Source organism: Macrosteles quadrilineatus, unplaced genomic scaffold, assembly GCF_028750875.1.
Source record: "Macrosteles quadrilineatus isolate MER2022 unplaced genomic scaffold, UCM_ALF_1.0 Scaffold_1__1_contigs__length_201487025, whole genome shotgun sequence".
NCBI lineage: Eukaryota > Metazoa > Arthropoda > Insecta > Hemiptera > Cicadellidae > Macrosteles > Macrosteles quadrilineatus.
The window spans coordinates 140320289-140464467 of NW_026542594.1; the positions used below are offsets into that span (position 1 = coordinate 140320289).

Genomic DNA, 144179 nt, shown 5'->3' on the forward strand with positions numbered 1-144179 from the left:
GAAAATGTTTATTTGGTTTTAAAAATGTCATAAAAATTATGTTTTTGTAAAAAAAATCTTCAACATTTTACATTCCAACGTAAATTACTGAGAAATGTTAGAATTCAACTACATATAACTATATATTTTCAGAAAGATCTTTTTCCTACAGTTACCTAACAATGTACGTGTTCTCTCACTGATTTGAGAAAGCAAAGTGGCCAATTCGCTCATCAGTGAGACAATGTTAATATTGTCTCACTCTAATTACTTTGTCTCACTCCAGATTTGCAACGTAAAGGGCACGAAATAGTGAGCGCGTAACATGCAGGCAACGTCGTATGCGCGCGAAGTACGTTGGCAGCACTGGCTGTAAATCAGCTGGTTAGCTGTTGTACTGTTGTATTTGTCACTTCACATTAAATGTTATATTAAACGTTCACTTCTGTGTAAAAATAGGTTATGTTTCTTCACCAATTTATTTGTTTTATGGTAACTGTAGGAAAAGTATAATGTGCAACTCGAGTTCAAAGTACAATTGCCTCACTCGAGAACCCATTCCTCGGTAAGGATTTCTCTCGAGTGAGTCAATTGCTCACTTTTCTCACTAGTTGCACAAATAACTATTATTTCCTATTGTACTGAGTCATTTTATTTTCTGTTGATGCATCCTATTATTTCCTACGTGACAAAAAAATTTGGTAGTTTTTCAAAAAAGAAAATATGTATGTAGAATTAATTTTTGTATAGTTTTATTTTTATGAGTATTTAAAAAACATTGACATTTCTACCTAGGGAATTATATTTTACACAACCTTTACATTTAGATAAAATGTGTAAAAATATTATTTTGTGGTTTTTTTGTGGGTTGCTTTTGAAATTTCTAATTTGCATAATACAAAAATTTGCAAACCTTTTGCTATTACGCCTAAACGCATTGCTAAGAAAAAATATTTTTATATTATTCTATTGTACATTTATCACTGAAACAGAAAATATATATTTGTGTGTACTTATATTCACAAATAAATGTTCTGTGGCTAAATATATGGTACCACTACAAAAGGGCCAAAATATACCCGCCACTGGTGAATAAAATGACCGCCAGATCTAGGGTTAAGCATTGTGATTACTGTAACTCGGATCCCCCCCCCCTAAATATGCTATGGGTTGGCTGGTGTGACATTGCCACACACCAAGGCCTTGTATTGGAGGAGGCTATGCTACTAATAACATTAGCATTGTGTATACGCTCCATGATCTGCGACAGTGCCACATTCCCCTTGCTGCGGTCCTGTATTAGAGGAGGCTATGGCACCTTGAATGAGTAAAATATCCAATTCATTTGTTACACAGAGTTTAGAGAAGAAGAAAAATTTGAATATGAGACTGAAAATAAATTTGGTATATTATGAATGTCTTTATGCTCTGCGTGAGAGGGGCAGCTCCATTCGTGAAGCTCTACCACTCACTGCAGATAGAAAGTCATGGAGGCGCCTTGTAACCTCGACACCAACCGGTAGAAGAGGACAGGATTAAGTAAGTAAGTAAGTATGAATGTTTTTAAGCAAGTCCAACTACAACAGGAAAAACACATTTTTGCATAAGAAGTTTTAATCTCTGAAATATGTAACACTTGATCAAGTTAAAACTTTCCTCCCTTTTTCTTTTTCTTGTGTTGTATTTTGCGCTGCTGTCCTCTAATAGCATCAGGGGCGGGACTGTTCTGAGGATTGGGCGAAGGTTTGGCCTGGCTCGGCATCTTGGTAATGTCACTGATAAACACAATACAAGTCATCAGTTAAGTTAAAAACGAATAAAAATCTTTTAGAAACATAATTTTATAGATAAAAATATTTTAAAGGAATGGTCCAAAAATGATTTATCTTGTCTTGTTTTAAGTTAGATACTTGCAGACTGACAGTTAATACCAGCTAATATTGACAACTTTCATGATTGAGACCACTTTTGCACTCAGGAAATATATTCTTTTATCCCTGTTTATAAACCACTTCTGGGGGAAGAGATGTCTAACGGTACTAACAGGGCACATCTAGCAAAGTCATTTTTGTTCACAGTGGTATTAAACTAAATAAAATATTATTAAAAGATAAGAACAAAGTACAGAAAAAAAAATAAATAAAAAAAATAAATGCCAGTAGAGAAGTAAGATTCAGAAGACACATTCAATGGTACTAGTCACTTGTGTCTAGTTCAAATTCTATTGGTCGTCCACTTCCGCTCTCCTCTACCACCATCACCATCACGTGCTAATAGTGCTCACACTGTAAAAAAGAGCCTGTGCGGTACAACTGAGGTTGTGAACAATAGCCGTTCGGGCTTTCCTGGCTTGGTACTAGTATATTTCCGCCCCACCATTCCCGAGCTAAAAGTGTATGGTTTTTCCATAAGCATGTTTCCTCTGTGTCTTACTTCTCTGTGAGTAGATGACGATAATGCTCAAAAGTTTGTCAGTCAGATATTGAAAACATTATAATCGATAATGAATTACACAATACTTTATCACAGCAATATTTTCCACACCTTTCAAGAAAACACACAGCCAACTTTACAAAGTTATCTACATTTCCCTCTTGAAACTTGTAAGACTTACTATTGATCAATGGCTCCAGTAGCTGCACCTTGTGTTCCTTTTCCTATGTCCTTGTTACGACGATCCTTCTTCTTGCGGAAAGTTGAACGTTCATGTTTGGGTAACCATCTCTCTGGGTCTGGATCACAACTAAGGTCGTAATTTTTGGGAAGTTTACCCTTACGCTTCCTTCGCTTCTTTTTCTTCTGAAGTAACTCACTTCTGAAATAATACATTATTGCTCATGATATGATGTGCCATTTTTATCTGGGGAAAATTATAACAATAAAAAAACACTAATAGGCTATTATATTTGTTCAGAATTGTGCTAACCCAAAAACCACTAAGTCTTCAACTAGTAAAAGTAGTAACTTTGCTGTGTATTTCAGAGAAAACAGATGTAGACCTTCACAGAGAAACAATTTGTAAAAGCAAGGACTGGAGTTGAACTGGGAATTTACATTTAAGATTGAGGTCCAAAGACAAAACAGACTTTGAAAAACTAAATGTAGACAATGTGATGAGATGGGGAATCAGTTGACAAAAACTCCCTAATGTTACAACTCGGGTTCATTAGTGAGCATACAACCACTCAAAAATTATAAAAGAAATATAATCATACAAATTTAATCAAATTAAAAATTCCAACTCTGTCTGAAAATATAGGTTTCGGCTTCGGTTTATCTGTTATTGTGTATTGTATTATTTTGCCGCGAGCGTAGTTATTGGTTAGGAGAACATAATAGTATATTTCATCACTAAGGCCTAAAGTGACTCTTTTTGACCCGAGATCGAAAAATAAGCGAGGGTTAAAAGACACTTTTTGCCCGTCTGGTGAACTATATTTTTGTCACATTGCATTTAACAAACTAAGCTAGAAAACGAAATAATTTTAAAGTAAAGATAACCTCTCAAAACGACTTCCAGCTTGTTTTCAATTCTGCTAAAGCAGTTGTTTAGTAAGTGATTCAATCATTTCGTGTATTACGATTGTGTACCATCGATTATTATATAGTATTATACCATCGATATGATGACCGATCGACAACAATAGGCTAACACCTTATCTAATAAATCAATCGATAAATAATTTAGATCAATATGATTGCCACAATAAAAATTTACAACAGCTGATTTTTACTCCTTAGAGAGTAAAAGTGCTTCTTTAGACCGCAACGCATGCATCAAAAACACCTTTTTTGCTGCAGTATGACGAAGAAGGTTTTATCAGATGTTTGTTTACTTACGACTTTAATAATTATTACTATGGTAATGAAGCAATAAAAAACCCATTAGCAGTCTCAAACGCATTATCAAGACAATAAACATTTTGTTAATGTTAGCAAGTACTTCCAAGATGAGTCCAAGCTCATACAAGTTTTATTACTTAGATTTTTAATCTCTTTTATTCATTTACTTCCATTATTTATTACTAGGGTAATTATGAAATCCAAAATGCATTTTATCATGGCAATGATAGTTTATTTATGATGTTTAGTAAATTTTGTTCTGATGTCTCAATAAACAGTATTATTGTCGTGGATTTGTAATTTACCGCTGGCCATGCCATACAATTGTTTATGGTTTCATATTAAACGTGTAACTAATCTACAGTTATATTTAATACTTAAAATATGTGTTTTTACTATTTTATAATTGTCAATTGATAAAACCACAAGCATGCTTGTTTGCATGTTTTTAACGTTTAGTTTATTAACCTCATTTTCTGTTATTCAAGCAATTTATATAAGCCCTCCTAAATAATTAGGTATATGCCTACGTCTTTTGATTGTTTGAGAGATCTGTAAAATATACTAAGAGAATTTAATTGAGCTTGAGATAAACTTAAGATTGATATGAGTTGATTTTACTTTGAAACCGGAACTGAAAAGACAATAATCCACAGAATATTCCATGCTAATGCAGTTTTATTTAGGCCTACATATTGAATTTCCTTTATTTTCAGAAAAATAAAAAAACAGCTTTGTAATAGTTGTAACCATCTTATGATAAACATATAATTCATTTTGAAACTGATAAGAAAAATGCCAGGCTAGTTCAAGAATGTGTTGAGGGGGGAATTGGGCTAATGTGTCACACTCATTAAATGTTGACAGAATGAATATTTTATAAGTTAGTGAGTAAAATGTATACAGTTTTCTTTATTCTATGGGTTTCTAAATATTGTTCAGTAATTTAACATTTTGATTCAAACAGTGTATTCTACTAATAAATCATTTACACATCTAACAACCCTATATTTATTAGGAGTCTGCGGGTCAGACTTTTTTTGTTTGGGTTGGGCAAATAATTTTGGCCTTCGGGTCTCGGGTCAAAATCGGGTCGGGCCATAAACCATTAATTAACGGACTTCTGTTTTTAAATATTCCATCTGTGTTTATAATATTACTTTATGATAAAATATGAAAAAATATTGTATTTATGTACCTATATTGTTTTATTTTTATACTATCTTATTTATAGCTGGAAATTGCCTGCAAGAAAGAAGAAAATAGCATTTTTTTATCAAGTCATTCTTTCCCATTTCCATAACTGTTGAAATAACTAAATTACAAAAAGTTTTAAATGAAACTTAATATAAAAATATTATAAACAAATCAATTAACATATTACAATTTTAGGGCCTGTTGACTGGCTTCAAAACTGCAAGGAAGAAGAAAATAAAAGTTCCACGTTTACACCATGCAATATATTTCATTAATTCCCTGCTTCCTAAGTATAAAACATCACACTTGCAATAGCAGACGATCAGAGGTGTTATTGTTACTGAATGACAAAAAGGACAAGGAAAATAAAAGAACAAGATATAGATCTGTACACTATATCAGATATTTCTTTTCTTTATAATTTATTATGTAAAATACTAAAATATATTTTTATCAGGTATGGAATAAACAATAAAATTAAACTAGTACCTTAGGATAAATCTTTTGACTTTGTTTTCATTGCACTGTTGTGTCACGGTTGTTGTCAGTAGGTGACTGGCTCTGGCTAGCGGCAGTACGGCATTTGCTCTGCTGTGTCTTTATTCTTAAAGGTAGTGAGCAAACTTAATAATATTTAATTTTCATTTGAACAATTTAATTCCTCTGCAATAATAGATATAATATAAGAGTGTTTCTTCGATTATAAATTATTATTCTTTTTTTGGCCCGAACAAATCTCTTACCCGACCCGGTCTCTCAGGCCTTCCACCGGCCCGACCCTGACCCGAAGCAGACCCCTAATATTTATATGACTATGACTTTATTTGTTGAACATGATTAATCTACTTCTTTCAATTGCTGTATAATAGCCCTTACCTAAAGTATGCTACAATTTCAATTTTTCAACCTGTGTACTACTTTTACATGAGTAGGGAGACATTTTTTATTTAAATAAGATATTTAAGGGAAAAAATCCAAAAACCGACAACCGATAAAAAAAAACCGAACAGATAAAATCAGCAACCGAACTATCACTAACTATAACATATAAGAAAAGAAGGGAGGGACATACCCTGGGGAAGGCTCCACTTTGCTGACAGCTTTCTTAATTACTTTAGTTCCCATCATCCAGTTTGAGGTTTCCAACGAGTCCACATCACTTGAAGGGGTAAGGTCAGCAACACTCGGTAGCTTTTTACTCAAAGCTTGAGCTTTTGATGGGTCAAACTAAAAAAAAATTGAATTACAAACAATGGAAATACACAGAGTAACATTCATAAGGTGCTCAGTATTGGATACAGACAAACCATTGGTCCTACAATGATTAAATAAAATGTTACACAATAAAAAAACACACAGGAATAAAGTAAAGATATTTTATCTACAACCTAGTTTTTGAAACTAGCTTTTTAAATATAATTTTTGAATTGAGTTTTTGAATTAAAAGCTAAAAGTTGTGTTTTTTTTTTTGTTATTTAAATAAGCTAATTCACTTTACAGCTTGTTTACTTTACTGCAACATTTTACTTAAACCAAACCAATGATATCAGCAACGACCGCTCTCTAGTTTTATATAATCAGGTTTTCCAGATTTCTATGAGAAGTATTTTTGACAAGGACAAATTTACATTGAACTTTTTAAACTCATCCTCAGCAATAAGATAAGGTTGGATTATCAAAAAACCTCAAAAGTTTATGACAAAGGTTTATGACTGCCGTAGCAAATTTGACCTGATGTGCCGTTGCCCATTACCAGTATAATGATTTTCCCTTACCGATCATTCTGGTTATAGGAGATCTGGTTTGCAGTTGCTGATTTTTTAACTGAAAAGAATTGAGCAACTGCTCCAATCTGAGGAAACTAGATTTCATTAATGACCTCATACATTAGTTGTTATACCTGAGCGTATGCTATGATTAGTTGAGCCAGAGTCTTGGTGTCAGTTGGATTGACTCTTAGCAGTTCCTCCAGACTCTTGGCTGCTACTGCTGGCTCTCCTCCACGCAAGTGGAAGTCAGCTGCCTGTCTCCACAGAACACTCAGGTCACTGCTGCTATCCTGTAACATCACCAGATCTGAGTAAGTAGGTTGAATATACAGTAACTTAGCGATGCCACTAAATTCAGCCCGCAGCAGTTTCCTTGATAAAATGCTCACCTAAACTGGTAACCCAGAAACTCAATGCAACAAAAAAGATTATCTTTTCTCAGCTTTTCCCTACACCCACTTTGGGAGTTGGATGAATGGACGACGCCTAGCTTTCCAATCTTTAGGATTTGGAAAAAGCCATTCTATCCCTTAAGAATCTTTATACTCCAGGACCAGAAATTTCCTCTCGGTCATGCATTCAGAAAGATCTCGCAATGAACACCCAGATCCTACTAAGCATGTACGATTCCTGTCTAGATGAGGAGGTATAGGCCTTCTATAGGCCTAAGTTGGTAATCAAAGGATATGCAGATCTGCCTTTGTCGTCAGGCCTCTTTGCATGTTGGACAAGGCTGGTAAAGACTACCAAGATGATCCATCCCATCTGTGGTTGCTGCCAGAGACCAGGCATTTGGAAGGAATGGTCAATTGTGGACAAGATAAGTTTCAAGTGAGCCGTGATGAGAACTAATCTGTTTGATAAGGCACACTGATCCAGCATTTTACCTGAAGCAAAATGTAGCACAACAATTTGCTTGAAGCGTTTTGATTCTTTGCTTCTCCAGTGTGCGAGAGGTTCAAGCATGGTTCAGCATTTGGTTTCAAACAAAGATAAGAAACAAAAAATTTAAATTTTTATTTTTACTGGTCCTCTACTATAGTATTGTTTTAATATGTTAATTCAGTTAATTTGTGTTTTTACCAGGAAAGTTTTGGGGTAGTTTTGATTTTTTCCATTTCTTATGTATTTCGGGGTGCTGAATCCGAATCTGAGGTTTGCCAACAAAAATTCTTGACGCAACATTGACAAAAATGAGAAAAATATGGAAAAAATGATATTTTTTGTAATATTTGGCTTATAACTCTGAAACTATCAACTTTCCGTTATTAGACTATATTATAAAAATTAAAGTACACAAAATTTGCTACAAAATTTACCCCTAATGTGGTAATCTTCGATGAACCGTTTAGGCTCCAGAGCTATTTGAAAATTGGAACATTTTTTGTTAGTTTTTAAATTTCTCCAATTATTCTGTCAATGACATATATTAATTGTATATGCCCAGGCAAAGGTCTTATATATATCCAAAGTCTTAAAATTGATTAATTTTGTGTTACTGAACCGTTGATTTTTTATTTAGTGTAGAGAAAAGTTACACGAACTGTTGCCGTATAAATTATCCTCGCTCAGAGGGTTGTAATGAGGCAGGTTCTAGCAAACATTTCGATGCATTATTTGTGAGCATTCTAGCTTGTTCATCTGGGCATTTAAAAAAAGTTTAAAAGTAAAAAAAATTTCAAAATTAAAATAACAGCAATCTGTTTATCATGTAATATCGTATGCACCTGATAACGTGATATTAAGATTTACGTAAATAATAATAATGTTATGTAGGCATATACTGTTACTAAGCATTTATATTGTGTGTAGATTTAACAAGTTAACAAATAAAGGAATGTGCGTTTGGTACCATACTTACTTTCTTACTTACTTAGACTCTAGCATCACAGCCCATTGTACATCCTCAATCGTATTGGCACCCATTATACAATTTTCTGTGTAAAATTTCAAGACCGATGCATGGCTTAGAGTGATTGGCACTGTTACCATATGCCAATACAAATTTTTTCACCCCCTATCATTCACCCGAATGTAAATGTAAACTCTAAGCGAGTTATGTCTACGCAGCTGCTTGAGTTGGGGGCAGTGAGGCAATGTTGGATTTAGTTTTCTAGCCAAAATTCGTATTGACTATCTTAAGTCAATTAACCCTTACCACGCTCATGTAGGCCTATGCCCTAGGCCCTAGGACCTACAACCTACAAAATCTACACACAATGTAAATGCTTAGCAACAGTATATGCCTAGATAACATTTTATTATTTACGTATATCTTAATATCACGTCATCAGGTGCATACGATATTACATGATTTAACAGATTGCTATTATTTTAATTTTGATAGTTTTGATTTTGGTGTTACTTATTATTATGTGTAATTTTTTTTACTTTTAACCTTTTTTATATGTGCAGATGAACAAGCTAGAATGCTCACAAATAATGCATCGAAATGTTTGCCAGAACCTGCCTCATTACAACCCTCTAAACGAGGATAATTTAAACGGCAACAGTTCGTGTAACTTTTCTGTATACTAAATAAAAAACCAACGGTTCAGTTACACAAAATAAATCAATTTTAACACTTTGAATTTATATAAGACCTTTGCCTGGGCATATACAATTAATATATGTCATTGACAGAATAATTGGAGAAATTTAAAAACTAACACAAAATGTTCCAATTTTCAAACAGCTCTGGAGCCTAAACGGTTCATCGGTGATTACCACATTAGGGGTCAATCTTGTAGCAAATTTTGTTTACTTTAATTTTTATAATATAGTCTAATTACGGAAAGTTGATAGTTTCAGAGTTATAAGCCAAATATTACAAAAAATATCATTTTTTCCATATTTTTCTCATTTTTGTCAATGTTGCGTCAAGAATTTTTGTTGGCAAACCTCAGATTCGGATTCAGCACCCCGAAATACATAAGAAATGGAAAAAAATCAAAACTACCCCAAAACTTTCTCGCTATGAGTAAATTTAAATACAAATTTACTGGATTATGTGTGACGAGGAAGTCAACGTAGGTATTAGTGTATGTCAGTTTTTGCAAATGCTGGGCTAAATAGAAAGAAAACATTGGGTTCACCCAATCAATCTGGTGTTGGGACAGTAAGACTTTCCTTTTAGATATTAAATCAGATATAGGGAAATTTTAAAATTTTTGTTGCATAATTGCTTTACTTTTTTATTGGAAGGGTTTTAAATACCGTAAGAAATGATTATTATTAGATAACTAATTATTTAATTAATCCTTGTTAATTTCTTAATTATTTTACTATTTTGCATTGGGTGAGTATGACTATCAAAGTGGTAGCAAGAACAATTAAACAGCAATGTTCGATGGAAATTTAAAATATAGTTATAATGAAACTTTAAAATTAATTTTTTAAAGAAGAGTTATTTTTTATACAACAAAAGGTCAATTGAGTTTTGAGAGCCACTAAGCTTTACTAACGCTTTACATTAAAAAGGATTTGGTGCATGCGCAGAACGTTTTGCTCCTTGAAACATCAAGCATCATGCTGTATGGGATCCATTTGTCAAGCGGCTGCTTAAATGATTCAAGGCGTTGCGAGGCGCCTCGCAACGTTTGCTTGACGAGTGTGCGGGTCCCATTGAAATACATGGGGCACTCGTACCCAGCGAAACATTTTGCCTCGCAACACTTGCTTCAGGTGAAATGCTGCATCAGTGTGTGGCAGGCCTAGCTACTCTTTTTGGAAATTGCTGTTTTCACACTTGACAACCGAAATACAACTCAGCAAAATGGTAATATGGATGTCTACTGTTAATACCGGTGGAAGGCAGTTAATATTTGACGGTTCCAACTGCATCTGTAATTGCAAATACCATGTTATAAACAAATCTGATTATAACAAAGTGGCAGCAACATCTCAAGTTACAATAATGACACGTTTAAAACAATTATCGTTTTGGGTGTCCTATTAATACCCATTGAGGTCTTACTAATCTTACATAAGGGGTGTGCCAATTTTTTCTCTAACTTGAGCTTTCCTCAAACTGTTAATATAAGAGAAAAAAGTATATAGTATAGAAATTTAATAACATACTATAGTTTTAACTTCCACAAGTTATCTTACGATATTACTATTACACAATATATTTCCTCATAGGACTCTTTAAAAGTACTTGTTATTAAGGTTTTACCTTGTTTTTGCGATGCCAGTCCACAGTGTTTTGAAGGATTTTAGAGGCATCATCTCTTTGATCTTGAGCCATGTACAATGTCACCAAAGCACTCACAATGCCTGGCTTGTACTTGATGGAGTCGTCAAGCTGCTTCAACACTTCACAAGCTGCCTTGACGTTTCCCTACAACATAACATCTCAGGAACATTACATCTTACATCATAACCTTTCACTAAGCAAGGGTTATGTAGTCTAATTCATTAGCAGTGTTGTTGTACAGGATAAAAACCCGAGATGTGTAGATGTTGTTTGGTCCAAACCATGATGATGATAGTGACCAAAACAGAAACAGTAGCCGATAATAACAAGACCAACTATGTCCGCATATCCCAATTTTAGCCAGAGTATCTGAGTGAAACTGCTTAAAAGTCCGTTCTGCCGCACCTGTCTCTTTTTATTCCTGATAATACAGTGTTCAAGCTCATAAACAAAAAATATATTCCACCATAAACATGGAACTCTGATAAAGACCCCCAGATGATAGCCCCACAATTACTAGGGGGGGGGGGAGAAACTATAAAAAAATTAATTTTTAGGTAGGCTTAATTGATTTATAACTTTCTACGAATATTATTTTTCAAATGCTTTAAGTTTTGTACATAAGTCTCATTTGTCTAATTTAACTTTGGAACTTCTAATCTATCCTCTGAAGAATTTTAAAATAATAAATTGAGATTATACCTGATTTATGGTCAATTACCAATTGAGATTATACCTGATTTAAACACTTGTTCAATATTTGTAATCATCATATTACTATTGTTATGAGAATAAATGTTTTGTTTTAAAGTAGCCAAACTATACTTTATAATTAATAAACAGTAATTAATAAACAAATGGGAGGTAACTTTTTTTAAACATATACATAAAAATAGTACATTATAAAATTAGTAGGATATTTTATCGATCTTTTCTTTAATATACATACTGACATAATCTTACGTCAGTTGACCAACACTAGGGAGGAAATATATCTAAACATTTGTTAAGATAGCCTTTAAATCTGTACGGTCAAATAGTATTGAAGAAGAATTCACTGACAATGTTTTACTAAGTATTTTACATAAGCAGGAATATCTAATTTTTAAAACATTTAAAGGAATGTACCTCAGAAAGAAGCAGCTGGATAGCTGCAAGGCTCATCTCCAATTTGAATGAAGCATTTTTTGAGGCAAAATCAGTTAACATGTTGGCAGCTTCCTTGGCTTTGCCGTCTCGGGCTAACAATATAGCATCGACCAAGACAGTCAGGTTAACAGTGTCAGGGTAATCCTTCACCAGCTTCTTGCACAGCTGGGTAGTCAGCTCATTCTGAAATCAGAGAAATAATAAAATATATTATGGAATCAGTCATTAATAATTAGGTATTTTTTACCGGATGGCGGATATACCGGGTGTCCAAAACCACCCGTACACCCCTTTCAAAACGTTGGAAACATTTTCTTACAAACAAAAAATAATACCAAACCAGCTAAATTGGGTACGGTCTACCAAATGGTGATAATTTCAAATCCAAAATCACACCGGAAGTGGCTTTTTCAGACCGGAAGTTTACTTTTTTAAATGTAAGCTACCAATTTTGATTACAGAATCGGATTCTACGTTGAAAAATGCATAACTTTTGTATAAAACATTTTTTGAAAAAAAAACTAGTTTTCTACCTCTAATCCCCTATTAAAGTCAATAATTTTGGGCCATTCATCTGTCAAAGTTACTGGAAACAATAATAGAGAAAAACAAATAACAAAGATTACATAAAGAAATATGATGAATAGAATCAGCTGTTTATTGTGAACACCTTAGTAATTGAGTAACAGCTGTTCTACACATTTAATGTAATTTAATTTTTAATTTTTAATGCTTAATTTAATCTTTAACCTGCTTAATTTAATTTTTGTTTAAATCATTTGTTTTTACATTTGACCATTCTAATGTAAAAACAAGTGATTTTTTTTATTAAATGTGATATTAAGCAATGTGTAGACCAGCTGTTACTCAATTACTATAGTTTTTACAATGAACAGCTGATTCTTTTTATCACATGTCTTTATGTAATCTTTATTATTTGTTTTTCTCTATTATTGTTTCAAGCAACTTTGGCAGATGAATGACCCAAAATTATTTACTTTGATAGGGGATTGGAGCTAGAAAACTAGTTTCTTCAAAACATGTTTTATACAAAAGTTATGTATTTTTCAACGTAGAATCCGATTCTGTAATCAAAATTGGTAGCTTACATTTAAAAAAGTCAACTTCCGGTCTGAAAAAGCCACTTCCGGTGTGATTTTGGATTTGAAATTATCACCATTTGGTAGATTGTACCCAATTTAGCTAGTTCTGCATTATTTTTTGTTTGTAAGAAAATGTTTCCAACGTTTTGAAAGGGGTGTACGGGTGGTTTTGGACACCCGGTACAATAAAAATAATTTTTAGATTTAAAACTCTCAACTTATTGATTTGTAAGGCATTAATAGGTTGTCGATGAATGAGAATTTTTGTAGTTAAACACACGGTTTTTGTTATAATTACGACAAATTGTCAATAGTCACAGAACCTAACACATTACACACAGAGCTTCAGTAATGAAATGATATCCCATTACTTTCCTCAAAAAGATCAAGTCAAGCTTACAAAAGAAAAGAAGCGATCATAAAGTACAATAACCACTAAGTCTTAGCTTAATCAGCTAAAGTTAAACTTCAGGTTTCAAAAAACCCATGATCCATCAACCATGAATAACAATTAAAATTGTTCAGTCCCAAACCTCACCTGATTGGTGTAGACTGACAACAAGCATTGGTTGATACGAATAGCTTTTCTTTGCCGTGAAGTGAGTTTATTTTGAAGCCCTTCAGTCATTGCACTGCGTATTTTTTTCTTTGAATCAAAAACATTCTGATCACGATTGAGTGTGATGCTGTTGTTACTAGCTATTGCCACCAATCCTATATCATCTGGTTTACGTTTGAGAATGGCATTGTACATAGCTTGGGCTTCTTTTTCCCGGCCTTGCAGCTGAAGACAGTATGCCTGTTGTGCTCTGTAAAAATATGTTAAATATGAAAGAGTCCAATCTCAAAAAAATACATTGTATTCGTCATTCATTATGTTAATATAAGCAAAATTTATTTGAATATGGTTAATGATGGGTCCTAGCCTAAACTTTTAATACCTCAGTGCTTGGTAATAAGATCTTAAGAACAATTGTGGGACCAATAGCTATAGATTTGGACGCGTTGCAGAAAGTCAACAGTCCCGGAAGGTCAAATAATTTATACCTGTGCCACTAGGTCAAAAACTACAATGTTTGCAGTGTCTGTAGATCAAAAATCCCAGTAAGTCAAATAGTACAGTCCGGGCTAAAAACGTAGTCTATGTTAAAGCAATTGACTTATTGGGATTTTGACCTAATGCAACAGCAGTTTTAATATAACGAAATAAGATAAAATATAAGTTCAGTTTCGCTGAGTCAACAGTGCCGGAAGGTCAAAAGTATAATCTGTTAAAAACAACGATAGTCCTCTCGACGCATGACTTCAATAATTTCGTGTTTTGGTGTACTTAAAGTTGTGCTAAAATTTTGAAAATTGGCACAGAGCTTCTTGGTTAGTCCTACTCGATGACTATTTTGTTGGAACTTTAAACTATTTACCGATCTAATTAATAAAAATTGATATGTATGGTGAAATAGTTGTAAATCGTGATTTCTAACATGAAAAAGTTAGCATGCGAGATTTTTTTTGTTTTTGGGTTAGAGAGGTTTTGTCTGTGGCAAAGTTGTAGCCAAAAGTGTGATGCGTAAAATATATTTTTTTGAATTTTTTACGATCAGTGGTTCAATAGATAACTTGGGTTGAAGAGGAAGGCAAATTTAGCATTTCACAATGCATGGAAAGAACTACATCGTACGATGCGACTGCTGAGTGGACTTTTAATTTACAGTTCTAAGGACAAGAAAAAGATGAATATACAGATTACCAGTACATTCATATTATTTATAAAACATCTTTCTGTATTACCAGCTTACATTTTTCACTTATAAGAATACATCACAAATAAGGTGTTAAAAATAAGCGGAGAGACACTTTACCTAGTAATTCCTTGGGTCAAAATAAACAGAAAATGAAGGATGACATTTTTTCCAAAATCGTTTCGTTAACCAGATATCCGCCATTTTGTATTTTTTACATACAAATATTTATCTTTACACTTTTCCAACCGATGTTTATGAAACTTGGTATGTACGTTAAGGTAGGAGAGACCCATGTTATAAAAAAAGATTCATCTCGATTCACCCTAAAATTTCAAAATTTAACACTTAACTACAATATAATATACTTTACTATACCACAATATTTACGTATCACCATAAATCTTTAATAAAATAAAACGTCCACTTTTTAAAATCCAAAGTAAATCAATTAAATCTTCCTTTTTTGAAAAATATAGTACAAAAAATAAGGCGATGTTAAAATAACGACAGGCGAGTTTCGATCTGGGTGTTTCAGGTTTGAACCTAGGAGGCTTTATCATTAATTAACATTAATGTTTAATCCTCCTAGGTTTGAACTAATTGAGAGGAATACATGAAACCGAAGGGGGGAGGTAGCAACAAGTGCACTAGTACTTACTAGTGTCCAATTACAATTTCAATTGTAATTGGGATATCGGATACGGTAAGAATTAGAGAAAACTTTAAATGGGGGACATTCCTTTATTTCTTGTGGCAGTTAAAAATATGATTTTAGTTTTTTGAAATTCAGCCGCCATTTTCCAAAATGGCGGCCAAATTTGAAATTGCTTATGGAACACCCTATATTTTATCATGTTTTCGGATAGAATATGCAATTTAAAAACTTTTTTATAATTGACATGTTTTCGATAAACCGACTCGTTTAGGAGTTACACTGTTACAGCCTATGGAAAAATGACTTCTGGTGTACATTTTACATCATGTAGCTCCTAAACAAGTAAGTTTATAGCAAAAATGGGAAGAGTAAAAAAGTCTTACAATTGCATCCACATTCCAAAAAGACCATAAAATTCATTAAAAATATGATTATATTATTTAAAAAAATGGCGGCAAACTTGAAAAGTGGAAAACTTTTTATTTTATAGTCTTAAAGGAATGTAGATGCAATTCAAAGACTGATTTACTTTTTGCAATTTTGCTCTAAACTTACTCGTTAAGGAGCTACATGATGTAAAATGTAAACCGGAAGTCATTTTTCCATAGGCTGTAATCCTAAACGAGTGGGTTTATCAAAAAAATGTCAAAGCTAACAAAGTTTTTAAATTGCATATTCTATCCGAAAACATGATAAAAACTAAAATCATATTATAACTGCCACAAAAAATAAAGGAATGTGCCCCATTTAAAGTTTTCTCTAATTCTTACCGTTTCTGATTTCCCAATGGTGGCCTCCTTGAGTTGATCACCCTGTATATATGAATTTGAACGGATGGTGTTTTTGGCCTCTAGGGACCTCAAAACGAAAAATTAAATCGGTCCCGCGGGTCCAGGTGTTACCATAAGTACTACGGTAATAGCTTATTCCCTATATGGGATATTCGCCAAAAACCTAATAGTTATATAGAACAATATTACATTCAACCAGCTGTTAGTTAAAACAAATTATATGGGACTAAAACAAATCAATGATTATAAAGATTCCTTTAAAAATAATTTGAACATCCTACAATTTTACTATGCATATTAGCGAATTTCGCTATGGGGAAGTAGCTATTACCGTAGGTCTCATGGTAAGACCTAAGCCCGGGACCGATTTACTTTTTCATTTTGATGTCCCCAGAGGCCAAAATCACCATTCGTTCAAATTTTTATATATCTATATATATACTAGCTGTACCCGCAGGCTTTGCCCTGCTTAACTTCATAAGTAGTATTCGCATGGCTCAATCACGTCCTGGTTGAAGTTCGTTCGCTACGCTCACTCACCTTCAGGTTGAAAATCGTTCGCTGCGCTCACTTGTTTTCAGGTTAGCTCGTTCGCTAGGCTTACTCGCCTCCAGGTTGATGTTCGTTCGCTACGCTCACTCACCTTATCAATGATTATAAAGATTCCTTTAAAAATAATTTGAACATCCTACAATTTTACTATGCATATTAGCGAATTTCGCTATAGGGAAGTAGCTATTACCGTAGGTCTCATGGTAAGACCTAAGCCCGGGACCGATTTACTTTTTCATTTTGATGTCCCCAGAGGCCAAAATCACCATTCGTTCAAATTTTTATATATCTATATATATACTAGCTGTACCCGCGGGCTTTGCCCCGCTTAACTTCATAAGTAGTATTCACATGGCTCAATCATGTCCTGGTTGAAGTTCGTTCGCTACGCTCACTCACCTTCAGGGGTAAAGCGACAACAGGACTGAATTTGACCTGGGCCAGCCAGAGCCCTCTGGGGCAGTCGTGCGTCATAATGCGAGGGTGCGACATTAGGACTGAATGGAATCTCCCCGTTCTCCCTGCCTTATTCCCATCACCCTACCCCCGGACACATAGTGAACTAGTGGGATAGTGAACGGATCGGCTCATGGAATCGTTCCCTTGTTAGCATTCGTCTTTATTAATATAATTTAGCCGCTATTCCAGTGCCTCGCAACGAGATCAAGATTCAGAAGAGACAATTTTGGTTCCTTTAAAATGCCGTAAAATGGTTGTTTGATCACCCATTTTATTTCGATACGAAATTCAACCGTACCACTTGACTTGATTCAAAAGTCTGCTTTGTTAACTCAGATTGTAAACACTTATTTAGGCTACCTAGGATGGTGTAAAAGTAATGACGATGCACTCATTGAAATATTACATTGAGACCTTTATGATTTTATGTTTAAAAATACGCTTACTAACAAGTGTATTTACTAAAACAAAGTGTTGTACGTCAATTGTTACAACGAATAAAACCCTGATCAGCTGATTAGTTGACGTTCAAAACATTACAATTTTACTTCTTTTCTCTCAATCCTTGAATCTCATTGGTCCGTTACCCGTGTTGTTATGAGAAAAACTATGCTGTTATGAAATGAAATATGCTGTTATGAAAGTAAACAGCTGTTAAGTGAAACTTTTCAATTCTGAGAACTAAACTGAAATGGTTACTTTTAAAAAACGGTCGTGGGTAAAATAATTAAAGGGCTTTAAGTAGACTGTAATTGTGTATATTTAAAAAAACAAAGAATATAACAGATGTTAGTTAAATCATTCCAAATACAAATGTCATAGAGGAAACAAGCAATTATGAGAATATGGCAAAGAGTTTCTAACACCCCCGGTGTTGCTAGTTAGTATAAGATTCGTTCAGTTCCGTCATTTGTTTATGCTTATCATCCATAAGTTACCAAATTTTATGATAATTATTAGCCAGATTTATTTGTTTGGAAAAAGCTTAGGAACCCGCAATGGCACTTTTCAGATGAGTATTTAACATTATTTTTCATTACGATATCGAAAAACTTGTAAACAATACGAATACCTTTGTTTATTCAATATGGGGTCTGCACAGCAAAATCCCATACCGGTTACGTTCCGTGCACCACAAATGCACAGAAAGTTAACGTTATGTAATTTTGCTGCAGTAGCGGAAATAACCTACTGTATTTTCTTAGTTCATTTATATCAGTTCCGTCACAGTTCCACCACAGACCAGTCACAGTTCAGTCTCAGTTGAATCCAAAATTTCTCAGTCAAATTATATAAGTATAGAGTATAGGAACGAGTAATTTTACCATCGACTGTAACATAAATTAATGTGTTGTGGATTGTCAGGGTCATTCATTTGGTTTCAGTCGGACTTGCGTTACTATATTTACAGTGATGTTACAGTGAAAAATGGTAAATTAAAACTTAATATTCTATCACTTATTGTTGTTTATTGTTATTGTTGACTTATTGTCGCTGTATAGGGACAGTGCATTATGAGACAAGAGTTTGCTGGTTATTCCAAACTTTTTATGTATGGTGTCCAATAGAATAGGGTGGTTCCATGACAAAACAATCCTGCAATCCCATATTAACTCTCCACTTGTAATTACCTCCTAACATAAAAAATCAAACGATAAGCAGATTTTCAGGGAAAGTAATTGGGTATGGGAAAATAGGGATTGTGGCCCGACAATGCGTCCGGTGCAATACGCTCAAATAATAAATTTTTTTTTTTATAGATTAAACAATTTTATAATTTTGTATAGGTACATAAAACACACACATAATAATTTTTTTTTAGAACCAATCATACAGTTTTAGGATCGCCAACACCTTTCACCTTTTTTAAGTCGATACCCCCACCCCCCTCTAAGCCCCCAGTCTTCGTATTGAATAATATGCCAATTTATACTCTTGAGAATGTACCGAGCACGGTAACATGGATTAATGCGCTTAACGCTCAACAAGCAGTAGCTCAATGCGCTGCTTGGAATATTAACTCAGCCCCGACCTTAGAGGAAAATAGGTCAATTCTGAAGAATTTCGTGAGAAGTCTCAATGGAGAAAATCTTCAGCATAATGGCTCAAATGAAGCCAACCTTCAATCGCCAGCACCCAACGCTGAGCAACCGGTCACAACAAACACTGAAATGTCACCTACCGCTGTTGTCACGACAATCACTGGAACTTCACCTCCCACTGCCCCCATGACAACCACAACATTTACTACGACTACTCCACTAACTACAGCTACAACCAGTACCAACACCCTTCACAGTCCTTCACCAATCCTAGACCCAAACATACAAGTCCTCATTCAGTCCTTGCAAACAATGACCTTGAACGCGGTCGCTCAAACGGCAAACACATTCACAGAACAATTTAAAGTAATTCATACGCCAAGTCAGAGCCAGACAGAAAATTTTAGTTGTCCGCCATACGTCACGGAGTTGCTAAAGGAGCTTCCCAGAATTTCCGGCGCTGATACTCGCGAATTGGTCACTTTCCTTAAGAAGCTACACCAAATCATACAATTAAATCTCGTCAAAGATAGATACATCATAATGAACATAATGCCTTATACGTCGAACCGTTTCAGAGAATTCTGGATGACAGCGATCGCACAAAATCTTTCATGGCCCCAAACACTACATAGCATTAGGGAGAATTTTTTCACCTCGGACACTCTGAGAGAACTCAAGAACCAAAATTTATATAGGCGTCAGCACCAACGGGAACACTTAGCCGATTTTGTTAAAGACATTCAAACCCTGCACACCATTTTGTCTCCTAGCACCCCTGAACAGGAAATTTTTCAAACCATTTTTAGAGGTATTAATCAGCAAACACGAACAACCTTTGCAGGCCTTAAGCCTATCACTTCAATTCAGGATTTACTTGATGTGGCCCCCCTGTCAGCAAGCCTGTTAGACCAATCAACCCAAAATCAACCAAGAGACCAGCAACCATCCACTAGTAGACCTCAGTACCACAGCAATTACCAATTTCGCCCAAATAGAGGCAACTTCTCAAATAATTTCCAGCACAGACAACCCCATTGGCAAACCAATTACCCCCAACAATATCATCAGACTCAACAATTTCCCAATCATTACCAATTCAATTCACAACCGCCCAATTTCCGACCCCAATATCAGCCACCAAGTAACCCGAGTCGAGGATTCAACACGTATCCACGTAACACTAACTTCAATCGGCAGCCCAATCGTGAAAATCAACCATCTTCCTCTGATAGTAAGCGGAATTTAAACTCCACCAGGGGAGGTCATTAGGCAGCGCATCTCTCCGGACCATTCAGTCTGCCATACCACAAACTAAAGCCCTTCAGGCCTCAACCTCTACCAACACTAGCACACCCCAACAACAAAAAACCACCCAACCCAACAATAGTAACAACAACCTCAAAGCCAAATTAAATAAATCAGCCTTTGTCTCTCTAAAATTTCAGCATCAAATATCACAGGCTTTAGTAGACACCGGAGCATCATGCTCAATTATCTCTAAAGAATTTTTTGACATCATTAAGGCAATAAAAGGAGTGGTTACAGGTCCGCCAATTAAAGTTTCCACTTCAGCCACAACAGCGTCGTCAAGCTCTTTAAAATTTCAATTCAAGGTCAATCTTCACTTTAAAATTCAATACCTCTCATGGACATTTCCCTTTTACATCGCCGAAACATTACCAGTCAAAGTTATTTTAGGCGTAGATTTTTTGAAATATACAAAAGCAGTAATAAACATAGCAAAGCAAACCATCATTTTCCCATACACCCAACCTCTTATATTAACACTCGGCGAGGATTCACCACAGGAAATCAAACAACAACCAATAGGCCCAACCTTTGGTGACAATCTCACAAACGATCAAATTCGCAAACTTAAGAATTTAATTGAGCAGTTCCCCAATACGGTAACCAAGAAATTAGGAAGAACCAATCTCATCAATTACCATATAAACATGAAACCAGGTCATCAAGCCAAGTCCCGCCCATACCAATTTTCACCACCAAAAGCAGAAATTTTAAGACAACATATCGACGAGCTTTTAAAAAACAACGTTATTAGGGAATCCACTTCACCTTTCGCAGCTCCCGCATTTACAGTTCCCAAAAAAGGAGGGAAAACGAGAATGGTCGTCAATTACAAAGCCTTAAATAATGGGTTATCCCTAGAAGCAGTCCCTACCCCCACAGTTGAAACGGCATTCCAGTATTTAGGTAAGGCCAAATGGTTTACTCTTTTAGACCTCAATTCAGCGTACAACCAAATACCCCTCGATGAAGAGTCAAAGCCCTTGACAGCTTTTGTGGTCCCTTGGGCCCAATATGAATTTAATTATGTCCCTTTTGGACTGGCCAACGGTTCTATGGTACTCAACGATTTGATGAACAAAGTATTAGGTGATATCAAATTTAAATATGTTTTTTCTTTTTTCGATGATTTAGTAATCTATTCAGACTCCTTTGAACAACATGTTCAGCACATCCAAGAGGTACTTCGTCGCCTCGAACGAGCAGGTCTCACAGTCAATCCCGGAAAAATGGTGATAGCTTCGCAGGAAATCGAATTTTTAGGTCATCAAATCAAAAACAACTCCCTATCAATTAGCAACACTAGAACCAAACCCATAGATGAATTTCCAACCCCTAGAACACTCAAACAGTTGTCCAGATTTTTAGGTATGACCGCCTTCTATTCTAAATTTATCCCCAATTACTCCGAAATATCAGCTCCTTTAAACAAACTCAAAAAGAAGGGTGAAAAGTTCACTTGGGGAAAAGAGCAGGAAACGGCCTTCAATTCATTGAAACAATCTTTAACTTCGGCTACAGTCCTTAAGATGCCAAATTTTGATCTGCCCTTTGTCTTGCATACAGATGCCAGTAGAACTAGCATTAGTGGAATAGTGTCCCAAAGGTACGACGATGCACTTCTGCCAGTGGTATATGGTTCACGTCCCACAAACATACACGAGAAAAATTATAGTGCCTTCGAGTTAGAGGCGCTTGCCATAACTCACTTCCTCGAGAAATTCCGTGTATATTTAGAACACAGACATTTTGAGTTATATACAGATTCTAACGCACTAACCTGGCTTTTGAACCATCCTAGACAGGTAGGCAAGATCGCACGTTGGATCACACTAATCAATTCATTCCAATTCACAGTTTATCATATTAAGGGAAAAGACAACGTAGTAGCCGACTGTCTCTCTCGCATGTTCGAGGAAGGCCCACCCTCAATCACATCACCCGTAGCTTGTCCACCCCCAATCACATCACCCGTAGCTTGTTCACCCACATCAGATCACCCACATCAAATCAATGTTTTATTTAAAATACCAGACGCTTTTAAAGATATTAGGGAACATCAGTCAGAAGACACAGTTACACAACAAATCATTAAGTCATTGAAAGGAAAAAAACCACCACCAAACTATTCAATGGTAGACAACGTACTGACACACAAATTTCCAAGCCAAACCAAACCCAGAGTAGTTATTCCAGACCGATTAATACCACTTCTCTTTAAATATTATCATCTAGCCCCAACCACAGCTCACTTAGGCATCAAAAAGACTTGGTCTCGAATCGAGCAGCATTTTTGGTCCCCAACCCTTAAGGAAACCATAACCGACATGGTCAAAACCTGCACCTTCTGCCAACGATCTAAGCAAGCCCTAAATTCTAGAGCAGGACTCTTATCCTCCGAAGTACCGACAAGACCATTTGAAAAAATTTTCATAGATCACATTGGTCCATTACCACGTTCCAAGAAAGGAAATAAATACCTTCTCACAATTGTCGATTCATTTTCAAAATTTGCAATTTTTCTTCCGGCCAAGAACACAACGTCAGCAACCACAGTTTCACTTCTACGCTCAGGCCTCTTTGCTTACTTCGGCTTCCCAAAATATCTGGTGTCAGACAACGTTTCGTCTTTTACATCTAAAGAATTTTCAGACATGTGTCTTCAGTTAGGGATCCGCCACATAACCACCACTCCATACTATCCAAACCCAAGCCATGCCGAGCGAGTGAACAAGAATATCAAAATAGCCATTCGAATTTATCACTCAGATCATCAAACTGATTGGGACCAAAATATCCATCTTTTCCAGATAGCCTTTAATTCAGCCAAACACTCAAGCACCGGATATTCCCCAGCAGACCTTTTTTTAAGTTTTCAGATCAATCATCCATTAGAACTAAACTGGGATTTGGACCAATTACTAAATTACAACACAAACCCCCAAACAACCAGGGACAAATGGGTACAAGCGCACCAAAATTTAACTAAAGCACGAGAAGCCCGCGAAAGACAATACAATCAGGGAAGACACCCCCCATCCTTCAAGATAGGCGATTGGGTCATGTTTAGACTACACCACCAGAGCAAGGCAATCAACAAAATCAATGCTAAATTGCTTCCACTCTGGTCACAACCCGCTATTATACAGGCATACACGTCACCTGTCACAGTAATTTTAATGGATCCAAAGACAGGAAAGGTTGTGAGGCGAGCTCATGTCTCTCAGCTCAAGCACTATTTTCACCCGAATCAGGGACTTCCACGAACGACCACATCAATTAAACCCCCACCCACCCGTTAAATCAAAAACTCACGCATCTCATGAACCCTCTCAGCTGGTGATATTAGATTAAGTTAGGTTAGTCCATACTGTACAATTTTTCACTCCGTAGCACACACATACACACACAGGGTTGTGATGGAGCCTGCACCTGTCGCCAACTGTGACTAAGGTCGTGTTTCGCGTAGGCACGCCCTTCAGAAGGCGGCAGGGTTTAGCGATCGCCCATTACAACCTGAGCTGCAGCTCTCCTCCACGTCATTGGTTTTAGAGTAAATTCATTTTTTGCGCATATTTAAAATTATTTTATTTTCTTTTAGACCGTGAACTGTGCCTAGTTTTTTTTTTAACTTTTTTCATCTTTTAGCGCAGTTCAGGGGCTAATGACCGTGGGGAAGAGCGGATTGTTCCCCTCAACCTACTTCGAAATAGTTTGAGGATACACGCTCACCAACACTAACACACCAATCCTTACACAAACACATCTCTCATCTTCAAACCGGTAGTTTTAAGTAGATTAAGTCAGCTATGCGATCAACATGCTAACCTTAGGGCAGCGAACCTACATAAAAGCGCCCTACAGGATCATACACCTTTAAGAATTATATGTTTCATCGCATTGTTATAATTCAAACTATTTATTCATTGTTATTTGTTATTGATATTTATTTACTTGTTTATGGATTACTATCCTATTTGTATATTTATAATAAACTGTTTAAGCCCCGCCAACTAAGTAAATTGCCAACACTGGAACTGCAGTCTAGTGTAGCCATGGCAGCAGCCTTGCCTACCAAAACCCCAAACACTAATTTTTTCCCCCCTTTTAACCAGAAGTTCCAGGTCCAGCATGCTAGCTCCAGCTCCTTTTTTTGGGGAGCGGGGGAGAGCTGTGGGAGTAACCCACATCACCGCCAATAATTATATATATTGAGGTAAGAGTCAACCCCATTGGCTGATCCAAAGGCAGGCAGACAGCTCTAGTCGGACCGAGACTAGCGCTCCAACCGGAAAAGACCAACCGCCGGCAAGCAGGTTTGTCTGAGATCCGTCGCCGAAGAAGAAGGAGGTCCTGATCCTTGGTCAACAGTTGGTAAAGTATTGATAATGTCTAATTAATTGTAATCTTTTGGGGGATAAAGGGGGTAAGGGGTATCTTTTCTAAATTAGGGCAGGTTCAACCAACAATAAATTAACTGATGTAAGTAAATTAACTTTACAATTATCGATATCATGTTTAGGGCAAGTTGCTGCAGGCGAGTTTCAATGGCGAGGGGTAGTTAAAATTAAATAAAAATGTAGTTAATGAATTTATTCACGACTTATCAAAAGTGGCTTACGCTGGGCAGGGTTTACGTGAGTGCTATTGGGTAGTGGAATCAGCACGATATTTATTAAATGTGGATCTAGCTGGGTTAATTCCAGTCAAGACCCCACAAAATCTCATCCTAAATCTTGTCCATTGTTACAAACAGTACTTAAAATACAAACTCGGTAATTTAAATGAAAAACCCCACTATTTTTCTAATCTCAACTCAAACACGTCCGACAGGAGGCCGAAAACCAAAAATGTCGGTAGAAAGAAATCTGGAATTGACTGACGGACGCCGAGAGAGCGACTGACGGATTTGCGCCGGATGAGTGTATATAAAGCAATAGAAAATCCATTAAAGAATATTTTGGCTAACTGTGACGTGACTGATATATCTGATTTGTGACGTGTCGTAACTGTTATGTGTGAATCGACCTCAAAAAGTGTAGGTACTTTCGTGTGTAGGGTAATGAAAATTACTATTACATTTCGGCAAGCGACACCATTTATTTATGTTTATGATCCATACAGTTTTTGTTTAAATATTTATGTATTACTAGCAGTTACCCGGTGCGCGCATCGATGTAGGCCTATAATACTCTACGGGTGCGCGTTGCAGCGCTAACAACTATTATTTTAAACTAGTGCTTCTGTTGCTCGTATTCGAGCATTGCAAAGTATTTCAGGCATTATTTCAAAATGAATAACAGTAATAATTTCCGATGACTTGAAAGAGTCAACTCAAAGATGATGTAATCAATCACTCCACTCAAGTTATCGAAATTGAAAACCATAAACGAATGAAAACGACAATTTATATCGGACCTCGCGTTGAAGCAGGAAACTACATGAAATTTAAAATTACAATATTTTAATTTGTTTGGAACGTATAATATCATAAATGTATCTTTTTATCTAAATATATAAATGACAATCAAAAGTGTGTCACTGATGTAGCATGTAAATTCAAGTAGTATAAATATTTTTTTACTTAAGTTCTAGCAATGTGATGGACAGTATCCTCATCCTCTGTTTAGCAAGCACTGCTGGAGGATTGAAATATATTAGTGTCAGTAAAGAAATGTTTTATTTCTTAAACAACACTTCACCATGACAACATTTGGTACCGTTAGTTATTGAGATTTTCTATTATTTACCAACATCCCGTTCACCTGATGCATAGTTAACAAAGAGAAACGTCTGCGTCGAGCTAGGAATTCCAGGAAGGGTCACACATTCCCTTTCCTCTGTTCATAGTTCCCAATGTTCTGTAATCTGGACCTTCCAGCTATTAGGTCGTATGTAATGGATTACTGAGAAATAATTTATGTACTACAACACCAATGCCAATGAACTTTCTGAAATATGTTCACAGAAAATAACAGATCAGTATCCGTCCACAACAAACCCTATGACATCAAATTTTAATTCTATGAGCTGCATTTGCCGCAATCCAGGGAGTTCGTGAGATGCGTTCCACAAACTAACAATACCACACTGTACTGAAACGAAAATCAGAGCGTTGTTGGTGTATGTCCACAGTAGTGAGTTCTATGCTTGAAAGTTGTACCAAATATTTAAAGTTGGCATTATTTAAATAAATAAACCCAGTTAATGAGTTAATACGACTTAACGTCAACAACACCTTTACTCCTTATATCAATACAGTAGTACAATTTAACACTGTACTAAAAAAATTAACTAACAACCTAATATTTACTTTAGTTTAATTTTAGGTTTTACTTTAATATCTTTAACTATTTTTAAACGTATATATTGCCCATGACGAACATTAAATTTTCATAAATTTACTAATATGAAAAGCCTAAATTCACATTAGGTCTACATGCAAAATACCCCGGCTAAAAAGTGTTAAGTGAAAGTTTAAAGTGTCTTTGGGTAAACTGTATACCCTATTTAAATGTATTTGTTTGTTCAAACTGAGCTGGTTTTAATGCAAGTAACGATTTTATAAATAATAGTAAACTAGAGGACCCATGCTGCTCCGCAGCGTTAAGATAGATATAATATCCGAGATATAATCAAATTTATGATTTTTGATTGAGTAACACAGTATCTTGAGCTTAACTGATTCAAACGATCAATAGCTCAAATTAAAGCCTATAATTTACTAATTATTTTTAGTTTTAAACATGTACAAAAACATGCACAATACTGGAGCTATTGATTTTAATCATAGAAAACCCTTTTGGAAAATAATATTTCTGTTGGTTGTTCACCTTACGTTTGCTTTAAACTCGTCCGATTTGAATAAATAATAGCTTAAATGAAAGGCGGTATTTCACTGGAGGTTCTTAGACTAAAATATATAGGATTGTATAGTAACTCGTGAAATACATCATAAATTGTAGTAAGAACTCAAAAATATATCAAATTATGTTTTTTGTCGAGTAATACAGTAGGTAAATATTTGTCAATTATTGGCGAGCATGCCTTCATTTTGAGACCTCAATCATGAAAATCGGTCGTGTAGAAGAGCCAAACGAACTCGGAAAAGAAAACCCTAAATTAACTCCCATAAAAACATAAGGGAAGCAATTTTGTTTACGTGTAGGCCGAGTGGGATAATAGATAATTATATGCCGATGCTTGATGGAAAATCTGTGCGTGCATTTCTTCAGTTTGATACCTCAATCATGAAAATCGGTCGGGTAGAAGAGCTAGAACTCGGCAAAGAGAACCCAAATTTTACTCCTATAAGAAATACATGGAGAGCAAATTTCGTTTACGTATAGACCGAGTGAGACTATAGATAATTATATGCCAATGCTTGATGGCAAATCTGTGCGTGCATACCTTCAATTTGAGACCTCAATCATGAAAATCGGTCGGGAAGAAGAGCTAAACGAATTCGGAAAATAATAGCCAATTTTTTTTAAATATTTAAGACAGTGTACAACTAAACAGCTTTTTTAATTTACTCCTCGTTTTTCCATTCACTATACATTATGTAACTTACTAATTATAGAGCCTATATTTTATTCATTATTTAATGGATATAACAACTGTTAGAGTGATTAAACATTTTAGTTTTGAACTGGAAAGAATATGCTGCACTGTCGAGTTCTCTCAAAAACACGACGCAGCAATTAGGTGAACGATTCCATGAGGTGATGCGTTCTCAGCGACCTAGTGAACGACCCCATTAGGTGATTAGTTCTCTTGCCTGTGTCTGTGAGGGTAGGAAGAAGGGTGCTGGCCGCGGGAGAACGGGAAGAAACCGACGCGGTGAGGGAGATCTCCCTCAGTCCTAATGTCGCACCCCTGAAATTATCCGCATGGCTGCGCCTGCGGACCCAGAACGGACCAGGTCAAATTCAGTCCTGTTGTCACACCACCCCTTCAGGTTGGAAATCGTTCGCTGCGCTCACTTGTTTTCAGGTTAGCTCGTTCGCTACGCTTACTCGCCTCCAGGTTGATGTTCGTTCGCTACGCTCACTCACCTTTTGGTTGCAAATTAGCTGTTGTCATAAATTTAAAAAAAGTCATCTCTTTTATTGTTTATAATACAGTACTTAGATAAAGGTTTTTATGTTTTAATATTTAACATTGGAGAATATAAACGTTGTTAAGTGCACAGGTGTGCAGCGATTGGGGTTTAATACATTTGGACTTATTCAAAAGTAAAATAGTTTTCTGTGCTGCAATCTGTAGAAACACTGTGGCACTATTTCAAATCATGAATAATGCTAATACAGAATGTTGTGATTATTCAAACCTACAAAACAGTTGGTGAAAGTAAACATCTGCTTTTAAATTATATTTATTTGTAAACATTGTAGATCAAAAAGTCTGACATTGGCCCACTTAAAACCCTCTGGGGCAGAGCCCTTTTGATAGATCTGCACCAAACTTCACTCAAACCATCCTTGAAAGATGCTTAATAATGCCTGAAAGTTTCATTACAATCTGTCGAGTGGTTTCGGAGTCCATAACGTATATACATACACACACACATACATAGTTCCTCTTTTATAGATATAGATATATATATATGTGTCCATCCGCACGATAACTTGAGTAATTTTTGTCCGATTTTGATAAAATTTGGTTTGAACGTGTAAGGCAGGATAACCTTGAATGAGTTCGCGAACCAGCATGATCGGACTATGGGAACGGGGGATTAAGGGGGGTTTTATGGGGTAAAAATAGGTTTTTCCCATTTTTGACCCTAAAAACACAAAATTTCACAATTTCTTTTTAAACCATTTTGTAGAGCTTAAAAAAACAAATAATTTAGTATATTGAAGCGTTATTATGCGCCTAATTGTTACGGAGAAAATTCAAAAAAATTGTAATTTTAAAATTCCCATGTTATTCTTACGGAGAATAAGTCAACTGTTGTAGTTTGCTTGTTTATGAACATATTTTGATCAAATTTGGAAAATACATTAATTTCTTACTAAACCACAGTACCTTTTAATATTTTACATTAAAAAAAAACTTTTACCTTCCCTGTTTGCAGCAAACCTAAGTACTCATTAAACTAATTCTGTTTAAATAGGGAATAAATGTGATATTTTTAAGGAGACATTTTAGTTTAAATCTAATCAGGCAGATGGAAATTCGCTAAGTCTGCAGGTTTGCTGCGGCGGGGGTATTTAATTAATCTGCCATCCTCATGCCTAAGAATTGAATGTATCAATGGTCAGAATTACACATAGTATAAATATGTCAACTCTAAATATGTCTTTAAATTTGTTTCCAAATGCTGAATGTTTACAGCTGTTATGTTAAGCAAATTATATTGTACTAAAAGCTAGCTTAGAAGGTAAGCGTCGGCTGCTAGACTTTAAAAAAATTAAAACTTAATTTCTAAAAAACTGGGACCCTTAATTATTATAATTATGGCTTTGACATTCCCTAGTTCTCAAAATTATCTTTCTTTCAACATAAAAATAATGAAAATCCGTCGACTGGTTGATTCAGAATGTGAATAACCTCATTTACGTTTTAATAATATATATGATAGTTTGGACAGGTTTCAACCCTTCTGAGGCGTAATACATTTACACAGTTTATGTGTAGACTACATTATAACTCATAAAATAGTTCTACAATTAAATGGATCTCCTTTTACAAACGTATATAATAACCAGAAATTTTCAGATCGTCGTTGCGTGTATTTTATGCCACATATTTTGACGAAAGGCTTTTCATTACATAAACTATACCTATTTACAGTGTTGACCAAACAGTTGGCAAGAAGCATTAATAGATAAGCTATGTACCAAATATGATAATTTTAGCTTTATTCTAATTATGACAAAACACGAAGTAACTAAAAGCGAGTTTTGTTGGTGTAGTAAGCGTTGCAGGAGGTCTACTTTACACTGAATCGACGTTCACTTTTATTGCTTTTGATCTTCCGGCACTGTTGACTCAGCGAAACTGAACTTGTATTTTACCGTATTTCGTTATATGAAAACTGCTGTTGCATTAGGTCAAATTCCCAATAAGTCAATTGCTTTAACATAGACCACGTTTTTAGCTCGGACTGTACTATTTGACTTACTGTGATTTTTGATCTACAGACACTGCAAACATTGTAGTTTTTGACCTAGCGGCACAGGTATAAATTATTTGATCTTCCGGGACTGTTGACTTACAGCAACATTCCCTATAGATTTATCATAAACTAGCTCTAGCCTGTCGGCATTGCCCAACACACTTTTGGGTTTTTTACCGCTATGGACCCACTGAAATTGTCCCTTCGCTACAGAATTACTTACTCTCTGTGGAATGACCTACATAAAATACTATTCCTGTTCTATCTCCTTTCACTCATAATTATTCCCTTAAACCAAATTTGACAATGGTACAGTTGGTTTTTTTGTAACTTTATTGAAAAGTTTAGATAGTATGAGCAAAAATAACAAAAGATCTGATCAGCTGATAGATATGATCTTATCTTGGTAAAAAGCTGCTGGTAATTGGACGAGTACACAGGTTTGCTATGATACAGTGTGTTTAAAAAGTCCCGGTACAGTGTAATATCTTCTTTACCATAGATAAAATGTAGTAAAACCTGGCATATCAATAATAACCATAAAAGTCTACTCTTTTAAGCTACTATTACTTTTTTACCTCTTAAGCCGGGTTTTCCTAGGCGCGGAATCGGCGAGCGGAGAGAGGAACGCGGAGAGCGGACTCCACTTGTCTTAGGCAATTTAATGTTACTGTTTTCCTAGAAGCGGAGCGGAATGCCATGTTAATTTCAATTCTGCTCTCCGCGTTCCTCTCTCCGCTCTCCGCTTCCGCGCCTAGGAAAACTCAGCTTTAAGGGGGACGGACGGCCCATGATAGGGTTGCCATATCCTCGGATATTACCGGATTTTGATGTCCAAAATTTAGCTCCGGGGGATGTCTGCAAAAAGTGAGAAATCTCCTCTTTTTTAATCTCTATTAAAATACATTATAAAACGGCACTTTTGGAATAAAATAAATGTTTGCGTTTGCTAATATCGTAATGCAATAACTGAGAAATGCAACTCTCGTACTCTCTACTAACGCTTTTTTATTCCTCGGTTTCACTTTGGCCAGTAACGTTTATCTTTATCGTCTGTTTCATTGCTCCCAGTCCTTCAATTTGCATCTGCCGGCCGGTCCAAAGGTATACGTATTCACTATTAAAGCCTAGCAGAAAGAAAGCGTTTTGTTACCTTTGTTCGGTTATTTTTTATTTTTAGTGAGATGTGTTTAGCGATGCAACATTTTATATTTTCGTGTACCGTTTGAATATTGACATTGTGTAGCACAAATATTGAACAGAAACGGTATAAACTAATAAATATAAACAAATTACGTCAACGGCCCAAATGTCTATAGGCTAATAGCGGTAACAACTGGATGTTTTTTGACAGTTCCATTTAAATAATAACAAAAACATGTTTACTTTCCGGCCAGTGTCATCATTTTGTTTATGTTTAAGTTTATGACCCATAGTTTCGTCATAATATTTTTGCTACTAGGTACGCTATACAATTTTGCTAGACCGATAAATTTTATCCACTATTATAGTGGGGGCCGCCAGCTAAAATCTCCTCTTTTTTGTACTTTACCATATGGCAGCCCTAGCCCATGAAGAGTAATACATAATTCTTAAATAGCAGCACAAGTCAAGATTTGGTATCAAATTAAAGGGACAAAAGTTATTTAGTAAATCACATTGCCGCAAACCTGAACTCAATCAGAAAACCGAGTAAAAAATGGCCTCCGTTAAAATATCTCTTGAATCTGCCATTTTGAATGGCTGCCATTTTTTAGCCAGCTGTTATTGTTTTGGACTTTACCTAATTATTCCCAAACCTTCTTCCACGTCCTCTTCCTCCTCTTGCAAGGCTTCTCTGCACAACTTTTCTGCGATTTTCAGTTTCTTTTCTGCATCAGCATACTTTCCTTGAGAAATAAGTTGGCAAGCTGCATTGTAAGCTAGTTCATAAGAATGCTCTCTCAACTCCGGGATGTTTTTTGTCTAAAAAAAGTTACAGTATAATTTAAGTATAGTTTAATGTATACTTGCTTGATGTATAAGTATAAATTTTAAGTACAACTTTCATTTTACCTCACTAAATTCTACATTTACTTTGCTTTCATTTTAATTTTCAGCATCAAGGCGTGTCTCCCTGTCTAAAAGTAATAGTAATAATAGTAGTAATATAATAATAATAATAATAATAATAAGTAATCTTGTATTAATTAGATAACTTAAGTATGTAAATTTTAGGTTAACCCATTGACACTGAAATACTTTTTTATCTCTCTATTGAAAGATTTTGGTATGTCCTTTATTTAGGTCTTTTATCAGACATGTATTTCAACACAATATAGGCTACCTGATTTTAACCTTTTAATAAAAGCCAAAAAAGAAAAATCGATGTCCTCTTCCTTTATAGGCCTACCAAAAAAGACAGGTGTTGCTTCTTTATCCTTATTAAACTCACTAACGCCGTCAACTTCAACCCTAGCACCATTTATTTAAGGTAGTCCCTCCACTCCAGCTAGTCCACACACTAGCAAACTCAATTAGGATTGCACATATACAGGATTTGAACCCGTGCATGCAGAAATACCTCAACAATACACTCGTTAGTACAATGCCTTAGCCAACTGAGCTACCATGCCACTGTCGGCCGAACGGGTCGATTACCAGTATAAGCACACGACAACACTAGCGCTCACAGGTTGGATTCAACAAATTACCTGAACGCCAGTGGGTTAATCAATATTTGTAATAAAGTTTGGCTATCTCACTGTGAAATGTGGTGGCGTGAGATTAACCAATTTCAGCATGGTTTGTAATGGTGAACATTTCATTTATCTATATTAATTGGTTTGTTTAATTTTTTAGCATAGTTTTGACGTTACCTATTGTATTTATTACTAAATGGTACAATAAATCTCTTGAATCTCTTGACATGATGCTACACATGTGAGTTATCGTCAATGGGTTAATGTGCTCATGAGAAATAAATGGCATTAAATATGTAGATTACATGTATGGCTACTCTTTAATTATGAGCTGCATATGAACTATGCTCAAGAGCATTTAACCTGTCATACTCTTAAACAATAACAACAAAAATGTACACAACACTTACGGCAGCACTTAAAAACTAAAAAAAATTTAATCTTATGAAAGCTGTATTCACAGTTAAGCAGATCCCAAATATAACAGCCAGCTGCCTCTCATAAATAGCCAGTTAGGCCTAATGCCATTACTTCATAAAACAAACTACTGTAGTTTAAACAAGGGCGTACCCAGGATCAAAACTAAGGGGGGGGGGGGGACAAGAGCATACTTGAAAAAAGTTGCTGGGGGGTATTGAGGGGGGGGGTATTTTCCCTCTGAGAAAATTTTAAAAACAATATACAGAAATTACTAGAGTTTTTTATACTATTTTCATACATTAATATGACAAACATAGCTCGATAATCCAGCGTTTATAAAGTCTTAGTTTATAAAGTTGTTTTAAGTCCGTCAATGGGGTCAGGCCAGGTTGCTTAGCTTTACAATACACATTTAACTGTATTTTTTGTGTCCATGTCCATACCAACTATTCACATCCATTTGTAACACCCGAAATATATGGTAAACTATTTTGAACAATACCTGATATGGTATGCCGTAAGAGCAATTTTGTTTGTTACATTATTGTTGAAGGCAAATGAAAACAAAATAATGTCACAAAAGAGAGGTTTATATTAATTCATTATACTACAGTAGACTCATTCTTATCTGGACTCCTCGGGACCGAGGCCAGTCCGGATAACGGTATTTTCGGTTAAACCGACGTCCCCAAAATCTTATTAAAACAAACCGTTTAAATGCATACTCTATACAGTATTTGACTTAAAATTAGGAGAGCATTGAATTTAGACATGTAATCACTGGTCTCAAATCTTTCCCACAAGAACAGTCGTTTCAGTACTGCACACTTCCTACCGATCTAGTCCGGTTAAACCGATGTGCTGATAAAAGTTACCCGGATAAAGCGATGTCACTTCTACCAAGTGTGGTCCGGTTAAAAGGTGTCCGGATAAGAGGGAGTCTACTGTACACGAAGTTGTTAGTTTATTTATACATAGCCTATGGCAAGAAATTGGTCTGTTTATTACTACTGTTGCAATTTTTATTTTATTGAAGAATAACTCAGAAAGTAACGAAAAATAGATAACATGTGCCAAAAATTTCATAAAAATCTGAAAACTATCTTACTCATCTTTTCTCATACTATGATAACATTTTTCTAGAATCTCAATTTTTTATACCTGGCTTCTAGGAAGGGGGGGGGCAGCTGCCTGCCCCCTGCCCCTCTCTGGGTACGCCCATGAGTTGAAATCACATTCTTTGCAGTGCTTGTCAAGAAAACACCACGAGGGAACTTACTGATGAATGAATGAATAAATTATGGATGCTTCTTTTGAGGAAATTCGCTGTTTTACCATGAAAAAAAAAATGTTTTATTACTTCGATTACTTCATAGGTCATGTCATAAAAAATGGATTTTACTTACTGATCCATCAAGTAGCATATTTGCGATGACAGCCGAAAGATTTGTTTCTCTCTCTTCCTCATAGTCATCATTTGTATTTTTTATAATATCGCGGTAAACGTCAAAACATTCTTCATAGCTGCAATAAAATGAAAAGAATTAAAAATTTGGTATTCCATTATAGTCAGTTGGAGATAGTTTAAAGTTTTAAGTTTAAGTATAAGCTACATGTATATGTTTTATTTTAAATGTTACAAATATACCTATCTGACAAAGTAGTATATGCTTTGGCAATCACAAGTTTGTAGTTTTGCTGTTGTTAAAACATTAATAAAAGAAGGTGTGCATTTCCTACATCATCCTACTTGTTCTTTTTTATATTATAAACGTAGAGTAAGCTAAGCGTGATCGGAAATTTTACACAAGAAAGAGGAACATTTTGTTGATGACTGATGACAACAACTCATGCCACCAGGTAGACCACAATAAATAGCCTACACATAAAAAAACAGGCAAATCAGTATCCAAAATCATTAGTTACACCTAATCCAAAAAAGCTAATAACAACACAAAAAGGTATATATACTATTCATTTTTGTTCCAAAAGCCATTTTTGTAGGGAATAATTTTTTTCTTAAAAAAGTTAAACTTTTTTTTAAGTAAAGTAACACAAAAAATGTCTAAGTCGTTCTGTTTATCATTTTGGAATTTAGTTAAAGATAAACAGTAAAACAACATCTAAATATGAAACAAAACACTATTTTTTTAAACATGATTTTTAAGGATCTAAAAATATCACATCAAAATAACCGAAAATTTGGTTCCATGAACATACGTTTTAAATCATCATCTTACCTCTCAAGTCTGTATAGTATTTGAGCTTTCAGCTCCTTCAGTTCATAGGAGAGATTAGGTGCAGAACTAACAGTTTTGAAAGCATCCTGAATTTGATTCAAGCGATATTGACAATAAGCCTTCTCCAGATACAGATCTCTGTAACAGATAGGCTATCAATTATTACGCATACATCGTTTAGACATTATATCATTTCCTTTATTTTACAAAACAAATGTAAAGATTTAACTGCAAAATAAGTAGCCTATGAAAGATCTACTTTACTTACAGGCCAAAATCAAAATTAGGATAACAAGATATCTTTAAAGATTTCTTAAACTTTTTTCCTTTCACGAACACAAATTAATAAACAGTTTACTTATTCTCCACAAAGATTACATGAAAAATTCAAATGTAGGCTACAGTTAAAAACAATCTTTAAACATTAAGTATACAACAAGGGGCCATACATCAGTGGCCACAAGTGTTCCGTAAAAATGAGTTTACTGTATATGTTAATTATTCTTTGTTACATATTTTAAGACTTTTGACAACCTCTTTGGAGTGATTGATGTGCTCCTCCTACGCCTGATGATTGCCGGGTTGAAACGAGTCGCCGTGATTGGTGACATTGATTACATGACGGGTTAAGGTTTTATAACCTCTAGTGATATTGAACACCAACTTACTGGTATAGATAACATTTTATTACCATACCTAAACACTTAAAAAAAAAAAATTGAAAGACACTCTTAGACTAGGTACAAATACGGTAACAATATTATTATAGGTTTTTTTTGTCCTAGGACGCTAGGCACGAGCCTGGGATTGTTTTTCACATTACTTCAGGCTAGACTTAGGGGTAATTATCACTTAGATAAAATCCATTGGTGACTTGGCGGGGATCGAACCCGGGACCTCAGGAACTGAAGTCCCGCGCTCTAACCACTACGCCAGCTCGCTCCCCCATTATTATAGGCTTAATGTTATCGTACTTGTAATTACTTACGAGGAGAGTTTTGGCTGTTTGTTGATAGATTGTAACGCCTCTTGAAATTTGTCTTGTTGAACCAATGATACTATCTTGCAGTGGAAAGCTTTTGTTTCTTCAGGGTAGTGATGCAGCACTAAACATTTGTTATTAGTAATGCCTTGGTAACAATTAATATCAGATAAATGGAATTAAGATTTCATATAATGAACCGTTACTACGATTTCTCTGCTATTTATTGGTAACTAGAAAAATAGTGGAAAAAAAGCACAGTGAAATAGGCTGTAATATAATTTATAAACATTTGCTGAAACCCTTTGAATTGCCGTAATGGTTTTTGTAGCCAAATTTTATGAATTTGTAAAGTAAATTTGTGAACTTGTATATTAAATTAGCCTAGGTACCTAACTTAACTAATAGGCCTAGAAGTAAGTAAAAAGAGTTTTTAGCAAATTTTATGATATTTTAGCTTCAAATAACTTAAATAGTAAAAGTTTGACCAGGAATGCAGACAAAATGTGTCTGCCTTTATTTAATAAAGGCTGGTGGATGGTATATGAGCATCGAAAACTGGAGGTATACTCTGATTATCGAAAGAATGTGCCTTGCGGATCGGCCGTGTGGCGACCGAGTTTAGGTAGGAACATTCTATTTCACAACTTGTGGAAACGTAACACAGAAGGTTAGAAATTTCTAATAAACGGTGTTTAAATAGGTAGTCAGTTAAGCACGTTTTCAGCGCATGTTTTTAATATTTTGTATCTTATTCCGATGAATTAATATTTTTAGTTATATTTGTAAAAACACGAATTTGCAAAATTTTAATTCCGATTGATACTGTTGGTGTGCGTGAAAGAAACAACACAAGTCCTTCATCTCTTGACCATAAAGGTATTACGCTGCGCGGCCATATTTATCCGCAAAACGGACATCAATAGATTTTAGTGTGCGCAGTTTGTCATTTTACACCCACCTATTATATGACCAATATTTGTTCCTAGTAATACAATTGCAAATACATTAATCTAACTGTCAAAAAGGGTTCCCACACTCCAGACTGCTCACCTCGACTAGGTACTTCCTTCACCACTTCCTACGTCGTGGACCTGTTTTCCTCCCTTCTCATAGCATTTTGTTATTGCAGGTATATTAATCTATCTGACACAAAGGGTTCCCACACTCCGGAATGCTAACCTTTACTACTTCCTTCACCACTTCCTACATCGTAGACCTGTTTTCCTCTCTTCCCACAGCACTTTATTATTGCAGGTAGGCTACATTAATCTTCCTGTCACAAAGGGTTTCCACACTCCGCATTGCTCACCTTTGCACTTTCTCTACCACTCCCTACGTCATGGACCTGTTTCCCTCCTTTCGCATAGCATTTTAGTATATAAATAGACTAACATCTTTGACTAGGTACGGTATTTAATATTCAACTAGTGTCCCTGTTGCTCGAATTCGAGCAATTGCTAAGTATTAAAGGCGTTATTTTAAAACGAATAACAGTCATAATTTCTGATGACTTTAAAAGATTCAACTCAAAGATTTTGGAAATACTCATGATGACATAACAGATTGATATAATCACAATTTCTTGTAAATATCTTATCATTTTTTTAAAAGCTGATCTTGTTTTTTAGTGTTTTCTAAATAGCCTTACTCGTAGCCGCATTAGGTTACCCATAATAACATTATAAATAAAAAAAAAAAAACATTTCTATTTCTTCTCCTTGGTGGTGTTCTATGACTTTCCTATGGTTCCATAGTTTGCAAATGGGCTCTTTCAATGATTAATAAGAAATGCAGCACAGTGTAAATTCAGTTTTCTTTTTAAGATATCAATTTTTCCAGGCTCTCTCACTTTTTACCATTGTAATATTTACGCCAACCCAAATTCAAATAGTAAACATTTCATTTCAACCAAGTCAGTAAATGTTTGTAGCAAACTGTTAAATTAGCAAACTTATTAACGGTTTACAACATATGTTCTTCTTCTCACTTTTAATTTCTGACAACAGCTGGAGTTTCATAACAATTTTTGTTTCCCATGTTAATCTTATGGAGAAATACGAAACTTTAAAGGGCCCCAGGGCCTCACTCTCTAATTATTTCCCTAAAAAGAAAGTTTCCTGCACAACTTCACGTTACACTCTTTCGAATGAGACCAAAAACATGTCAATCGGTTCAGTAGTTTCGGAGGAGTAATTGTCACAAAAATCCTGCTTGCGTATTAAATAAGTATAGATGCCAACATTAAATTGAATAAAAGCTGCTTAGTTCTAAATATATACATATTTTTAATGTAAAGGTGAATTTTAATACTGAACATCAACGGTATATAACTGCCGACTGATATTGTAAAGTTCAATTTATTATTCTGAAAGTTGTGAAATCATAATGATATATAGCCTATTCATAGACGGACTCACAGACAAGCGGACAACTTTTCTCCGACTCCGCTATACATGATAGGCCAACATAGATTCGTTCACTCATCTATTATGATAATAAAACTGAAACACTACTACGCGCGCGGGGGTACACTAGACCCCCCCCCCCCCCCCCAATGAACACAGTACTGGTAACACAAGCAGGCGCGTGGGGGTATGTTAGACTCAAGGTGGTGATAGCAGGTCAATGACTCGGTCAAGACTAACAAGTAACAACCCAGCGGCCAGATGATAGCATAGACTAAGCTATTTTAGGAAGCTACTGTTATGCTCACAAGGGTTGCCACCATACTTAGAACTATGACAAAATTAGCATATGTGGGGGCATGTTACACCCATACGGTACTAGTGATGTGCGATTGTGAGATGTTTGAACAATCGAAATGTTCCGCTTATCGATTGTTTTGATTCCTTAGGGAGAGGTTTGTATTCGTTAAGCCTAAACGCCTGTCTGTATTTGTCTACATTGCATCGGAGTTGTTACGAGGATGTTAATTCTTTTTCTAGATTATTTATTATAGAATAGTAGACTATTATGTAGGCCTACAACCATAGACTATTGTCAAAGGTAGGCCTACAACATATAGGCCCTACTGCTGACAATTGAATAAACATTTACGTCACTCCGTCATGTCAACAGAATAAAAAAAACAATTAATTTAAAGTAAATAAGAAAAGAATTTTTGGTAATACTGTTAACATAACATTTACGAGAACGTTTAGTCTCGTTACAAACATTTTGATTTAAATACAAACATTTTGTTCCTAAATATACTGTCTCATCAATTAATAGTCGAATACGGTAGTCTTTTAATGAGTGGTATGAGTCACTATTCCATGGATAAACCCTCCTCAGCTGCACTTTACTTGACGTCCTACACTCATTCGAATGAAAATATCGATCGATATATCGATTGCTTCATTCGATATATCGTTTGTTAGTTAGGTAAGGATAACCTAACCTAACTAACCAAACGATATACTTATCGAATGAAACAATCGAATGAAAATATCGAATCGAAAAAAAAAAAAAATGGAATGAGTGTAGGACGTCAAGTAAAGTGCAGCCCCCTCCTCTGTTTTGAATGAAGTAAGTTAGACCTCTTATTGGGGGTCAATCCCCGGCAGATGCAATAAAAATTGAATGATAATAATTGCCGATGCTGTACTTAACGAAACAATCACCATGATCATCTTGTTAAAAAGACACTCGGTAAGGAGTTCTTGCTTCTCGGTTCTCTTTTAGACAAATACGAGATAAGCGTGCTGAATCGAAACAATCGGTACAAATATCTCGATAAAACCTCTCGCTAAGCAAAAATACTTAATCGAAATGTCTCAAGAGGTTCAAACATTCGAAACATTTTGATTGTAACATCTCGCAATCGCGCATCACTAACCCATACCCGTTGCGTTTAAGGGTTAAAAATGCCTAGCCTACCTATTTATAACTACAATGAAAATCATGCTCACTCACCCTTGTTAGCTGATTTCACAGCTCTTTCAAAATCATTATTCTGACAAAACTTGTTTAGTTCAGCATATAAACTTCCCAAACTAATAGAAGTTTGGGCTGTCATTTTTATCAAGGCGTTTCTTGTCTCTATACTTTCATAAGTTTAATAAAAGTAAGGTTAGGAAACTGCTGTTCTATCAACAATACCGAACAGATTGAGAATGGGGCAAGTTTATTCCTCTGGAGCTGCAGAGCTCCACAGATGCTGCTTAGTGCTTAAGCTAACAATACAAGTATATTACTGTTAGGATAATACATCCATTATACTAAATCACATAAAATATTCAACCTAACTGTATTCGCATTAGTGCATTAATCAAGATCAAGAAGTGACAGGTACGGTTACGGTAACAGACGACAGTGAAGTGACATATGATGACGATGACGACAACTAAAATCTAAACTAAACCGAGAAGTGAGAAGTGACAAGTCGACAAAAAAAAGTGGACCCAGCAACAGCAACGTCAGCAACGGTAATAGCCATTGTGATCCATGGTGGAAGGAAAACACATAGGTGTGCTATTCCCACAAATTCTGACGTCACTCGGATTGCAAACAAAATATCACCTGATTGTGACTGTCAAATTAGTATATGTATTTGTTTTGATTTGGTTGTTATTGTTTTTATTATTATAAAAACAATAACAATTAAATAAAAACAAATACATACTAATTTGACAGTTACAATCAGATGATCTTTTGTTTGCAATCCAAGTGACGTCAGAATTTGTGGGAATAGCACACCTATGTTTTTTCCTTCCACCATGATTGTGATCAGTAGTCCTCACTGAGTAGTCCTGCATTGTGATAGGATGAAGGCACGGCCGCCTTTAACTCCAGGCCGCGGCCTTCAAAGTGGCAACGTCGCAAGTGGTGTTGTAACAGCTGTTTTGTTTGGAAGAAGCTAATGGTATTTGTGTATTTACGAAAGATAGGTTACTGGACTATGACAATATTGACTCCGCTTAAAAATGTACAGATATAAATTTTTAATTCATATTGTTTCGGTTTTCAATTCTGTATGTTTTATTTTCAATATCCTTATATATAATACGTGAATGCGATTACTACGAAACACTACTCTTCTATTAATAATGGACGGATTTTTACAAACGAGGTGTCATAATTAAGTATTTGTTGTGTAGACACCCCCTTTCAACAATTCCTGCAATAAACGTCCTAGGGCTTTGCCCCACAGGCCATCAAAATCCCAATGTATTTCTTAAGGAAAGATTTGGTTTACGAACACTAAACAGACGAATAATGTGAATTAATTGCAGCTGTTCATAATAATACACACAAGCACGTTTTTTTCAGAGTGAGTTCGTTTTCAGTTTCGATAACTAGAGTGGAGTGATTGATAACATTATCGTTGAGTAGACTTTTTTCGGAAATGTATGACTGTCATTAGTTTTGAAATAACGCCAGTAATAAGCAATTGCTCGAATTCGAGCAACAGGTGCACCAGTTTTAATACATTTATGTTCATAAATTTAAATCAATAAAGTGAAAATTAATGAGCTGATGTCACCTATCTGCCATGTTATCGTATGGGACGTCTGTCGCTAAACAACACCACTTGCGACGTTGCCAACTCTACCAGGCCGCGGCCTGTAGTTAAAGGTGGCCGTGGGCAACGTTGCAAGCGGTATTGTAACAGCTGTTTTGTTTGGAAGCAGCTAATGGTGTTTTGTGTATTTACGAAAGCTTCGTTATTGGACTATGAAAATATTGACTCAGTTTTAAATTTAAAGATATAGATTTTCAATTCATATTGTTATGGTTTTCAATTCTGTATGTTTTATTTTCAATATTTTAATTACATTTATGTTCATAAATATAAATTTAAATCAATAAAGTGTGAATTAATGAGCTGATTTCACCTGTCCGCCATGTTATCTTATGGGACGTCTGTCACTAAACAACACCACTTGCGATGTTGTCAATTCTACCAGGCCGTGGCCTTTAGTTAGAGGTGGCCGTGATGTAGGTGAATAGGCCATTAATCTCTATGGCCACAGCCACGGCCACCTTTAACTACAGGCCGCGGCCTGGTAGAATTGGCAACGTCGCAAGTGGTGTTGTTTAGTGACAGACGTCCCATAAGATAACATGGCAGATATAGGTGACATCAGCTCATCAATTAACCGACTTCCCCACTACCAACAAAAGGAGGAGGTTCTCAATTTGTTTGTGGCGATGTTTTTTTTTTTCTATGTATGTTCACCAATTTATCTGTGACTCTTTTACCGATCCGTGTGGTTCCACCACCAAAATAACCAGGAGAGTTTCTATTTGGTACCTTATATATTATGTTTAAGTATAATATTTGTTTCGGTGAAAAATTCTGAAAACCTTAAATATTCAACATTTATTTTGTTTACATTTGTGCAGATTGTTTACATTTGTGCAGAGAAGGCAATAAATAATAATAACATTCCTACAGCTGTTAGTTGAAACCATTTAAATGAAGCTACAGACAATTCTTCATGAAACAGTTGCTTCATATTGATCAATAAACTATTTCTTGCCATGGAGCCTAAATGAATTACATTGAGAAAAACGCATTTTGTTTTGGTTACTATAAAAAATGTATTTTAACGTTTGACCTGATTTGTGTATACAGTAATTCTGTTTTTAGTATTGAATATTCTGACTTACAAAAATATTTATGTTTCAGTGAATAGCTGTATGATATTGACAATTAAAGGTGTATTGTGAAAACCAAAGCATTCGTAAAACAGGTCTAAATATAAATTAAATACAATTATTCTTTACACGACCTAAGAAGTGTGAAAGTGCATAATCGTCAATTGTCTTAAAAGTGTTAAATATTTTTATTACTAAACATGCATTTGCAGATGTGGAATGTTTATTAATATTCTCTACCCAGTTACTATAACATATCAATACTATTATGCCTGCTTCGGAAAGTCCTAGAGGAAGATGATATTTGCAATTTCGACTAGGCTATATCTTGAGCAAACAAAACCCCCTACATGACTTACACCACTTTTAGCTATCTTTCATATCCAATCTTTCATATAATATTTTCCAAAGGTACCATACGTGTTAACGACCAATTTTCCACTTTTGATAGATTTTTTGGTGCTGGTAGCTGAGGAATAACTTTCATATTGTTCCAAAAGGCTTGAGACGTTACTGTATTTCTTTTTATAATGTAGAAGTACACCGATTGCAGGAAACAATGATGTCTGACATTTCAATGTATCTAGAATAGACAATTCGTTTTTCATTAGGCCTAATGTAATGGACAACTCTTTCTTTCTTAAGGAATATCTAAAAATGTTTATTTTCATACCCATTGATTATGTAACCTGAACAGGTGACTCAAGCAGTTTTAAAATAATGATTGTTCTGTGGAAATTTTGATTGTTTCAAACAGTTTTGCTTATCAAAAAACCTCAAGTAATTAATATATAAAAAATATACAGTCACTAAAAATCATGAAATAATTTATTTTTGTAAAAAAATACAACCGACTTCAAACGCTCTAAAAAGAATGAAATAATTTCAATAAAGTAATCTTTTGTATTAGGCAAGCTCACGTATTTCAAGGGTATTTACTCAGGGGAGGTATAGAAGAGGCTACGATGACAGCTGAGGGCTTCTTATTAGCTGAGGAAACGCCATTACCGTAACAAAACGATCTATAGCCATCGGCTTCGGTGGTTTATTGGTTAGCGTGCCGGGCTGATATACTGTAGGTCCCGGGTTCGAAACCCGCCGGTGGCATTAACTTTTTGTCCAAGATTTTTTTTATTTTCAGCAAGTTTGGTTGGTTTGGTTTGGTTATTACAGTTTAATTTTATTATTAAGTCATTATAAAATTTTAATTGAGCAATTTCTAGTTTTATTTTATAAACAGAATTATTTTTCCGATTACTATAAACTTTTGTTATATTATTTCTTTATCAGCAAGTTTGGTTAGTTCGGTTAGGTTATGATAGTTTAATTTTATAATTAAAAATTAATAAAATTGAATTTTAGGCATTTATAATTTTATTTTATGAACAGAACTATTTTTGCGATCAGTAAACCTTCATTGCCAAAGTGCTTTTTACTACAGCGCTGTTCACGGAGGAATTTTGAACTAAATGCCTCATTTGTACCTCCCCTAAGTCAGACCCTATTTCAAGTCGGCGCGGCTCAAACTGCAAATATGATTGAAATTAAATTTAATATTGTGTATGTATTTTGAAAATCAATAAATTGTAGCTGGATAACATAAATATATAAAACATACTGAACTGTTTTGTTTATATATTAAAGGAAATATTTTCTTGTATTTTATGTTTACTTCAGAATAAATGGATTATGAAAATAACACACACAAAAGTTCTATATGAATAGGAAAATAATTTAGTTTGATATTATGATTACTGGTACGTTACTTTTCCAAGTTACAAACATTTAAATGCGTTATAATCTTTTTAAAGATACTCGTTAATGCCACTATAATGCTGATCTCTTTTGGTTCAAAGACCAAATCTGGTCTGATTACGGTAATAAAATAACACTTAACGCATAGGTAACTATGAAAAAGACATGCAGATTAACACCTTTAGTTATAGATAGTCACCTGCAATATGGACACCCTCTTTCAATTTTGTATCAAAATCATCATAGAGCCGCGCCGACTTAAAATACGTGAGCTTGCCTAATACAACAGTTTACTTTATTGAAATTATTTCATTCTTTTTAGAGCGTTTGAAGTCGGTTGTATTTTTTTACAAAAATAAATTATTTTCACTTTATTGATTTAAATTTAAATTAATGAACATAAATTTATTAAAACTAGTGCACCTGTTGCTCGAATTCGAGCAATTGCTCAGAGTCAGTTGGCAGTCGAGTGGCACTGTTTTTGGCAGTTTCGTGTCGTTTCAGTTCAGTTGTTCAGTTCAGTCAGTCAGTCTCAGTCAGTAGCACTAGCACTTAGCACTGTCACTACACACACACTACTGTCAGTCAGTCAGTAGTAGTACAGTACTTACTTCACGACTTCACTTACACTGTCAACTCTCATGCCTGTTGGAAGTTGGAATAAGTTCTCATGTGAGCGCAAATTTTAACATTTTTGAATTTGAAATCTGAGTAATAATATTATACCTTTTTTAGATTAAAAACTAATTATTTATTCATATAATTCCAACGTTTTCACATAATGTCTCAACTTAACCTAGCAGCTCATAGCGATCAAGAGAATCAGCTAGGTCAAAATCATCGAAACATTAAACAATGTGAGTAAATTTGTTCATGGCAGTTGATAGTCGTCGTAGCTCAATGAGTGAAACTTGAACTTACTATAACTTAAAATATACCCAAATCGTTTGATCATTACAGATCAATGGAGGACTTAAAATAGGGTCAAGTTTGATCTGAAAATTAACATTAAATTAATGCTTAACCTGCAAAAGAAGTCAAGTAAAAGTTATAACTTGTCTTGTTTGATCTTGTCATAAGCAAAATTAAATGATCTCGAGCCTGTTAAAGATAAGTTGGGCACTCTTTTCAAATAATTGGTATTTTTCCTATAGGCATAATTTCGGCTAGGTCTAAAAGTATAAAAAAAGTTCATTAACCTCACATTAACTAGGCCTATATTACATTTTTGTTTGCAAAAATCATGTATAATCGTGATGATACCAGCTAAGCCCATTTTGAGGTAACTTATCATACCAACCACCAAGCGTCGTAACCTAAGTTATTGTTAGACCAGAGGCATTATTAGTCTACCTAGTTTTGCTGGCAATTAACTTAGCATATTCCTTAAATCTACAATGGCTAAATAAAAATGTAATTTTGATATGTTTACTAACAGTTGTTTTTTGCATGCTGAATCTGAAAATGCAATCAGTTTTTGTCAGAGAGATTCCTAACTTAAGTGGCTGTAAAACGATGGTTAAAATTAAGAATCAAAGGTTTGTGGTGGTCTGGACGTGTCCGTATGTGAACTGAGAACTGAGGAGAGCAAAAAGCTGTTTATACTCAACTTAATGCGCAATAGAATAAATTTGTTCAGAACAATTCATTTGCAGACTAATATGTATTTAGGTATGTGGGGAAGATAGGTCAGGTTTTATGCGGATTCGTGACTGTATTAAGTGTTTTGAAGTCAGGTTGGATTAGGAAGGTTAAATATTAGGTTATAGGCGAATGAACCGACTTATTAATTTATGTTACCTCCAGACTGACTGTTTTTGCACAATTGAAATAGTGGGTGAAACACAACAAAATAATAAACTATTTCAAAAATGTTAAACCATTTCAGCCAAAACAATTTGTGATCAAAATTTTTTTGTCAATTCACCACTTCTAGGGTTAAAGCGATTAAAGAACGTAATATTATAAAGATAGTGTGCCATATAAAAAAAAAAACCATATGGTACTGAACTTCAATTTGTAAAGGAGCATGTCAGCATTTCAAGAAGTTATTCATATTGCAGGCATGAATCTTTCCACGCTGTAGTTAGGCTATAGGCCTACATAAGTTAGGCCTACCGGTACTTTTGGGGTGTCTAATGTATTTCAACATTCTATTGGGCACTTAAATCACTGATTTTACAAGGGGTCGGGAAAGTCGCTAAAAAGTAGTTCTTAATTTTAATTGAAAGACATTCTAGACATAGGCCCTAACTTATGACATTACTTAGGCCTGACATTGTAAAAAAAACAGGATTTTTTAAATCTAACCCTATACTAAAATACTATACTAAAATATCTCTTAGAAATAAACAGTATATAGCCTACGAAAAACTTCATTTCACCCTACATATTTTGGGTCCTAAATTGTGTCTAAACTTATTAACTTAAGGCTTACAAATAAAATAGGTACAACTCTTTAACTTAGTCTTAGGCCCACTTAGTGCTTCAAGTAATATATAGCCTACTTTGATGAGTAAATTGATTCAGTGGTTTTAATCTTATGGTTTGAGTAAAGTTATCATCATCAGTTCTAACACAAGGTCCTCATTTCAATTTTTCAGTTAAGCTATTGCAATCCAAAACAAAGTCTTAATACTAACTTATTATATATGTAATTCATTTAAAAACTTAAGTTTAATGGTGATTTTTTTAGTTGGAGCTTCTGACATCCCTCGATCGACCAAGAAGAAAACAGCTCTCTCTGATGTAAAAAATATTCTGGCTCAAAGATGTGTAAATTCGGCTAAAAAGCCCTTAGATTCTTTTCCAAAACCAAGTGTTTCCAGGAAAAATATATTTGATGAGTTTGAAAAGGAGAATGAAGTTTGGAAAAAAGAAACTAAACAGGACCTCAAAAAGTCAAATACCATTGACCCTTTCATTACCACTTCAAAACGTGTTGATGTGATTCAAACCGATAATGACATTGTTTTTGATACTGTTGAACCTGCCTGCTCTTTCTGTAATCAAACTGAGGGTAAGTTTTAAGGGTGCATTATAGACTTAGTCTCCCTACATTAGGATAGTTTTAAATCTGTCAGTTACTATACTGCAGTGTATCCAGCGGTTCTAGGACTGTGTTAAGAATGGGGGTTGGGGGGGGGGGAGAGGGGGTGTTTGGAGTTTCTGATGAAAGGAGGGGGGGGGGTATGGGTTTCCTCCCAAGGAAAATTTGGTATTTTTAAAGCCGTTTGGTAACTGTCTTTTTTAAGCCATTTTAACTAACCCATCTATCTAGAATTGATGTTCAATAACCCCCGTCAGGGTACGTTAAAAAGACAAAACGTGTTTTTGAATTTATTTTTCCAGGGACCAATGGAGGGGGGGGGGTTTAGCCCCTGTAGCCCCCCTGGCCTTGCAACCACCACTGCTAGTAGTTAAAAGTTTTGTGTCTTAATACAAAAACAGTGTTTTGAAGTTTAGATTCAGTTTAGCCTACAATGAATCCTAATCATTAATATTAATAATGATACAGTAGACTCCCTCTTATCCGCACTCCTCGGGACCGAGGCCAGTCCGGATAACGGATTTTCCGGTTAAACCGACGTCCCCAAAAACTCGTTAAAACGAACCGTTTAAATGCATACTAGTAAACTTATTTGACTTAAATTTAGGAGAGCATTGCATTTAGACATGTGATCACTGGTCTCAAATTTTTCCCACGATAACAGTTGTTTCAGTACCGCCCACTTCCTGCTGATCTAGTCAGGTTAAACCGATGTGCTGATAAAAGTTGTCCCCGGTGAAAGAGATGTCACTTCCGCCGAGTGTAGTCCGGTTAAAAGGTGTCCGGATAAGAGGGAGTCTACTGTACTACTATTATTATCTTCAATGATGTACCGTAGGCCTACCTTAATGATGAGATGAACTCAACGACAACTGCAAACAGTGCATACCCAACGAAACATTGCAACTTTCCTGCAAATATGCAGCCCAAATTTTACATAATATTCTGCAAACACTTTACTTGTGTTTAAACTTTACTAGTAGGTGTGTGGTGGGCAATAATAGCTGACATTCCAAATGTAACTCCCATTGTGTAGATTACACTACTACAGACAGGGCCGGACATGTATCTACACAGCTCATGTCCCAATTGAATTAAATCACTATTAATATAATTTATTGTATTTTTATATTTTTTGTCCTGCATTTTTGTACACATAGGTTGACGCCGGGCTTTAGCCCAGAACCTTTTTATAAAGGCTAACTTAACACTAATTTTTCTCTAGGTCTATTTACAATATTCTCACCTCTTGCAAAAAGTGGCTCATTAGTAACGGTACTACTTTTGTCTTAATTTAACTGGGCTAAAACAATAGACAACTTAATGTTTTTTAAAACATAAAACTTAGCCTTCATACCCGTGCTTCGTAACAGGAATAGAGGACACAGAATAGAATATGTTGAATAATGTGGTTTGTTATTTATCCATACTGTCTGTGAAACAGAAGACGTCTAGTGCACCAGCTGCACTAATAGCAACAACTACATTTGTATTGAAGGACTCTACAGTTGAAGCTAGAGTCAATGATCTGAAAGCAAATTGCTTAATAGACACCGGGAGTACATCAAGCTTTATCAACTTGAATGTTGTTCAGTTAAACAAAATAAAAATGTATAAAGAAAGTGGACAATTTATCCATGTTTGCCTCCTGGATTGAATAATAATAATAATAATAGGTTAAATACCTTGTATACGTCCTCAATCCAAGTCGTCTTTTATAATGACTATAGTTTCGGGGCCAACAGCCCCATTGTCAAATTTTCTGTCTTGTTAATTACTGTTTATAGCATTGGCCACCGTTGAAGTACACATATACACATACACTGACACACGAAACATTTATATTTACACGTAACATTGAAAAATTATACTTTTTTGGCCGGCCTAAACAAAAGTGATTACATCATTGTGCGGACCGGTACACTGACTGACTGATTCATGTTAGCCGATCAATTTGACAATGGGGCTGTTGGCCCTGAAACTATAGTCATTATAAAAGACGACTTGGATTGAGGACGTATACAAGGTATTTAACCTATTATTATTAAAGTGGACAAGTATCGCTAGCTGCTTCTAATATGAAATCTAACGTCAACGGGTTTGTTAAAATCAACCTAAATCTATTGAGTCACAATTACAACAATTTTAAGTTTTCTGTTCTTGAAAATCTTTGTACCGACGACGTGCTTATCGGACATGATGTCATGAAACTCCACTCTAATATACAGGTCTGGTTAGGAGGTAAGGAACCTCCTCTGTTGGTGTGCTCCTGTGCCAAATTTGAACCAGCCAAACTATTCTGTAATTTAACTCAAGATTGTAAGCCGATAGCCACAGAATCACGAGGTTACTTGGAAGAAGACATGCAGTTTATAAAAAAATAATAGAAAGACTACCGGTACAGACTGAGGAGATCATTGAACCTAGTTCGTCACCTTGGCGCGCACAAGTGTTGGTTGTAAAAAGGGAAGAAGTGACTATTCGCAAACGATAAACAAATTTACTCTTCTAGACTTCTATCCCTTACCAAACACAGATGTTCTAGTATCCACTGTAGCAACGAACAAGGTTTTTAGTGCCATTGATCTAAAGCAAGCATACTATCAAATACCGATTTCTGACAGAGAGAAGAAATACACTGCTTTTGAGGCTGCTGGTCGTCTTTTTCAATTCAGAAGAATCCCATTTGGTGTAACCAACGGCTTGTTTTCAAAAGACCATGGACCAGATTATGCCAACCATTAGAAAAGAAAAGCTGAATGTAGTGTACGCCTATTTGGATGATTTGACCATAGTGGAAAGGATCGAAAGGATCATGATGAGAATCTAAGACAATTCTTAGATGCTGTAACCAAGTATGGACTTGTAATCAACAATGAAATGAGCAAGTTCAACCAAACTTCAATAACTTTGTTCGGACGCTTAGTTTCTCATGAATCTATTGGCCCTGATCGAGATCAGCTAAAATTTTTACTGTCACTTCCTGTGACCAAAGACCAAGATTCACTAAAGCGATTCCTATGATTTGTTGTTCACTATTTAAAATGGATACATCGGTTTTCAGATAAAATAAGAAACCTGAAACATGGTAATTCTTTTCCTTTGTCACAGGAAGCGTTTGCAGATTTTGAATCACTCAATCTTGACATTGCAAATTCAGTACTTAATTACTCTAGGAATGGGCAAGAGCCACTGGTAGTGGAGACTGGCATAGCCGTGGCAGCAACTTTGAGTCAAGATAATCAGCCAATTGCTTTTTTCTCCCGGAATCTAAACAAATCTGAGAAGCTGTATTCAGCAGTTGAAAAAAAGCCATTGCCATTATTAAAGCCCTTAGAAAATAATCCATTTCTTATCAGAGGAGACTTCAGATTATGCACGGGTCAGCAAGCTTTATATTTTTTTTTGACAAGAGGCATACAAGCCAAATCAAAAACAACAAAGTTATGAAATGGCAACTAGAGTTAACACATTATCAATATGAAATAGTGTAGGGTACCGACCTGGTAGGGAGAATGTAAAAGTAGATACACTTTCTCGGGCATGTGCGGTTCGCTGGGACACTGCTAAGTTGTTTGAATTACACAAATCTCTCTGCCATCCGGGAGTCACTCAAATGTTTCATTGGATTAGAACTAAAAATCTAAACTCAACTCTGGATGATGTAAAAAGGATGACATCAGCTAGTCAAACATGTGCAGAAGTGAAGCCAAGGTTTCACCAATTTTAAGGAAAACTGATAAAGGCAACCACTCCCTTCAAACATCTAAAATACTGATTTTAAGGGCCCTCTTCCATCAACAACCAGAAGCCGTTACCTTTTAACCATGGTTTTTTTACCATGGCGAATGAGTATTCTTGTTTTGTTTTAGCTTACCCCGGTAAGGACATTAGTTCAGCAACAGTTATTGAATGTTTTTCAGATCTATTCTTTATATTTGGAGCCCCTTCCTTTGTACATTCAAATAGAGGTTCATCTTTTATTTCGTGTGAACTGACGGACTTTCTTCACAATTATGGAGTAGCTACAAGTCATACGACACCTTGTAACCCTAGTGGGAACTCTCAGATTGAACACCTCAATGGAACAATATGGCGAACCATCCTACTAGCTTTGAAAACCCATAACCTACCAGTTGCTGCATGGGAAGAAGTATTACAGGAAGCTCTTCACTCAGTCATATCTCTTTTATGCACTGCGACAAATTGCACACAGCACGAAAGATTCTTTATACATACGTAGCAGAAGAACTACCAACAGAGTCTCCTTACCATACGGGCTACCGTGAACCTTAAAACATTATCGTCGTGAACCTTAAAACATTATCATCCTCAAAGACGATTGAAGCAAACATGTGAATTGTGGATGGTGCAATCTTTGTAGGTGTTTTTTGCAATTGTGATAATATTGCAGGGAGTAGAAGTTAGTGTGTGTCAGCTCAAGCTAGTTTTCTGACTTGAAGCTTCATTGCTCAAGTTTTAGGCTAGGCTCGGCTTGAAAATCAAGCTGCATGTACACCTCCAGTCATTTTTACAGTTTTGTCGTAGCTAAACATTTTCCGCTACGGTCCTGGGCCTCATTGCTCTGGCCCTGACTAGGTAATAGGCTATTTGGGTATGGACTATTCAGTCTGTAGAATAATGCTCATTATCAGTACTACTATTTTTGATGCTGTATTGACCTACTTAAGTTGCACTTATATTTAAATCTTGGGATGAGTTTAAAGAAACTATAACCATCCAGTTTGCTAAAACTGGTATTTTAATTCAAACTTATAAAAAAACCTGTTTGTTTTAGATTATGGGGCTGATCTAATATTGGAATCAATAACCCTCACAAAGAGTGAAATAGATAAACTTGCTTTGGAGTGGGAAAGACCGGCTGTAGTGGGTCCAAATGATGTAAGAAAACTAGAAAAACCAGACGTCATCTCAAGTGAGTCTTGATATATTGAACGTTAAGATAGCCCAAGCTACAAATTAAAATTATTTTAAATATTTAGTTTTATCACTGCATGAATATTAGTTATGTGTATCCTTAGATTAGGTATGTATGTACAGTGTAATTGAAAAGTCCCCGAACGGTGTAATATATTTTTTACTATTATAGATAAAGTTATTATAAGCATTTTTGTATTGTTATTATAAGATATACTTGGGGTATATCAATAATAGCCATAAATATCTACTGTTTCAAGCTATTACTACTTTTTTACCTATTAAGGGGGGATGGCCCACGAGGAACAAAAATTCTTAAATAGCAGCATAGATCAAGTTTGGTTTCAATATTAAAGGTCTCATTTAGTACCCTAAACTATCACATGATCCCCTATTCATCACCCCACATCATCCCCATTAGGATTAAAGTCATGTTTATGGTTCATATTGAACTCACATTGCCGCAAAACCAAACTCAAATGGACAACCGAGTAAAAAATGACAGCCATTGAAATATTTCCTGAATCTGAAATTTTGAATCTATAAACGGCTGCCACTTTTTACACAGCTGTTATTTTGAGCTCAAATTTGCGGCATTGTATTCTACTAATAAAGATCTTTAACCCTTAAGCGCTTGGGCTGGTTTTTTTTTACACTGGAGCTTGCACGGGGGTCTAGTAGTGGACCTCAAATAAAAATGGGTACAAAAAAGCTTTTGATATTTAACTCTAAATTTTAGACGTAATATCTATATTCATAACACAGGTACATCCTCGGGGGTTTGGTGCAAAGATGGTGTTACTGAAAGTTTTGACACCTCTATAGGTCTGAGACAAGGCTGTGTATGCAGTCCTAGTATGTTCAGTCTATTTGTTAATGACCGGAAGTGGTGGGAGGTGGTTATAATTTTGATGGAAACAAAATAAATATGTTGGTTGATGTATACAGACAACATCGTCTTACTCGCCCCAACTTCTTCAGTTTTACAGCATATGATAAACAATTTGTAGAGGTACTGTGACATATGGAACATTAAACCCTTAAATTCAACTTGGATGAATCCAAAGTAACGTTTTTTAGAAATGGTGGGAAACTGTGAGGAGGTGATGACTGGTGGTACAAAGGTGAAAAAATCTAGATAGTTAAAAGCTATAAATATTTGGGAGTCACATTCACCAGTACATTATCGAGGAACAATCACTTTAAAGAGAAGTCAGGAGTAGCAAAATTTGCCTTACATTCTGTTTGGGACGGGTTGATGACAAATCGTGATACTCCTGTTGCTAGCAAAATGAAATGTTTCAATTCAGTTATTAAATCAATTATTTGTTACGGCGCTGAAGTCTGGGGTTTCGAGGAAAAAGAGCATGTGGATTGTGGAAACTGTTAAAATGTTTATTAAGAAGCCTCCGAATTATGTCCTGTATTAAGAAAAAAATAGAAAAATTATTCTCTCCAACCAATATTAAACCATATCTAATTAAATTCAAAAGGTTCTTTCATTATCTAACTATTGCCTACTTTACATTCTAGCTAAACTAATTATGAAAAAATACATTTACTGGAGCCGCAAATGGAAATCAATGGCTAAAAGAATCAATTTGAATTTGGATCCCGGTGATCTTACAGTTTTAGGAGAGGAATTGACAAGTGTAAAGGAACACTTAAAAGCCGTATGGTGGGCAGATTGTGTAGGAAGGGCTTGTACGTCTTTTTACCACAGTCAGTTGGCTGTCATTTGACCTTGAGCTTGGCAACAGTAGTCCACTGTATGATAACAATGTTGACGTTATCTCTTGGGCCATAAAAGCTATAGAGCCGAAATTATCAACTTAAACTATAAGCCTTGGTTAGAACAAAATTATTTATGTTTGTTATACAATCATCAGGAAAATAAAACAACATTTCACTTCATAGCCAAATGTCCTGTCTATCAGCATTCAAGAAAACAGTTTTTTGGGGAAAGAAGAATAAGTCCAATGAATTATATTTAAATGGGATGAATTGGCAGATATTTGCTAAATATTTGAAAGCCGCTTGGAAATATCGATGGGTATTGAAAAACAAATTTAACTTTGACTATACAGCGTTCTATAATTAGATATTGATTTTTTCCTTTTGTTCATTCCTTGTTTTATGTAGCTTATTTCATATTAATTATATTTAGGCTAGTTGACTGTATGTAACAAATTGTCTGTCTCTCATCCTCATACTCAGAGTACTTTAAAATATTTGAATGTGTTTTATAAGTATCTTTTCATTTTATACTTTAAGGGCCGGTTTAAAAGCTCGGGATTTAGATAAGTTCTAGACTTAAACTCTGGAGTCAACAAAATGACTTTCCGAGTCAGGGCGTTAGCAAAGTCCAGATCTTAGTAGACTCTGGATTTTATTTGGCTGGTTAGACTCTGGAGTTTAAAATTTGACTTTCCGGGTGAAGGATCTATAGATCTCGTCTCTTTCCGAGTCAAGGATTAGCAAAATTCGTTAAATCTAGGATCTAAATCAGTACGATTTTAGATCCTTGCCAAGGGCAGGATTTAAAATTAGATCCTAGACTTAACAGATAAGATAAGATAAGATAAGATCTTTATTTCCATTAGATATTCTTTTGAATACATTGGATATGTCAGGTTACAACAGAGTATAAACTTGCGTTTTAGTCGTTTGATCTGTAGTAGAAGATTAAAACACTTTAACATAATATAAACGGATTATATTTGAGACACTACAACAGACATTCTCTACAACAGTACATCAACATTCAGCAATCGACAGCAGGACTACCAACATTACAAAACGTATTATCCTATGTACAAAGCAATGTACCAATCCATTAGGCTACATCTTTAACACTAGATTACAGTGATATATATATATAATAATACAACATTTAAACACCTCAGTTTTTGTTTTGAAGTCGGTTTTTGCGCATTGTTATAATAGAATAATTTGGATTATGGTAGTTTACAAGCAACACAACGTGTTGTGCACTTAACCCATTTCTCGTGTTATCTAATAAAGAGATTCAAGATGATTTCATCTTTCAAAAGATATTATGTTTACTGTCTCCAGGAATAAGGGTTTAAATAATGAAAGAGCTCCACTCAGCATTCCAAAATGGAAACAAGTGTTGATTGCGCTAAGCTTTTTTTTGCTGACGTGACTCTTCACAGGGAAACTGGAGATCTTCTCCATGTGTCAGAGTCTACTGCTTGTAGAGTTATCCATAAGGTAGCAAAGGTAATATGTGGGAGATTAAGGACATAATTTAAAATTTCTGAAGGGGAATCTTAAAAGAGGAAAACAACAACAACCTGGTGTAGAAATTAGAAAAAAGGTAAATATTCTAATTCTAGCCTTTGCAGATGACGTGACTCTATTAAAAAAGCAGAGGATGAAAACGGTCTAAAAACCCTCACAGAGACTCTAATTAAAGAAACTAGAGCAATATAATTGAAAGTCAGCAAAGAAAAGACAATATTCCTAATAGTTGGACAACACTTAGAAGATTTTGACGTGGAACACTCCTTGCAAGTTGGAGACTATAAATTCAAAAGGACTGCAGAGTTTAATTACTTAGGTGTGACCATAGACCAAAAAGATAAAGAAGAAGTAGAGATAAACACTAGATTATTACTGGGGAATAAATGCTATTGGGCCCTTAAATCACTGCTAAAAAGTATACTTTTGTCAAGGAGAACCAAAGAAAAATTATAAAACTATTTAATACAGCCAATAGCACTCTTGGATCTGAAACCTGGACATTGACGAAGAACAACGAAAAGAAAATAATTGTTTTTTAAAACAAAATACTAAGAACTATCTACAGCTACGGTCCCATCAATGAAAATGGGGTGTGGAGGATCAGAACAAACAAAGAATTGCGGGAAATCTATACAGACCTAGACATAATTTAGCACAAATAAAAAGCAGGAGACTGAGAAGTCATGTGAAGAGAAGAGAAGAAGATTCTACGCTAAGAATGGTGTCTGAAAATGTCCCTTGTGGAAGACGACCACTAGGACAACCTCGGCTAAGATGGCAGGACCATGTGCGAAGAGACATAGGGAAGCTAATAGCAGAGACAAAATGGATGGAAGACAGAGAGAGGTGGCGACTTGTTGTTGGTGAGACCAAAAACCTACTGAGGTTTGAGTGGCACATAGGTAAGGTAGGTAAGGAAAGGAAGGGGAATACACATATAGGACAAAGCATACATGTTTCCTGGGGTGTTAAACTATGTTGATGGCGCTACGTACTTATTATGTGAAATGTATACATGTAAATATATGTGGGTGATGAAATTCAAAATCATGTTAAAAGGTGCGTGACACACTGGTCACGTGTACTGAAGGTTATTTGAAAATGTAAAGTCATGAAAAAATAAAAGTGATGGAATGTAAAGTTCCAGATGAATTAACGGAACGTCTAACATTTCTTGCCATAGCTTTTTTAATTCATCGTATCAAATTCAAATTTGTAGAATTAATTTCCTTTTTTAAAGCTTCTTAAAATGATGTACTACTTGATAGTGGTTGTTGTTTGAACATTTTAAGTTACCCCCAGCAACCCCTACAGGGGGTGGGGGGTGAATTTCAAAATACCACCAAAAAATACTTTATACTACCCTAGTAACGTGTATCGAAGCTCGTTTGAACATATTCATCGTTAAAAAATTAACCAGTTGGTAGTATTATGGGACACCCGGTATTTAAGATTGTTTGAATAAATCATCTTTATAACTCCATCTTGATATTTTAGAATATTGATCTTTATTACGCATCTGATAGTGCTGTTTCAGAATAGAGGAACATCGATAATTATAAATTTATGTTACTTTAGTTGAAAACAATTATCTTATAAACGTATAAAATAACTAATAAAGAATATAAAATCATGCATAAAGATAATAACAGCACTCCTAAAATGGGTATGAAGATAACAACATAAAAACGTCACTATTCGTTCTCTTTAAGTCATTATAAACACAGTTTGTACAACAATATTTTTAGATTTTTTTTAGTAAAATTTATTTCAACTTAAACTTGATTCACAATCAAAATTAAATATGAATGGTTTTGAAATAAATTTTAGCCTATACTGCATGTCAAAATAATGAACTATTTAAAAATGTTAAGTATAAATGTGAGGCAAAGTACCACCTTGGGTACCAAGAGCCACGGCAGTAAGTAAGTAAGTATAATTGCTATTCAAAAACAATAAAAGGTTGTTTTAGCGAAATTCCCATATAGGGAATAAGCTATTACTGTAGTACCACAGCCACCTCTAATACAGGCTGTGGCGAGTGAAAAGTGGCAACGTCGCATCCGTGTCTTGGTGCGTGGTCGACTTACCATTACAGTGAATGGAGGAGTCGCGTACCGACGTACATAATCGTGTTTCTAATACCCTTAATAATTAGTAATGCCATTGAACTTGTTACTACAGCATGCCAGATAGATGTGATATGGCTGGATGCAAGAATAATTACGAAAGCTCAATTAAAAATGAATAATACATACAGTGTTCTAAGATTCTATGTGATCCGCCGCGTAAGCAACAATAGCTTCCTGCTATTCATCGGTCAAATTAGACATCTTAAAACAATTCTCGTTTTTGTGTGAAACATTTTTATGAATATGAACTTAGATTTGTAAAAAAAAAATGTAAGAATAAGACAATGATTCATGTAAATATAGACGCAAGAAGCGAGTTTTAGGTGGTAATGCCGTACTATTTCCTTATTTATTTGTCTATCTTATTGATAAAAGCTGTTGTTAAGTGATTAAAATAACTTAAATAACTAGCACTTCAAAGAAATAAACTGGTGTTTCTGTCAAGTTTAATTAGGCCTACTAGTAAAAAAATATGTACTACACCATCTAACAATAAAAGCATCATAGTCTCCGACTCCAGTCTGAATGTTGATGTGATAAAAAAAAATCTATTAATATTGTGGAAAGCCATATGGATGCCTAGCTTCTGAATTACAAAATGGCAAACGTTTTGCTTATTAATTATTCAAAGAAAATAAATTATTTAGTCAGTATTCCTTCAAAATGAAAACTTAAAATTTTGTTGTCGCTAACTTATGGTTTCCTCAGGTAGACTAAAACATAATATTTCTATTTAAAATTTGAAATTATTTTATTTGAACAAATTGTTAGATATTAGTCTCTACAAATATTGAAGTGGCAATAAGTTAGTCATACTGTAAAATATTACTATTCTTGGTATAGTGGCTATAATTTGTAAAATTTAAGCCCAGTCTGTCTAGTAGTTTTTACTATGTTGAATAACACACATATATACAGACACCATGAGATTGTTATATAATAGTATAGATTACCAAATTAACAAGGGAAATATGTAAAGTCCATCTATTTCCACATTCATCGTACTTACAATACAATAAATGCAACCAAAAACATTATGTTTGTATATTTTTAGTTGAAGACATATTGTGGTACCTATGTTGCAATTCATTTTTCACTAAATAAACAACCTAGATTCTAATTTGTCTTTTTTACCACATTCAAACTAAAATATGTAATTTAAATACTTTCATTCATTGATACAGAGCAGCAATACTCTCATTGATGTTATAGCCTAGCACGAGTGCAGGACCCAGGCGGCGGGTGAGTGCGACGTTGCCAGTTCGAACGTCGCGGCCTTGTATTAGAGGTGGCTGTGGTAGTACTCATGGTAAGACCTGGACCTGGGACCGATTTACTTTTTCGATTTGAGGTCCCTAGAGGCCAAAAACACCATCCGTTCAAATTCATATAATATGATCAATAGATAATTTGATCACATATACATATAAACAAATTTGAATGAATGGTGTTTTTGGCCTCTGGGGACATCAAAATGAAACAGTGAATCAGTCCTTGCCAAGGTCTTACCAACCCAACAACGGTAGTAGCTACTTCCCTATAGGGAAATTCGCTAAAAGTAATAATAGCTTAAAAGAGTAGACATTTATGGCTATAATTGATTTACCAAGTTACATCCTTTTATCTATAATATAGTATAAAATATATTACATCGTTCCGGGACTTTTCAATCACAAGGTATAAAATAAGCTAGTATAGACTGTTTTAAACTATTTTGGTGAAAAGTTAAAACTGAATCATATTTCAAGGGGGCCATTTCACCAAGGCAGGATAGCTGACTGAATATAGTGCTCATCTGGAAATTAGAAGGTTGCTGGTTCGATCCTGAGAAAAGTCAAAATTTGTAAATGGTTTGAAACTGTATCTTGGGTGCTCGTGATGATTGGGCTTTCACTAAATGGTCCTGGCTGAAGAACCAGTTTATCTTAATCAGTGTCAAAGCTGTCATCTCAATTCATTCAACACTAATCTTGACATTTAAAACGCAAACTGGTGGGTCGGCATCATACAGACGAAACAGAACCTCACCTAGTACATTGGACCCATGTAGCCTTCCAATCCACAGCCATTAGTGTTGACTTTAAAGTTTTATAAATACTACATGTCCCTTGTGCCGTTTTAAAGTAGAAAAAGTCTGACACTTGTGCCTCAGTGTTTGTTTATAGCTATTTACAGGATTTGTCCTGGGCACATGTTATATAATATTGTTTGTAAACTTTAATGCTGACACACTGCAATGCGTTTAGACAAAGATTTATGAACTTACTAGATGATTGTAAAATGAATGACATGTTGCTTTGTTACTTACGAAGACCCGTTGATCCTTAGCCAAAATCACTTATCAAGAGTCTAATGAGGAGTAGCTTTAACAATCATAAAGTTGGACACTTGGATTCCTGGCTTACAATACAATAGGTCCCTATTTTGTATTTTAGTAGCGGCAACTAGCATTTATCCTGCCCGTTGATGCATCCCTCCCCCTCCCTCACTTGGGCGAGTCCAATTCTGCACTGCTTGTTGTAATTTGAGTCGTCTGCTTGGTTTTGTGCTTTAATATTTGTGTTTTTAGACTGACATGCGATAGAACAGAAAAAAATTTTCTGGGTACATTCTATGGACTACTTGTGAACATTACTTGAAACTGCCCTTCTAAACGACTTAATAATGTTGGGTGTGACCCACCCAGGGCTACAGATATACACATGTATATTTGTAGCCCTGGGTGTGACCACCAACGCCTCTTTGCACGACGTCTCTTCTTAACAGCCTGCAACAACAGCATACATATTGGAACGGCCCAAATGTCAGTCACATTGGGCGAGCACAGTCGCCGGCGTTCTATATGCTCGTGTAGTCAATGCTCTCGCGTTCAATCCGCTGCTGATTGTCGGCTTCGTGTAGTCCTAGACATTTTTACGCGTACTATCGGTTGCGTTTCATATGCTCGTGTGGTCCGGCCCTGATATCTATATGAAAAAAATCTCTCTGCTGAACTCATGTACCCTGGTAACAACTTTTAAGTAGAAGGTAGCAAAGTGCCTGATCAGATGTGCTACAGTTTCTAACAGAACCTTCCACTGCATATTATACCTATTAGCTATGCCTCTTCCATCTGTTCTTGTTGTATGTTCTTTGTCATTGTCAGTTTCCTAAAGGCTAATAAGTGACAAAATCAAATTTTGATCTAACCCAAATGGGGAAGCATTACTTGAGGTAAAGATTAGAATCCCGTTTCAGAAAACTCAGTGTCTTTAAGATATGTCATTTAATGTCTTTGATCCTATGCGAAGGACTCTTGAATATCTAAGGTACAAAAACATTTTGTCACTGTAGCCAATTATCAAGAGATTCTTCTATTATTCACAAGGAAATATTTTGTGATTAAGATTTTATTAATCTCTACTTGTATAGATTTAATAAATTGCTATTATTTATTTGTAGCCGCTGACCTGTATTCACTCAGCAGCCATTGGGATATATTTGATTATGACTTGGATGAACCGGATATAAGTCTACTGCATGACATTCCAGTTGTTGAAAGTATCATTGATCCTGATTCCTTCGAAGAATGAAGTGGCAATACAGTTTTTTTACCATAAATATCTTAACTTAAAGTTTCAAATTTTGTATTTATTATAGATTGTAAAATTTATCATGGTTCTTGGTAAAGTACACATGATATTTTTGTATTGTTTTGTATAATTTATTAAAATATTTTTATCATATTCACAACTATTTCTTTCATCCTTTTTTTTGCAACAAAACTAAAACAGATGCACAATAAAATTGTTCAAATTGCAAATTCCTACACTTATTCGTGGTCATTTCACTCATTTCTGTCTCAAGGCGTCATAGATGAATTCACTGTGTAAAAGTTGGTCAGTAACAAAGCTGGACACATCCGACTTAACAAGTTTATTTAATTATGCTTTTGACAAATCTTGAAACTTAAAAAGTATCCAAGTTTGCCCCTAAGCATGCCTAACAAACATTGATACAAATTTTGTACAGTACAGGTCTGTAAAGGTAGGGTTGTGACCCATCGTTTCAAACTCGACTTTTACGCTGAATATGATGCTGCAATCCGTTAAAAAAAATCTTGACCCATTCTAAATATGTCGTTTTTTATAACTGTGTTTTTAGCCCATTTTAAGATTGTGCATATACAAACTAAGACCATACTCTCAAAATAGTGCTAGATAAAGATAAGTATACACCACCATTCACTGTCGACCTATTTTCACTTGGTAATGACGGATGTATTTTTATGTATTTTTTTTGGCCGCCATCTTGGATCAGCCATTTTGAAATGTGATAAATTATTTTAAATATGAAGGTGGTGTTGTTACCCATAATTTTGAACTACTTTTTTATGCTGAACTCGATAACGCAATCTGTTTTTCATTTTCATATTTGGTTTTAGCGAATTTCCCATATAGGGAATAAGCTATTACCGTAGGTCTCATGGTAAGACCTAGACCCGGGACCGATTTACTTTTTCGTTTTGAGGTCCCCAGAGGCCAGAAACACCATCCGTTCAAATTATATATATTTATATATATACTAGCTGTACCCGCGGGCTTTGCCCCGTTTAACTTCTTAATTTTCAAAGATGAGCTCGTTCGCATGGCTCATTCGCGTCCTGGTTGAAGTTCGTTCGCTACGCTCACTCACCTTTGGGTTGGAGCTCGTTCGCTGCGCTCACTTGCCTTCAGGTTAGCTCGTTCACTACGCTAACTCGCCTCCAGGTTGAAGTTCGTTCGCTACGCTCACTCACCTTTTGGTTGGAAATTAGCTGTTGTCATAAATAAAAAAAAAATTAATAGTGCTGCATCCTGTTGGTAATCTTTTATGCTATTGCACATCATAGAACAGAACCAACTTGTTTAATTGAAACAGCTGTTAAGATTCATTATTTCCTTTTAAATATGAAAAATCATAAGATTAACATGGGGAACTACAGAGCCACTGGGGCGGAGCCCGAAAGGGTTTTTGAGATAAGAATATGCTTTAATGTTAATCGGGAATGTGAGCTATCATCATACCAAATTTCAGCCCAATCCGTCCAGTAGTTTATGCGTGATTGAGCAACAAACACACACACAAACACACACACAAACATACACACAAACTCACAAACTTTCAGATTTATAATATTAGTAAGATTATTGTATCTTCTAACTTTTTGTCACTGTAGCCAATTATCAAGAGATTCTTCTATTATTCACAAGGAAATATTTCACATTAACTGAGGTAACAGTATAGAATAGATTATAGTCCGTTCAAATTCATATATATATATATGTGTCCGTTAGCGCGATAACTCGAGCAAAATTGATCCGATTTTGATGCAATTTGGTACAAACGTGTAAACCTACATTTATTCGAACGAGTTCGCGAACCAGCATAATCGGACCATGGGATCAGGGGTTTATGGGGGGTTTTATGGGGTAAAAATGGGTTTTTCTAATTTTTGACCCTAAAAACTTGAAATTTATAAATTTCTCTCTATACCAGTTTGAAGAGCTTAAAAAAACAAATAATTTAGTATATTGAAGTGTTTTTGAATGTTCATTGACTACGGAGAAAATTAAAAAAATTGTAAATTTAAAATTCCCATGTTATTCTTATGGAGAATAAATAAACTGCTCTAGTTTGCTTGTTTATGGATATATTTTAATCAAGTTTGGCAATTTGGTTTATTTCATACTAAGCTATCAATATTTCAATTGAAAAAAACACACCTCAACATCTTACCTGTAGCAGCAAACCTAACTACTCACTAAAATTAATGTTATTTAAATAGGAAATAAATCTGAAAATTTATAGGGAATATTTTAGTAGAAATCAAGCCGGGTAAATGGAAATTCGCTTAGTATGCAGGTTTGCTGCGACGGGGGTATTGAATTATTTTGAAATATTGACATTTTAAATAAAATTTTTATAATATTTCGTCAAGAAAGTTTGATAACAAAAAAACGAATTGCGGCATTGAGTTCAGCATATAAAAGTTGTTCAAAATGATGGGTCACAACACCACCTGTATATTTGAAATAATTTATCACTTTTTAAAATGGCGGATCCAAAATGGCGCTAAAAAAATACATCCGTCATTACCAAGTGAAAATAGGTCGACAATGAATGGTGGTGTCTACTTAACTTTATCTAGCACTATTTTGAGATTATGGTCTTAGTTTGTAAATGCATAATATTAAAATGGACTAAAAATAAAGTTATAAAAAGTTCTCATAACTTTAGAATAGATAATCTTGTATAATTTATAGGATTGCAGCATCATATTCAACGTAAAACTCTAGTTTGAAACGATGGGTCACAACCCTACCTTTACATTTGAAAAAAAAAACGTTGTATCCAATATGGCGGATCCAAGATGGCGGCCAAAAATTTATACCCAGTAAAAATGAAGTACTTACTAGTCTACAATGATTTGACGTGGTCCGGAGTTGATATTTTAAGAAATGTAGAAAAAAGTAGGGGGGAACTCATTTAAAACTCACCCTGTATGCTAAATAAATTGATTCGTAGTTTGTTACTGGAACTCGTTTGTACTCCCCAAAAAAATGCTTTCTGTACTATATTTTAAAAACAAGTTTAAAGGATTTATGACATTGTTAGATTAAGATTAAATTGACTTGGACACCACCATTATTTTAATTAGACCAGGTTATGGATTAATTACTTATCTTCTTGTTTCATACACAACATAATATATTATATGACAGGGAATACAGCCGGATTGAAGGCAATAATAGTCAGCCAGTGCATTATCATAGCCAATGTGAATCTTAGTATCAGCATAGTTCCTTTTCATAAATATTATAATGTTTCATGTGGAGATTTTTTTTAGCACTAAAGTAATTTGTCAGGCTGTAGATGCTAGTCACACAACTAGGTCCCCTATACTACCTAGTCTAATATTGTCGTTTGGCAATACTATCTGCTACAACTCTCAACTGGCTTTCTCAGAACTTTCCCAATAAGTAAATGAAATAGGGAGAAACAGTAACAAATCGCCTGTACACATAAAAGAATACAATTTGTATTTAGTTATAATTATTCCATGGCTTAGCAACGAAGGAAACTCACTCCCAGTTGATATTTCAATTATTATAGGGCTCTACCAAGCCTAACAAGATTAGGTGTTATGTGTAAGGCAACACAATAGGCCTACATATTCCTTAATTTTTTGCTCTTAAGTTCTATAGCAATGGCAACTTAGTAGCTACGAAGCTGGAGTCGTTAGGTGGTTACATTTTTTGTTGTTAAATCTGTTTCACTTAGCACAAGTGTCTTGAAATGCCAGACCTGAACTGTCAGAGAATAGAGTTATTGTTGTTACCAAACTGAAGTTGATTACCGGTATTCTCAACTTTGTGTTAAACCAAGGCCACACTAAAAAAAAGGCCGTAATGCTCGTCAAGCATGACGTCACGTCAGAAGACGGCAATGACGTAATGTTTAATATTTTTGTGACAAATGGTATTTGTTTATTTATTTTCCAAGGAAAGATTAAAACAAGCAGCTGATCACAAACGGTAAACTACGTCATTGCCGTCTTCTATCGTGACGTCATGCTTCACGAGCATTACAGCCTGTTTTTTTAGTGTGGCCTTGGTTAAACATTCTTCAAAAATATCTGTGGGCAGTAAAACACTTTGTAACTATTCAAAACTAACGCAATTTGGAAAGTAATCTTACATACAAAATGTTACTACATCTATCTATATATTAATAGGCAAGCATGTTTCTTTAAAACCTTTTTTCTCAGCTCGTGTGAATCGTAGGGAAAATCTACGCATACCGTTGGAAAGCTATTTTCCTGTAGGTGTGCAGAATCCCTTTATAAATTTAAATAGGCTCAAAGATAAGCACAAAAAATGAGTTTAAAAATTTGAAAAAATTAACATGGATCTTATGCGTTGCTATGCTGGTTACGACATAACAACGAAATATAAACAGAAAATCAAAACAAATGGAGGAAACTCCAATCACATGTTTTATTTACAGTGTGGGGTGAAAATAGATAAGTGAGTACATTATACATATTTTTGGTCGAGTTTCGACCACTGGACGACCTCTCGTTTTTATTATTTTAAAGAGCATCAATCTAGAGCTTAAGCGTCATAGATTTTCGTCTGATTGAATACATTAACTTGGGTAATCACTGAGTAAACTTATAGATCAAAGGTTTCATGTGTATTGATAAGTGATCAATTTGCATGAGTATCATCTTTGGTTTTGTGTAACTGCTCAGTGAGTCATGATACTCCTACTACTCGGGTTTCTTGTGTCATCCGTCCAAGCGGTCCAACCTAATGTAAACCAAACTGACTGGATGTCTGAAACTGTTGTGCACATGGGGATTCAGCATAATACCAAGCAAGTATCATTTTTTACTTGCTGGACTCAAGGTAAATTTTAAACTATTAACAAAATACTACTGTAGGTATTAAGTATTAACATTACATAACTACACAGTAGTTCATTTTGAAATCTTATAGTCTTTCTATTCCATTTGTGTTTTATTTGTTTAATTCTTTGAACATGAAATGATAAAAATCTCAGTTAAAGAGCAGTACTCTAAACATGAATGTTATTCCTATAAGTAAATAAATGACTAATAGATGAACTGGTTATTTTCAAATAATGTTGTTATGACGAAAATACAATTTTATTTACATTTGTTACTTTGAGTTCTAACATAAATATTTTTATTTGATCATAATGTGGAAAGAGCAATGACATGAGAGCAAGCCTGAGGAATATGTGCTTCCCAGCAGCTCCCTCCTACTCTTGGACACCAATGGGTTGTCATATCAACTGTAATTACAACTATAAGGGAAGTCATGGTGGACACAGTGGTGTAGTAGGGCAGGACCTGCGTTTACAATTAATAGGTGATCCAAGTTTTTTTTCTGAGATACGGCAAGCATTCCTGCATTAAAAAATTTACTACTACTACTGCACCACTATGGGTGGACAGTACAACCAATCTATTCTTGTACAGTTTTCACATCGTTGAAATAAATCTAGTTTTAGTCATAGAATAAAATTATTTCTCTCAATTTCACAACAAAAAATCCATTGAAATTAATTTCAACAACAGTAGAACCTTGATAACAGACTCTCGGTAAGAAGTCAACCTTGATAAAAAGTTTTATTTAATAATCCCCATGAGAGTCAGTTATCGAGGTTCTACATCTGAACACAGAAATGAGGTTCTAAATTTGTTTACTCTAAAAGGTTAAATATAGAAGTAGCCTATGTTAATTTTCATAACAACTAACTACTATTGTCGTATCTAACATTGAAACAACACAATTGAAAGTTTTGCAGCGATGTCTCTGACACAGCAACATCTTGATCATTTTGTATGATTTTCCTTAATAACAAGGACGTGACTGTATTTTGCGATAGATATCTGTGTTAATGGACATATCCTGTTGAAATAAATATGCCATGAAGGGCAAAAACCGAGATAACCTAAAAAAGTACATTCTTAAAGAAATAATAAAATATTCCCTCGTCAAAGGTGTTGCTGTGTTGTGGAAATCGCTGCGATCTTACGAAATTATAAAATACATTGTTTTGATTGCATCAAAATATAGATGCTGCGGCGATGACAGATTGCTGGATATGACCATGGAAGTTGCTGCGATTCTGAGAAATCATCACGGATTTCTTTACAATCATTAAAACCTAGAGATTATGGTTTCAAATCATCATGGATGTGGCTGCGATTGTGTGAGATCCTCATGACATTACTGCTATTCTGGCATTCACAGTTTTTATCAAATTAATGTACAAATCAACAACTGATTAAAAATGAAGAAGTTAATAGTGAGATCTGATTATTAAAGTGCTGATTTTATTATAATTGTTTTATGTGAACATAGATTTGAGATTTATTACTTAACACATTCCCTGCGGCCCATCAATGGCTGGCGTAGGCGCAGCGTCGAACGAACCCAATACCCGGGTGATTGGCTTTCAAATATATCGGTCTGACGAATAGCATATAAAGTCCGATGATGTGCTGTGTTACGAGAGTTGACTAGTTTGCTAAAATACCCACAGAAAACAGCACTGCTTGCTTGGAATGTAATCGGTTCTATTGTATTGCCAATTGGAGGGAGAATGACGGGACAACAAGTTGACTTCTAAGCTTGCCAGATGGGGAAATTTACTACCAACCTACACCACAATTATAGACTGGTATTAGAGACACAATACCAACGTGTACCAACCGTCTCTGGCAAGATCCTGAGCCATACTAACTGCCAGCATTGCGTGTTGTGTCTCCGGTGGCACAGTCTTCTTACACCATGGCGTGCCATGCGTCCCCGGGGACCCAGCCGCAGCGAATTTGTTAAGGTTTAGGATTTAGATTTAAAATTCCTGGATTTGTTTATCGACAAAGAGCTTTCAAAATTGGAGGATGGTTTGTCATTATGTTATAGTATAAAAACGTTTAACATTCAAAGCTGGCCATTGACATTCAGTGTGATACAGTGTATACTTGATTGACAGTGGTGACTATGAAGGTAGCCCTAGCAATCAACAGACATGGAATGATGCAGAGTTGGTCCTTGGACATCACCAATCTTCCAGAGAATTACTATGAGGTTCTGGTCATTGACCTCAGCTGTCCAGGAGCAGAACACCTCCTGATCTTGGTATGGTCAAGAATGTTCTTATCATTGCACATTTTAGTAAGTTTAAAAATAATATTATAAACATGCAGGGTCTAGTAATGTAAGTTTTTATCACAAATATGGTCTTAAATTAAAATATTTAGTATAAACGGATAGTATATTGATTATTTAATTTGTTTTGTATTGTATTATGTAGGTTAATTCATTTAGAATTAGACTTTATGACAATGATGTAATGTGATGATAGTAAATAAATGGATGTAAAAAAATAGTACGGTAAGTGAAAATTAGGGTGAAATAGTGGGACTAGCTGGACTGCATTGGGTAAAATAAAGTGACAAAACATGGGGCCTAATTAAACCTTTTCAAATTATATTTGTCACACATTTTGAGAAACGGACACTCACTTTGGTACTTATTATTTATTAAAGCGATTTATTAAAGTTATTTTTACGCAACCCAAATAATTACAACTCAGCTAATGTGCATCATATTCCAGTTATCTATAAGGTTTAGTCACAGACAATATAATACTGCAATATTGTTGGTATTGTAATATACAGTTTCCATAATCTGTGGTTTAGTGTTATTGATGATTTAGTTTAAATAAGACAAAATATGATGTTTTTTGCATGCTCAATTAGAGCTTGCAAAAACGACAAGTTGAGAATTATTCACTATAAATTTCCAATAACACTAAAACTCATAGATAACTATGCAAATTGCATATCAGCTATCAGATTGGCAATGAAATAAACAATACTGGGATACCAAAATAAAAATGTGAGCTTGTTTTGTGTAATTTGGGCTGCGTTACAGAAATACCCTTTTAAAAATGAACTTCATTATTAATAATTATTCATTGTTATACTTTTATTATTGATTTCAATTTTATTTTAACCCAACAAACCTATTCTTAAATTTTTGTACTTATTTACCGGACACTGTATTCAATAAGTAAACATATTAACTTAATTTCACAAGTTTTATTTGACAAAAACCCTAGAACTATGAAAAGTATGAGAGAAAGTATAATAAATACTGGTATCAGCAATCTGACACATACTTTCTCCCATTAGCTTGTCAACAACCCTTGTCATGGCACATAGGGTAAGCAGTGAGAGTAACATGATAATTTATAAGGAAAATCATAAAAGTTGCAATAACATTTGAACAGCAATTTTTACAGCAAAGGGGATTATACTACCTTGTTCAAAGTCAAAAGGAGTATAACATACTGTACACAATTTTAATCAAAACCGTTCAGTCCAATTTTGAAAAAAAAATTTCTTTCTTAAAAAAAAATTACTATTGAAAAAAAAAGAATAATGCTGGAGGTAACATGGATTAGTACCTACATACCAAATGTTATCAGAATCGGACCACAGGTATGGTCTGTAACTATGTACACATCCATTCATACATAACTTCATACACCACTTTTTGGGTTCAGAGGGACCCAAAACGGATATATCCAGCCAAAACTAAAAACTTGGAAAATGTTGACGAAAACAATCCTTTCGCCTTATACCATGGTATAGGGGGAAAAATTAAAAATTTAGTTTCTGATGAGTAATGCAACAGCAAAGGGTTTCAGGCATCTCATGTGCGCAAGTTTACTCTGAGAAATATCTGGCTTCTGTTTGATTTCTCCTTGGCAAATAATACCAGTGGAGTGTTAGATGCTGCTCTACTAGAACATCTCCCTTGGTTCAACAACTTGAACATTCTTCCTGATAGCAAGGTAAGACAGTTGTGCAGGTTTTTTTGTCGCACAAATAATATCAAACGATATAAAAATATTAGGTTCCTATTTTAAAACATTGTCTTTGGCCACTTTGTAGAAAAATTGTAATTTAATCATTACAGAGAAATGGAACCAGAACCCATTAACTTAATTGTCTAGAAAAAAAGTTAACGTCTCTTGGTCTTGGTTTTGATAAGGGATTTTTACCAATTAATTAACCAGCGAGTTGATTGATTGATTGAAGGGGTGGACTGAAGCATCCTGTTGATTGTTTCAAAGTCTGTATAAATTCAGTACCTATAAGGTACTAAGTGATAAATGCAGCATCCTGCTCATGAGCTCCACCTGAGACAAGTGTCTGCTAAAGGTATAAGTTGATGTAGAGCTTTAAAGACTCATTATTAATTGTCACATCACCTGAGAGACACTAGGGGAGAGTTGCCTGATAGGGAACGTGTTAGCTAAAATATTAAACTGGTGCCGGTTCAATGATTGTGATGCAATGTGATTGCAGGTCTTTCTTGCCATTAGTGAGGAATGGGAGCTAGTGTCAGTGTACAGGATGGGTAGGGGTCGTCCTATGTTGACCACAGCCATAGGGACAGATAGAAGTAACTTGGAAGGCACCAAGCTGATAGGCTCCACTGTTGTAAGTACTGCTTGAATCGATTAATTGAAAGAAATTAATTAATGTTGGCCAAAATGGACTTGTAAATGAATTGGTTGGACTTAGTTACCTGTTTGCATGAAGATTAGAGGCAAAACAGGTTACCTCAAACTCACCTTAAATTCACCTTTCTAGTTTAGAATGCATTTATTTGTTGTTTTTTATGGAGAAAAGAGTGTAGATGTTAAGGTATGGTGTGGTGACACGATTCATATGCAATAGGCCTACTAATCCACTTAAAGACCAGCTCAAAACTTGTTTATGTTTTTTTATTATAAAATAAAGCATGTAATGGTCCAAACACGAATTATCCATGGCAAGCTACTCTCAGACCTGTTAGTATAACTTGTAATAGCTTATTTCATTCACTAAACATAAACAATAAACATGTTGAATGTAGGCCTATCTATGTTTAAGCTATTCCACCCAGAGCTGTTCAGAGGGTTTTACAGTGACTACATGCCTGATGTGGACACTTGGCCCAAACTACACTACCCTGTTGTGATTAATCTGGCCCATCAACTCAACTTTGAGTAAGATGTATACAATTAATTACTGTAGTACTTATTTGCTTTCCCTATCCCAATGTACTTCCTAGATGAAGGCAGTTGGTAGTCAAGGTGTAGCTGCTGTAAATACCTTACTGTAAAATATTTATTCCTACAGTCACCCGACAAAGTGGGCTTCCTTGCACAGATTATAGTACAGAAAGCCTTATTTTAATGCACAGTTTTTACTTTGTTGGAGCACACCAGTATTCCAACCAGACAACACAAAACAGCGTGTTTTTATTATTCACGTAATCCGTGTATGCTTGAAAATAAGTTGGCAACACTTAAAGATTACGACTACGATCAGCTGGTGCATCGTTTCCCATTTCGTTCAATGTTTGGATTTAACCTTCCCTAAAAACTTAGTGTTTGAAAGACTAATTATTTATATGATTTATAATAACTGTAGGAAAATATAATGTATAACACGAGTGCAAACTGCCTTTGCTGCAAAGTGCCACTTTGCCCACTAGTTTCACAAATAACTATTTCCAGCAAAAATTTACTTAAGTTTTGAACATAACCACAATTTTACACTGCAAACTAACAACATTTTATTAACAGGCCTGTTAGGTTTGTGCGCTTCTGCAATTCTGTTAATAGTCAGTTAAGTAGTTTCCTTGAATGAATGACAAACTTTCAAATATATAGTAACAATAATAGGTTACAAGCAAGAGATTAATTTCACAACATTGTGTGTAAAGTTATTTATGCATTGTGTTTTCAATTAAATGATGCTTTTCGTTTCATACAAAAAAGTGAGAATTCTGTGCACATAAACTTCAGCTCTCTCGAGAGAGAGTGGAAAATTATGAAAGTGTGACTCCTGCAAGGTCAATGTAAAACATTTATACTATGGCTTTGAGTATGGAATAGTGATCTAAATAAATTTTATATTCAGCTGGTACCAGACTATACATCACGTCTATTAAATATGCAATGGTTTTAGCCTTTTCAGTTTGGCTTGGTTTATAAGTTGCGGTAAGGTCTATAGTGATCGACATCAGCCACTCTCTATTGGCTCAATTTAGCTACGTCCATTTTTATTATCAAACAGGTGACAAGTTAACCTGTCGATGAAATATCTAGCTCTAGTTCTATCCATTGTAAATATAGAATTTGTAATACCACTGCTAATGATTAAATTGGGAGAAAACATGTTTTTAAAAAAGCATTTTTGAAACATGAAAGCCTGGAGCTTTGGGCCGTGGATGACTACGGGTGGGAGACCAATGGATCCTTCACCGGTCTGATGGGCCAACTGCAGCGTAGGGACATAGACTTTGCTGCCACTGGTTTCTTCATGAGAGCAGATAGGATACGCGTCGTTGACTTTACTGCGGAGACCTATCACATAAGGTCAGCTGCAATATTGGAATAAAGGGTTATAAACGAGTTATGTACGTCTATCTTGATTTTCATCACAAAATGTCAATTGATCTGTTAACAAGACATAAAACAACCGTATTATTTAATGGTTTTTCACATCATTATTTTATGGTTGTATTAAGTAAACAATTTAAAATTTTCCATTAAATATTTGAAAAATGATCCTTACAGGTCCTTAATAGGTAGATAGATACTGTGCTATTTTCGTATCTCAATAATTTAATACTTATTCTACTCATGAACCCAAAACAACTAGTGACTATAGGTTGAATTCTAGTAATAATTAACAAACAACAATTTATAATGGCTTATATTCTCCACCAATAAAGATTATCTTCCTATTATTTCTTGAATATTTTTTGATAGACTATGTCAATTTTGATGTTACATTTATTTTAAAATACATTAGCATCCTAATGCTAAATGTATAGCCAAATTCTATAAGGGCACACCACCCTTCTCTAAATTCAACCTTTTTTGTTTTTTTGTACCCGCAGATAAAAAAAATTCTTGTTATACTCTATCTTACTGCACATTATTAATTCAATTAATAAATAAAGTCATAACTGTAATTCATTTTAGTTTAATTCTTAACCCTTCCTTCAAACTGATGTGTATTAGAGTGGCTATAAATTTGTTTTTTTAAATCATGCCAGCAAACTTGTTTTCATATTTTTGTTATTAATTTGTTGTTCCCCTATTTTGTTCTGATTAATCAAAATTGAATGAGACTCGGGAGTATACTTTTTACATCTTGTCACATATTATAACATTAGTTTCAAGTTTGTAGTGTGTTTGATACATCAGGTGGTATATTAATTCAAAAGTAGTACCGTAACCGCTTCTACACATATAAAATATCTGTTTTGTACAGAACTACAATCATGTTCCGCCAGCCATCACTATCCAGTGTCAGCAACATCTTTCTGCTGCCTTTTGCTACGGATGTCTGGGTCTGCTGCTTTACCTACTGCATTTTAGTAATCTTCATATTCTCCATTGAGGTAAAAGCTATCATTGAAATCTTAATTTTAATATCTGTTGAATAAACCTCTTTTGCTCACTCAATGTAGGATGGGATAGAAGGTCATTTTAATTTAGAAGTTGTTTTAAAGAAATATTGTGACCACTGACGTGATAATTGACAAAATAAATTCTACCAATGTCCAGCAAAGGAATGTCGGTAAACTGTATTTGGGTCAAGATTCCCAGTTCTGGCCTACAAATCCAATACTGTGGTTTCCACAAATCTAAACCCAGCTTTCTCAAGCGGGGATCTCAGTTGATAAAACTGAATTCTATTACATATGCGGAAATATGGTTGCATAGTTCTTTGAAGATAAATTGAGTTCCGTTGCACATTCCTTCAGTAACGTCTAGGTTTCGCAATAACATTATGACGGTGTTCTTCTTGAGATTTAGCTCATGCGGTGGCAAATCAAGTCGTATAAAAGAAGGTGTGTGCATATCCAGGCGTAAATTCTGCCAGTCCTTTTATATACCTTGGTGGCAATTCACCAATATTGTTTGAGTTCAGGGATTCGGATGTAAATTGTAGGGTGGCGTTTGCTTGGTCTTTAATTGAATAGTAACTTTTGTGAACAATCTTATTGCATTTGGATGATTTTGTTGTTTATTTTCCCACTTTCATAATTGGAGCAAGGATAGCATGGTACAGTATTTCAAATCTTCGAACTGTCCATTTGCAATTTTGGCTCTAAATTCTTCTTTGATAATATTTCTCATCTGCTAACATGGCGACTTTATAGGTTTTAGGAATTTCTGACGATCTTCCGAACGTTGAGCAGCGATTCGTTGATGCTCCTGCTCAAGATGATCGCCCTGTTGTTCATCATATTGCTTGGCCATAAGATCTGAAATTATTTCTCTACTTTTATTCTTCGATGCGGGACTTGGCCGAGGTTCTGAGACATTTGGTAGGATGCATGAGCTGGTTGGAACTGCAACTGGCTCAGTTGTAGACGAAGTGGTAAAATTAGTTTCCTGACAATTGATTGTAGCTTCTCTCCCTTGCATATTTTCACTTCAGAGGTCATCCAAGTTTCATTCTTAATCTTAAAAGTCAACTTTGAAAACATTTAACACTAATATGTACCTATTAAACCAAACTAAAAATAACTATTCTTTAAAACTAACCAAAACACTTAATTTTGTTTACACATCAAATCAAATGATCACAATAAAAATAACCTGTATCAGCTGTTTTTATTAACCGCAGCTACAAAAAGGTATTCATGATAACATGGGCACTTTCAAGGGCTATTGGGCGGAAACTGGATTTTTCCCAGCCTTGTAACCAACTCCAATTGATTTCTCGTGGCCAAATTCCCCATATTAAACAATAAAAAATTAAAAATCCTCGGACGAAAATAAAAGTTTGTCCGTACACGCGTTTTTTTTTTATAGTATAGGATAGGATAAAATAATTATACTTTTTTACTTAAATTGTATAGTTACTTTTTTAACCTACACACTAATTTTTCACCTACTAATTTTTCTCCCACTTCATCCTTTTGGTGAAGTCTTAGATATATTTAGCCCATTAAGAAAAGTTGCATTATCTAATAAACTAAGTAACTAATAGTAAATAATATTATCCCTTTACTAATATGTACTAGGTGAACCAGTGCGAATTCGCATGAATAATAAATTAGGATATTATAGCAAATACGTTAGAAGTTGCGTCGTTGTATCGTTGGTCTTTGAGCTCGATCGTTGGCTGTATGCATTTTAAGTTCTTTTTGCTGTTCAGTAGGATTATTTTGCAGGACGGAGCTCAAAATGTAAATGAGTTCAGTGCTGCAAGAGCCATTAGCTTTGTTTAGCATTCTTTCTTGACGTCCGTGGATATTAACTTTGGCATATGTGGGATGCTCCCCTTCTGACGGTTTAAAGGTGCCAATTGAGTGATAAATTGTGTCGTGCACCTTATACATGAAAGTCCCTCCATCGTTATGTTCTTCAATTTTAGCTCGAGTGCTGACCATTGCGAGCGAAGAGTACGATCTAATGTTCTCTTTGTAGTTTCTCCTCAAATGATTTGCTTCATTAAGTAGGCTCTGGATACAATAGATTTCTCGGTATGGCGGTATCTTCACTTTTCCTTTATGGCAGCAGGATGAAAAGGCTTCGCCTCGTCCTCTTTGTTCTTCTTGAAAATGTAGCGCACCACATTTCTGACATTTTAATGCCATCTCGCCAAGTGAATGCTGCTGAATTCTTGTATTTGTCAGTGTAATTTTGTAAGTACACGTTGCCACTAACTGTTCCAGCTCCTCGTCTGGGCTCCTTACGTTTTGCATTGCTTGCCCTATGTTGACTCACCGTGTCCGACCGGCAATATTTCTTTGTCGTCGGGTCCTTGACATGTTTCAACGAAAATGTAATGTAAAACTTTTCTCCCGTCGTGTCCAATAGGTAACATTTCTTTGCCGGGTTTCTAATTTATTTTTAAAAACATGCAAACTGTTTACATTTCAAAACCAAACAAAACAGCTGGGATTTATTTTTTTTTTAAACTAACGTATTAACATCTGTTTCAGAATATAAAAATATTCAAATCAATCACAATGTTATCCTTATGGAAGGAACTTTGAGGGCAGCCCACGCCCATAAAAAGATGTATTTCGAAAATCTAAAGCCAGTTTGCACATCTACACACCTAGACGAACATTTTGGTATATAATATGGGGGGTTAAATCTTAAAACAAAAAAGCCTTATTGTTCACAAAGTTTCATGTTGCGTATTAAATATATAGATAGATGAATAACAAGGCAACTGTAAATTGACGTTTACTATGTACTTTTTTGAGTAAGAAAAATAAAATTTTTTTGGTAGTATTTCAGTTTATTTGGTCTGCTAGATAGTTGCGAGCCGCCACTTTGGTGGAGGTCCTCCAATGATGGGCAACACAGGCTTCATGGACATTGTCACCTTGGTTCTGGGCTGTGTGTGCCAGCAAGGTGAGGGCAAACATCTCACACAATCATGAAAGGCACATTTTGTAGAAAGATATTTTTGATGATCATAATAATGGTCAAAATAGTTGAAATGAAATGAAATGAAATGAAATGAAATGAAATGAAATCAACTTTATTCATACTTTGCAAACATGTGCACGAATGGCGTCATTACATTGGATCAAAATCATAATGCTTAATCCTAAAAAAGTACAAAAGATATAATCACTATTGAAAAAGTTCTTATTCTAATATATTATGTAAGAGGAAAAATTCGTTCTTTGAATACAGGGGATTGGTTAAAAAGTACATTTTTAGATTATTTTTAAATTTTGTAGTCCTTGTGTAGTCCTTTAGTTTTGTTGGAAGAGCATTGTAACATTTTATACCCATATACATTGGTTTTTTTTCAAAAAATCTTAATCTATGTGAAGGTGTGGCATAGTTATTTCTGTTTCTGGTACAATATTGATAAGAATCCCCTACCTGTGAGACATTATTTGAATTTTTGACAGTATATAGTATACATTGATAGATATAATAGCTATATACAGTCATTATGCCTAGTTCTTCAAATTTTTCCCTAACAGAATCTTGCCAATCCAAATTTAACATAATGCGTATTGCTCTTTTCTGGAGAATTAAAATTCTGTATAAATTAGCTTGTGATGTTCCTCCATAAATACTTATACCAAAGGATAAATGTGAGTGAATATGAGCAAAATAAACCAATTTTAGGGATTCAAGTTTACAAAATTTTGATAATCGATAAAGTGCAAATAGGCCTGTTGACATTCGATTTGCCACATGATCAATATGATCATTCCAGCTTAATTTACTGTCTAAATATAATCCTAGAAATTTAGTGTTCTCAACAATTTGTATATCTTCACCGGCTAATTTTAGTGCTGGGTAATCTGAATTGGTATTAGTTTTTAGATTAAAGCGTGTAAAATTAGTTTTGGAAAGATTTAGTAATAGCTGATGATCTGAAAAAAAGTTATTGATGTTCATCAAGTTATCGATGGCAGATTTTTCTATCTCATGAACAGATTTTCCGCTTACAAGAAGATTAGAATCATCGGCATATAAACAGATGGTATTCATTGTTGAATTTGAAATAACATTGGGTAATCCATTGATATATGTAAGAAATAGTAGAGGACCCAAAATAGAACCCTGTGGTACACCATGTTTAATTGTTCTCAACTGCGATCTTGTTTTAACCATCTGGTTATGATTGTTTAAGTGTGTAATTTCTACGAACTGTTTCCTATTATTCCTAGTTGTTCCTAGTTGATTCCTAGTTGTTCAGCCATCGGTACAATAGGCTTTGGCATCATCAAACCAAAACAGTGTACTCTTATAGAAAATACAACATAAATTTACTTAAAATGTTTTGATAATCTTCACATTAAAATACACACCCTTGTGTGTTGTCTTGCACAACAGGTTCACATATAATCCCAGAGAAGATGAGTGGCCGAGTGACGTTGTTCTTCCTCTCCCTTACTTCCTTATTCTTCTTCACCTCGTACTCGGCCAACATAGTGGCTCTGCTCCAGTCTCCTAGCTCAGCACTGGCCACCCTCACTGACCTAGTCAACAGTCCTCTCTTCATTGGCATTCAGGATCTCCAATACAACCGGATTTATTTCAAGGTGCGACAAACTTTGTTTACTGAGGCCGTTATTTATGCCTCTTGAATTGGCGTCACATTTTACTTTGTAAAATTACCAAGATAGACCAGATACAATCTTTCTATATTAAACATTTTGCTTTTAACACAATTGACAGGTTTATGTATGAAATTGACATTTCATATTCAATAATCAGGTTTATGAAATTCATTATCTCCTAACAGAAACACAGTTCTACATCTTAAGTAAATAGTATTGAAACAATAATAATGGAGTTAAAAATTGATTATATTTAGCAACTAGCCAACTACTTACCTATTCTAGAAACAAACAAAAAATAGGCTATTAAAGTTACAGTAACTTTTGAAATCTTGAAATCTTAAAATAAATTTGAATGCTCAATATTATAACCAAATACTGTTAAGACTTAATAATAGTCATGACAGTTTTTGAGAACAGAGTATTGTAATACGGTAATATTAATTTTTAAATTGTATTCAGGGTGGTTTTATAGCAAAATATTTTTTAGGAAAGCAATGATCCTGCTACTCGCATGCTGTATGAGAAGAAAGTGAAACCTTTTGGACAAACTGCTTATTATAAACCTGAAGAGGGGATCCGGAAAGTCAGAAAAGATTTATTTGCTTTCAATGTAAGTTAATTATTCAATTACCGGTAATAGAAATTTACTCATTTATTTTTAACATCTCATTGAACATTTTTAGCTTGTAATCATACTCGTAATATTCTTAGTTTTAAAGTTAGAGTACACATAAAACTTGTTAGATTTGTGAAAAATAAGCTAACCTGAAACATTCCTTAGTTTTTATTATCACAGATTTTGTTGTATTGCCCTCTCCTGATATTGGACCTGTTGTGCGCACCGTTTGAAGTATTTTGTCAAATATTTACCATAGGCAAAAGAATATATGTATAATTCACTTACCACACAACTGCTGTGTATTAAATTTTGTTTCCAAGTTATATCACACTTATTTTTTTAGATAGGACAATAATGTGACAATAACAGATCTTGTTCTTGTAATTTAACAAGCTGACATTTCTGGAATATCTCCTGAGTGGAGGTAAATGTCAGACCAAGGCCTTCTAGAAAAACAGGCCATGCTGCAGCGCGTGCAGCGCTACACTACGTCACAGTGGTGGATAGTTGTACTGAAATCTTACCTTTAAAATCTGACAAACAGCCAGTTTATTTACCTAAAACATATGGAATTTGGCAGTGAATCTATCAATGAATCTATCCACTAATGTGACGGAATCGCTGATCCTGCAGCATGGCCTTTTTTTTCTAGTAGGGACTTGCTCAGACAGGGCTACCAACCTGATCAGCTGATTAGGGACTGGTGCATGTACAATAATGTGTAGACAAAAGAATTAAAAGACTGACAAAGGGAGGTTCCGCGACGTGCTGCTAGAGCGTGTTCAGTGCTCGTCGATTCGCTGCCGTTGTTGACTCACCATCTGCTAACAGCACTACCACCCTTACCCCACTTTTCAATATGGGTAAAGTAAAAAAAATTCTGAATTCCCGTAATTTTAATGGAAAAGCCAATTTTTTTAAAAATCCCCGGTCATTTTTAAAACACAGAAAAATAACAGAACAAAGTCCTACTCTTTGGATTCCGGGGAATTCTCCAGAAGTTGGCAACCCTGGCTCCAACTACCAACTTGTCATGGCAATGCTCAGTAGTGCTTGACGTTGCAGCGGTGTGCGCCGAAACTACACGGCACTCCTAGCGGTGGATGCCAGAATATATTCTATATATATATATAGATATATATATAACCACAGCATTGCTTTCGGTCTATATTTAATCCTTTTGTCTTTAATAATGTAGGCTTTAAGAACTTACCATTCTTTTTCATGAAAAATGGCCTCTGGAACGTATGAATTAACAGTGGTTTAAATTACCTAGTTGCTGTCCAAAACGATCCTTTGTAGTGTACTAATAATACAGCTGTTTCGTGCTTCACCTGATGATGTGCTCCATCGGAAGCACTAAACAGCTGTAGTCTTTGTAAACTACAAAGGATTGTTTTGTACAGTAACCAGATAATATAAACCACTATAGGCTATTACCATTCTATTGTCCCCCACTGGTTTGGCCAAACTCAAACTTATGTTTATGTGTGTTAAGGTGGAGACTAACCTGGGCTACAAGATGATAAGTGAGACATTTCTGGAGACAGAGAAATGTGCCTTGAGTGAACTTCAGCTGTTTCCCATGCCAATGTTGGCAATACCTCTCACAAAACGTTCAGGCTATCGCGAGCTATTCGCTCAAAAGTTTGTATTTCCTGTATTTCATTACAAATTAAATCTAGAACACAATAGAACATTAAATGTCGGCTTAATGAGAAAAAACAGGTTATTTGAAAACAATTATTGTAGACAATAATTAAAAATTTGACCATGTTTTGTCTTCTAAATTGATAAAGAGTAATAATAATAATAGGTTAAATACCTTATTTACGTCTTCAATCCAAGTAAATGCAGAAACAAAATTTCTGTATTTAATTACTATAATTACACTATAATTACTTGGATTGAAGACGTAAATAAGGTATTTAACCTATTATTATTATTAAAATTTGACACAGTTAGAGGTAGCTTTCCTCCTGAAATACCAAGGGCGGTCCTAGACATATATTTGGGGGGGGGGCCTGGGGGTGATGGAATATCCCCCAGCAAAGAAGGGGGGTCCGGGGGTCCTCCCCCTGGAAAAATTTGGAAATAACGTGCTAAAATTAGTGGTTAGCTATTTTCAGGACCTAGTTTAATGTGTTCAAGCTTCCCAGTTTATTTTTTAAAGGTCAAAAAATGTAAAAAAATAAACTTGTATAACGTCATGTTTTTTTATTATTGAGACTTGTGGTAAAGGAATACCGCAAAGTACACTACCCAACTAACGTTGCCGTCGGCGTCCCGTCACTGCTACCGCCTGAAGAGTTGGTTCTCAGTGTTCTAATTTTTTTCTACGCCAGTGGCATTTTACAAGGGGTCATCGATAGAATTAAGTTTTTGTGCAACGTTTTTGTGGTTGTGCCCAATAGCTCAGTGGTTGTGCCGGGAATTAAATCCGTCCCTTCCGCATCTAAGTCTGAGACACTACCATTTTGTTGTTGTATCGTGGCTAGCAACATACCAATTGGGTTGTGCTATTCTTCAATATGATATCAGGTGCTCTAAATATGAATGATATTTAATATTGAAAGTTTTAAAATTTTCTACGGTAATCATCAAATTACATTACTGTAATAACAAATTCCAGTCGCTGGACTCAGATAAATTAATAGGTATTCAACTACCTTTCAAGCTTTGACTATTGATACAACTTCTTTCTTGATCCAATACCCAATTCAAGGTTCAAGTGTTCAACAATCTAGGTTAAAATGAATGATAACATTAAATGCTGAAAAATTAAATAAGAAGAAGAGTGCGGCGAACGTCGAACGCCAGAATCGAACACTGCCGTTGCCGTATATGGCTGAAAGCGTCCATCGTCTGCTGATCTTCCCTACTTTTCATAACGTACAAGAAATAGTCAGACTCGAACGATCCCGAGGTTTGGGTTAGAGTTTGTAATTAGTCCATTCGTTCTCCACAAGTGTAAAGACTACAATGAATTTCAATTTGGTAGAACGATTTACAATAACAATTATTAAAGTTCTCCTGGTATAATATTTTATCTATATATTAAATATTTGGGGGAGGGGGGTCCAGACCCCCCCCTGGGTCCGACCTTGTAAAATACATCAATGCATTCATATTTTTTATTCACTAAAAGTTAAAACCAACTAACAACTTTTACTGCATAGTCTCGGGGTTTCATATATTTGTAAAAATATTGATGAAAGTCTTTAAAAAATATAAATAAGGCGTGGGTGTTTAGTAAGAGTTTGTTTAAAAGTCAAAACAAGTTTACTGGCTTGACTGAAGGGTGACAATTTATTCACTGATTAAGCTATAGGCAAGGATGGGTGGAAAATGGATGTGTTGTTAATCTGTTAGGCATCAGGTCTCTTCCTATCAATTAAATAAAACAATTGAAATAAATACTGTTACAAATAAAGTAATATGGTTGTAACAAGTAGCATTCATCAGTGAATAAAATTAGTAATTAAGTTAATTTTAGTTAGCAACAAGACCAGAGTTTTGAATAGTTGTAATGCAAAGTACATTTTAAATCTTCCTGGCATTAATAGACACAAAACAATATTAAGACCAATGTCTCTATTACCTTTCAACAGAGTCTCATGCTTTTATAAACAACATTTAAACTATTTAGAAGTAATCTAAATTTAGTTGTTGATTTATTTCTGTTGTTAATAGATACATTATACCTTTTGAAAAAATTTGCCTTTTGAGCCAGCAAAACTGTAGCTCTAATGGATTCAAAAATGGATTAGAAATGCTTAGTTAATCTTAACAACTCATGGTAAAAAAGATAATAATGTAACTTAAATCAGCTTTAGTCTTGCAAATGAACACTAAAGCTTCTGTTGGTAGAGTGCGTTGGCAGCGTGAGACTGGTATCCTACATCGGCATGGCAAGCTGTGGCTGCCTCAGCGACCTCAGTGTGAAGATGTGCGAGGAGGTACAGGCTTTGTCAGTGTAGGACTCTAAATCAACTTTAGTCTTGCAAATGAACACTAAAGCTTCTGTTGGTAGAGTGCGTTGGCAGCGTGAGACTGGTATCCTACATCGGCATGGCAAGCTGTGGCTGCCTCAGCGACCTCAGTGTGAAGATGTGCGAGGAGGTACAGGCTTTGTCAGTGTGGGACTCAAGGAGTTCCTACCTGCTCTCAAAGTACTCTCCTACGGCTTGACCTTGGCCTTTGTGGTGATGATTCTTGAGATACTTTATCACTACAGGTAGGACTATGGACCTTTTAATGTTCAAAAGTTTTTTGTAATTTATGTAATTTTCCCATAAAACCCCATAAAATAACAGAAAACAGCCCGACCAACTTGAATTCAAATTTAGTATGTTATGGTCCTTATGATACTAAATAAAATGCTACAACCCCCATTGCTGTAAAAATTACATTAAAGGTTATTGCAGCTTTTGTCATTTTCCCCATAAAAAATCATAGTTACTCCCACCGCTTACCCATTAAAAAGGTTGTTGACTAGCTAATGGTAGAGAGTATGTGTCAGTTTGCTGATACCATTTATTAAATACATTTTCTTACAGAGTTGAAGATAAATTATGAATGAGGAAAATATGAATAAAGCAGTGTTTGGTTTTGTGACGGAAGTACTGTAATTAACTTTATTAAATTTAAGGAATACATTTTGACAATGCATAAAGTATTATTAACATAGCTTAATTATTACAATGTACATAATTTTACAAACATACAGGATGTGTTTGGTTTAAGACTTTATTAATATTTTTACACTCTAAATCTTATTTTCACTAAAAATATACATTTTCACCACACTATGATTTTTTGAGCTGTTTTACATACGTTAATTTGTGGCTGAAAGCTACGTTTTGCTGGCCATGCCAGCTGTCATCGTCATTTGGGGACCGAGCAGGTTTTTACATCCCAAGGGCCGCAAAATCAGCTGCCTTCTTACTTTCTCGTACTTTCTTGAAAATTTTTTTTTTTAACTTGATTTAATTTTCAATCTGTTCAAGTTGAACAATAAGCAAATGATATAAATAGTAATACAAAAATAACTTGAAGAACATGAGCTAGTGATTGACCACTGTCAACACTAGCTAACAAAGAGAATTTTGATAACACTTAGCCGAATCTGAATGGTAGGTCCAATATCGTATGTCGCTTCAGTCTGTAAATGGTGTTGTGATTGTCCAATAAATTAAGTGCAAGATGATTTGAATGATTTTCCAATTTTATAATGTATTTTTGAATGCATATTAAATACACAATCAGTATCCATAGCATTGCAATAGAATTGTTTTATTGTCACCGCTGCCTAGCAACAATTTATTATTATTTTTTCTGATTCCTCAAATTATTTCTTCACATAACCTCAAAGTTGTAGTTGTGTTGACTGTTAGTGAACAATATTATCGTGTTAAATAGTGATAATAGGATATAGTGTGGTGAAAAATAGCGTTCAGACCGAAATGGTTTTGCAGCTCTCGATCGTTTTAGTTCTCGACTTCGTCTTGAATTAAAAAAACTATCTCGAGCTAGCAAAACCTCATTTTTGGCCCAAGGTACGAAATATACTATTAAAATGGTTTAAAGTGTTGGAAGATGTTTTCATTTTGCGTAATATAAAAACGTATCTTTTGTTTCAGAAAGAAGATTTTGCTAGCAGGAAAGGTTTAGTAAACTAACATGGTGTAAGAAGCATAACTCTATTGTTACACCTGTGTAGTTCTCATTGTAATCATAGTTCACACAATTAATAAAAATAATTAATGCTTAGTAGATAGAAATTAGTAATACGATCCTGTTTGGAAAGAATGGTAAAAATTTTGCAGTAGCCTATGCATTTCATAATAAAATATGTTTTACTTTTGTGTCCATCATAAGACTCTCATTTGACTATTAGTTGAATTAGAATAAAAATGTAAGCATTTAATAAACACTATTTGTTTAAAAGAAACAATTTGGTTGCTTATTATACATCCCTGGTTTGTATAAAATCAGTAGAAAACCCCGTGGTCTCCAATTTTCTGCCAATAAACAAACAATATTGTAGATTGTATAAACGGAGTGTCACACAATTCTCTGGTAAGGCAAGGTACAAAGGAAATGTGTTTACTCTGTGGAAGTCAACTTTATTGTATAAAGTGAATGGGATATAAGGCAATATCAGAGGGGGAGGGGACCAAACAAGTAAGCGCTTCTGGTTACCCTCCCCCCTCCAACCACCAATGCTCTCTGTATTCAAATATTCATAAGTGAGTCATGCCTTTAAAAAATGTTTACCAATAACGTAATAATCTAATAAAATCTATTTGATTAATTACAGTACATGCAGTACTTCCTTCATACTGCTCAATTAAGCAACAGTTGCTTATGGCTTGAAATGTCACAGTATCGCACTAGAAAAAATCTGCAAAGAGATCTTAACTATAAACATTGCTGTTGGATTGTAAATTTGGTTGTAAACAAATGGGTTGAGCCAACTTACATGTAAAAATACTCCCGAAGCAGCAGACCTGCCGACTGAGCAAATTTCCATTTGCCTGGATTGATTTTCAATTAATCTATCAAATTAACATTTATGTTTAACAAGTACCTAGGTTAGCTGCTGCAGGGAAACTGATAAAGTGTGTTTTTTATTAAATTAATATCAATAGTTTAGTATGAAATAAATAAATACGCCAAGTTCAATCAAAATATACAGGGTGTTCATTTGAAAACTTTCCATATCTGTTGTGTGCAAAGGTAAGGCTTTTAACACTTGTTTGTTCTCATTTCCCCCTAATTTGGACATGCCAAATCCAATAAAATTATTTTCAATTTTGAAAAATGCCCCAAAAGGGCCCAATTTGGGGAGTAGGGGTGCTTTTTGAGAAATTTTCAAATGTAAACATGGGTTGTGTGATACGTCAATTTAAAGGTCTAATCACCCCGATCATTTTGATGCAAAAAAAGTTTAATTATCTTTAACCGTATTTACAGGGTGGGTCAAAACGTTTTAAAAAAGGACTTTGAAGTTAAGTACCGTATTTCCCTAACTATTGAACGGAACAGCACCAAATTTCTTTCCAAGCTTATTCTTGAGCTACTCTTTAAGATAACTTGTAGTAAGGGCATTTTCCAAGTTATTTTCTAATTTTTAAAAAATCTCAAATTTTAAGAATAAAAGAAAGCTGAAAACTCAAAATTCTTAAATATCAAGGTATAACAAATTTCATACCACGTGAAAGGTCCTTTTTTAACAAACATTTTACGTATTTATGTTTTCTTTCTATCTCTTACCGTTTAAAAATTGCAGTAGAAAAACATAATTTTCCATTGTAAAATTATAACTAGTTTTCTAATAAAACACATTGCACAACGAAAATTAACAGAAATCAACAAAAAACAACAAATTAACAGAAATTAACAGAAATCGTAATTGCATTCAACGATGTAGTAGGATTCATAACAAATTGATCGACTACTTTTACGTGTGTCAGAATTCATCTTGGACCCTTCATCCTGTTCTTTTCTCATTGGTAACTGAGCCAGTTTCAGAAAACTTCCTAACTAAATCATTTACAGCCATATGACTCAAGGTTATACCTGGATATCTATTGTTAAACACTTTGCAGTTTTCCTAGAACACTTTATTATGACCAATAAGTAAAATAAAGTCTATTTTTTTATATTTTTAATATTTTTATATTTTAAGTATATTTTTTTTTGCTATTAAAAAAAAAAATTAGTTCCGGGGAGGGAGGGGGGGAATATCTCACGAATTTATGAACCGATTTTCAATTTTTTTTCATCAAACATTTTCTTTTTTCATGCTCTTTTATTTGATATGTCACAAGGGGTACCTTGCTATTTAAAAAAATTAAGTTGGTGCCGGGGGGTGAATGGGGGGAATGTGAATGTAACTTTGAATTCAAAAACATTGGGCCCCCTACTTCAATAGATGATTCCCGCAAACTGCATATTTCTATCTATTGCGGTTTTTACATAAATAAAGATGCAAGTTTTTAAAAAAACACCCTGTATATAGATAGATATATAATATACATATATAAAAATTTTAACGAATGGTGTTTTTGGCATCAAAATGAAAAATAAATCGGTCCCGGGCATAGGTCTCATGGTGGAAATACATATTTACTTCCACCATGATAGGTCTTACCATGAGACCTACGGTAATAACTACTTCCCTAGTTAGCTAATAATGTAAATCGCCATCTGTGTGATTAAATTTTTAAACGCTGATTTAAAAATGTATTTCAAATATTCAATTTTGTAACATATCTATTCATTTAAATGTACATGGTATACAATGAAAAGCATCAATACGATTCTAAAACTAATATTACAATGAAAACAATAAATAACATAGAGGGTAAAACACATAAAAACAGAACATAAAAAGCAACTCTATCATTGAAGTTTTCTTTATCTAAATTACTTGAGGGAGGTGGAGAATTCTTCAATAGAACAAATAGTCCAGGAAATATAGATTTTGACTAGGGAAAAATTAAAGTCCGGATTTTTTTTCATGGATGGCTTTACTTTAGTCTAATGAACAAAAATGTAGAGTTCCTCAATTATTGTGTGTGCGGGAATTTCACAATCTTCGTTAAATGTTCTAACGGCATATAGCAAATTTCTCTTACAGTAAATCAGATATTACTCACGTAAAAATGGTCTGATTCTGATGAAATTTGGTACAAACCATTAATGTAGCATATCAGACTTAAAGGTTGAAAACCAGCCAGATCGCTTAATCTGAAGGGGTGTTTTGGGGGGATTTTGTACCCCAAAAATGGGGGTTTCAAGTATTATACATTTAAATTTTGAAAGATTCAAATTTTAGCTTTTACCATTGGATACAGCTTAAAAAATAAAATAATATGTATTTTGATCATTTCTCTATGCCAATCGGTTACCGAGATATTGGAAGTGCTAAAGACAGTACGCTGTCTAATGTTATTCTTATGGAGGAATAAAAAAGTTGTACACCACGCTTATTTGTGAACGTATACTGATGGAACTTGGTATACAGCTTCATCTCGTTGTGGTCTTTTGATATTTTCTCCGAAAACATTTTTTTGTCAAATGCTCCTGTAGCAGCAAATCTGCGTACTCAGCCCCCATGTTATTCTTATGGAGAATAATTCATATGCTATTCAGTACACATACATAATATTTATATTTCTTGTTTATGAATGCATTTTAATGAAACTTTAATGGTTATATGTGCTAATATACAGAGTGTTTCACGGGAACCCTGTCAAGCTTCGGGAAATGGTTCCTTGGATCAAAACTAGAAAAACATGTCCTAAAAGCATATGTCCTAAACTCCCTCGTTTTCTATTTATACGTAAAAACAGGTTTTTTAGGTTATCAGTGAATCTGTCTTTACCTCTATATTGAACAATTGACAAGATATTTTGATAAAATTTGCATTGATAGAGAGAATATTAAATTTCAAAGAGATTTCATTACTATTTTGCTCAAACATGTTGGTTGTGACTAATAAAAATAAGTAAAAAAATGTTAAAAAAATCTTGATTAAAAATTAATTTTTGTTTTTGACAGCTCTTCATGTAGTAACCATTCAAGCTTTTGGCTTGCAACTTTACTAAAAGTTGTAGAATTTAACGGAGGCCAAAATTTTAGGCCACTATGCAACACTTCTCAACTAGTAGAACCCATATACTAACTTTTATTAGGATGTGAAAAAAATAAGCTAAATATAAAATTTTCTTTAATATGTTTAATTTAAATAATTGTTGATATTTTACAAGATTTTAGATGTGGAAAAAGATTATCTTAATAAAAGGTATAGGCCTACATAAATTCCCATTTCCTAGTTCTGTTAAATTCTACAAATTTTGGTAAAGTTGCAAGCCAAAAGGTTGAATGGTTACTACATGAAGAGCTGTCAAAATAAAAAAAAATTTAATCACGATTTGTTCGAAAATATTTTATTTTTAAGCTTTTTTTGGTCGAAGAGTTTTTATTGATCACAACCAACATGTTTGACCAAAGTAGTAATGAAATCTCTTTGAAATTTAATATTCTCTATATCAATGCAAGTTTTATCAAAATATCTTGTCAATTTTTCAATCTAGAGGGCAAAATGTTCTAGAGATACACTAAAAACCTAAAAAAAACTTTTTTTACGTATAACTAGAAAAAAAGTGAGCTTAGGACATATGCTTATAGGATATTTTTTCCCGTTTCGACAACTATAACCATTTCCTAAAGTTTGTCAGCGTTCCCGTGAAACACACCGTATAATAATACCCCCGCCGCAGCAAACCTGCAGACTTAGCGAATTTCCATTTGCCACATTGGATTTACACTAAAATGTCTCCTTAAATATATCACATTTATTCCCTATTTAAATAGAATTAGTTTAACAAGTTTAAGGTTTGCTGCAAAAGGGAGGGTAAAAAAGTGTTTAAAAAAAATGTTAATAGGTACTATAGTTTAGTAAGAAATTAATGTATTTTCCAAATTTGATCAAAATATGTTCATAAATAAGCAAACTTCAACAGTTGACTTATTCTCCCTAAGAATAAAATGGGAATTTTAAAATTACAATTTTTTTGAATTTTCTCCGTAACCCTTAGGTGCATAATAATGCTTCAACATACTAAATTATTTGTTTCTTTAAGCTCTACATAATGGTTTGGAAAGTAATTGTGAAATTTTGTGTTTTTAGGGTCAAAAATGGGAAAAACCTATTTTTATCCCATAAAACCCCCATAAACTCCCGTTCCCATAGTCCGATCATGCTGGTTCGCGAACTCATTCAAGTTTATCCTGCTTTACACCTTTAAACCAAATTTCATCAAAATCGGACAAAAATTACTCAAGTTATCACTGACATATATAGTAGTATATAGTGTAGTAAAAAAAAATATATATATTAGATATTAACAAATGGTGTTTTTGGCCTCGGGGGACATCAAAATGAAAAAGTAAATCGGTCCCGGGTCTAGGTCTTACCATGCCACCTACGGTAATAGCTTACTTCCCTATTGGGAAATTCGCTAAAATGAACTATGAGAGGCCTCCTCGAAAAAATACAAAAATTATTAAGTAAAGAGCTACATTGCGAACTTATTCTGTGTGTGCTATGTTAGGTTAACATACTGTAATAGATGTAGTCATGCAATAAATATATGATTAACCTGTTTTATGACTTTTTTTATTGAATAAGTCTACTATTAAGAAAGAATAAGAATTTCTTATCCAGATTTTTTAAATCATTTTATAATTAATTTAATTTATCCAGCAGATTGGCGAATCCGCACACACTATTAATGGGGAACTTTCTGTATTTGCTTTTTATACCTAATAGCAGATAAAAATTAAATAAAAAATCTGGCTTTAATTATTTCCTAATTTGATGATATTGTTAGCTTTATTTCCTGGACTAAAATTAATTACTGGGTTTAATAGATACTCTTTTAATAATTTGCCAAACTTAGTAAGATTTGTTTCATTTGCTATACTATTTGGAATAACTTTTAACAATCAATTACCTGATAGGTTGGGTTTTTCCAAAAATTTAAGACCCCACAGTCTTACGGTACAATATCCCGCATATTTTTAAAATTGTAAGCATGATATATTGGTTGTGGTTTGATTCCTGTTTTTTTGATATGATAATTGTCTCATAGATAGACATACTGACCATAGATATCTAGTCCAGTCAAGGAATGAGGTGTAGAGTGCGTGAGCAGGTAACTAAGCGATTCCTTCAGAAACTTGTTCAGGGGGCTTAGGGTGTTAACATACCAAAAGTCCTGACTCCTAGGTGGTGAGCCAGGGGGTGGAGAGGGGGAAAAGGGGGGGGAGAAAGGTACGCATTTTGGGTTTTTTGATTATATCTCGAAAACTATCAACTTTTTGTATACTATAGTAAATTATAAAATTGAAGAAGATTACATTTTCTACAAGAAAAGTATATAATGTGTTTATTTTGGTTCAACAGATTACGAGTTATAACTTATTTAATTGATATCTTATTAAAATCTTCTTCCATAAGAAATACATGTAAATTAGTATGCGAAATGGGGCGAATCCTATCCGCCCAAAGGAAATATAAATGATATTCTGGAAATCTTGACAAAATTTCCAGTAATTTGACACTTTAATCATTAAAATTGATCCAAAATTAAGGCGAGGGCGAGGTAACAAAATTTCGAGTTTTGGTGTTTTTTTATTGGAAATATAAAAAAAACCTTAAATCATCTCATTTTTAAACGCTCACCCTCGCTCTAATTTTTGACAAAATTTCATGATTAAAGTGTCAAATTACTGGAAATTTTTTCAATATTTCCAGAATATCAGTTATATTTCCTTTGGGCGGATAGGATTCGCCCCATTTCGCATACTAATTTACATGTATTTCTTATGGAAGGAGTATTTTAATAAGATGTCAATTAAATAAGTTATATAACTCGTAATCTGTTGAACCAAAATGAACACATTATATACTTTTCTTGTAGACAATTTAATCTTCTTCAATTTTATAATTTACTATAGTATACAAAAAGTTGATAGTTTTCGAGATATAATCAAAAAACCCAAAATGCGTACCTTTTCCCCCCCCCCTTTTTCCCCCCTCCACCCCCTGGCTCACCACATAGGAGTCAGGACTTTTGGTATGTTAACACCCTAAGCCCCCTGAACAAGTTTCTGAAGGAATCGCTTAGTTACCTGCTCACGCACTCTACACCTACTTTTGGATCATTCATTGACTGGACTAATCAGCGATTTTTAGGTTTTTGCCTAATAATCTTTGGCTGACTCATCCCTGTTGCAACTATGCAATATACAGATTAATGTAAACATTGTTGGTTATGTCATTGCTATGGAAACCAAACCATTCAACTACCTTTAAAAGCTTCACCTCAAAACTTTTAAAACCAATAGGGCATGTAGTGCAGTAGAAATAATCGAAAATATAGCTTAAGGTGGAACTAATTGCAACACAAATGATTCTTGCTGTGAATGGTAGGTAGTATGCTTCTAATCAGCATACTAAAAATATACATCCGTACTCTGGCGCAAAATACGTTTTTTGGCCGCCATCTTGAAAAAAGTGTCAAAATTTTAATATTCGTAAAAATAACTTTTTGGGTATCAAATTATAGGAAATTTAATGCTGAAAAATGTTATAATAGTGATTATAAGCACTATTTAGAAATACGATCGTAGTACAAAATACCCCCGCCGCAGCAAACCTGCAGACTAAACGAATTTCCATTTGTCTTAATTGATTTTCAATTAAATCTAGTAATTCAGTTTTAAAAATCTTTGTACAACTAAATCTAGAGTTCTACTGGACCGATTTTATAACCTAATGGGTCATTGGAAAGGAATTCGTGTAGATTTTCAAATAATTATTAAAGTTTGATTTTTTAAGATTTGCTAGGTGAAACCCGTCAACGTCGACAAATAGCTTAGGTACTGTTGAGTTTGCAAGTAAGATCTTTTTAACTATAAATCGATGATAGATAACTCCATTTTTAAACAATTTGGATCGTTTATAATTTAGCAGTGTGCTTTAGGTACGTCCAATCTCAATAATCAATAATTCCAATGGAATCTGGTATTTCACTGAAGATTTTTAGATAAAAACATATAGGATAATGCAACTGCTGGAATACATTTTTAATTGAAGTAAAAATTGAAAAAATCCAATTTAATTGTTTTCGTAGGGTTATACATTTGATAGATTAATGATGACAAATATGTGCTTGCATAGCTTTGAGACCAAAATTATGAAAATCGGTCCGGTAGAAGAGCCAAACGAACTCGAAAAAAACAAATTTAACTCCCATAAGTAATGTACAGGGAGGCAGTTTGTGCATAGCTCAAAATATACGTCAAAATGAGTGCTGATGCTAGCAAATCTATGGTGCGTCTATAGCTTTAGTTGAGAGCCGAATTCACACTATGTAGCAAAACCTGCTATATAACTTTTGCTATATACCATTGCTTTATAACTTTTGCTGTATGAAAAATTTACAAACAGTTTTAGTGATTCTGGTGCTCGTGCTATATGTTATATGTAGCACAACCTCATTCGCATTCCGTATCAAAATGTGCGCTGAAGAGACATTGTTCGTGACAGCTATCGTGGTGATTTTGGAAGTCAGAGAGAGAGACAGACAGGAGCGAAGATTTTAGCAAGTTTTAGGTTTGACCGCTTCTTGCTTCGAGAAATAAGTACAGTGTAGCAGATTTATTACGGGACCTTAATGATGATGAATACCCTGACAATCCATAATTAAAACGCTAAATAAGGCGATGGTAACTTCAAAAACGTTTTACGTATGATTACAACGCCGGTTGTCCACGGAACAGTTCAATTAAGTTTATAATATCAATAGCCCCGATAATATCATCCCGATCCTAGGCACTGCCACTTTCCGTGTCCAGTCCTTCCATTGTAAACAAAGATCGCTGAGCAAAACCGTTCAGCGCTACATATAGCTAGATGCTAGACGAAAAATATATGTATATCATTGCTACATATGGCAATGTTAGATGTAGCACGTATTTCTTTTGATATTTACCGACTCCCGATGGATAGCACAATTTTAGCTATATATAGCAGGATCTGCTACATATAGCACTGTTATATAGCACTTTTGTAAAGTTACTTTTTCTACTTCTAGCAAATGTCATATAACATTGCTAGATGTTACACAAATCTGCAATGTAGCAGGTTTAGCTACATAGTGTAAACCCGGCTTAAGGCCAACATTATGAAAATCGGTCTGGTAGAAGAGCTAACCCGACTCGGAAAAGAAAAACCAATTATTTTTATAGATTGCAATAATTGATTTACCAGTATGCATAATCTAACCATACGAAAAATGAGTTGATAATTTAACAGCTTATTGTTATATTGTTATTTAATTAAATTTTCTTTGATTGAATATTGTTGTTAACAATTTGCATTTGTGTTTAAAGTGTGTTTCTTATGTTAAGTGTGTTATTATGAGCTTAATATGTACCACATATTAGTGAGTAAAGTGGTGTATGGATTTCATAACCATTATTTTACTAGAGACCGTTGCATTAATTTAACCACAATGGGCTCTGTTGCTAGTCTATTAAATAAATAACATTAGGTTAAACGAAACGAGTACCAAGGTTTGCTGCTACAAGGAAACCAATTAAGTGTGTTTTTAGTAAAATATTAATTGTTTAGTATAAAATAAATAAATCTTCAAAGCTTTATCAAAATATATCCATAAACAAGGAAACTACAACTTTTACCATATTCTCCATAAGAATAACATGGGGATTTTAAATTTCCAATTTTTTGAATTTTCCCCGTTACCAATAATCGTACAAAACCTGTTTGATATACTTAACCATTTGTTTTTTAAGCTCTTTAAAAAGGTCTAGAGAGAAATTGGGAAATTTTACGTCTTAAGGGTCAAAAATAAAAAAAAACAAATTTTAAAAGTATAAAATAACTTATAAATAGAAAACTTTTCAAATGCCACATTTTTAAACGCACCTTTTTTCGCCCATATTGCATCACTTTTAACAGTATATTTTAAATTCAACCATTATATTCTTTTCCAGCATGAAATGTTCTATAATTTGATGCCAAACCAGATTTTTTAACAATAATTTAAAATTTTACACTTTTTTTTTAATAGCGACCAAAAAACCGTATTTTGCGTAACAGTACAAATGTATATTTTTAGTATGTTTTTTATAAGTGTATTACCTACCATTTCTAACTGGAATAATTTCTGTTGCAATTAGTTCCACCTCAAACCCTATTTCTACTGCACTAATGGTTGGTATGAAAGCGGATACACTCCTATGGTAGTTTTGGTAGCTAAGTTATTTTTTTTTAATTTAAGCACAGTGGGTTCAGTGTTTTTACGTGATAAAAAAACCATACACACAAACACACGGCAGACACCAGCAGATTTTTATATAGTAGTTAAAAAGAGACTGCTCCTTGATATCTATCTATATTATATATTGTACGTGAAGCCGTTTTTTGTGAACACTACTCCTCCCTTATTTTTGGACCAATTTTAACGTTTGAAGTGTCAAAAGATTCGTCTAAATTTGTAGATTTGCAATAAGGTTTTAGAATTTAACAATTCTTACCCTTAAGGGCGCAGGGCACATGCAAAGGTTGACTTTTTCCCATTAGAATTACACAGAACAAATTTAAATACCCCAGCCACAGCAAACCTGCAGACTAAGCGAATTTACATTTGCCTGATTAAATTTACACTAAAATGTCTCCTCAAAAATTTCACAGTAATTCCTTATTAAAATATAATTTCTTTGACGAGTACTTAGGTTGGCTGCAGCAGGCAGGGTAAAAGTGTTTTTTTTTGTAAAATGTTTATAGTTTAGTAAGATATAAATGCATTTTCAAAATTTGATCAAAATATGTTCATAAACAAGCAAACTACACACAGTTTACTTATTCTTTATATAAGAATAACATGGGAACATTAAAAATAACTAAACTACCGGTACTAACATTTAAAAAAAAAAAACACACTTTTTTACCCTTCCTGTTACAGCAAACCTAAGTACTCCTTAAACTAATTATATTTAAATAGGGAATAAATGTGATATTTTTAAGGAGATATTTTAGTGTAAGTCCAATCAGGCGAATGGAAATTCGTTTAGTCTGCAGGTTTGCTGTGGCGGGGGTATTATATAATCTGATCCGCCTAATGTATACAATAATAATTTTGCTAGAATATACTCTAATTCATCAAAGATTGAAAAAAACTTTAAAAAGCACAATTTTATTATAAAGGTTTAAATATAATATGAAATCAAAATCTAAGTAGAATAAATATTGTATCTAATAATAAATATATTAATAACATACTAATAATATGCTAAAAAACAACAACAAAACTATATTGTAAAGGTGCATATACATTGAAGTAAAGATGTAACGTTGCTATTTCTTGTTGGCATACATTTTTTTAGTCTAAGACCAACATCTAAAATTGCTCTAACATATTCACTTATCAACAATATAACAGTATAAGTTCAGACACCTACATCATTATAATTTATTCTCTCAATTCCCTCGGTTTCCTTAACTTTATTAATGAAATTGTGGCTAAATCTAATCCTGGAATCAGCATCAAGCTTTTCATCTTTAAGCTCTCAAAAGACATCTTGTTAAGTCAATCTCCTACTTTAATGGAACAACTAAACTTTTGTTTAATCCCACTTGTTAATGAATAAGAATAAGAATCCCTTATTGTCATCATACATAGTTGTGCAATAGACATTGTCAAAGAAAACTATAAACTAAATAATGTCTTGTATGATTACACTATTTAGAATTAAATTTAATCTTTCAGTTCAGAATGATTGTTTTTACAATTTATTTGTGACATTTTAGATTCAGACTGGTTTCTTCTTATAATGTTGCCTGAACAATGTAAACTTTCTTACAAGATATTATTTAATCTGATGCTTATCAGATTCTATCGATCACAATGACTATATGCCTATGGTTGCGAGTAGCAATTAAACTGTGTTTGTTTTTATTCATAAATTGTGGTAAGTATAAACATTAAAGTACTTCTATACATTTTAGAAAATTAGAATTGAAAGTATGTAGTCTAACCATCTAATCAGTTGCATTTGCTTAAGCCATTTATAATTTTACGTCCATACACAAGGACACAACAGCTACCACAACACTAATGTTAAACTCTTGACTTAGCAGTTACCATTGACAGTTGTATTAATAGTCAAAGCAGTTACTCATGTAACTCAGTACTCAGCACAATTATACATTATTAGGTCCATTAATACATTTTAACAGAGTGAAAGCAGCAACCAGTCGATATAGATACTTTCAAGATATAGAATAAACGTTAAGATGCGATGTTAAGGCAAGAGAGGGTTTTGACATGTAATTGTAACGTCTTTGGTTTGGGTTGGTGTGTTTGAAATACACTTGACTATAGGGATGTATTCAGTTCCCAAACTTTGTGGCCACTTTGGTCGCATACAAAGCTTGAGTGTAGTTCTGAATTGATATTTTTCAGTTGTGAGAAGACACACCGGTCTTTTTAGAGAGAAATTTAACTATTCCTTTCTGGAATGTATCCTTAAGAGAGTCTAGCACTAAATGCAGTCCAGCATCCTCTGCTTGATTAAATTAAGTGTTCATAAACTGAATTAAGTCTGAAACTTATGGCAGAGACTGTGTGTGCTCTTAAGTAGAGCGATGCCATTGACTATAATATAGTCAATGGCGATGCCTTCAAAGTACCATCAACATGCTGTACTGCCAATTGTTCTTACATGTTACACACAATTAGAGCTGAGTGGAGGGGATTCGAGTTTGTCATTTATTACAATCAACACCTTTAAGAAAATCACTGTGTTCAAAACGTAGGGATTTATGAAGGCTCTGTGAGTTGATGTTGAAATCTTCTGAGATGATGTGAGGGAATTTCTTGCTGTGCTACACTGGTATTGATACAATAACACAAGTATGTTTGATGGAAATAGTTAATTTATATAGGGTAAAAATATTGAAGCCTGCACTTTTAAGATTTTAAGTTATTTTAGGACTACCTATTTCAAATTTAATTTAAAATTAAAATTTAAGTATATAAAAAATATTAGCAATCTGACACATACTCTATTCCACTAGCTTATCAACAGCCGTTATCATGGGTAAGCGGTGGGAGTAACTATGGTATTTTATAGGGAAAAATCACAAAAGTTGCAATATAATTTTAACCGTAATTTCTACAGCAATGGTGGGTTGCACTATTATGTTTGGATTTATAAGGCCTATTAACAGTAACATTTTTAATCAGAACCAATTTTTAACGGGAAGATGTACTATACCGCATAATCCAAACACTTCTTGAGTAGTTTGAATTGATTAACAAAAAGCTACTAAATTTATGCAAAAAGTATAACTTAACATTGTAATTAATTGTCTTACTGTTTACATGGATATATATCAATAACAATATTTTCATAACTTTAATACTTTAATAAATCGAAAGCAGAGCCTCCGGGGTTGAAACAGCAACTGGCCTGGCTGTTACAGAATCTTTTTTCCATAATCAATGACATAGTTTTAGAATAAATAGACCTGCCTCATAGTGTAAAGTATTATATTTAATATAAATTGCGGAATAAGCAATTCGGCAGTTCTGCCTGTTTTTATTGACATGTAAACGCAAGATAAATATTGTGAATTTTCTCATACTTCCATGGAGATTAATTAATATTTACTTTTGAAAATCTCACCTCAAAATTTTGGACATCCAAGGGCTAGAGAGGAACTCAAGGAAGTGAATAGGCCTATGAAATTCCTATATGTGTGGAACATCTTTGTGCTTATTTTTTCCAGACAGACACACAGACGGGCAGACGGGCACCACCTACATTTTATAATAGTATACTGTAGATCAACATTAAAAATCAAAGTTTCAATAAAAAGAAAAAAATTCTGGAGAACCATGGAATAGTACCTACATACCAAATTTCATCAAAATTGGACTACAGGTGTGGTCTGTAGAGCTCTGCACACATCCACACACACATACTGACAGACAGACGCACTCACACACACTCACACACCCCCCCCCCACACACACGCACAGACATCACCTCCAAAACCACTTTTTGTGTTCAGGGGTTATATAGCCAAAACGGATAAATCCACCCAAAACTTAAACTCGAACATTTTGAAGAAAACAATACTCTTTCCAAATACTATGTGTAATGCCACAAGTCGTGAGAGACAAAAACGCCACAGAAAAGTAATCTCTAAAATACATATCTTTGGTGTTTTTTTAAAATATATTAAACATTAATCACAGTAGCCAGCCGTGTAGCATATTCCTGGACGAGAATGTGAATTTTTAATATAGGGTTCCTAGATAGCTTGAGGGTTAACATTCAAACCAAATACCATAATACAAAACCTAGGTAAAGAAGGGGCTCGTTTTTTTCAGCTAAATTGTTTGTGGTGTTATTGATAAAAAAAAATCTATAGCCTGGGTAAAATCACTTTATACAGGGTGATTGATATAAGTGTGCCAGCTGTTTTATTCGAAAACCATAAGAGATATCAAAAAAGTTAAATGGTAAGTGCCTTGGACTTTTTATTTAAAAATTTTTAGTAAAGTCGAAAAAATGATTTTAGCCGCCATTTTTCCAATATGGCCGCCAACTTTGATTTTTCTTATAGAACACCCTGTATTTTATCATGTATTCTGGCAGAAAATGTAATTTTAAGACGATTTTATTCCTGTGATTTTTTTTCATAAACCTAACCGTTTCAAAGATAATAATGGTTAAAGTTTTGAAATTTCTGCATGAGAAAAAGCTTCGATAAGCAAGCATGCCAGCTGTTTTATTCGAAAACCATTCAAAATTTCACAACTTAACCCTTCCAGGGCTATGGACGGATATATCCGTCAATCTCTGTTTACTTTCCGGGCTGAAAACGGATATATCCGTCCCGAGAAATTTCTTTTCTGGGATAAAGACGGATATATCCGTCCAAAAAGCGAATTGATACACAATGTTTATAATACGGTAATAAACATTACACTGCATTACAAATGGGTTATTTTGTTTTTGTGGTTGGCAATAATAATTGCCGCAGCTGTTTCGGCTATTTTGCACCATAGAGTGCGCCTAAGTAAATATTGCTGTCACTTCACACATGGTTGTAAGTGAGTGATGTTTACATTTTGTATTTTGTACTTTATTTGTATGTTATTGAGCTGAATTTACTAATGCAAACGATCTGAAAATTGAAGATGTTATTGAGATGCTTAAAAAAGGTTTTTTTGAGAGGGGTTTTATACTTGGCAGGGAAAATAATAGTGTGGAATGTGATGGATATGATGAACCTGAAGAACAGTCTTTACGTAGTGGAAGTATTGGCGGGGAATGGGATTGAGGACATGGGAGCAAAACTGAGTGGTTTAGATTTACTTTAGAATGATAGATACATTTTTATGGATAAAAAATAAAACAAGGGAAGGAATAGCCTAAGGTTGACGGATATATCCGTCTAGCGCCCACAAGAATACTCAAGATTATTGGCAGTGTTCATATTTTGTGATTATCACTGAGGGCGGCAGACGGATATATCCGTCCACCTTATGTTTTTTGTGGGCCAAAGACGGATACAGTATATCCGTCAAATCAAATTTTATTTTCTTCATAACTTTTGTACAAAAATTAGTTCAGCCCTAAGGAAAATCTTTTTATGATCCATGAATTATTTCAAGTGAAATAAATACAAAAAACAACCACTTTAGTTTTTAATTTTTGGCAAAAAATAATTAAGCTCCAGCCCTTCATTTAATTTAGCCCTGGAAGGGTTTTAAACCATTATTATCTTTGAAACGATTAGGTTTATGAAAAAAATTACAAGAATAAAATTGTCTTAAAATTACATTTTCCACCAGAATAGGCCTACATAATAAAATACAGGGTGTTTCATAAGAAAAATTAAAGTTGGCGGCCATATTGGAAAAAAGGCGGCTAAAATAATTATTTGACTTGACTAAAATTTTTTAAATAAAAAATCCAAGGCACTTACCATTTAACTTTTTTTGATATCTCTTATAGTTTTAGAATAAAACGGCTGGCACACTTATATCAATCACCCTGTATATGCTATTAAAATACAATAAAATTATAAATGTATTCTGTTGTCTACCTAGGTTATACCATAGACTAACCAACACAAGTAGACTTCTCATCCCATTGTAAATTTTGAAGCTCGTTTTTCATGTCTAGTTCATGTACGCCACACTGGGCGCTAGTGTCGACGAAATTTTGTTTCTATTATTTTACGGTTAATTTCTTGATTTGTGCTTTACTGTTTGGTTATATAACTAGGGGACAAGTTATTGTTTATGATTAAATCGTATTATTTGGTTAAACGAGGTTTTAAATGGCTGTAATAACGGGAAACAAATTGTAAACAAAACACGACCTCTACATAAACCGTACAGAACTAACAATAAAATTGTCTTCAGCTGTTCCATAAGGATGAGAAATCTACTAAGGGAGTATGTTTTATCTATGGTTATACTTTATACAGTATCGTTTTTTAATAAAGCATATTTCAGAGAGAAGAGAAGAAGAAATACCCGAAGAGTTGGCAATTTACACCAGCTATGAGAAACTCATCGCATTCTTTCGTAACGAGAGTGTAAGCAAGTGTAATTCTTTCATAGTTATTAACCTACGCATACAATATAAAATTCCTCACCCTTCCACTATTTCTCTGTACAAATAAAAAAGTAATATGTTCAATGAAATCTAAGATATTTGCCGTTTTGTAATGAATAAGGTCAAATGCTTCTTGTTCTTGTGTTATAAAATGTATGTTTACTTACTTTCCTTAAGCGTATTTAAAAAATATTCAACGATGAAGCACAACTTAGTTAGCACAAATTAATGATAACCAATTAAAATAATTTCCCCTCCTCAGTTTCTATTGCTTTAAAAATTTATTCCAAAAGTTGAACCCAGTGCAATACCTATTTAATACAAACAATACAAAAACCTGCAAATCTCTAAGAGCAATGACTGCTAAAAGAATTGTCTGTACACTACACACATTATTTTAACAGGATCCTCTGGCAAAGGAAATATTGGAAACATTTTTAATGGAGTGTGCGAATCCAGTGATGCGAGAGAGAGCGGGGCACACTGTCATGAGGCCAGTGATCGTCATCGAGGGCAACCACCGCTCTAGTGAGTTTTACCCCATCACAGATGGATATTGAGTAAAAAAGTAGATGTGTTAACAAGTAAATTATAATCACACGAATTTCTTTAAATGACAAACAAGGGAACCCCTGTACAAATTGAGCAGTTTAATAGGGTCCAAAACTTGTTTAACAAAACGAATACAATGCAATACCCATTTAACTTTTCAAGATTACATTCGTTAATTGAATTGCAATGCTTATTATTGAACTGCGAGGTGACCGCTAGACGAAGTTGGATGAAAATCATAAACGTAAGCATAGGTCGATATGCAGATCACATTAGTAGAATACAATGCCACAAATTTGAACTCAAAATATGAGCTGGGTAAAAAAAAAAACAGCCGTTCAAAGATTCAAAATGGCAGATTAAAGAAATATTTGAACGGATGCCATTTTTGACTTGGTTGTCCGTTTGAGTTTGGAAACGTGGGATTGTATTTTACTAACGGAGACCTTTAATTTGATACCAAACTCGACCTATGCTGCTATTTAAGAATTTTGTCTGACTCCTTGTGGACCCAAAGGGGTTATCCGGTCGGTAATTGGGCAGATGTGTGCGTTACTATCAACAGTAAGCACGTGTGAACTTTGGTATTTTTTCCTATTGTGGTTTAAAAGTTTAAAAAGAGGTTTCAGAATTTATTGTCCCCCTGTATAGATTGGTTTACTTTGAATACTTTTGAATGCTTGGGACCAGTTTAACACATGAAATAAGGATTCGTGATTGCACACAGGTAGAGAAATGATATCTGCAGGTCTAGCAGAGATGATGAATGCGAGACTACTTAGCCACCCTGCACCTTGTATACACAGGTACCACAGCCAGATACCTAAAGGTACCCTCCTCCGTAGAGCTTACTATCTGCTCTCTGACTACGCCGTGTCGTTCTTTGCTAAAGGAAACTCCAACCGGCCTATCGTGATCAATGGGTAAGTTTTCACTTTCACAGTATTAGAAATCTTTGACTATTGATAGGTTACACGTTCTTGTGATAAGGAAATTATATTCCCGTGTAAAAGTGGTAGCCACTTTTAAAATAAATAAAAACGTAATCAGAAAACTGAAACATACTTCCTCTAATTAGCTTGTCAACCCTTAAATGAGCAATTGGTGGGAGTGATTATAATATTTTATAGGTAAAATCCAATAACTTTTGAACCGTCTTTTTAGCGAATTTCCCATATAGTGAATAAGCTATTACCGTAGTACTCATGGTAAGACCTGGACCCGAGACCGATTTTTTTTCGTTTTGAGGTCCCTAGAGGCCAAAAAACCCATCCGTTCAAATTCATATATATATATATGTGTCCGTTAGCACGATAACTCGAGCAAAAATGATCCGATTTTGAAGAAATTTGGTACAAACGTGTAAACCTACGTTTATTCGAACGAGTTCGCGAACCAGCATGATCGGACCATGGGAACGGGGGTTTATGGGGGCTTTTTATGGGGTAAAAATGGGTTTTTCCCATTTTTACCCAAAAAACATAAAATTTTGCAATTTCTTTCCAAACAATTTTGTAGAGCTTAAAAAAACAAATAATTTAGTATATTGAAGCGTTTAAAAATTAAAATTTTTTGGAATTTTCTCCGTAACCATTAGGTGCATTATCCTAATGGTTACGGAGAAAATTCCAAAAAATTTTAAATTTAAAATTCCCATGTTATTCTTATGGAGAACAAGTAAACTGTTGTAGTTTGCTTGTTTACGAACATATTTTGATCAAATTTGGAAAATGTTTTTATTTCTTACTAACTATTAACATTTTACAAAAATAAAACAACAAAAAATAAACGGTATCAGCATTCTGACACATACTTTCTCCCATAAGTTTGTCAACAACCTTTATCATGTGTAAGCGGTGAGAGTAAATATACAAAAATGGGATTTGTACAATTTTCTTCAGAATTTAAAGGACTATAACATACTATTTTTTATCAAAATCGTTCGAGGCAATATTGGGGAAATCTGATTTTCTGTTACTTTATGGGGTTTTTATGGGGAAAAACACATAATTTACAATAACTTTTGAACCGTAATTTTTACAGAGATGGGATTTGTACCATTTTGTTCAGAATGTAAAGGACTATAACATACAAAATTTTTATCAAAATCGTTCGGGCCATTTTTAGGAAGATCCTATTTTTTCCGTTATTTTATGGGGTTTTATGGGAAAATCCCCATTAAAAATCAAAATTTCTAAAAAATGAAAAAAAAAAACTGTCGAAATTGTAAGGACCATAACATACTATGTTAAATCAAAACCAGATTTTTGTCTAAAATCTTATTTTTTGTTATTTTATGGGGTTTATATGGGAAAATAACATAATCAACCATAACTTTTGAACCGTAATTTTTACAGAAATGGGATTTGTACCATTTTGTTCATAATTTAAAGGGCTACAACATACTAAATTTTTGTCAAAATCGTTCGGGCCATTTTTGAGAAAATCCGATTTCTCCTGTTTTTTATGGGTTTTTATGGAAAAATCCTCATTAAAAATCAAAATTTCAAAAAAATGAAAAAAACACCTGGAGATACTATGGATTAGAACCTACATTCCAAATTTCATCGAAATCGGACCACAGGTGTAGTCTCTAGCTCTGTACACATCCATACACACAGACATCACTTCGAAAACCACTTTTTTGGGTCCAGGGGGACCCAAAACGAACATATCCACTCAAAACTCAAACTCGAAAATTTTGACGAAAACAATACTTTCTCCATATACTATGGTATAGGGGGAGAAAGTAACAGTTTTACCCTCCCTAATGCAGCAAACCTAAGTACTTGTTAAACTGATTCTATTTAAATAGGGAATTAAAGTGATATTTTTAAGGAGACAATTTAGTGTAAATCTAATCAGCCAAATAGAAATTCGCTTAGTCTGCAGGTTTGCTGCGGCGGGGGTATTTATACAATTTTGTTTACAATAAAAATGACTGTAACATACTAAATAATCAAAATTATTCAAGCGGTTTTGTAAAAATACGATTTTTCGTTATTTTATGGGAAAAATTACAAAATAAAAAAATAAAAATTTAAAAAAGAAAACAACCTGCTAATACCATGGATTAGTAAGGCACACGTATAAAAAATTTAGTCAAAATAGGAGTACAGGTCTGCAGCTCTTTACACTTCCACACACAAGCCATCACTTTGAAAACCACCTTTTCGGGTTGAGGGGGGGGGCCAAAAACGGACATTTCCACCCAAAACCCAGACTCGAAGATTTGACATAAACTAAAATATGTAGGAGGAGAAAGTAAAACAAAGCTTTGTTCAGCTGAGCCAGAGATAACAAGTGCTACTGTAAAGTACCATAAAATACAGGGATATTAAAAAAATGAACCCAGTTTCGGGACTTTGTATCTCGAAAAGTATAAAAAACAAATAACTTTCACACCGTTAGAAATAGAAAATTACAAAGTTTTATTTACACTGATTACAAATGCTCAATGTGTCCCCCATGTGCTGCATGGCATACATCTAGGCAATAGCTGAATTCATACCACACACCACACACGAGACATAAATTCGACTTGAGTCACAAATTTCTTGAAATTGTCTAAACCAACGAGTTAAATGATTTTTCTAGTTGGTGGTTGAATACCGTACTGAAATTGATGCGAAGAAAAGCCCGCTGTACTGAAATAGGAGACTCGGTTATTGCAAACTCTGTCACACAGAAAGTCTTATGTTGCATGGTAGGCATCTTACTAACAACAGGTGGTAAAACTAAATTGCTGCCCATTGTTGCGATAAATTTTTCGGCCATTTACGGAACAATAATGGCAAAAAATCTTTGAAATTTCCCTTTTTTAATGGTGTTAAGTTCATGTCTATCCGATTTATACTTTTTGAGATACAAAGTCATGAAGTTGGGTACATATTTTTGAAAATCCCCGTATAGTGTATATCCTTTCCTGTATACAAACTTTTTATATTGTCAAACTGGACTAACCTTTTTCTTATCAATATTACTTTAAAATATAGCATAGTATCTTTTATCTTCCAAAAAATTGTTACATGAAAAAATAAAAGAGAAATGATAACTGTAAGTGCAGCAAACTTTATAAGGGAGCCATTTCATCATGTTCTCTTTGGTACAAATCTAGTAAATTTAGGTGGATAATATATTAATTATTTAATACGTGTAATTGTTATTTGTTTAATTTTAACAAACAGTATAAAATAAACTGTGAGATGATTAATACAACTATTCTCATTCATAGCACGTCTGGTGTAAAGTGAATCATATTTAATTTGATGTAATCTGCCAGGTACTGGACAGAGAAGTTTGCATTTACACTGGCGCAGTTTTATGGCAACGAATCATTCCCTCCAATCACATCAGATGTGTTCAACTGGCCTCAAGAACTGCTAAAGCCAGACTACATCTTCTACCTCAACTTCCCCCAGACCCTGCTGCCCAGACATGTGTCCACAAAAAACCCTGTCAGATGGAAAAAGAGGTGATACATTTTCATTAATTAAAAAATTACAATACATTACATTTTAATGTTTCAATTAAAGCTAAGTTAAAATTAAACTAGAATATGGTCAAGGCAAAAATTGACACAATAACAAGTACTTTAACGTACATCCAATTGTACTACTCTCTAGCATCGTGCAGAAATACGCACTTAGGTCTGGTCCCACAGTTGCTTTTAATTTTAGGTAGCCTATGTGTGTTGAGATATTTGCCATACTCACATGGCAATTTAAACAAAATGTAAAATTTTAAAATGTTAAAATGTCATTTTAAATTTAAAGAAAATGTATTCACTTGTATTGTCTTTGAACGGTGAACTAAATAAAAGCTACCTTTACATCTTACTAATATTATAAAATGTGAACATTTGTGTGTTTGTTTGTTTGTTTGTTTGTTTGTTTGAAGTTCAATCACGCATTATTGAGTGGACGGATTGGGCTGAAATTTGGCATGATGATAGCTCACATTCCCGATTAACATATAGGCACATTCCTATCTCAAAAATCCTTCCGGGCTCCGCCCCAGTGGCTCTGCAGTTCCCAATGTTAACCTTATGAGTATTCATAAGCAAAAGCATTAAAAAGTTACAATATTTACCAACAGGGTGCAGCACTATTATTATTTCTTGCATTTTTGATAACAGCTAAAAAAAGCTTGATAAAAACTGTGATACGCAATGAGAACTGTCAAAATAGGATTGTTTACAGTTATGTTTTAATTTCATGAATAAATTGTGATATTTTGCAAACTTTTTACAATTTATTTTTCTCTATTGTTTAGGTGAAGTGGTAGAAGATTATGGCTATGGTAGATGTGTAAAACTATAGTATATCGTAAATTAAAAGAAGCAAATTTGATCAAACTGTGTCCTCCCCCATTGCAAACGCAAAGCTCGAGTATAACTGCAATACACATTTTATACTTATTTGCCGACCCCGAACGAAGGACGGGTACTCTGCTTTTAATTACATAAAATCAACATTGAATCATAATATTTACTATTTGTTACTGCCCATGATCAATGGTTTGTTAGTCAGCACCATTGTTTTAAAGCCCAATGATCCATACAATGAATGTTGGTATTAGCAAATTAATATTGACATGAGTTCAAAGACATGATACAATTAAGTGTTTGCAGGATGGCAGATGTGTTCGAGTACTTGAAAGTCCGTCACCCGATCGTCATCAAAGATGTCAAGTCATTGTTCAAACTCACCACTGAGGACATACACAGACACATCCGCAAGCACTTCTACGACAAGTTCCAAAACATGAGGCAATACTATGACCAGTTCCAAAATGCTAACAACTCTCAAATACCAACTCACAGATTTTTATAGTGTATACTCTTTTTTTAATACAAATATATTTTTATATATACTGTAGTAAGTAATACCATGGACTAACCAACACAAGTTAGTAGACTTCTCATCCCATTGTAAAATCTTCTTGTCTAGTTCACGCTGTTGACACTGGGCGCTAATGTCGACAACATTTTGTTTATATATTTTAGGGTTAATTTTATGATTTGTGCTTTATTTATGATGGACGAGCTTTGTTTATGATCATATAGTTTTATTTGGCTAAAGGAGGTTTTAAATAACTGAAATAACAAAAAAAATCGTAAACAAAATCACAAACCTATTGGCACGGGATGGAAATAGCAATACAATTGCTTTCAGATGTTACGAAATGATTTTAATTCTACTAAGGGAGTATGTTTAATCTATGAAAATACATAGATCAGCTATCCAGACTTACTCTTTTAAGGGAGTATCCAGAGAGTTGTAGGTGTTCATTGGTTGTAGAGAGGACGGTGACTTACCGGGGTCTGGTATGTCGGGGGGGGGGGGGAGTGGGGATTCGGAGGCCCCCCATGGAAAGTTTTGAAAAAATCAGTGTTAGAAAAACGAGGTCTTAATGTATTTTAAAAGATGTTGTCCACAAAATAGTCAAGTTACTTGTATTATTTCCTAAAAATAAGCCTACATCATACTACAGCACTGTATGGTTATTCTTTTAATCCACCTTCCTCTCTCGGGTATGGTAGTATGTATTCTTTTGACAAAAACAAAAATATGACGTTTTAATTAAATGCTTATTTGTAATAAGGAATTTTTTTAACATAAATTTGTTTGAACAACTTTGTACAGTTTATTAGAAATCTTTACACCAATTACATAATTTTGGGTAATCCTCAAAATCCATTTGTAACCGTACCTATGCCAAAAACAACAAGACTGGTTCTTACCAGACCCTTAGATCTTTAGTATTAATAAGTGTAATATTTTAAAATTGTTAAACAAAGTATATAAAAAATATTCTATAAAACTGTATACTATTCCTTAAATATTATTTACAAGTTGTTAAAAAATTGTTTTTTAGGTGTGGTGTGGTTCTAATCAAGAAAGTAATACTTGCACAAATAAATGGTCAGGTCTGAGCTCTATTATAAACTAAAGCTTATCTAAATAAAACAATAATTATACCAGTTGAGACGTAAGCTACAGATTGTATGGAGTAATTCTTCCCTTGAGACTCCACTCAGCATCTTCTCCTCTACTCCAGTGTGAGATAAATGTTCAATTAACCCGAGTTTGTCTCCTAGACAGACAATTACTCCTTGTCTCACCTAATGTAAGGTCCCCAGCCTCAGCCTTTGTGAATCAAACATCTTGCATACGAGGAATTGCCACAACACATTTGTATGTAATTAAAAAGAATAAAGTAAATAATTACGACAAGGGTATATACTATTAATGTAAAATTACCTTTTTCTTGTACATAATTATCTTTTAAGTAGACCTATACATGTTTAATAGGCTATCAATTATGGATGGTAATTAATTAGAGTGGTTTAAATACCTGTAATGTCGACAATCCCAAGTGGTTGTGAATTCGGCTCATAACGGAGCCATCTTCAGGTTTTTCACAACCAGTTGGGATTGTCGACATTACAGGTATTTAAACCACTCTAATTGTATCTCGATAATCCGGAGGCTACCCATTCGAAAAAATGGTAATTAATTGTTCAATAAATTTAAAGTATAAAATGTACAAAGCATTTTGAATAAGGAATTTTTAATTCTTGTTCATCCCTCAAGAGTGTGATTTTCTAACATAGTAATAAAGATACATTGTTATGTATTTATTAGTTTTCTGTATTAAATTCAGTAATCAAATAAATCAAAATTTATTTGATTCAAAAACCAATTTTTAGTTTTTATTACAGTTTAAATTACAAATTCGTTTCCACCATTGAATACTGTAATATCATATGTTAATAAAATAAAATTCCATTGTATCAAAATTATAACCTAAAGAATATTCCATCATTAATATTGGCAATACTGTGAATGCAAGCAGTTTGATTAAAGTAATCAGTTTTCAAAAAGCAATCAGAAAACACTAATACACTATAAAACAATGAATTATTGAACAAATGTGCGACTTTAAAGATAAAAATGAAGATAATTTTGTTAATGAAGATTTAGAAGACATTGTTAATATGTTACAAAATTATTAACATTTATGAAGGAAATTATACGAGAACAAAATTATAATACAACATTGCTATTAAAAGATTCCAAGAAGATAACCAAACACATGATAAATCAATTATAGGTGTTAATGCAACTTTGCCCCCAAATTTGGCAAAAAACGATTAAGGATACTATTCATTTTGTGATTGTTATTTGTACGGATAAGTTGCTGTACTTTATTCTTATGAAACCATATCCAAGTTGATGGGGTGATGACATCTCTTGAAAATCTTCAGCACCACTCTGCATTTCAGTTAGTAATGAGTGAAAATTGAATATTTAGTTACATACTTTTAGTATAGTTGCTATTATTCTATTTTATGATCAATGTTATTAACATGTATACTGCAAAGCGAATAATAAAAAGATATAGATGTTGATTTAAGGTTTGTTTAGAGTCATAATATTTTTAAACAAATTATAGTAAACAAAGAGTAATTGAGCTTTAACTGCAAACTATTCATTCAATGGCAGTCTATGTTTCGTTGAAGGTTGATTAATAGGCCTATATGAGTGAAATTAAACAACACACGCCTTCAACAAGACCTGCATGGTTTACAAACCACACCACAATACAACATTTTATCAAGGGTAACATAGAAATTTATTGTATTACCTATGCTTACGTTTTACTTTATAAAAAAAAAACATCAATAAAAATTTTGCCATTTAATTTTGTATGTCTAAACTATCTGCTAACGGAATTTTAGAATTTCCTATTTGGGGTCACATGCCATGCCATGCAAGGACGCATGGCAATTCATTCAGAGAATCTGTGCATGTAGGCAACATGAATTTGGTGCAATAATATGCTTCACAAGTAAGTGTTGACCTTTAAATTCTTTCAACAAGCATTTTTCACGCCAGGTAATATTCAAACTATACCTGCTTAAAATTAATTGAAATGTCATGTTATCTGTGCATGTATCTATAAAATACTGTTTTTGATAGATTATTATTAACTAGAACACACTAGACTTCTATTTACTATGAAATCAACACGAAAGAAATACAAATGTAGTAAAAAAGTGAAGACAACTTTAAAAGAGTTTATTTTAATCAGCAAATTATAAACAAATCAGTCTAGGATGAAAACGATTACAAAATTAAAATACCCCCGCCGCAGCAAACCTGCCGACTAAGCGAATTTCCATTTGTCTGAATTGATTTTCAGTTAAATATATTTTAATAACATTAGGTTTAACAAGTACCTAGGTTTGCTGCAACAAGGAAACTAATAAAGTGTGTTTTTGAGTAAAATATTGATAGCTTAGTACAAAATAAATAAATTTGCCAAGTTTGATCAAAATATATCCATAAACAAGCAAACTACAACATTTGACAATATTCTCCATAAGAATAACATGGGAATTTTAAATTTACAATTTTTTTTTAATTTTCTTCGTTACTAATAATTGAATAAAAATACTTTTATATACTAAATTATTTGTTTTTTTAAGCTCTTTAAAACGGTCTAAAGAGAAATCAGGAAATTTTGTGTTTTGAGGGTCAAAAGTGAGAAAAACCAATTTTTACCCCATAAAACCCCCCGTAAAGCCCCGTTCCAATGGTCCGATCGTGCTGGTTCGCGAACTCATTCAAGTTTATCCTGCCTTACACCTTCAAACCAAATTTCATCAAAATCGGACAAAAATTACTCAAGTTATCGCGTTCACGGACGTATATATATATATATAAGTCTATATATATATATATATATATACATATATAAAAATTTGAACGAATGGTGTTTTTGGCCTCTGGGGACATCAAAATGAAAAAGTAAATCGGTCCCGGGTCTAGGTCTTACCATGGCCACCTACGGTAATAGCTACTTCCCTATAGGGAAATTCGCTAAAATGTAAAGAAAATGCTTTTTCTTGGTAAATTTAGTTAAAAGCCTGAAAAATAATTTATCAGCGCGTTTATTGTTTGCTTATAGATTTTTATAAAAGTATAAATCACAAATTACTTGACAACTCTAAAAATAAGGAAAACCTAGAACACAAGACTTTTGAGATTCATTCTCGGAAAAATAGTCTGTGGACTTTGTTATTACCTTTTCAAATTAGGAGTTTCGTAATCAAAAACCGGGAAACACTCAAAGTCTTGGCAAAGATTGCATTTCAAAGGCTGCGTGATTGTGTCCGTTAACTTGATTAAGTTTGGATGGCTACGTTTGAAAGTATTTTTCTGTATCATTAACGTTTGTAATAGAGGTCTGTAATGGAGGGCCGCTTTACCTGCTAAACGACTAAAATATCAAAGTCGCGCTGTACAAAGCGGGCAGGTTCCACACATCTCAGTGAACTTTGTGTGCAAACATTTACGAAGTGAATTTCTTAGAACAAGCTTTTACAGTGAATCTACAACGGATGAGTGAAGTTATCGATTACCTTATACATTAATTAGCAAGCAAAATTTTACAATTGAAACTTTATTTGGAGATTTAGAAACATCTTACAGATATCTTCGACAATGTATGTAAAATCTTATAAGAGCAAATTTAATTTTCCAATGCGTACTAAATTAAAACAACTTTAATTTTGAATTGGTTAATTTACCAAAATTAAAATAAATAATTTGATATAAAATCCTACTTTTAAGCTGGAAAACGCGAATAACATTTAATTTTGCATGGTAATACACTTCTCTATTTAATTAAAAGAATTTATTATTTAAATCTGATCCACGATGTGAAACAATCATTAGCTTATATTTACCCTTTACTAACTGTAATAAATTGTTGAGTAACCTTATTTCAAACCACACCCAACTATGACAATATATGGTCAATATTGGTTGTAGGATATGTCTTTTTAAATGAGGAATATAATTAAGAAAGGTCAATATAAAATATAGTCCAGGTAATAAAAGCTGAAAAAGGGTATATAGGGAAATGCTTAAACACAGTTTCTGACTCCGTAGCTTGGTTTAGTATAGTTAAGAGGTAGACATATCAAATGTCCCCATTATATTTGCAGCAACACCATTATAGTTGTGTGTTGCTTTTTGATTAGACAAGCCTTCTGTGAATATTCTTTTGTGAAGCTTTCAAACCTTTGTGTATTAGAAAGCTGCAAAAACAAAACGTAAACCTATTTCCGTAATGCACTATTTTTGTGCATAGTTCAGCGTGGGCATAGGCTACGATTTCTACCAACACAAAACACCAGCGGAATTCCCACGTGCACTTGAATATTCTTTTCGACCTAAATTAACAAAATAAACGTAATTAATATTACATTTAGTAACAAAAGAATATTTTGCGTGCCTATGTGGCTCCAGGTTATCACTAACATTCCTAGGCTATCTGTCACACCCATGTCTTATCGGGCATTGTCTGGTCTGTGCCTCAGTCATACGTCACTATGTTATTTAATTCATCCATTCCATGTCGCTTGTGATTATTTTGCATATATTAGTTTTGTGTAAATGCAAGGCTCAAGTACCTTTTGGGGATGGTGAGTGTATGTAAACTGTCAGAATAATTTATGAAAACAAACATACAGTATACTGTCCATTCACACAACTCTTTTGGTTTAATAAACAATAATTTTACTCTAGTACTCCTGTACGACATTTCACTTGAATTTCTATTCATTGAAATTGCCAACTGAACTATATTAAATATCCGTTCATAAAATTAACTTTTGTCAACTATAACTAAAACTAGACGATACATGCACTTGAAATTAAAAAAAATTAAAATGCTAAAATTGGCTACTGTACTACAAATATAAAATTCATGACTATAGTGGCTGTTGAAAAATAAAAGGATGAACAAATAATATTAATATCAAACAATCTACTATTACATTTGTTTTTCAATCATACAACATGCACTGGAGCTATTTAATTGAAGTGTTTTAAATGGAATTTTTACAGAAAGAGCAAACAGTGAATATTGGAATATTGGAATGGCTTGGCAATATTTATTTAATTTTTATTTGTTCATGAATTTTTTTGTTGACACGACGGAGCTTTTATTTGAGTTGCACAGGTGAATAACTTAAACGCTTTTAGGTAAAGCGGTCCAAATCCATTATGCGGTTTTAATTCCTCACCTTAACTCTGATGATAAATGGTATCACACATTATATGCTTTCAATAAAGGGGAATATCTCTTTTAATGGAACATCTATAGTAAGTAACTATAAAATAATCATTTGCAGAGGAAGCGGAGGCGAGGCATGAGCTAGGACTTTACAAAAATCTGCAAGAAGTTCTAAATATATTTAGAAGAGATCCGGTAAGAAGTGGTATCTATGTAGTTTTGATATATAGATTTATTTATTTACTTTGTGTGCGTTAGCACGATAACTAGAGTGAAAAATCATCAGATTATTATGAAATTTGGGTCAAACGTGTAAACCTACATTCATTTAATCAAAATTGCCAACCAGCATGGACAATGAGAACGTGTTTATGGAATAAAATGTGGCTTTTCCCATTGTGACTCTTAAAAAAAGTTTTGAAATTTATGTCTAGACTAGTTTGTAGACCTTAAAAACTAAAAATAAAGTAATATTAAGTTTTGTTGTACATCTTAAAAATATTTTTAACAAACTGTAAATTTTAAATTGGCTTTTTATCCTTATGGAGAATGAATAAGATTTTCTAGTTTAGTTGTTTATGGGTATACAAGTATTTTGATTAAATTTTATATATTAGTAAATTTTATCTATTACTAAGCTTTTTATCTAAGTTCGGTTAAGCTAAATTTAATTTAAAAATACTCTTTATCACCTTCCCAGGATGATTTATTTTAATTTATAAGCAAACCTAAGTTGCTGTTAATTTTTGACTAGACTTCATAGTCGAGTTATAATTAAAATAAATTTTTAAAGAAATATTTGAGTGCAAATCAAATAAAAAAAAATGGAAATTCGCCTAGTATGAAGGTTTTCTGGGGCGGGGTATCAGTATTTAATTTAATAATATCAATATTGATATACTTGCTATTAAGTAGCTTTATATTGCTTCTCACTATGGTACATAAGAGGGTTCTACCGGTCAATTCAAGATGGTGGCTAAACATGCTAATGTTTCTAAATATGCCCCTAAAAAAGAAGCTCTCAACACTCTAAAACTAATTTGTTTCCAACGATTATGTGCTTTTTGTGCTCTTAACAAATCAGAACTTGCAGTGGGTGGAACAAAAATAACTTTTCTTACTATTATTCAGAAGTTGATAGTGCATGTGAAAAAGAATAACTTACGGATTTTCAAAACGATTTTGTTACTACTTAAATAAACAATGATGAAATTTCAGTTCAGCCAGTGCATAATTTGGATCTTTGTGAATATTTTACAGTTTATTTAAACTCGATGACTACTTTAATAATGCCAGGAGGTTCTTTTTTGTAGGACCAATTTTACGTGGTAAACAGCCAGTGGGTGGAACCCTCTTAATTAGTGGAAAAAAACAGACATTTAAAATGTTTTATCGTCCAGAAATTTTGTAGGGAAAATAGTTTGAATCACAAGAAAGTAGCCATAGTCGCCGATAGCCAAGCAGATAATAGACACGTACCTGAGTGTGTGCAGATACACCGAGGAGCCGGTGCTGACCGAGGAACGGCGCAAACCCTTCATTGTCATCGAGGGCAACCATCGCTCCAGTCAGTACCCACTAAATGGGGAAACTCAAGCTTAGGATAAAATAGAATGAACATACAATGTTTCGTCTAATATGCTGAAGGCTCTAGTTCCAGTCTGACGATCATCTTTACATAGATTTTTAAGTTTTACCGCGCAAGGATAGGGTGGAGGGATTTAATTTGGATCTTTCATAACAAATAAAACAGATTATTTATGTAACTAAATGAAATTAAGTAGCTAATTTGTCTTATTTCAAGGACACGATATACTTCAAGTTAGAATAAATGTAAGGGGAGACATTTTTTGATACATTTGTCTAGGTTATAACCAATTACTAACCACCATTGGTCTGTATACAGTCACCGATAGCCAAGCAGATAATAGACACGTACCTGAGTGTGTGCAGATACACCGAGGAGCCGGTGCTGACCGAGGAACGGCGCAAACCCTTCATTGTCATCGAGGGCAACCATCGCTCCAGTCAGTACCCACTAAACAAATCACTTAGTATAAGACACACATTTCCTGCAAACACCATAAAACATCTGTACTTACTATTAGCACACACGTTTATGTCTTTTCAACGTAAGCTGGTTTTTAGTTCGATTCAAATTATGAACTACATTCAGTCGTAATTCCTAAAATTCAATCCTAGTTATTTCATACGAGGAATACAGTTTTTATACGATTTTGGTGAAAGTTGTACTACTGGAACGTATTATTTTCTTGGACCATGATTATTGGCACAACTACATAAAAGACTCGTCTATAACACTAGAAATGTATACACATACTGAATTGAATTTCACTTAGTAGTAGTTTAAACATAGGCACTGGATTTGTACGCATGCCTGAATTTGAATTTTCAATTTTAATCAGTTTTGCATGATCATTTTTGTAAATATGATAAATTCAATCAAATTTAATTGCATGATGCTTTTGGTTAAGCATTTCAATAAGTAAGTAAAAGATTTAGACTTTTCTAACAAGGAAAGCTGTAAACAGCAAGGATGAGCTGTAAACAGCAAGGATGAGCTGTTAACATTAATTTGTAAATTGTTGACAGCCACATAATATTCAAGCCAATCGGTCAGTTCATTTAACATTTGTTATGTTGCTGTCACATTCTCAATACGACTAATTGCCCAAATTTGACACCATTGGCATCAAAAGCGATTGGGCTAGTTTACAAAGACCACTATTAAGTACAAGAAGACCAATATGTCGAGATGATATGTAATCTTTGTGTGTACACTGTACAGGCAAGACAGTGATAGGCCAGAAGCTAGCCCAGCTCCTCGGAGGACGACTCATCAGTCAGGTGGCCCCGTGTCTACGCAAGTACAGTACGCAGCTCATGGGCAGCCACCCACTGCGACGACCCCTACAGTTCCTCTCGCTCTACGCCACAGCATTCGACGCCAAAGTGCAGATCTCGCTGGACCGCCCAGTCGTTGTCAACAGGTACAGTTCTCGTTATACCATTGTATTTGACTAGTAGTGTATGAGCTAATCAGCGTCCAGAATGTTACACTTGACACATTCTCCTGTAAAACTTATTATCCCATTGTTGTTGTTGTTTAACGTACGTCAAGTGTTATCTATTTGTACACCTTTCCCAAATAGAAGGCATACAGCTATTGGATTTGTATGGATAGTCATCTCCTTTATTCATGGTTATATGTGTGTACAAGGATCAAAGACTGATGTTGTGTTATTGGAAGAGTATTTTTATAATAGTATTTATACAGTGCACAACAGCATACTTAACTAAATAATATAAGGAAAATAAAAAAATGGAAACACTTCAAACATATTATTTTATTGTTCAATTTGGATGGTTTGCAGTTACTGGACGGAGCAGCTGGCGTTCACAGTGACCAGGGTGTTCCACGCCGGAGCTCTGCCTCCAATCTCTGCCGAGTTCTTCCACTACCCAGAGGATCTCCTCAGACCGGACCTTCACATCTTCTTGGACTTTGGCGAGGCAGTCCTCACTACCACACCCGCGTACACAGTCCACTACGCCATTGTCAACTATAGGAAGACATCCAACCTGAGGAAAAGGTAAATGACTCATCTTCACGAGTTGAAATATCCTCATTCAAGATGTATTGCTTACTTGTCACACCGATGTTATTGTTCAGGAAACTGGAGCTGTACAGACACATGCAGTCTGAGGTGCCAATACATATCCACGAGTTGGAGAGGGTGACTCATCTCAAGACCGCCAAACAGCTGGTGGAGGTGGTGCGAGCAAATCTGTCACAGACGAGGGACCTCACCAGCACATCCCTACTGGACTACTAGCACATGTAACGCGTCCACCATAACATACTGTCAAACATAAAACACAGCAGAAAACAGAAAACCTTATCTCCAACTGTCCATAACCAAAGTTACTACATCATAATTGCAGTAAATAACTTGTCAAAAATCGTAACGCTCAAACTGTGTGAAATAAGCATCGGAAATCACAAGAGTCAACAAAGAAAACGTGATAGCCATTGAATTGAAAAAAAAAAAAAACTATAACTATTAATAAATCGACAATAAATTTGATATAGAGATTCAATGATATGTCAGTCTTCCGATATCTTAAAATCTCTTATTAGTGTCAATTTGATCGATAAAACAACATTATGAATACGTTCGATAAAGGTTTTACATGTTATGTTACAGCATTTACTATCTTAATTCATCACTTGGACCATCTGCTGATTTTGTACGACCTTAGTTATAAACGTTTAAGAGTTATGATTTTATGCTCTCATATTATACAAGTTAACATTTCACACTGTACCAGAGCCCTGTATCAGTACATTTTTGATTATAATTGGAAATAATAAATGATAGATTAAAATAACGGAGCCATCAATGTAAATCAATAACATTTGCTTGTACTTATTTTTCTTCTTTTAAAGGGGTTTCTAATTTGATTGGTGGACGAAGTTAAAATTGCAAGGTTGGTTGATTTATAAATAAACTGTTTCTCTTTACCTAAATTTACCAGCAACACAGCTTTTGATATAATAATCGATAAAACATGTAATTAATAAAGCGTTGATTAATTCTATTTTTGATAAAAAATATTTAATTCTGAATGATTTAATGTTTTAATTGTTTTCAAAAAAATGCTACAGATAGATTCGGCTGAAAGGCGCTCTTTAGCAATCAGTTAGATTATAATTGACTGGAGATGGTTACAAAACTAATTGTTCATATTAATTACTCTGCTTTTATACTTTCCATTTTATAGCGTTATATTTGAAATTTAGTTGAATGCCTACGTGAAAAAGGATTAATATAGCTTGGAAACATAGGCAAGTAGTTAACAGGTTGAATTATATGGTTTTATGAGGAAAATGCATAAGGTATGATTAAAGTACACCTTTAAAATATAGGCAAATAGTAGTATAGGTTGTCGCCGCCGTTTTTTGTGGTTCGAGGTTTTTGGGTCAACTCCCCCCCTCCCCCCCTCAACACTCCCCTCTGCCCCATGCACAATTGCTAGTACATCTACCATTCCCCTTTCCAGTTGATATATTATATTTCTATTTCAAAATCATGTATGTGTGTGGTTTGCACGCGAACTAGGCTCATGGCGCGGGCAAACTTTCCCTTTCCAGTTGTTTGATAATATGTTGTTGTCTATATTTCTATCTTATCTATACATTAGTTGTACGAGTGGTTTAATATCGTCATTCTCTTTTTATGTTATTCCAGTTATATTGTATAAATACCTCTTACCTTTAGAGTCATCCATATGAAATAATATTTAACATTTTCTTAATTTTTAGATGTATTATTGGTTTTTATAAAAAGTTGGAAATTATATAGTATACTTAAATTTTAATCGTTTTGCTGTATCTTTTGACATTTTTGAGATACAAGTGATTTTAAGTCTTGCTACAAGAAAATACTCTAAAATTAAAAATTAATTTAAAATACCTTACAACCTTGTAAATTGAAGACACTAATACAAGACCCACTTAGTCGAAATATAGTTATATGTCAAATTTAAGAACAAAAGATTTCTATAGTTACAGAGGACCTTTACAAAGAAATAGAATGTGACTTGCACTTTTTTGATACCTCTGGATATAGTAAAGATATTGTCAAAGCTAAACATCTCCATTGACTTATATTATTTGATCTGTCTTGTAACTGTTCCAAGATTACTATGAGAATGTTGCAAGAATTAAATCTATAAATCATCACCTTCAAACCTTAACTAGGGATAAAATGTACTACATTTTCATGATGTCAAGAGGTTTATTGTACAATATGTCATCAATACTATTATAAATTTGTTACTAGAATACATATGAGTTTTTACATAAAATACTCTGAAATTTGTCCCCTCGAGTCGTAAACATCAAGTGCACATACTATACAATAACAAATACATTTATTATATTGAATTGTAACATGAACTATTTATAATATTACTTTTGTGTTATCATTATAATAGACAAATCACTACGGCTATGCAATGTAAATCTGAGAGTCAATTATCATGATGAGCTACAACTTTTAATCTAAATGGAAAAGTTATTCAAACATACATATACAAAAGTACAATACTGTACGACAAGAAAATAAAAATAATATTTGCTACTTGTTTTAGCCTATCCTTGTTAATTATTAAAATCAATCCGATATTAGTGTCAGAGATTTTTGGATTGATTAATTTAAACACGATGTTTGTTTGAATATTAATATACGTGTTTGTGTACTTTTCTATGAGTAAAAGGAGTTATATTTTTTATATCAAAAATGTTTTAATATTTGTACTATTCATGTCATTAAACACAACAATTGACTGTGGCCCGTGACTTTGATGTGAATTAGTTACTCATATTTCACACATTTCACACAATTTGTACACAAATTTCACACATTTCATACAATATAACAACTAACTTTGACTGTGATGTGAATTTTTGTAAAAATATTTTACACAATTTTCACACATTTCACACAATTTGTACAAACACTTCACACAATATAACAACTTACTGTAACTTTGAAGTGAATTTGTGTGAAAGATTTTACTCAAATTTCACACATTTCACACAATTTGTACAAAAATTTAACACATATCACACAATATTACAACTTACTGTAACTTTGAAGTGAATTTGTGTGAAAAAATTTACTCAAATTTCACACATTTCACACAATTTTTACACAAATTTTATGTTATTTAACAACTAGCTGTGACTATGATGTAAATTCGTCATACAATTTTACAACTATTAACAGATAAATGGTGGCTTGTTTGTTGTACATATAAAAATAAAATGTTTGTATGGACTAATCTAAATTGGCTATTAGAATAGAAATGTATTTACAATGTACATAACCGAAATAAAATCTCAGTATATACAGTGCCTGTTTACACGTAATTCAACTTTTTTAACATTTGAAAATGTATGCCCACTTCCCTTTAACTGGTACTCTCGCATTTCATTCTTGATTTTGTCTAATTCACTATCAACTAACTCTTTCAAATTACTAGAATTATAGAATCCCTTGTTTTTTGTTTTAGCGAATTTCCCTATAGGGAAGTAGCTATTACCGTAGGTCTCATGGTAAGACTTAGGCCCGGGACCGATTTACTTTTTCATTTTGATGTCCCCAGAGGCCAAAAACACCATTCGTTCAAATTTTTATATATGTATATATATATATATAGATATATATATATATATAGATTTATATATATATGTGTCCGTGAACACGATAACTTGAGTAATTTTTATCCGATTTTGATGAAATTTGGTTTGAAGGTGTAAGGCGGGATAAACTTGAATGAGTTCGCGATCCAGCATGATCGGACCATGGGAACAGGATTTTATGGGGGGTTTTATGGGGTAAAAATTGGTTTTTCTCACTTTTGACCCTCAAAACACAAAATTTTCCATTTTTTCTCTAAACCTTCTTAAAGAGCTTAAAAAAACAAACAATTCAGTATATCAAAGTGTTTTTGTACGGTTATTGGTTGCGGAGAAAACTAAAAAAAAATTAAATTTAAAATTCCCATGTTATTCTTATGGAGAATATTGTAAAATGTTGTAGTTTGCTTGTTTATGGATATCTTTTGATAAAACTTGGCAAATATATTCATTTTATACTAAGCAATAATTATTTTACTTAAAACACACTATTTATTAGTTTCCTTGTAGCAGCAAACCTAGGTACTCGTTAAACCTAATGTTATTTAAATAGATCAATTGAAAATCAATTCAGTTAAATGGAAATTCGCTTAGACGGCAGGTTTGCTGCGGCGGGGGTATTTAGGTTTATAGTCACCACATCGTCTCCATTTGAATACTCCACTTCTACTAGTAAATTGGCTTTAAAAGAGCCAAGTGTTTCTAAGCATTGCTGGAAAGTATTTACTATTTCTGGTTGTATAGTGGAAAGAAACTCTTCTAAATTTGTGGATGATGCTGGGTATGCAGCAAACGTTTTTACCCTACACCTAAATGTGCAGGGTATTTCCTGGAACAATGATCTGGACATTTTATCTTCTTTTCTATAACAAATAAAAACAAAAATATGTTTGAACCTAACACAATATCTGATATGTTACCAAAATCATACCCCAGGTTTGAGCAATAAAAATGCAACTTGAAAAAGTTTTTGCAAGAGTAAGTTGATAGTAAATTAGATGAAATTTACTAAGATTAGATAAGAAAATTTTGTGAAATTTATAAAAATTGTTTGAATTATGTGTGATAAAGTACACACGAATTCACATCACAATCACAGTGAAATTCACAATTCATGTGAAATTTTTGTCATAATTTCGCAAATTGTGTAAAATTTGTGTGAAATTTATAAAAGTTGTGTGAAATGTGTGTGATAAAGTACACATGAATTTACATCACAGTCACAGTGAAATTCACTATTCATGTGAAATTTGTGTGATGAAGTACACAAGTTCACAAAAATTCACATCACAGTCACGGTCAGTTGTTGTATTTGATGACATGAATAGTCCAAATATTACACCATTTTTGTCAAAAGGTCGACATAAAAATATTGACTGTTTTTACTTGTGTAAATCTTGCAGCAAAGTACACAAACATTTATGTTATAATGTAAATTTCCTAATATTATCCAAACAAGACAATTTAAGTTTTAAAACATGTGTATAACAATCATGTTGGTAATGACATTTCATTTAACCAAATTAACAATCTCTTCCTCTAAAGTTGGGACAAAACTTAATATGGCTTTTCTATAATAGACATGGAAAGGTTAAATAATAACGGCAATTATAGATTTACGTTTGATCAATTTTATAATTACCAAGAGCAAGAGTATTAATGTCATCTTCCAGAATAAACCTCTTGTCATCATCAAAAGATAGTACTTTCTTATTCATAGTTTTTTTTTTTACATTTTTACCCACCTAAAATTGTTTAAGTCCATAATATTGTTTTAAAATGCTTATATTATGAAAACGGTTTGAGATACGGCAAAACGGTTGAAATTCTGGCACACATAGTGGGTGTCAACTTTTGATTATAAATAATATTACAACATAAAAAATCAAAAATTCCAACAAACATTTTAACATTATTTTATGTGGGTACAAATAACAGTTACCATGAAAAATTTCAAAGTCCAGAGTTTTTGACATTTTTGCACACCTTGACATTTTTTAAGTCCATAATATTGTTTTAAAATACTTATATCTCGAAAACTATTTGAGATATGGCAAAATGGTTAAAAATCCAGCAATAAATATATTTTAACTTTAATAGATACATTTTCTAAAAAAAGCTTATGCTGCTCCACTAAAGAATAAGACAGGGTTGGTGGTTACAGAAGCCATTAAAACCATTCTACCAAAGAGGGTTAAAAACATTCAATCGGACAATGGAAAAGAATTTTTTAATCAATATTTTAGCAAACTAAATATTAATCACTATCACACATTTTCTACAACTAAGGCTGCAATTGTGGAGAGGTTTCAGAGAACTTTAAAGAATTGGTTATATAGAGAATTTAGTGCTCAGGGGAGTTATAAATGGTTGGATTTACTTTCAAAGTTAATTAGAAAATATAATAATAAGGTGCATAGATCTATAGGTATGAAGCCTAACCAAGTAAATATTAAGAATAGTAAATATGTGTATGAGAGGTTGCATGAAAGGACTTCTAAAGTAGTGCAAGTTAAAAAGCCAAGATATGGGTGGGTGATAGTGTAAGGATTTCTAAGTATAAACATGTGTTTAGTAAAGGTTATACTCCGAATTTGGCAGGGGAACTATTTACAATAGCAGAAGTTAAGAATACAAAGCCTGTGACTTATATCTTGAAAGATGAAAATGGTAATATAATCAGAGGAGGATTCTACACAGAGGAATTGTTAAAGACCAAGTATAAAGACATGTATTTGGTAGAAAAGGTAATTAGGAGGAAGGGTGATTTATTGTATGTCAAATGGCTTGGATTCCCAAGTAGCCAAAACTCATGGATTTCCACTAAGGATGTCCAAGGGAGCACGCCATGAGCCGGGAGCGCGCCCGCGCCATGAGCCTAGTTCGCGTGCAAACCACACACATACATGATTTTGAAATAGAAATATAATATATCAACTGGAAAGGGGAATGGTAGATGTACTAGCAATTGTGCATGGGGCAGAGGGGAGTGTTGAGGGGGGGGGGGGGAGGGGGGGAGTTGGCCCAAAAACCTCGAACCACAAAAAACGGCGGCGACAACCTATACTACTGCAAATTTATTTACATTGCTGTGTAAGTATGTATGAGCCCGTTAGCACGAGAACTCAATCAAAAGTGATCAATTATTGATGAAATTTAGTACAAACGTGTAAACCTGTGTTAATTTGAACAAGTTCACAAACCAGCATAATCGGACATGCTAACGGGGGTTAATGAGGGTTTTTATTGGGAAAAATGGGGGTTTCTCATTTTCGACACGAAAAACATAAAATTTCATCAATTGCTTTGTAAACAATTTTATAAAGCTTAAAAAACCAAAATAAGAGTATATCGAAACGTTGTTATGTTGAAAGTTAAGGAGAAAATAAAAAAAATACATGCAAATTTGATATTCTTATGTTATTTTTATAGAGAATGAGTAAATTATTGTAGTTTAATTGTTTATGAACATAATTTGATAAAACTTGGACAGTGTATTTATTTCAAACTAAACTATTGACATTTTACTTAATACTTTACTTTATTACTTTCCCTGTAGCAGCAAACAGATTTATTCCTGTTATTTAAATAAGGAATAAATCTGAAACTGTTATGGAGATATTTGAGTCAAAATACAATCAGGCAAACTGAAATTCACTTAGTTTGTTGGTTCGCTGTGGTGGGGGTATTTTACTATACAATAAATTATTAATAATCTGAAGTCTGCAAAGTGGCGATGTTAAATTGTATTACAACAACACAATATTGCGGGGAAATATGCAAGTTATATTGGGGTTGGGTTATAGGATTATAAAGCAGTACATGTTGTGGCCGAGGAGCCAAAATATTTCACTTTAAACGTTGTACATCAAACACCAAACAGGGGCCTTATTAAACTTTGTAATTTTGCTCAGCGATAACAAATTGCCATGTTGAGAATGTGAGAAAAAAATTATAAATTTGAATTAGTGATTGTATTTTGTTTACGTATTTGAAGCAATATGACAGAAGAATGTGCAAATCCACCAACCACTTCATTTAAAGGAAAAGATTTGGTATGATCAATTTGAACTACGGTTACATAGTTTATTTACTGAACATTTAAGATGTATTTCAAAACCAATCCCATAATGAACAACAATTGATTCAGCAAAGCAGGTAATATGGCTTGGTATTGGACATAGTATTAGTATTATCTTGTACAGTATCTTTTAGAGCAACTGAGCTTCACATAAAATAGTGCATTATCAAAACCGTGTTATGAAATATCACTATATACTATATGAAATATATACTATATATACTATATATACTATATGAAATATACTACCTTCGTTGTTAAAGAAAAAGAATACATTGAGAGATGATATCCATAGACTGTCTTGACGTTATCCCACGTCGTCTGTAAAACTCTCGAGATAAATATCTAATTTTTATTCCCAAACATGCAGGTTAGGTTTCGACGATCTCTCCATTCATCACCGTGCAATACTCGGTGATCGATCAGGTGGCTTCTTCTTCTTCTTCATGAGTCCAGTAAGTACGTTGGTTTGTTTCTTACCAGAACATATGACAGAACTAGGACGATCATCTGCTAAAGGCTATGATTGTGAACTGACACTGGTTCGTGGACACGAGGAGTATGAAAAGTCAAAATGGTAAACTAGTTCAAACGACCAGTTTGAACTCAGCTATTCACGAGCAGCCCAACTGGGTTATTGTTGGTTAGTTTGTCATTTAAAGATATAAAACTTTAATTTGTTAACTTAAGTGAAACTTTGTCACTGACTAAGAATTCAAGAGAGTGTAAAATTATCAATATGGTGATAGAGATATAGACGAATTCATATGATTTATCATTGTCGTGTTTAATATTGGATATCAAACACTATTTTGGTAAGTAATGGTTTTAAATCAATTGAACACGCTGATGTTCAACGAGATATTGTATTTCGACTCAAGTCAATAAAAATCAAAATAAATAGGAAATAAGTAAATATTTTCAATAATAAAACTTACAACTAGTATTGTTACTGGATCGTAGTTGTACTAATAATACTACAACCAAACATAGGACTACATGCGTTTTTAAACGAATGGCTGTTTAAAAAGTGGAACCGTTTTGTTCCATGAATTTCGCTGATAATAACTACGGATCTAAATAATTCATGAGAAGATCTTGTCGTCCCTGAATTTAGAATCCCTAATCTTAAAAACTTTGGTGTCGGTAAGCATCATGCTTTAAATCTTACCGAACTTTGAAATATCTTAAAACACAATTTATATTATAATGAGACAACCTAAAAGATTTATATTCTTGTGATAATTTATGTAGGCTTTAGTTAAAAGTGTTAAGTCATGTTGTTACAATACACTACATAGTATTACAATAATATAAGATAGTTAGTTACATTGAGTATACAAGATATGGACGATAATCAACGTCATAAGCAATATTATTTGGTAACACGAACGAAATTTTGTACGACAAAGTACCCAGATATAGGCCTTCCGATGAAAGCTAATGTAATAGTTAATCCCCTTTGAGAAAACTCAAAAATGAAACTTCTTCCTTAAATGATTAAATTGATGAAAATATAATATTTCATTGAATACAAATTACTAGAAAATAAGAGTACACTATCATTTCACATTGAAATATATTATAAACAAGCTAATGTTATCTTTTATGATGAACAACATAATATTAAAATGGTAAACAGTATGAAAAAAATGAACGGAAATTCACATTGAATAGGATAAATATTTTTTTTCTTGAAGATATTTAAAATAATAATTAGGAGAATACAATGGAGTAGATTTTGTAATTAGTACAGACTGTGTCTGAGGTTCTGTTCTGCAACTTGGAGGATTTGGTCAGTGGAAACTCGGAGGAGTTGTCTGTTAAGTTGTTACTGAATACCTCTAGACTTCTGCAGAGTAATCAGCCATCCCACAACTGTAACACAACTACTATAAACGTTGCTGGAAATGACAACAGTTAACTCTACACGCAATATCAAGTGATAATTTACAACAGGTACTCGTATTTTCAAGCAGTAAACAAATGAAAGTTACCATATTTGTACTTCATCTATGCTAACTAAAACAAAGAAGTAATGCTTAACGTGAATTTAAATGATTGAATTAGTAGCCCAAATACCTTATCTAAATATATCGTTTAACATTTACAAGTATTTAAATTAATCTTGTAAACTAGATATACGGGAATTTTATGGTCAATGAAATGCATTTTGTGTGTAATGCATTCTTGTGGGAATGTATTACGAACAGTATTTCCTTTTGTGTACAAATATCCACATTATTCAGATATGATATCGAATTGTTTCCCAGACGTGATCATATACCATATCCTGGCAAATATTACTATTTGACCCAATAGTCAATGACACTACTGTACATTGTGTACATTTTCACCCAGCGCTGTAAAATAAAACGCTGTAAAAATGTGATTGGAATTTATTCCATTTGTTTTGATTTTCTGTTTATATTTCGTTGTTATTTCGTCACCAGCATCGCAACCCATAGGGCCCATGTTAATTTTTTTTAATTTAAAATGAATTGTTTGTCCTTACTTTATTTGAACATATTTTAATTTATAAAGGGATACTCCACATTTACAGGAAAATATTTTTCTAAAAGTATGCGTAGATTTTCCCTGCGATGCACACCAGCTGAGAAAAAAGGTTTTCAAGAAACATGCTTGCCTATTAATGTATATATTACTTAACTCTACTATTTCGTGATTGTTGTTGAAAAAAGTTATATAGGTATATATAAAAATTGTTTTTCAGAGGTAAGCTTTTTTTATAAAAAACCCCAAAGTTGACCTTGGACGTGTGTTGTACACACTGCATGAAATTCCCTGCTTGAATCATCTTTTAAAAACCAAGGAAGGCTTAACCATACACTTAACTCTAACAAATTTGGACATCCAGAATTAACGATGTGAAGTGGAGAAAATATCATAAATGTATAATTAGCAAATGATTATGTTATATTGGTAACCTTTACTGACATAAATATATTTAATTTTTGGATATCCTATTATGAGCAATGTTTCCTTGTATCTCAAAGAAAGATCCCAAAACGGCTTCGACGATTTCCTTAAGATGTTGTAAATAATTTATATACGGTCTAAAAATGTATTTACTGCAGTTAAAACTGTCAAAAAATCTAATTACGTAAAAAATTGAATTGAATTGAATTGTACATTAATTGGTTTTAACTTTTACCTTTTTTCACCTATATAACCTTACATTTACATTACATTTCCTTACCTTGCCTTTTGCATTGCCAATTAGATTACCTTTTGTGATCGTAGTTAAACGGAAGCTGCAATTCATGAAAGGTCGGCCGCGAATGTCGAAGTTTGTAGCTGCACAGATGGCGAAGTTCAACTTGGCAACGACAACTTGGCAACAACAACTTCACACAGCGAGTGCGTGTAGTCGAGACATGCAATCATCACTCCTTGGACAACATTGATAAACATAAGTAAAACTGGAGTATGTTAAATGTTGTACATACAAACAATTATCCGGGACCTATTACGTTAATTCACTACCACTATGATTTTTCGTGTAAACATTCTATGATTATCTACACATACTGTACTGTAGGTTATTTTAGGATGAGTTAGGTCAGGTTAGTTTAGAATCAAACCATAATTTAAAACTTCAATCGCATGTTATTACAAATTGCGATGGTTGTCCATAAAATAAACTACGACTGCTTTCAGAGCGGTGAAAGCCAGTTGAACAAAAACGATTTAATATTTTTTATGAGGAAATAAATAGGTAAAACTACAATAGATGTAATAATAATATTTTAAAATATTAAGTTTGACTCTGAACTTATTAACATGCTAAGCAATTGTAAAGTATAAATTTGAGGTAAATTTTAGAATTTAAATTTAATTGTACAACACAAACATTTTACTTTGAGTTGCAAACAGTGCTGTACTTTTTCATTTTAAGAAGCCAAAATTATAGTTCGTTGAAATTAATATTCATGTGGATATAATATTTAAGCAGCTAAATAGAGAAGTAAATTGACAAATTAAATCCCATAATATGTCAATGTTTTGTACAGAAACCTCTGTTCTTCAGAATCTGAGAACACTAATATTAATATCCTTCAAAAACTTCAAAATCCGATAAACAATTTGATGATAACAAACCAAATTTCAAGATAGACAGTACCAAATTCATGATTTTCTCAGGACATTTTATTAAGGGTACAAGAAACATTTATTGATATTATACATGTGCATCTGTTTGACACCAATAAGTACTTGCAAATTATTAATATGACTATTACTAATAATTAGTAATAGTAAAATATTTTTACTCTGGTAAAACTGAAAAATCATATTTTTCTTTTGGCTTTAACTTGAGTTTTAGTAATCCCCTTATATTGAAGCAAGAGTAACTTATCTTAAGGCCGCTAAAGTAGGGTGTTGTTGCACGGTAGAAGCAAAGTTTACGCGATTAAGCTACCAACTGATAAGTTTGCATCACTCCATAAATATTCTTGAAGCTAACTGAATTTAAAATAGGAGAATCGCAGGTTTATGTATGCCCTTTAAATCCTATTTTAGGTTTAAGTTAAAAAATTTAAAGAATTTAATATGATAACCTTTATTTTAACCTGTGAATTTTATACAAATGGACTTATGATTTATGACTTAATAGGTCTTAATATGTCATATGACTTATGACTTAAATAGGTCAGGTAGGTGGTAAAAATCAAGATTTTGCATAATAAAAAAATTATATCCAGTTATTAAGAGTTGAAATTGATTTTAAACTCTGGATTATAAAACTATGCTTAGTGAGCTAACATTAAAATAATGTCCATAATTTATCATAGGTTAGCAAAATGTCTGACGATAACATGCACACCTGTTGATCGAATTTACAAAAGAGTTTGTTAAGGTGTGCCATATCATAACTACGTTTGCTGGATATACGTTCAGAGTTGTAGCTTCAATTCTAGCACAAAGTAAGCTATACAAAGATAGCAGTAGACTAATAATAAACATACATTTGACTAACGAAATTTATGTTTAAAATGTGAAACTAGGCGACATGCTAATGTGATATGGCTAATGCTTATAGACAACACTTTTTTATCAATCAGGTTTAGTGGTCTGGTTATTACTGTGTGATTAAAGAGTACTACTGGATTAAGTGCTTAGCTATTGAAGCAAATATGAGAACACTTTGTATTTATTTTAAACTGATAACATTCTAACTGTGTACTTAATTTAAAAACTACATTGTACATTTTGACACATGAATCCTCCACAGCTTTACAGACTATGTGACTAACAAAGCAACAGAGACCCGTAAAACATAGAAGGGGTAAATAGCCACTAACAGTAGTATGGGTCTCCTTTATGCGTTTGTCGGACTTGATGCAATTAAAGACAGACCCTACTTAGCTCATAATGTGTTGTCATTTTCATTTGGAGGGGACATTCATTTTATACTGGTAAAAATATACCTAGCAGATTTTTACCTCAAAACCAAATTAATGTCACCTCACTATTACTATCGAGATGAAGTTTGTCACTGTACCCATCACTGGGAATTAGAAGACTATGTGAATTTTTCAACGATGACTTTTTGTAAGCGACTTTATAAATTACTTAGGACAATAAAGGTTTGTCTGGAGTTAAAGTGGTTCAATTATTGTAATAATACTTTTGAAGTTCTAGCACCTATTCAAAGTATCCTGAAGAAAAGGAACTTTATTCAAGAGAATATTTTATTTTCAATTCCGATCCACAAAATACTGTATATTTTTCAGATGAGACATTACACATGAAAAATTATGTGCCAAAGGTCATTTTATACAAACAGTCGAATTTTTTGGCGAAATGTTGTTTTAACCAAATCTACTTCAAATATTTATTCGGGCTAAATAACGTTTTAATGACTTATACATTATATAATTGGTTAACATTACAAGGTATAATTACAGACAACGATTAGCTTAATCTATGTAACAGCTAGACATTTTCGCTGAACATATCAGTGATGTAAATCTCTTGTGTCAGTGTCACGATAAACCAGTTCAGCTATCTGCCACACTGCCACACTGCCACACTGCCACACTGCCTCTCTGACCAATGGCTCGGATACCACAGTTAAATGGTCAGAGAGTGTTGTTACTATTCACCGTTATACTTCCTATAACTTTCGGTAAGAACACATACAAATGTAATATCATGACATAGTATATAATACTGGTTATCCAGTATATTCTAAAATTGTAATTTAAAGCTATAAAGGCATTTCTTGGAGCTTTTACACTAACTAACCATGATATTTGTTGGTTTAGAACCTTCCTTTTGTCTTTGAAATGTAAATCGTATGTTAATGAAGATACACATGTCGTGACATCGCAAAGTCAGTATAATACATTTTTTGTTTTAATAGAAGAAAAACATTATGTCGTTCTGGTTTAATAAATTGATTTAGTAAAATTGTAACTTGATATTATTTAAAATATGTATTTTTAGAGATGGAAAGTACCCAGGAAGGATTCACTTACTTCAAAAATTTAGATGCGATCAAAGAGTTCTTCGAGAAAGATTTGGTGAGTAAGAAGTGTTTAGTTGGCTCTATTATTACTTTACAGGCCTTATTTTTAGTCCCATTATGTCACTTAAGTAACTTAAGTTTTTCAAAGATATTTAAAACTAGGATTGCTTTCATATCAGTGAAAGCCAGTTGAGTGGAGCGATCAAGTTTCATGGTTTTTAATAAAGCAATAAATAAATAAAATGTTTATAGATATAATACAAAATACAACTATCAATATCTATGACAAGTTTCATAAGTAAAGATGTGGACATTACATACATATCCTTCGTATCGGTATTTTCCCCGTGTTTCCTTGCTAATGTGCTAATGAACCCACAGTAAGACTTACCTGCTTTGGGAGAGTTGCACAAATAGTTGTCACCATACCTTATGAGTTTTTTAGTCTCCCTTCCATGGCATTTTAGTATTTTAGATACAATTATCTAACTGTCACAATCGGTTCCCACACTTCTAATACTGTACCTAAGAAAGTATGTTTTATCTATGAATGTATGTACCTATTCGATCAATGGTCATTTCAAAATTTCGATTTAAATGTAATCTTAAGACTTTCTCTGTATTATTTTATCAGTTGTCATCATCGGAATTGTTTTCCTTTGTACTGTCTTTAGGTCGTGGCTTGATTTTAACATATGCTATGATTCTTTGTTTTTTATTTACATTTACGTCGTTATTTTGTAACCATCATGGCAACCCATAAGGCCAATGTTAAAATTTTGAAACTTTGAGTCTTACTTCTAAATTATATAGGCATTATCAAAAATTTAAATTTGTTACGTCTAAACAACCTTGATAAGTTTTGTTCAAATATGTTCGGCCGTTATTGAGTTTTAGTGTTATAAATATTGCATTGAAGTTGCTCCCAAGGAGCTGCGTTTCGCTCCGCTCAAGCCTAGTGAATCAACCAATAGCTCTGCTCCTAGAATGGACCAATAGTTAGAGATTAATTCATTGTTTAGAATTAGTCCATTGTAGAAGTTAAGGAATCACAAGGGGTTTTGATCTAATTAACAGTATTTGTCTATGTGATTCGAAACAAACGACACTTAACACGAAATTATTATTACCACTTTATCCATAACTGGCTGGTGCGAAATAGGCCTACACCTACTGTATAAATGACAATATTGATTGTGGTATGATTGAAGGCGCAATATTTAGTCAAAATCACTTCTATTTCTAAAACTTAAAGTTAATGAAGCTCAGGAAGCAGAAGTTTATTATTTAGCAATAGTTTGGGAAACGCTGCAGTGTAGCTTGTCAGCCTGATTTTATTTACTTTTAATGAAACCTTCCATAAAGTAATCCTTATTAAGAATATGTATCTCCTCTTTTCAGAACCCATATTCGAGGAACATATTGGAAAGCTTTAAAAAGGAATGTCTTTACATGGAGGATCCTGGACTTCCTAGAGGCAGACGGAGGCCATTCATAGTGATCGACGGCAACCACAGAGCATGTAAACCATTCACGTAAGCTGTATGAATAACAATGCGTTGTCACGTAGATATACTCGATTTCAACCACAAAACACCGTTCACTACGGTTGTAACTTAACCATGTAAACACGTGTTGTCACGTAGAGATGCTTGATTACAACCACAGAGCATGTTAACCATTCACGTAAGCTGTATGAATAACAATGCGTTGTCACGTAGATATACTCGATTTCAGCCACAAAACACCGTTCACTACGGTTGTAACTTAACCATGTAAACACGTGTTGTCACGTAGAGATGCTTGATTACAACCACAGAGCATGTAAACCATTCACGTAAGCTGTATGAATAACAATGCGTTGTCACGTAGATATACTCGATTTCAACCACAAAACACCGCTCACTACGGTTGTAACTTAACCATGTAAACACGTGTTGTCACGTAGAGATGCTTGATTACAACCACAGAGCATGTAAACCATTCACGTAAGCTGTATGAATAACAATGCGTTGTCACGTAGATATACTCGATTTCAACCACAAAACACCGTTCACTACGGTTGTAACTTAACCATGTAAACACGTGTTGTCACGTAGAGATGCTTGATTACAACCACAGAGCATGTAAACCATTCACGTAAGCTGTATGAATAACAATGCGTTGTCACGTAGATATACTCGATTTCAACCACAAAACACCGTTCACTACGGTTGTAACTTTTCCATGTACAGTAAACACGTGTTGTCACGTAGAGATGCTTGATTACAACCACAGAGCATGTTAACCATTCACGTAAGCTGTATGAATAACAATGCGTTGTCACGTAGATATACTCGATTTCAACAACAAAACACCGTTCACTACGGTTGTAACTTAACCATGTAAACAAGTGTTGTCACTTAGAGATGCTTGATTACAACCACAGAGCATGTAAACCATTCCGAACTACCGTAGGTCCCAAAATTGACTCTCTGTATGAATTTTGTTACCGTAGTCACTGGATTAATTTTAGGATGAAAAAACAGTACCAGTAGGTCCAAAAACAGTAATGCCCTTTATCTCACTTACCATCGGTCAAGACCCTCGCACCAGACATTGCAGATTATTTTACGTTACAGGTAGGAACGTGGTGGGGATGAAGTTGTCGAGGAAGCTGGGCGGTCGCTACTTGAGTCATCCATCCCCTTGTCTACACGACTACTTCAAGAAACTGTCGCAAGGGATGACTCGCAGGGCCTTCTACCTGCTGTCCATCTACGCCATGGACCTCAACGTCAAAGTGCACATAAACCTCAACAGACCTGTAATCGTCAACGGGTACTTGAAACTAACCTCTCCATAATAATCTTCACCTCTGGCCAATCGCAATCAGCATTGTGCTTGTAGCTTTAATCGTCGCTTTCATATCGTCTTTAGTCTTTTCGTATCGTTGATGATCCATGTCTCTATTTTAAACTTAAGTTAAAGATATAAGGCTAGCTAATTCAGTATTACCTCCCTAATTGACTTCAATTAAACCTCACACATTGTGTTACAGACACTGGTTGGAGCAGGTAGTATTCCCTCTGCTTCAGTTTCTTCCACCAAACGACGACTTCCCTCCAGCGTCCAGCGAAGTGTTCGACCTTCCTACAGATCTGCTGGCTCCAGACCTGGTGGTATACCTGGACACCGAGGACAACAACATGACCAAACCGCGCACTGCTGTTAACAAACGCAGGTCAGTCAGATACACATCATCTGAGGACTCCGACTCTCGGACTGTGTTTAACAACTATGAAAATACACAAATCTCACTATATTACCCTATTTTAATTAGAATTAAGATAGAAAATTTATCTTTACCAATATGAATATTTTTTACCGCAGGGTTTTCCTACTATTTAATAGTGCTTATATTGCCCTATTTGTACTAAACAAACTAGGTTCTAAAAATATTATACGTGAATGTAGGTAATATTTTTTATAAATAGGCTAACATAATTTACAAGTAGGTGATGGTAGTAAAAACTGTCATATCCTATGTAGGTATATATATATTTTTTTTTGCCATACAATGCAGATAGAGTTTTAAAACAAAGCAGCTATTGATAAACAGTTACACAGCTTACTATAAATTAATATAAAAAAATCACATCAAATACGTCATAATGTGCGTACTGCTACTCACGATAATATATACGGGGGAACAGTTTACTATAACGAGAAAACACAAGGAATGTGAGGTAAATGATGTTCATCGTTACATGGACGCTATGAAAATCCAGAGTGGTGTAATAAAGGCAGATTGTGGACAGCAACAAAGCATATTGACTCGATGGCAACAAGAAACTGCAGTTTTAATAAACCACCTTTTTGCTACGAGAAGATTGATTCATTACATTTAGACTCCAAGCATTATGTTTACCAGAGGAAATATGTTAATTTAGAGCGTAGAGATTTGTTATGAGTTTCTTATATCCTGGATATCATCGTTGATTAAATGTGCATTATTAATATAAAGGGTGGAACGAAGTTAGTGTTAAAAAATTGTATGTGTTAAACTACTAAGTATTGGTGACAAAATGGCACCAATTTAAGTTTCCATACGCTCACAGGTAGGGAATAACAGACAATATAAGATTTTTTTTAAATATTTGTACTTACTTACAAAAAATAGCCATAAGTGCATTAAACATTGTTTTTATCCCAAATTCATTGTCATTTTCAGAATCCTCGTTAAATTTCCAATAGTAATAGTACAAATTCATTGAGATTAAACATCTGCATAAGCCCTTATTTGGCCATGGAAGTTTGAATTTGTGTTTTTTTATAAATAAGTAATAACTTTTCCCAAAGTTTTTCTATACTACACTGGACTGTAGAGAGTGTCAAATATTACTAAAAACATCTGCGGTTAATAACCTTTAAAATTTGTATAAACATCTACTGTTCCTTTGATTTTTCGTTCTCAAATGTAAGAGTTTCTCATGAAAAACACGGAACGGCTAATGTTTAATTTCGTTTAAAATAACATGTATTTGCTTAAATAATATGGCAATAGCTGCAAAAACAGTTATATTTGAATAGGGTCTATTGTAATTTTTAGAATCCTTGTGAGATTTATTGTAAGAATATTAAGGATCTATTAGGATTAACATCCGTATAAACGTATGTTTTGTGAAAACATGTTAAATTAGTTTTATTTTGATTTTTTGAATACATTGAATATTGTTTGACACATGGTACATTTAACTTTTTTAAGATTTTTTTACATTTAAGAATTTTTTAAGCATAAGCAAATACTTCCAATTGAGTAGCCTATAAAATTATGTAGATACTACACTTTACAATGTTGTCAATATGTTCACCAAAACCGAAAATTAACCTAAGTATAGTATACCAATTAATTGATTGTAGTGCTTAGACACATGCTAATGGAAATAACTCAGTCAATTGATATTTCTTAACTAAACACCTCAAAAATACTTAGTTTTAGTTATTTATACAAAAACTAAAAGTTAATTCTAAAACACACAATATTCGAAACTTAAATAACTGTTCCTTACTTCCTTGACGTTTTAATAGTTGCCTTCTATTTGATGCCAACTACTTGAGTTTTTTTTTTCAAAATCTCCTCCATTTTCCCAGATACACAGCCAAGCTTTTTTTGCACGTGGCACCAACAGTAACATTAAAATACAACGTTCCTCTGACTAGCACATCTGCATTCATTATCCAGTAGTTAATTTTCTGATTATCTTCCACTAAAGACGAGTAGACCAAGTACTCTACATAACACACAAAGCAAGTCCAGTGGACTTAGAAACCACACCATATGACCCATCATTATCATTCTTATCATTCAAGTTGTGTATTTTGTTTTAATTTAATCTTGCACATCGGTTGAATGTGCCATAGAACTAACACCGTAAACTATATTTAATTTATTCCAATAAATAAGAAGAAAACCCCCTAAATGAAAATTCATCACAAAACATATGTTCATAAAGTGTTAATCCTAACAATTCCTCAATATTCTTATTGGGAATTTAACAAGGATTCTGAAAATTACAATAATACCCATTTAAACGTGATTTTTAAATCAGCTGCTGCCATATCATAAAAGCCAATACATGTTTTTTTTTAAGGAAATTAAACATTAGCCGTTCCTTGTTTTTCATGAGAAACTCTTAAATTTGAGAACGACAAATCAAAGTAACAGTAGATGTTTATACATAATTTTAAAGGTTATTAACTGCAGAAGTTTTTAGTAATATTTGACACTCTCTACAGTCCAGTGTAGTATAGAAAAACTTTGGGAAAAGTTATTACTTATTTATAAAAAATCACAAATTCAAACTTCCATGGCCAAATAAAGGCTTATGCAGATGTTTAATCTCAATGAATTTGTACTATTACTATTGGAAATTTAACGAGGATTCTGAAAATGACAATGAATTTGGGATAAAAACAATGTTTAATGCACTTATGGCCATTTTATGTAAGTAAGTACAAATATTTTGAAAAAATCTTAAATTGTTTGTTATTCCCTACCTGTGAGGGTATGGAAACTTAAATTGGTGCCATTTTGTCACCAATACTTAGTAGTTTAACACATAAATTTTTTAACACTAACTTCGTTCCACCCTGTATATATATTAATACAGGGTTATTACAAATGATGTTAATGATTCCATACATACAAAAAATATAGTTTTATTTGTTATACAAAGAAATAAAATGGTTACAACTTTTGAAAAACTCAAAAAGTTTCGACACAGATACACAGAACTGTAAATGCTCGATACGGGAACCCCTTGTGGTACGACAGATGTCAATAATGTAGTCAAGCTCTTGCTAGACTTTGAAAAGTGTGTCTTATGTCTATTGTTTCGATAGCAGTGGTAATCCGTTGCTGGATCTCAAGTATGCTATCTGATAATGGTGGTGTGTACTTATCTTTGATGTATCCCCACAAGAAAAAAATCGGGGGGTGATGTCCGGAGATCTTGTAGGCCAGTTCAGGGGTGTGTCATTATTCGGACCACCGAGCTCGTTCCATATCTCAGGCAGCACATTGTTAAGTTCAGCTCTTCTACAAGTAACATTCAAATGCAGCCATTTCTCTTAAATTTCAAGTGTCACTTGCCAATATAGGTTACTAGGAGGATAATCGTTAAGCCTGGTTCTAAAAGTGTCGTTGCACACTAATAACAGATTGGTTAATGTATTCCAACTGGCAAAAAGCTTTCCTGCTTTCAAATTCAGCCATTACACAACACTTACAACAATTGACTTGACAAACAGCTGATATGCACCCAAACCAATGTAAATGAAACTTTATGAGTTTTTCTTTTTAATGGTACCAACTAAAATAGTCTCGAAACAAATTAACCCAGTAATATTTATAATGAAAATCAGGAACATCATTTGTAATAACCCTGTATATAGCAGCAAAACGACTGGCCTAAATTTAACTTGAAAAAAAAAAGGATTTCGTCAATGTATGCTACTCAAATGTTGGTTCAAGACTTGATGTTCTGAATAGGAAGTTGGGAACAAGGATGAGGGAAACACAAGGCACGAGTGCACGATTGGTTTAATTGATTTTTTTATTTATTTTTTATTGAAATAAAACTTCTTTAAAGAACTTAGCATAGCTTAACAAGTTTAATGTAAAAAACACAATAAACGATTTGTATAATCAAATTTTACAGTAATGTACTAATTGTTGTACAGGTCCGTGAAGTTGTATGAAAAATTGGCATCAAGATATCCCATTACGATACAACCTATGTTGCCCGGACCCAACAGGCACACGATCGAAAAGATCTACGGAATCATCTGGAACAATCTATCAGAACATCTAGACTTCAGACACATCAACAGACCCTATCAGTTCTATAAATATCAAAACTTAATAACGACTAACAAACTGAATCAAACAATACATACATACAGACCTGTAATTAGCCAACCAACCGAGATATAATTCAGTGTGGTACATTAAATATTATCAGGAATATCAGGCATTACGCTGCTCTTTACCATACTCTTAACCACAGCATGTTCTATCTAACTATTGTGTCTAGTGATGAAAATAGCTCGACGGTTGCAATGTTTTATACAACTTTGAGAAAAACATTTCAATATTATTTAGACTAACAAAAAATATTTAAGGCTGTATGTCTATTTATTAAATAATTTATTTTTGATTGCATGTACTTGTTCGTACAATGTTGAAATGGTGAAAATATCTCTAAAGTAACACATAATTTTATACAGATAAGAATAAATGAAGAATGTTCATAAACATATCTTGTGGCTTTGAGTATTGAAATTATCAAGAGAAATCCTTCCGACCGAGCAAAAATCTGACACAGTCTTGTTAGCTATTGGTATTAATCACTAAATTCTTGATACTGCATTGATTTGACCATTTTGTTGCATTTAATTTCGTCAAGCAAGAAGCAAAAATTGAAATTTCACTAATTACCAATTCTACGTATGACCTCTTTATGCTTATATAAATATATCTTAATTTATATGCAATCTTCATAACAATAATATTTGTGATGCTGCTTGTTTTTCCAACATCAACTTTAATTATGATAGTGGTTTAAATACCTTATTCTTGCAATCCAATTGTTGTCTTCACAACTAGTTTCAACCTGCTAGGAGGTCATCATCAGGTGAGTACAAGGATGATATTACTTCATATGAAGGTCGTCAGTAACAGTTTTTTCACATTCACACAAACACACGACGAATAAACACATAGTGCGCACACATATACGGCCGATAAAAACATTTAACTCGACAAGCGGACCCGTGTTGATAATGCGGAAGTTGCGTCTAGACTGTAGGGTAAACAGCTTTTGTATGAACAGCTGTTTGTGTGAATGTGAAAAAACTGTTACTGACGACCTTCATATGAAGTAATATCATCCTTGTACTCACCTGATGATGACCTCCTAGCAGGTTGAAACTAGTTGTGAAGACAACAATTGGATTGCAAGAATAAGGTATTTAAACCACTATCATAGTTATTATTCGCAATCCGGAGGCTACTCACACCACAATCAACTTTAATGTTTATCAAATCCAGTAATATCTTCTTCATCGCTACGTAATAGAGTCACTTAAAATCTACCGGAAAAAATAGGTAATTTGGAATTGATATGATACATTTAAAAAGCTCAAATTTTGTTTTGAGGCCACATAAAAAAACTTCTTTTATAAGAAGTCGATTGACAACATTTATATGTTGTCAATCGAACGATTACTTCACAGATTTTACTCATATAATGCTTACTCATATAACTATAATGCTTTACACAGTTTGAACACATTTTGGTTAATTCATTGAATATGCAATAAAGTACTGGAATAACTGCACACGTACTTGAATCAATTTATGCCATACCAGTGAATATATTGTTTACATTGTTGTAACACATGAAAGCAAAGTTGCAGCTACAGTGGCTATCGTTATTGCTGCGATGATAAGAGAACAATAATTGGTCCACCACAATATTGGATATTTGGGTTAGTGGTTTTCGATGCATTACAGACGTAACAGTGAACTACGTCCAGCACTTTGATTGAACACCATTTATTCTTTATGCATTTCTAGCAGAACTGCAATAGTTTTTAAATAACCTCATTGCTATAGTGGATACCAAATTCAGTGGAAATATCCTTAGGATTGAATTAAAGTGGGTCAACATCATTAATTGGTTTAAAGATGTTAATCCAAACAACACATGAATCTGTTACGTGTATAGGCCCGCTTTTCACTTGGTAAATTTTAAATTAGAAAAATTAACTCACCATCTGTGAAATAAAGCAGTAGAAAATGAGAATTGTTGATTTTAAAATCTAAGATCCATTGGTGATTAGAGGGATTTAAGCCCGAGACAGGGGACCGAAGTCCCGAGCGCTACCACTAGACCAGCTCGCTCTCCGACACTTCTCACATTGGGATTTGAACCCGAGACAGGGGACCGAAGTCCCGAGCGCTACCACTAGACCAGCTCGCTCTCCGACACTTCTCACATTGGGATTTGAACCCGAGACAGGGGAGCGAAGTCCCGAGCGCTACCACTAGACCAGCTCGCTCTCCGACACTTCTCACATTGGGATTTGAACCCGAGACAGGGGACCGAAGTCCCGAGCTGTACCACTAGACCAGCTCGCTCTCCGACACTTCTCACATTGGGATTTGAACCCGAGACAGGGGAGCGAAGTCCCGAGCGCTACCACTAGACCAGCTCGCTCTCCGACACTTCTCACATTGGGATTTGAACCCGAGACTGGGGACCGAAGTCCCGAGCGCTACAACTAGACCAGCTCGCTCTCCGACACTTCTCACATTGGGATTTGAACCCGAGACAGGGGACCGAAGTCCCGAGCTGTACCACTAGACCAGCTCGCTCTCCGACACTTCTCACATTGGGATTTGAACCCGAGACAGGGGAGCGAAGTCCCGAGCGCTACCACTAGACCAGCTCGCTCTCTGACACTTCTCACATTGGGATTTGAACCCGAGACAGGGGACCGAAGTCCCGAGCGCTACCACTAGACCAGCTCGCTCTCCGACAATTCTCACATTGGGATTTGAACCCGAGACAGGTGACCGAAGTCCCGAGCGCTACCACTAGACCAGCTAGCTCTCCGACACTTCTCACATTGGGATTTGAACCCGAGACAGGTGACCGAAGTCCCGAGCGCTACCACTAGACCAGCTAGCTCTCCGACACTTCTCACATTGGGATTTGAACCCGAGACAGGGGACCGAAGTCCCGAGCGCTACCACTAGACCAGCTCGCTCTCCGACACTTCTCACATTGGGATTTGAACCCGAGACAGGGGACCGAAGTCCCGAGCGCTACCACTAGACCAGCTCGCTCTCCGACACTTCTCACATTGGGATTTGAACCCGAGACAGGGGACCGAAGTCCCGAGCTGTACCACTAGACCAGCTAGCTCTCCGACACTTCTCACATTGGGATTTGAACCCGAGACAGGGGACCAAAGTCCCGTGCTCTACCACTAGACCAGCTTGCTCTCCGACACTTCTCACATTGGGATTTGAACCCGAGACAGGTGACCGAAGTCCCGAGTGCTACCACTAGACCAGCTAGCTCTCCGACACTTCTCACATTGGGATTTGAACCCGAGACAGGGGACCGAAGTCCCGTGCTCTACCACTAGACCAGCTCGCTCTCCGACACTTCTCACATTGGGATTTGAACCCGAGACAGGGGACCGAAGTCCCGAGCTGTACCACTAGACCAGCTTGCTCTCCAACACTTCTCCCATTGGGATTTGAACCCGAGACAGGGGACCGAAGTCCCGAGCTGTACCACTAGACCAGCTTGCTCTCCAACACTTCTCACATTTGATTTGAACCCGAAACAGGGGACCGAAGTCCCGTGCTCTACCACTAGACCAGCTCGCTCTCCGACACTTCTCACATTGGGATTTGAACCTGAGACAGGTGACCGAAGTCCCGAGCGCTACCACTAGACCAGCTAGCTCTCCGACACTTCTCACATTGGGATTTGAACCCGAGACAGGGGACCGAAGTCCCGTGCTCTACCACTAGACCAGCTCGCTCTCCGACACTTCTCACATTGGGATTTGAACCCGAGACAGGGGACCGAAGTCCCGAGCTGTACCACTAGACCAGCTTGCTCTCCAAC

The 144179-nt window shown here is 34.2% G+C and overlaps 7 protein-coding genes across 8 annotated transcripts; 6 read left to right on the forward strand and 1 right to left on the reverse strand.

Annotated features, from left to right (window-relative positions):
* Nucleotides 1-1575: 1575 nt before the first annotated feature.
* LOC128985775 (signal recognition particle subunit SRP72) lies at nucleotides 1576-41539 on the reverse strand. The gene is made up of 12 exons (XM_054405639.1): nucleotides 41155-41539; nucleotides 37243-37360; nucleotides 36255-36392; nucleotides 35421-35538; nucleotides 32697-32878; nucleotides 13777-14047; nucleotides 12115-12318; nucleotides 10966-11130; nucleotides 6920-7078; nucleotides 6092-6246; nucleotides 2594-2794; nucleotides 1576-1754 (listed from the first exon to the last, which is right to left on the reverse strand). The coding sequence occupies exons 1-12, from the start codon at nucleotides 41255-41257 to the stop codon at nucleotides 1625-1627; spliced, it is 1944 nt and encodes a 647-aa protein (XP_054261614.1). The 5' UTR covers nucleotides 41258-41539; the 3' UTR covers nucleotides 1576-1624.
* A 4691-nt stretch (nucleotides 41540-46230) lies between these two features.
* On the forward strand, nucleotides 46231-62677 carry LOC128982920 (uncharacterized). The gene is made up of 4 exons (XM_054401992.1): nucleotides 46231-46454; nucleotides 48293-48616; nucleotides 53445-53582; nucleotides 62425-62677. Exons 1-4 carry the CDS (start codon nucleotides 46379-46381, stop codon nucleotides 62553-62555), a joined length of 669 nt encoding a protein of 222 aa, XP_054257967.1. The 5' UTR covers nucleotides 46231-46378; the 3' UTR covers nucleotides 62556-62677.
* Nucleotides 62678-67347: 4670 nt separating this feature from the next.
* Nucleotides 67348-86115, forward strand: LOC128985779 (glutamate receptor ionotropic, kainate glr-3-like). The gene is made up of 13 exons (XM_054405653.1): nucleotides 67348-67415; nucleotides 69535-69680; nucleotides 71257-71403; nucleotides 71921-72055; nucleotides 72491-72606; nucleotides 73816-73983; nucleotides 74888-75017; nucleotides 77898-77997; nucleotides 79447-79655; nucleotides 80164-80286; nucleotides 81794-81942; nucleotides 84329-84532; nucleotides 85938-86115. Exons 1-13 carry the CDS (start codon nucleotides 67361-67363, stop codon nucleotides 85966-85968), a joined length of 1713 nt encoding a protein of 570 aa, XP_054261628.1. The 5' UTR covers nucleotides 67348-67360; the 3' UTR covers nucleotides 85969-86115.
* An 11678-nt stretch (nucleotides 86116-97793) lies between these two features.
* LOC128983035 (uncharacterized) lies at nucleotides 97794-108985 on the forward strand. Of its 2 annotated transcripts, none has more exons than XM_054402161.1 (6): nucleotides 97794-97869; nucleotides 102438-102520; nucleotides 102945-103068; nucleotides 103820-104015; nucleotides 107375-107566; nucleotides 108716-108985. In XM_054402161.1, the coding sequence occupies exons 1-6, from the start codon at nucleotides 97806-97808 to the stop codon at nucleotides 108924-108926; spliced, it is 870 nt and encodes a 289-aa protein (XP_054258136.1). In that variant the 5' UTR covers nucleotides 97794-97805; the 3' UTR covers nucleotides 108927-108985. The 2 variants fall into 2 exon arrangements, with proteins under 2 accessions (XP_054258136.1, XP_054258137.1); XM_054402162.1 differs by having other exon boundaries at nucleotides 108725-108984.
* A 5505-nt stretch (nucleotides 108986-114490) lies between these two features.
* Nucleotides 114491-116787, forward strand: LOC129001009 (uncharacterized). Its single transcript, XM_054428139.1, has 3 exons — nucleotides 114491-114592; nucleotides 115304-115380; nucleotides 116632-116787. Exons 1-3 carry the CDS (start codon nucleotides 114523-114525, stop codon nucleotides 116785-116787), a joined length of 303 nt encoding a protein of 100 aa, XP_054284114.1. The 5' UTR covers nucleotides 114491-114522.
* Nucleotides 116788-116823: 36 nt separating this feature from the next.
* Nucleotides 116824-119250, forward strand: LOC129001017 (uncharacterized). Its single transcript, XM_054428151.1, has 5 exons — nucleotides 116824-116844; nucleotides 117092-117212; nucleotides 117995-118196; nucleotides 118581-118799; nucleotides 118880-119250. Exons 1-5 carry the CDS (start codon nucleotides 116824-116826, stop codon nucleotides 119040-119042), a joined length of 726 nt encoding a protein of 241 aa, XP_054284126.1. The 3' UTR covers nucleotides 119043-119250.
* Nucleotides 119251-132545: 13295 nt separating this feature from the next.
* Nucleotides 132546-140682, forward strand: LOC128983278 (uncharacterized). The gene is made up of 6 exons (XM_054402516.1): nucleotides 132546-132645; nucleotides 132966-133042; nucleotides 134389-134509; nucleotides 135609-135807; nucleotides 136028-136210; nucleotides 140212-140682. Exons 1-6 carry the CDS (start codon nucleotides 132573-132575, stop codon nucleotides 140462-140464), a joined length of 906 nt encoding a protein of 301 aa, XP_054258491.1. The 5' UTR covers nucleotides 132546-132572; the 3' UTR covers nucleotides 140465-140682.
* Nucleotides 140683-144179: the final 3497 nt, after the last annotated feature.

Excerpts from the sequence above, each read along its gene's own strand:
- LOC129001009 (XM_054428139.1), top strand. The coding sequence starts at position 114,523 with ATGTCGCTTGTGATTATTTTGCATATATTAGTTTTGTGTAAATGCAAG. Across the intron at positions 114,593-115,303 it reads TCAAGTACCTTTTGGGGATG|AGGAAGCGGAGGCGAGGCAT; the intron begins GTGAGTGTATGT and ends AATCATTTGCAG. Across the intron at positions 115,381-116,631 it reads ATATATTTAGAAGAGATCCG|TCGCCGATAGCCAAGCAGAT; the intron begins GTAAGAAGTGGT and ends AAGTAGCCATAG.
- LOC128985779 (XM_054405653.1), top strand. The coding sequence starts at position 67,361 with ATGGGGATTCAGCATAATACCAAGCAAGTATCATTTTTTACTTGCTGG. Across the intron at positions 71,404-71,920 it reads ACATTCTTCCTGATAGCAAG|GTCTTTCTTGCCATTAGTGA; the intron begins GTAAGACAGTTG and ends ATGTGATTGCAG. Across the intron at positions 79,656-80,163 it reads ACAACCGGATTTATTTCAAG|GAAAGCAATGATCCTGCTAC; the intron begins GTGCGACAAACT and ends AATATTTTTTAG.
- LOC128982920 (XM_054401992.1), top strand. The coding sequence starts at position 46,379 with ATGTCTCAACTTAACCTAGCAGCTCATAGCGATCAAGAGAATCAGCTA. Across the intron at positions 46,455-48,292 it reads TCATCGAAACATTAAACAAT|TTGGAGCTTCTGACATCCCT; the intron begins GTGAGTAAATTT and ends TGATTTTTTTAG. Across the intron at positions 48,617-53,444 it reads TTTCTGTAATCAAACTGAGG|ATTATGGGGCTGATCTAATA; the intron begins GTAAGTTTTAAG and ends TGTTTGTTTTAG.
- LOC128983035 (XM_054402161.1), top strand. The coding sequence starts at position 97,806 with ATGACTATATGCCTATGGTTGCGAGTAGCAATTAAACTGTGTTTGTTT. Across the intron at positions 97,870-102,437 it reads GTTTTTATTCATAAATTGTG|AGAGAAGAGAAGAAGAAATA; the intron begins GTAAGTATAAAC and ends AGCATATTTCAG. Across the intron at positions 107,567-108,715 it reads CCTGTCAGATGGAAAAAGAG|TGTTTGCAGGATGGCAGATG; the intron begins GTGATACATTTT and ends GATACAATTAAG.
- LOC129001017 (XM_054428151.1), top strand. The coding sequence starts at position 116,824 with ATGCTGAAGGCTCTAGTTCCA. Across the intron at positions 116,845-117,091 it reads TGCTGAAGGCTCTAGTTCCA|TCACCGATAGCCAAGCAGAT; the intron begins GTCTGACGATCA and ends GTCTGTATACAG. Across the intron at positions 118,800-118,879 it reads ACATCCAACCTGAGGAAAAG|GAAACTGGAGCTGTACAGAC; the intron begins GTAAATGACTCA and ends GTTATTGTTCAG.
- LOC128983278 (XM_054402516.1), top strand. The coding sequence starts at position 132,573 with ATGGCTCGGATACCACAGTTAAATGGTCAGAGAGTGTTGTTACTATTC. Across the intron at positions 135,808-136,027 it reads AGACCTGTAATCGTCAACGG|ACACTGGTTGGAGCAGGTAG; the intron begins GTACTTGAAACT and ends ATTGTGTTACAG. Across the intron at positions 136,211-140,211 it reads ACTGCTGTTAACAAACGCAG|GTCCGTGAAGTTGTATGAAA; the intron begins GTCAGTCAGATA and ends ATTGTTGTACAG.
- LOC128985775 (XM_054405639.1), bottom strand. The coding sequence starts at position 41,257 with ATGACAGCCCAAACTTCTATTAGTTTGGGAAGTTTATATGCTGAACTA. Across the intron at positions 35,539-36,254 it reads ATACTATACAGACTTGAGAG|CTATGAAGAATGTTTTGACG; the intron begins GTAAGATGATGA and ends ATTTTATTGCAG. Across the intron at positions 14,048-32,696 it reads GAAGGTTTGGGAATAATTAG|AGCACAACAGGCATACTGTC; the intron begins GTAAAGTCCAAA and ends ATATTTTTACAG.